We start from the raw sequence: 144,179 nt of genomic DNA on the forward strand, positions 1-144,179 counted from the left end.
TTATATTTGAATTCTTAACAAAATAAATAATAGTTATGAATTTTATTTTATTTTTTGAGAAAAAGGGTATTTTATAATTAGTTAAGAATTAGGTATACTAATGTAGGGTTGGATTAATGATATGAAGTAAAGAAGAGACGGCATGATAAAAGAAGTATAGAACGTAAGAACTTTAGGAGATTTCCTACCAAAGGGTAGGGTTCCTCATAATTTCCTTTCGTTAAACTTCATCTTATGCTGAAAGCTTCATTGGTTAAACTTTAGAAGATCACCTGTCACAATAACAAATTATTGTTAAACATTTTAATGATTTCGTATTTGAGAGTTTTAGTTCAAAAATAATCATCAATGGTTTATATACAGTACATTAATTATAAACCAGTTTTTCTCCTCAGTTTTTACTCATTATGGAAAAAAATAAAATTATATTTACTTTACATTTATTGACTGGCAAAAAAGTTATAAATTTAATTTGTATCTGGTAGTGTTTTTTTTCTATAAATTTAATTGAAAGGAATTCACAGTGTCAACTTTTTTTTTTCCGACTGTCCTTGGTTGGTCATCTACATTAAATTTTGATCGTTTTCGTGATAATTAATCTAAAAATTACGTGTGGAATGATTTTTAATTTATGAACATGATGTAAAATTCCTTAAAAGCAATTCAATTGTAAAACTATACTTAGCAATTATGAAATAAATTTATATTTTATATTTAATTTTCATGTGCTAACTTTATTGACTTTTATGATAATTATTTTAAACTTTATTTATAACTATATCTAATTGATGATTTAATGAATTGCCGAATTTTTTGTATACGGCTAAGGTACTAAAATCAGACTCTTAACTTAATTATTCATTTAATTTTTATTGTTGTACAAAATTGTCTTTTACTTTTTATGCTTAAATATTCATTTTGGTTTTACAAATGCTAATTAAATTTAATTTTATTTCTTTATATATATTTTAGCAATATGTACAGGTTTTAGTAGAAAAAAATGCTCTCATATATTATGAATTTTAAGTTTTAAGGTTAAGGGTATTTGAATAATTTTCATTCTCAAAAGTAAAAAAAAAAAACAAGAAACCCTCAAACCCTTACTCACCTCTCTCGTTCCTCTCAACCATTTCTCTTTCATCTTTCTCACTCCAACCTTTTCTTTGTAATCCATACGGTACCCCAACGAAGAAAATCAGAAACACTTTGTCTAATCCTAATCCACCTTTCTCACTTATCCTATTTGTTTCTCTCTCATCTCCAGACTCTATTTTACTCACACACAGCAACCCGTGACACCACAATTTGTTGTTCTTGTTATATTCCTTCATTTGTTTTCCACTTTAATAACAAAATAAGTGATGATGTTGATGTTGATTTTTGATTGAAGGGTTGTGTTATATCTTTTCCCTTCCGATTGTTATTAAATTTCGTTTTTAAATTTTAGAATTAGTAGTTTATCTCTAGGGAGATTTGATATTTTGACTATTAAGTTGTCTGAAAATATTTTCCAAAAAAGAAAAATTGTTATATGAAAAGGGATTTTGGAAGGGGTAGGTCATTATCCAGAAAATGGAATATACTTTTCACCTTCCTACATATAACCAACGTCCAAACATAGCAAAAAAATGAAGCTCCTTCACATCGTATTAAATTATTTAACCAGAACAAATTATTGAAGAGAATTATGAACAGAGAAAATTGTTGTTGTTGACTATGTCCCCTTATTCAGAAAAGAGATCATTGCTCGTTCCCTCCCGAATGTTTCATATTGATAAGTATATTTTCATTTCATTTTTGTAAAAAGAATAAAAATATTCTAACAAATTACACATCTTCTAGATTTGAGTAGATTGTAGAATATTGAGTAGTTTTCAAGAGGAACTGCATTGATATAACAACTAATTAAAAATCAACCAGAAATTGGTAAACTAGTCATAATGAACTTGTTAGGTCTTAGTTGGACCAAAAAATTACATTTCAAAGTAAATCACATCATTTAAGTTTATTTTAAACAATTCACATCTCCAACTTGTTTGGTCATTATAAACATGATGTTGTCATTTTGATTTATCATTTGCTGCAGAAGTGAAATTAAGAAAAACAAAACGCACTGAATTTCAAATTAGAATTTAAACTTAATAATTTTGTTACCATCACGCTCATAGTTTAACTTCTACTCTTTCATTTCTATGATTTTATCAAAATTATAAACATGATGTTGTCATTCTGATTTATCATTTGTCGCAGAAGTAAAATTAAGAAAAACAAAATCATATATATTTCAAATTGGAATTTGATCATAATAAATTTGTTACCAATCACGCTCATAGTCTAACTTCTACTCCTTTCATTTCTATGATTTTATCAAAATTGGTATTAAGAAACTAAATGCTTTGCAAATATTATGGGTTTATGCTAACGTCTTTTCGTAAGGTTTCTTGCTTTTTTTTTAGTTATGAAAATTTTGAAATTATTGTAGATTTTAGTTTTTTACAAATTTAATTATAGGGAAAAGATATAACACAACCCTTCAATAAAAAATCAACATCAACATCATCAATAATTTTGTTATTAAATTGAAAAACAAATGAACCAATAAAGTAAAAGCAACAAATTGCGGTGTCGTGGGTTACTGTGTTTGGATGTGAGAGAGGATGAAGATGAGAGAGAAACATACATACATATATATACATATATATACATATATATATATATATATATATATATATATATATGTATATATATATATGTATACATATATATATATATACATATATATATATATATATGTATATACATATATATATATATATATATATATATGAACGTTGAAAGGAATATATTTTAATGATTTTGAATATTATAGTTTTTTTTCTACAGCATATTCTATTATTAAAAAAATATAGGGTTAAATATGTTTTTAGTCTCTAAACTAACCGTTTCTGGTTTTCGTCCATCTTTCAAAATAAGGTACAATTTGGTCCTCATTCTTTTCGAAACTCTAGTTTTAGTCCTCGAAACTTTGGTTTTAGTCCTCGAAACTTTGGTTTTAGTCCTCGAAAACTACCACATTTTTAACGGTGTTAGTTTTCGAGGACTAAAACCAAAATTTTCAAAAGAATGAGGACTACATTGTACCTTATTTTGAAAGATGGACGAAAACCAGAAACAGCCAATAGTTTAGGGACTAAAAACATATTTAACCCAAATATATATATATATATATATATATATATATATATATATATATATATATATATATATATATATATATATATATATATATATATATATATATATTAATTGATTATGAGATAATTAATTAAATTGTATAACTAATGCATTAACACACAATCAATTCTATTAAATAACTCAATTAATTATAATAAATAATAATTATTTATATAAAGTTTTTTCTCAATATAAATATAAACACGCGCAGACACCTATTCATCTATGCACGCGCTCACACGTTCGTTAGTCTATACATGCATGAACACACTCATCCACGCACAAACATGTTTGTCCTTCTACGCACACATGTTTGTCCGCCAACACATACATTGTTTTTCATTTGTTCTTTTTTTTAATATTTTTTTAAAATTATTATCTACATGTTAGGTCTCTTATTGTGACATGTGATACTTTCAATATCACATGGCAAGGTAGAACCATATGTCATTGTTAGAACAAGTGTTATTGTCTTGTATTCAATTATATCTATTTGAATTAATTCAATCTCAATTGTTTTAAAAATGAAATAGTATTGTCCCTCTCCAGATTAAAACCAAATTTATTATTTGTATAAATATTATATTGATATTTATATTAAAATTAATTTTTTTATGAAATATTTTTGAATTTTTGTTAAACCAACTCTAAAGATATTATTGGATTCCATTTAAATTAATTACTTTTAATCTTATAAAAATTATGGATTAATAATATAATAGTTTTGAATACTTACTCTTTTTTAAATAAAAATTAAATTTATTTAATAAATATAATAATGCTTGTATGATAAATAATAAAATATTGTCTGACTTAAAATAAATAAAATTAAAAAAATTATTGTTAGTGTTATAATAATAAAGTAATTTAATATAAATCACTTTAATAATCTTAATTTAATATGTTAAAAAGTTAATTCTAATAAAATATCAACATAACATTTATAACAATAATAAATTTGGTCTTAATTTTTAGAGATACAACGTTGTTTTATTTAAAATACAGTTAGAACCAAATTGAATCCAAATATATATAGAAACAAATTAAATATATCACTGTGATACTTAGTAATAACATTTAGTGATGTGACACTAACACTAATAAACATTTATACATGTTAATAAACATGTGTCACGTGACAATAATAAATAAATAAATAAAAATTAAAAGAAAAAAAATTATAAATTAACATATGATATTTTTTAACATTATATGTAATATTATAATAAAAATGACCTAATTGAGTCATTTTAAAAAAAATAAAACTTGATTGAAACAAAAATAAAAATGAAATTCTACTTAAAATTTTTCATCTAAAATGACTAAATTTTAAATAAAAGAATGAATTTTATAATCCCACCTTATTGCCGACATTTTAAGCACCCAAATTTACCTAACTTTCTTAGGGAGTAAAATGCACAAAAACACCTTAAGTTTATAATAGAAAACTAACACTAGTTTTAGGTACATAATTGGATACTATTAATTAAAAAGAATTGATTAAATATGTGAAATACTTAGAATATTTTAACCTTTTTATAATTATACAAAGCGCGTTTGATCGAACTTTACTTCCACTTTTCCTTCTTGCTATGCCTAATAATCTCACCTCTAATCTGCACCTATATTATATGAAAGACGAACTCTAAAGAAAATGAAGGGAAGGAAAATCAAAATGTAGTTATGGAAAGCAATTGTGATTAATAAAGAAAATAATTATTATTAGTATAGGTTAGAGAGAGATTTGAAGAATTCCATTTTCCTAAATATTTTATAATAAAATGTTAATTACTGATTACTTTAATCAGATCATTGACTGAATTGTCCATAAGTAGGTACTGAGGCATAATGACATTATTACCCATCAATCTGAGTACAAATAGGAAGAGCAGTTGAAAAGTAATCCACACCACTACTATTTATAACAGGACATTTTATATATATCCATCACTTTAGTTTTTAGTTTTTTAATTAGTCATTAATTATAATGTACTCGTGTAATTAATAAAAATTAATTTTTATCAGCTAGACTTAATATACAATGTAAAAGGCCTATTATGTTATAATGTAAAAGAAACTGAAAAAAAAAAATATATGTTGCGTGTTTTATTTTGAAAAATAGATTTGCAAGAAAGTGAAAGTAAATGTTATGTTGTTTGAGTTAAGAAAAAGGTGATAAAAAAATTGAAATGAAAATTAGTGAATAATCTAATAATTTAATAAATTAAAAATTATTTATAATTTTTTATATATAAAAATATATTTTTTAAAGAAAATTTATAACCAAATTTTGTCTGTGAAAACTTTAATTAATTTCACTATTACAAAAAATTATAGATAATGCTATTTTTTTATCATAAATAATGTTTTTTAAATGCTATCTACCCTATCTATTAATAAATAATATCTCTAAAAAAAGACGGATACGTTTTTTTTATACTTTTGATTATGTACATGATGGCATTTGTACATCATTTTTACCTTTGCAGTGAAACAAAATTTTAAGTTTTATTTAATCTCATAAAATTAGCTTGTAAAATAAGATTTATATTCATTTATATATTATAAATTGGTTTTCTTTATTATAAATTGATTTTATCTTTAATTGATGTGAGATTTTTTTATTTATTTAATTATTAATTAATATAATATTGTTTCTGTATATTTATTTTAAATATTTTCATTTAATTTGACTTCAATCGAAAATATATATGATTGCATAATTATGTTTGAATACTACATTGGATTTTATAAAGAAATAATTCAAATGATTTTACTGTATGGTATGAATTATCTAAGACACTGGTAAAACAATGTTGGGTACTTACGTATTATAGATAAGCAATGGTGAAAAATTACTGACGGTTGAATTGTTAGAATTATCTACAAATAAGTAATCATGAGAAATTTATCTATGGATGTTTGTATGTTTTACTATGAAAACATATTTTTTATAGACCAAAAATTTATAGATAAACCAGGAACAAATGTTAGTACCGGATACAGGAACAAAGGTACAATAAAATTTCTAAACCAGGAAGAATACAAATGATTTCTTACCTGTTCAAGACATTATAGGAAAGGTAGGTTCGCTGTTGCGCGAAAGGGAAAGGGAGGTTGAAGGGCTTTATTGCGAGTTTACGGTTGTGTGAACGGGAAATGTCTCTCTATCGTGTTTTTTGTGTATGCATTTTTTAGTCTGGTTGCAATGTTTTATTTTGTTTCATTTTATTAAAAATCATGTGGATTAGTGAATCAATTTAGCTTATCACATATTGAATCCGGTTGAGTTGAATTCTCAGAGATTTGGGTTTAAAATTAGTCTGTATTAAAATTTTAATTTTTTTTCAACCCAACTCGGTTCGAATCTATGGTGGATCAGGTTGGCTCATAGATTTTAATCCCGTTTTAACAACATTAATCAGCATAATTAACAAAGGCAAAAGCTATTAGAATTGTTTGTTGATAAATTATAATTCTTATTATTGATGAACATTTCTATCAGTACCTTATCATTATAATTAATAACGGCCTTGTTCCATTGGTAAATTTGTCACCATTTTAAGGGGCAAATTTCCTATCTAATCTAATGAAGTCTGTCTTTTTTACATTTAGGGGAGCTGAGTAAAAAGAGTAAGAAGAAGAAAAGAAGAAGAAAAAGAAGAGGTGATGGTGACTCAATGGTAATGTGAAGGCTTGTCGGTGACGTCGATGATGTGTAAGTAGAGGACGCCAGTTATAGTAACAGTAGTTATGGAGATAAAGAATACGGTGAAAAAGGAAGATGTGTAGCAAGAACAGGAAAAAAGAGAAAGATAAATAGAGAGGGATGAAACCTCTCAAGTGATAAAATTGACTTGGAGGTGGTGGTGGTGGCCTAACGACCCACCACACCTGATGATGAAAAAGATTAACAAATAATTGAAAAAAAAGATAAACAAATGATTTTAGTAACAAATGTTTATTAACAAATATTTACAAATAGATTTATAATCGTTACTATCCATTGACATATCTAGAAATTTGCTGATAAAATTTACCAACAGATTTTTATTCGACAATAATCCGTTGGTAAATATGAGTTATTGACAAATTTTTTTTATTATTAAAATTTGTCAATATTATATTATCTTCTTGTAATGATATAAATATAAAGACTATTAAATCTATTTTCTTATGATTTTAGGTTAAAAGTAATGTTCATATTTAAAAAATAAATTTGTATGTAATTAGTGTTGTATATCTCGTTATTTCCTTTAAAAAATTTATAATAAAACATATTTTATAATAAATATTATCTTATGTTATGAAGAAAAGAAAGAAAATTGTGTTATGAATGTAAAATTAATGGTTGGCAAAGGTTTTTCTTGTCACAAGAATGCTATCCAACTTAGTTCATGACAATTTGTTAATAGTTCATAAAAAATTTAATAATGGAAGCAACATTTTTGGCGCAATTAAAATATAACGAAGAAAAACCATATTCAATATGATATTTGAAGAATTAGAATAAATAAATAATTGGCACGCTAAACTTTGCATGGTTAGAGACTGTTATGATTTTTAATTATAGGACTTGGAACTTGACAAGTATAATTATTGTAACCTTCTTTTTAGGTCTAATTAGGTTTATTTAAATGTTTGGCCTAACTTTGTGTAAAAATCTTTCTAATATGCCCATCAACTACAAAATGTATCAATGTATTACAAAACAAACTAATCCGCTATTGGTCAGTAAGGTTAATAACATCGATATTATTCTTTTGAAAATAATAATAATAATCATAATAATAATAATGAATTATTATTAGAATTAATAGTGCTTTTAGTCTGAAAAGTTTTCAAATATAACTATAAAATAGATCAAGTTGTCAAGTTTTTTCTTTAAAAAAAAAAGTTTTTAGGTAACTAAAGTTCTAACTTTTTTGTTTAAAAAAGTACTTGGCATGACATTTTTCTAAATAAATAGATCATTAGGAAGCAGATAAAACCGATGATTCTATTTTCATCTTATAGATACATATATTTTTATCATACTCTTATTTAATTATCAAATATGCAAATTTTTTAGCCTAAATAATCAGCAATTGACGTATTTTGCTCATTATAGTTGCTATATTAAATTCAGCTACATGTGCCAATAAAGATTCATTAAAATATAAATAAGTAAAATGCATTTCAGCAGCCAGCTTAAGGTTCAATGTACAATGCTAATAAAAAGAGCAAAATAAAAGGGCTACCTATTCCTAACATATCAAAATTGAACAATAACTCTTTAACAAAATTTTAATCCCCTTTTTTGTTAATTAGTTTATGAAATAGAAGTGATTAAATATGTCATATTTTATTATTTTCAATATACTTCCACCAATAGGGAAAAAAATTATTAGATATTTTAGTTGAGTAGAAGTAGTGGGAAACATGAAGTAATAGTAAGTATGAAGAGATTTGGAAAATAAATTAAAGAAATGTTAAGTCAAACATAGCTTTGAGTGTTAAATAAGAATGTTGGCATCTTATAATTACAATACATGAAGAAACAGTATGGGATTAAGACATATTCCTCGTTAAATTTTAGGAATCAATACAAGCTATTGAAAAAAAAGGGTAAAAAGTCCTTCTTACTACGAAGCTAGTTTACCTAATTAGATTATAGGAACTATTATCATCAAAATATGGTTCGCATTTTATTAAAATATTTACCTTCATTTTAAATAAAATCAAATTATAATATATAATCAAAAGTAAATCTAATTTTATAAGTTAATTTTGTAAAATTAACTTAAACTTAAACTCCTTATATAATTAAATATCAAATTCTGTTTTTGACACGAAAACGTTATATTCTTGATAAAGGAAATATGGTAAAAAAAATTATATTAACTAATTATAAGAGAAAATTACAATATATAAATAAATATGAATTTCATCGTCTTACTAAATCCATTATTTTAATCCATAATTTTGGACTTTTATTTACTTTAGTTTTTTTCTGTAAACATTTATGTCATATTCATCTATATGCAGATGAATTAGGATTGAAGGATGCGACAATATAACAAAAAATAGAGTTTTGTTTTGTCTTATCATATGTTTTTTCTAAATTTGAATGGTGTATTTCAAGACTAAAATCGCATGGAATATTACCAAAAACTAACAAGATAAAAACGAATGTAAAACTAATAAAACAATGAGAAAATAGGAAGAATGGTGATAAAAAGATATTGACTAATGTGTCGTAACATTCAAATGTTCTATCTTTTTAGTCTAAGTTTGTCTGGTTGACAAAGATTAATAAATAGTTTTTAATTATTAAATCAACATAAAAAAATTCATGAAATCATTTTATCGTAAACTTTTAGGATTTTAAAATAAAAATAAAATATTCCAGATTAGGTGAAAGATATTAAAGAGAGTGATAGACACTAACCCACACTACACTACCAAAACAATGAGCAAAAAAGAGAGTGAAATTAGTGGAATTAATCCTCCAACTCCACTTTTTAACTCTTAACACAACACTTCACACCTCACTCACTCATTCACTCTCATAACCTTTTCAACCACTCATTTTATCATAACATACAACTTAACCTAATTGGTTCGAGCTAAAACACTACACATATTCATAATATTATCATAAAAATTTTCATATTAATTATTACTTCACCATGCTCACTAAAATATTTTTCACTAGTTTTAACTTCAGATATTGCTTATTGGATCTATAAAAGAAAATGTTTACTAAGTAGATATAACATCAATAAGAGATGAGTTTAACCAGATAATGGATTGACATCACTTTTTATCAAAAATCTTAAAACAATGAGTTAATGGATCTTCAACCTTATACGGTATTTTATTTTTTTAATTCTATTCAACACGGGACTTAAACTTAAAACTTTAACAGCATCAAACTAAACCAAATTCGATTGAGTTGTCTAAATATGTATGACCTAGTTATGTTTCTGAATTAATCATTTCTCATCCATATTTGTGAATATAAAGGAGAAAAAATATATTCATCAACAAAATATTGATCAGATCTAACTATTTTTCATTATGATTATAATAGAGAGGAGACCTCAAATTTATAATAACAAACTAAGAATAGCAGCAGTGAGAAACATGTATTATATTAAACTCCAAATATTTTATTATAGTGATTAGAAAGGAAGTAAATATATATATATATATATATATATATATATATATATATATATATATATATATATATATATATATATATATATATATATATAAATAGGAGATAGGTAGGTAGGTACTAGTTGTGTAGGGGCAAGTACAATGGAAGCAGCTTGGCATTGCTTATATCCAAAGTCAAATATATGAAAGAGCACACAGAAAAGAAAAGAAAAGAAAAGTGGTAAACCTAACACTCACTCCACCTCTTCAACAAAAAGACCATTTTACATAACAACAAACTATCTGTAATAACTCTGCATTTCTTTTCATTTCATAATTCCCACTCACTCATAGTTTATTACACTGCAACTGCTACTTTCAAATGTTTCAGTTCTTAGGTTGTTGTTTGTTTTCAAAAGGTTGTTGTTTTATCTAATCATAGCTGTGAACTCAAAATTACGTGAATAATTAATCACAACACGATAATGTCATATCGCTTGCCAGTGAAGGCTGCGAAGGAACCGGCTTTGACGGCAAAATTCTAATTTACTTCACACACTTATAATATAAAGGAATTATTTCTAAAGAATGTTGCTAACATGCAAACACTGCCAAAGCAATCACGAAATTAAATAATTAAATAATTAAATAATCAAATACATATATAAATTATTATCGATATCGTTTTGAAGGAGTTACTTCTAAGGTATTATTGCCCCCTTTACCAACAATTTTAGAAAAATATATATATAAGAAAATGGATAGATTTTTGAAGTGGTTATTACACGACTTCTGATTATATTTTAAAACACGATTTTTCATTTTGAATTGAAAAAAATAAGATTATTTGTAGTTTAAAATATGATTTCTCTTTTTGAAAAAATAAATCTCACTTCAAAAGTAATTTTAGTTTACTTTTTTAATTGAAATTTTATTTTTTTAATTATGTTTTTAAAACGTAGTGTGTTTATATATACATTAATATCAATTTTTTTATTAGAAATTGTGTTATAAAATATTTTGTAAATGATTGTCGATTTCAAAATTACAAAAATATCTAAGTTATTTGTTCTTCAATATTAATGTGTTGTATATTAATAAATGAAGGTTTAATTAAGTTTCAACTTCATAAGTTTTGAAATCTTCGGGTCTCTAATAAATATTTGTACTTTATTAAATTCTTAATAATTTTAAACTTTTTATGTGACGAAAATTAAGAAATATGATAAAACAAGAATAATCACACTATTCAATTAACAATCACACTATCTAATTAATAGAAAAAATTAATAATATGAACTCAGTTAAAAGAAAATTCAAGATTCAATATATAACAAAAGTTTATTGAAGATCAAATTTAAAATTCTATTTTGAAACTTAATTAAGCCATACATAAATAAATAATCATATATTGCTTGCAATGATAATTACTTGAAATTGTCATAAAGACTTTGCTTCAAACTTGAAATTGTTATGCAATTTTGTTATTCAATATATTTTTTTTTATAGAGTTCAAAGTTTATGCATTACAATTGTTTTTTTTATGACATTCAATGAAGGAAAAAGAGCGAACTCAAAAGAATAACTATTTACCTGTTAGAAAGGTATTAATTTGGAAGAAGAATGATATTTTTGAAACCCAAAAATATTTTACATTTATTTGATATTATTTTCACTACCTTTTACTATTTTTTTTTCTTTAGAAATACCAAAATTCGTTTTTTTTTTACCATTTTACATCTGAAAGTGAGTTGTCAAATGTTGTTTTCTTTTTGGTCAAAACCAACCCTTAACACTCCTTTATATATAAACAAGTAATTATTTCATATCATCTTTATTGAAGTATACTCTGAGACTTTGTTTACTGAGGAATGAATTTAGATGAATGAGATGAGTTATAATTTTGATTATTCGAATCAAAAAAGAAAAGATGAAATGAAAGCAGAAAATGGACATTGAAATGAGACACCAAGAAGTTTGAAAGTTAAAAGCAATGAAATGATTAAGTTGAGCGATGTTACGTTGTATGGTAGTGGGACTTAACTTAATGAAGTGGAAGTGACAAAAGTGGAGAGTGAAGTGAAGTGAAGACAAGGCAAGTAGCCATGGCTTACCAAATCCTTTCTCACAATAACATTGACTCACTGCCAACTCCTTATATAATTCACTTCCTTCTAAGCCTTATACTGTTACTGTTATACTCTTAATTAGGTTTTCCCTTTATGCTAAATTTCTTTTGCTTTCACCCATTAATCACATGCATGCATGCCTGCTTACCTCCTCAGAAACCTTTTTTCCATCACACCATCATCAATATATGACTTTAACATGCAAACTAGTCATAGCCAATGCCCATGACCAAACCAAACCACCCATTAATTAATTTATTACAGACAAAAACAAACTGCTTTTACCAAAGACAAATTGCCAAACCAGTTGCCTCCTTCTCAAGGTGCAAACCCTCGTGTACTTAATTATGGTTAGATGCTTTTGTTTGATTAATTTATTCTACATGTAAGAATAAGATGCGATCACACAAAATGTTATTTAGTGCGGCTGCAAAATGGCCACATGGCATGCTGATCTAGAGTTTAGGCGGAAGATGCATGCAGAATTTAACAAAGTTAAGATTAAGAGAGAAATACATGGTTCAAGAAGTCTCGTATCAACCAGAAATAAGACCAATTTATAGTATACATGTGAGTATAAACCTCATTTCACAAGTTGATTTTGTAGGATTGAATTAGACTTAAAGTTTATCTTATAACGTATTTTATTTTTGTATAAGATTATACTACCTTAATTAGATCTTTTCAGTGTTTAAGTTTTATGTGTATTTAATTATCATATTTTTTTGTGTGGCTGGGCTTGAGTTATTTGAAAAGAGACTTAGGAACAGCAACAGTAGTGTGTAGAGTGAATTGGAATTACTGGTAGAGGGTAGTCTGCCAAATACCTACCTAATATTACAAGTTGCTTTCCATTCTAAACCGCTAACTAGAAAAAGGTAGTCACTACCAAAGTAGTGATGACTCATGATTAATAATGGTGAAAGACTTTGAATTGATTAACTTTTCAAACCCACATGATTTCATTTTCCTAACAGAGACCTTCTTACACCGTAAACTTGGTAGGTCTTAGCAAGGAAATTTATGACATGCGTCGCTGGGCAGAGTTATACATGATCCCTTCTTTCATACTTTTACATCTCTGGCATTATGAAGAATTAGTTGCAGTTTTTGTTCTAGTGAATCACCAAATATGAAACTTAACTAGTAAACTCCACTTGCATTTTTACCTAAACCTTATAAAACTACACGCCACATTAAATCATTTCTCCCTCGTCATGATATATGAGCAGATAAGCAAACCCCATCTACATACATGCTACATATACATACGAGCCCGTTAATACAACTTGTCTGTTCAGTTTTTATTTTTGTTTGGGTACTTTACTTTGAGAAGTAAACAAAGAACATATTCTTGTAATCACACAATGCAACTTTATTTCATGTTCGGGAGTCTTGTTTCATTGGCAAGTAATGGGAAATAGTGTGAAAGACCAACACGATACTGCATCCAATCTTATTTCAGTGGGATGGACATTGCGTCTTGCTCCAACTTGAAGAAAATCATAACTGTTTGTAGCAAGAAAGTATACCATTCCAGGCATATTTGGGCCAAATAAGATGAGAAGTGTAAACCGTGCAGAAAATAATTAGACCAGCACTCTTACTGCTACCATGTGTGATTACAGAGTGCAATGACATTGTCGTTGCTGAACCTTCAGCTTTCTGAAGGGGGAGACCAATTTTACATTTACCTTATGTGAACCACTTTTACAAGGGAAGCAAGTTCGTGTGTCTATTTGTTTACTAGTTATTATGGGCTTGACAATAAGCTTCTTACCATGAACCATCCAGCATTGGAAAACTAGCCTATAAAGCAACAACGCAGGGCAGTTTCTTCCTGCACCTGAAAACTCACATCTTGTACCTTCCAACTTTCAGGGTGATCAATCCCACAAGTAAAATTACAGTCCAAATCAGTGACTTCTGGATTGACGAATCCACCAAAGAAAAAATATATTGGTACGAGGCGAGCGACATATATCAACTAAAACACACTTCACTGATGAATTACTTTATCTAGGTTGGGAAAAAAAAAACAAGAGAAATCTCATCTTCGTAGCCTTGAAAGCACAATACACGTCTCAACTGAATATGATGAACATATAGAATCCCTTGCAGCATAGCTTCACTAAAGAGCTAAAAGGGACATGGGTAAAAGAGCTTCATTTGATCCCGTCCCCAGGACCAAAAGTAAAAGAACATTGCACACAAGTAACCAGTTGCTGCACTACATAAATTATTTGTGAAGCAGGCAACAAGGACTACAGAAATCAATTTCATTAGGGGGAATAAACACCTGACCGCATGATGAATTTTATTCGGGTGTGCACACCGGTGAAGGACTGATATGTTTTCAAGATTCATTTGCGCACTTGTCTTTTGATGGACATAATGCTTTATAGTTTACATGGCGACTGAAGAAAGCAAACAACAGCGAGTCATCGTGCTTCACGGGATGGGGGTAACCCAAAGAAAGAAAAAAAAAACATCATCGGAAAAATAACACGACTAAACATTCGCTCCACTAATTATGCTGGAGTCAAACCAACCACACCTGCAAACAAGCAACCACAAACACATTATCACACAGGATAAACATAAATTCAAAAATTGGAGTATAAACATTATGAAGACAGCCGACATATAAATAAGCTATAACTTTTGAAAATTGAATTGTTGAATAAACTTCTCAAAGTTACCAGTAATGGCAAATATATTAGCTTCACTAATTCAAAAACTATTTATTATATTTTGAGTTTATATGAAAAAATAGATTCATTTCATATTTGAGGTTAATTGTTCTACAAATACATAATTTCAATTTAAAATAATCATCATGAGCGGGGGGCAGGATGACAAAGGTGGGGGGAGGTTTAAATTTAATTTGAGTGAAAAATCTAACTACTAATAGTTCAATGAAATACTCTTAAAAAAAAGTCACATCAATAATAAAATGTCACCGTGATAAGTTTTCTACTTCTCTGTTCAATTTGGTAGTGGATAGCAGTATTAATCTACACTATAGATCAGGAGTCAGCTTATTCAACAGACTCAAGTGCACAACTTTTGAAAATTATATTAGAGATAGTCTGTAAATCATGCATTACTTATCAAAAAACCAGTTTGTAAGCAAATCAGTGTTATAGAAAATAGTTCATCTTAGAGCATTGAAGCAAAGAGTAAACCAAACAACATAAATATAATTATGTTGAATTGGAAGAATAGAAGAACATGAAAAGGATAGATCAGTTCTAGTTTATAATTTTTTTCATACCACATGCTAATCTTCCACCAGCATTTCCAGTTGTCAAACTAAGTTCATGACCCCCTGCAAATGTAAAAGCAAACGCAGATAAGACAAGCAAAAATAATCCAGCTATGATTCATACATATTGCCCATACTACACAAGATTCCAACCGCAATGTGCGATACAAAATGCAAGATGAAAAACCAATGTCATTCCCAGGTCCTTCCTCCCATTATACATACATACTCGCTACTGTTTATTTCGGTAATGCAATTGCTGAAGTCAGTGGAAGTAATTTTTGTCCACAGCACAGGGATCCAAATGCAAATATAAATAAATATTAAAATGAAATAACTAACCCTTTCCAAGATCATCCTCAAGCTCATGAACCACCAAGGCTCTTCCAACTACTGAATTGGGGCCAGAGAGTGGTATCTGCATGTTTGATGCCAAACATACAACACAATTAGCCACTTTCAATTCAATGTGGAATTATATCGTTCAAAATGGTTTAAAATTATGACTGACGAGCATAAAAACCATGATTTCACAGATATGTATCAAAAGAACAAGTATCGTGTTAAAATACAAATTAAAAAGAGAACCTGAATATCCACGATTGAAGCCTCTGCAACCCCTATATTTCAAAACAAAGGACAACAATATACATAACCAGGTCCAGAAAGCAGTTCAATATAGAGGAAGACAAACGAGAAAAGAAAGAAGATATACCATCTGCATTAGCAACTATGTTTCCCAGGTCACCCGCATGACGGATTTCATCCTCAGGAGCACCATGTGTCAATTTTTTAGGATTAAAATGTGCTCCTAAAAGACATTCAAGAAGTTTAATTGAACCGGACCACGGCAAGAAAAGAAAGCAGTGAAGCAAAAAATGGAAACAAAGTTCTAGCTGCCTAACCTGTCGAAATACACCCATTTGTGGTATCACCATACTCATGCTGCAAGAAAAATTGATAAAAGAGTTTACGAAGAAAACAATTTTGAAGGAATGGACATGAAGTAACAAGGTAAGCAAACACTCACAAGGTGAAAACCATGAAGCCCCGGAGTAAGGCCAGTAATGCGAACAGTAACCGTTGTTGGGCCTACTCATTACACAAAGATAGGTAGTTAGAGACACGTGAAAAGTAGCAACTGACATTCACACATGACGAAAGGCTAATTTGAAACATCCACTCACTTCACTTCTGTCTCATTTTCATCCTATTTTTCTTCGTATCTTTCTCTTCCCAACACTATCCGCTGCAAAATGGGGGAGAATGTTTTACTTTCTCACTTCTCATCTTTTCTCTTTATTTTTTGCCTTGTCCGGAAAAGTTATCCCACAATTACTTATTAGAGAAGAAACTAGAAGTGAAAATGAATGCGCTTCTCCACTAGGCTAAAATAAACTTGTGTACTTAACTCTTACGGAAACTCTTCTACTTAACTCTTCAAAAGCTGAGATAAGCTGATTTTAGCTTATTAAAGAAATTCAATTCATTTTATTTCCTTGTTTCTTTCAATTCAGATAAATTTATTCAAACTATAAAGAATTTATAAAACTACAATTCCTCAAGCGAAGAAGAGTCCTTCTCTTGTATAGTTATATTATGCTCTTTTGGTTACACCAGTTTCAGAAAACCAAAATGTATCAATTTCTTTCTTCACACTTCAATGCTTGCTCAGACATAAAACGAGTCAATACTCAATTTGATATCTAAAAAATTGAGGGGTTAGTTGATAGATCCTGAATACTTTTTTCATATAAATGAGTCCGTAAAAAAATTGAACTACTAATAATTCAATGAAATACTCTTAAAAAAAGTCACATCAATAATTAAATGTCACCGTGATAAGCTTTCTACTTCTACCAGACTCAGTGAGACATGATAGAATGAGAATAAAATGCACAATTCCTTGAATAACTCATCGCTTGTCACCATTGTATTCATTTCGACTTCAATCAAACTAATTGTTACAAAGAGGAGAGGACAAACCATCGTCTTCTTGTGTTAGGGTGGCTACGCCTTCGACGGCGGAGGTTCCCTTGAGAACGGCGACGGCCTTCTTGGTGGCGGCGAAGACGGTGAGGGTCCTCGAGCGCGAAAAGGTTAGGGATTGGGGAGTGAGCTTAACGGAGACGCCGGAGAAAGATGACCGGAGAAGCGAGCTGGGTTGGAACGGCGACGGAGCGACGACAGCGTTGGCTGCCATTGCTAGATGCATTGTGACGGAAAGTGAAAAGAGGTTTAGATGTTTGTGATAATGCTACACAGAATGTGAGTGAATCTGTGGTTAAAAGCAAATTATAAAATCCTCTTCATCTTATAGTGCATCGCGCACACTCGCTCTCGAAACTCTAGACCTTTCACTTCTTTTCCTTTTTCATTTCTTTTTTGGCTGCTTCTGAAATTTAGTACTATTTTCTATCAGATAGAAAAAGTAATAACTATGTAGTATGTAATAAATATAATTCATTAATATATTTGATATATTCTTTTACAATAATTATCTTAACCTCTGTTATTTTCTTTAAAAAACCAACTCTAAGAAAAAACTGTTCCTTTCATAAATTTTACGAAAATACCTTTTTTTTTTCTCTTCTCAAACAAACAGAGAAAAGTGTAATATGTTTATGCTGTTTATCTTCATTATTTTCTCTTCCATCTCATTTCGATCAAAACAAAGGGCAGATGAGATAATTGTTGAAGTCAGCCTAAACATTTCCTATTATTTTATATATATATATATATATATATATATATATATATATATATATATATATATATATTATTAAAATAAACTAATAGAAAGTTAGTCAAATATAGTATAACTTTGAAATTTTAGATGAATGTGGCAGTAGTGACAGAGATTGTCACATCAAGTGCGATAGCAATTTTTTTATACATTTGGGATAACAATTTTAATTCAAGTTTGCAACGTGCTGGTGCAGCATTATTAATATTACAGTTTTAAGAACTTATAAACAGAAGCGTACACACAGATACTACTGATATTCGTTCTTAAAAATTGATAGGGCTCTTATCTCAAAATAATTAATTATTAGTTACATATCAATGCTCATAGTTAGCCATCACCCATGTATCAAAAAAAGTTAACCACTAACCAGCACTTAGATATATTATCACATTGACTATAGATTATAGATTTTCATGACTAGTCATAATAGCTCTATGTCTCTGCAACCTTAGTTGATTACAGCTTAAAGTTTATAGATTGAAAGAGTCAAGCATTAAAAATGGTATGAATTCAAAGCCTTGCTTCACAAAAGCTTCACACACCCAAATCCTCATGCTGTGCAGGTTAATTTCTGGCTCAGAGATTTTCACCTGTTTTCAACACATCAATATGATAAAATCAGTAAACAAAAGTTACAACTATATCCTAAATTTGGAAGTAAAATTGAAATTCTTTTCTCTTCCAACTTACATTCAATGAAAATGTAAGTTGAAAACTGTTACCAACTGTGGATAAGTTTGAATTCTGAACATGAAAGCCTGTCAGAGACTCTAGAGCTTTGTACAATGAGGCAGCCACCCCTTCTCCTTTGTTGCAAACTATTTTCACATAAAACCCTTTTGCATCCACTTGAAACATGTCCATCTACACAGAGAAACATTGAAGATATTACAATAAAGTGCAGGGATCAAGTAAAAACTATCTACGGAGTTAGAAAGACTTTTTCCAGAAACCTGGATTATCTTCTTGCGTATTGAAAGGATGTTATTGGTAAATTCATCCTTCATGGGATTTTCAACTGATCCTTGATAGTTTTTAGACAGCAGTAAGGAAGTTTCAAGTGCTTCAACCTCAGCCTTAAGCATGTTGGCTTGTGCTTGAAGCTCGTGCATATATGAGACAGCATCTCCAATTATAGAGGCCTTATCCATCTTCCCACACAATCAATCATACATGTTTGTACATCAGTAAACTTGAGTTTCAAAAACGTTGAACATGTCACAATCAGGTTTGTCTTATGTGAAATTTTCTGAAGTGTGAAGTTTTAATGTAGTAGTAGAGACACCTACCTTAGTTATGAAGGGAACCAAAGATCTCAATGCATAAAGCTTTTCCTTCATTCTGTCTCTTCTCCTCCTCTCAGAAATCAGAGTTTTGGATCTGTCAGTTTTTGGTTTTGACTTAGTAGGTGTTGTTGTTGTTGTGCTTGTTGTTGCATATGAGTGCTCCATATCATCTTCCTCTTCTCCTCCTCCTTTGGCTTCCCCATCAAAACAAGAGGAGTTAGGTGCAGAATTTGAATCATAGACATTCATAGCATTACTATTGCACTGATCATATGGGATTGCAGGGTGTGGCAAGAAAGAGTTATCAATGAATGCTTCGTTGATAAGCTCAGAATTGAAGTCACAAGTAGCATCTTTCTTCTCCAAACGAATGAAATTGATCAAATGATCTAAGTTAGGATCTTCATCAAAGTCGTGTAGCTCAAAGTCATCAATGTGCAGTAGAGTCTCTTGATGAAGATAGCTTTTGTCCATGCTTCACACATGGTGAGAGATATAACTGCAATATATAGATATTTCACACCATTAAATTAACGTTGCAACAGCATGCTGTCCATTTCAACATACTGCTTTTAGTTATAAATGGTAGTGATAATTTAATGCAATTATCATTAATATATATAGAGATAATGCTAGTACTGCACAAGTGCTACATAAAACTAAGTTCAGAAAATGTTAAATGCATAGTTAATTACGTAGTCACAGATTGCATTTTCATATCATGCTGGTTAGCATATATAACGATGATGTATTATATTACTCTTAATTTAGTGAGTGATGCTGTCGTGAATGAGAATACATGAGCTGAATGGTGTAATTAATTAAAGTTATGTTATATGGTCACTTTCTGATCATGAGCACTCCTGCTTAATATTATGTGTGTGTGAACAGAATCTGATGGGAACAAGATGACGCTATTCCTCACGTACTTTATTAAATTGTGTAAAATTAAATATAATAAAATTGGTAACATGTGTCTTTAGAAGATTAGTTCAGGAATCAAATATTGAAAAGTTTATTAATTATGAACAATTGTTCATATATACTACTGTTGTGATTTTATCAATAGAAAATTGTTGTGGAGGAAAGGAAGGGATAACAATACAAAAGGATGCTGTCCTACATGCAAGCGTTGGATCCAAATTTATGAAAAAATAATTTTTAATTTTTACACACATACATACATATATATATATATATATATATATATATATATATATATATATATATATATATATATATATATATATATATTAATTGTTTTGATCGATATTTACAAAAATAAAATATAAATGATAATTAAGATGTAACTATTTTTCCTTGTAATATGTATCACGATTTTACTTAACGTCACTATTTTTATGTGTTCTATCAAAATAGTTATGCAATGATATGGATAAAACTAAACATATCTTAAAAATTATTATTAGTCCCTAATCAGGTTTAGTTAACCAATAATGTTATTAACAAATAACTCTCGTGTAATAATCATCATGATTCACACAAGACATTTTTTTCAATCTTTTTGTCTATTTTTCCTGTTATTTATTTTATTAAATTTTAATAAGAGATAATATTTTATTTGTGTTGATTCCTTGAATAAAAAATATAAACGATATTAACTTATGACAATACATAAATAAATAGAAAGAAAAGGAAATAATTGAGGTTTTATAGTTTCGGTAAAAAAAATTGAAAGTTCTTATTTTAACGTGCAAGTTTATTTATCGGATATTTAGGGGATTTAAATTAGTGTGAATTTAGTGTCTCTTAGGAAGATACTCCTCCTACCCCCTTCCCTTATAGTAAAAATGTTTTACTTTTTTGTTTATCTCTTTCTCTCAATTATCCTTATTTCTTGCTCTATGATAAAATAAAAGTAAAAAACGATTATATAAAGAAATGAAAAAAATAATGATAAATGAATATGAAAAAAGAAATTATAAATAGACTTGGTTATGTAATACTAATTTACAATTTATAAAAAAAAAGTAAAAACAGAATTATAAATAGAAAATATATAATAACAATGTAATTAATAACAACATAATTATACCTCATTATAAATAAAAATTATAATACCTATATGATTATAATATATGAATACTATTCTAATAGGTATAAATTTAAGTTATTCAGAACAGAGAGACTTAATGAATTTGGTTGAATCATAATATTTAATATATCTAATAGATTAAAAATAAAATAAAAAAGAAAATAATCAACATTTACAGTATTCATTAATGATATAAGAATGAGATGCTTAAGCAAAATCATACTATTATTTTTATTTGTTTAAGGATACTTGCAAAAGCCACAATATTTTTTGATTAATATTACGCTCACTTTAGGAGAAGTGTTGTATTTTCAAAGGTTAAGTCAATATTAAGGGAGAATCACAATTAATATAACAATAAAGGGACAAAAACATAAAGAATAATTATTTATATGTACTATTTTTAATGCTTCTTTGTATCTAAGAGCCTTTGAAGAAGAGTCTACTTTATTGTTAATGTTGATTGTTTAATTATTGTTTAGACATAGTAAATAGTTTTATATGCTTATATAATTTAAAAGTATAACCTTGGATAATTTAGAATTGTATAACTTTATTTTGAATTTAAATATTACATTAGATTATCTTTAAATCTCATAGTTTGATATAATTCCAAATTCTATTATAAATTATTTAATCTAAATTATTATTGTTTAGTCATAATGATTAGTTTTGTATACTTATTGTTTGATTGTTTATACAAACATAATACATGATTGGGTCAAGAGATTCTTAACCCTTTTTAATATAATTAAAAGCCATCTAACATTTATTTGAATCACATCATTAAAAAACATATATTAGACTATATAATTTAGAATGACGTCCTAAATTATATAATTCAAAATTACATAACTTTATTTTGAATTTAAATTATCTTTAGAGCTCATGATATTATATAATTCAAAATATTATTGTAAATTATATAATCTAAAACGGTATTTTAAATCATAGGTTGAATATATTATAATAATATTATGTTCTTATTTTTATATAAAAAAAATCAAGGTCCTCTGGCTAACAGCACCCGTTACATTCCCGGTGGCAATGAATGTTTAGGTTAGTTTTGGGCAGAAGAGTTCGGTTGAGTTTAGAAGGAGAATGGTGGTCGTCGTCGGCGGCGGCGGCGGCGGTTTCAAAACCATCCCTGTGCCGCCTAAATCTATTGTATTAATTAAGGCTAATTCCTTTCTCCGTCTTCCTTCTTCCCCCACAATGCTAATGGCAAATCATTGTTCTTTCTGTAGGTCTTCTTGAACCAATGGTGGCTTGTGAAGCAACGCAACGGTTTAGCCGTTGGAGGGGTTGCTTCCGTCGGGTGAGTTTTTTTTTTTTTTTCTTTTTTCTTTTCTAATTCAATTTTTTCATTGCTGGAAATGGAGTAATTGCAATTCGTACGCGCAGGAGAGACAGAGAAAGAGTGTTTACGTCCACCGTCATTGCGGAGAGAGAAGAAGCCAATGTCGTACGTACTCAAGATGACACCACTATTATTTTCCGTGGTTTCGTCGACACCTCTCGTTCATCTCAGAGTGGCGTCCCCTTAGAGGTATTCAACAACCTAACATCAAAATGAATTTAAATTGAATACCCTAATGATCCTATTGATGGGTATAAAATTTAAATTCAATCTCTTTTTTGCCAGGTTTGTCAACACTTCCTGGTTGGATTTCCATACAATTGGAGCGCGTATTCTTCAATTGATAACATAGAATGCGAATGTAACAATAGTGAAAAAGGAATCCCAGTTGAAAGCCTAGCCAATGTTGAAAGCCTAGCCAATATTCAAAGCCAAGCCAATGTTGAAACCCAAGCCGATGGTAAATCTTCGATCGGTATGTATGATTCCACAGGCCCTTCTGGAAAAAACATCGTTAAAACTCAAATTTCGGCCAAGAAAAAGAAAGCTGTTAGAGAAAAGATAGGGTTGGATGCAAGTAGGATGGTAACGAGAAGCATTTCCAGAAATAGTCAATCAATGCCCAAAGAAGACGGGAAAGCTCCAAAAGCCAATGTTTTTTCTCAAGTTAGGAGATCTCCCAGGCTATATAGTTGTAAATAATTATCTCTCATACTGAAGTAGTGTTGGATAGTGAAACTTGTGAACATAGTTTGCTATATTATGCTCTGTTAGTTTATTTGAAGTGTGTATTATTGACGTGAAGGTTTCGATGCATTATATTTCATTCCATTTTCATTCAACGTCCCACTCTTTACTCAACCCATTCTTAACCTTCACATACACATTCTCTACTCTCTAAGCCATGCACTAACTCTACTGAGTAAACCACTTTAATGGTCATTCACTGTTTGTGTTCTAGTTAATTGTCTTCCCTCCGCCAAAAGCTCTCCCCTCTTTTCCATGGACATCACTTATGACCTTATAAGCTCTGTTAGTTTATTTGAATAAGCTTCACCGCAAGTTTATTAAATTAATTTAGCTACACACTTTCGTGTATTGTATTCTTATTAATTAAGTGGTTAACTAAATTATTTACCCGAATGCAACCTTTATATGTTGTCTTGAGTTCTTGTGTAATATATGCTAAATGGGTAAAAAAGAAGATAAAAGAACAAAATTATTTTATGCTCGATTGTGCTTGTATATCCTTAAAAGTAGGTAGTTTCAGTAAACTTAATTTTGTTTTTTTTGTTTTCCTCGGGCTAAACATAATCAAAATAATTATAAAATGGCAATTGTATAATTACAACAACCACAACATAGTTTTATTCCACTGAGTAAGCTCTTCACAACATGAATTACAGGGTTCCATTTTGATAGTTTTACTTATTGACAACGGTTTTTGTGCTGCAATAATGTAAACCAATTGAAAGCACAACTGGTCTCGAAATTTTGACATGTTATATCCGGAGCTTCATGTGGATTCTTCATAAAATGTAAGTGTTGTTCAATGATTGCTAATGTCTTGTTTTTATGAATTTGTGAAAATACTGAGAGCACCGAACCTGTAATCATCTGCCTATTTAAAACTTTGTGACAATTCCAGCTAGGGGCAGCTTCATGAAGCACCCTTGTTTTGAATTTATCATAGTGGATGTATAAATTGTCATGGATTAGCTGGAGTGTATCTAAATTGTAATGAAATGTGTCTAAAATGAAACTCGGCGTGTTTGTTGTGTATTTGGAACTGTATCAGAATGATTATCCAGAACTCTATTTGGACATATGATGTTATCCAGAAATTCTGTCCCAAAACTGATTATTGTTATGCAATTGGTTGGCGATGCTTCCAGGAAGACGAGCTTATGTTGGTTTCAGTGCTTTTTAGAAGAGCAATAATTGTGAGTTTGAGCTTTCTCCCTATTCTTTGTAGTCTTGGTTATTCAATCATCATTGGATTTTTTTTTTGGCTCTTTATTAGCTTAATGTTTGTGTTTTCTCTTAACCTTTTGTGTTTATTTCGTGGGAGTGGTACGAAACGGTGATAAAGAAATGGATGATGTTCTAAGATGCACCGATAGCTTACTCATGTTCTGTTGTTTCTAATCTAATGAAAATATTACTGCAGTTTCTTATTAGCGATTTGATAAAAACTTGCTGCAAAGCCATTTGGGTACCTTTGGCAAAAATCAGAAAACCTGAGAAGGCTAGGGCATTTGGGAGGACGTAAGGGGTATTTTCATTTAATTTGGGATATTTGTGAGTCAATAACATTTCATATGATCAGTATCAATCACATTTCATATGTTGTATTGCATCCATGTTTGGTATCTCTTAGGTAGTGTGTAGTATTAAGAATACGTTAACATTACTTGAAAAGTTAATTTGTGAATTAAGGAGAATAGATTTTCTTTCAGAAATGAAAGTAAAACTTTCCTCAGAGATTGCGGTTCAGCCTGCTTCCGGAAAGTTGTTGATGCACCTTCATGAGTAGATTTTTGCATTGCTGCTCCGCAGACACATGGTTGAAGCTCCACTTTTGTCGTCATTTTCAAACAAAAGGATACATTACATAGTGATGTTAACCCCAGAGGAGGGTTTAGATGAGGGTGGATCTCTCTACTCAAATTCCACAAACTCAAGAAGGTTAAAGAAAAACAGCTCTTAAAGGTTTGGCGTAGCTTAGAAAGGGTTTTTTTATGTGTTTGTTTAGGTTGCAGAAGCTTGGGTTATGAGTAGATACGGAGTTATGGCTGGGTTTAATTAAAAAATGTAAAAAAATTGATTAATCAATAAATAGAAAAAAAAATCTAAAGAAAACTCAATTAAAAATACTCAACTTAATCGACTCTATTGAAACTCATATCTCATTAATTAAATATCAATTATGATAGATGAAATTGAATTAAGGAGAATAAAATAAAATATCTTTGTTAGTGGTAGGATATTTTGTCAATTCGGCATCGTGCTAAATGCTACGTGACAGTAATAATTCACACATGTCAGTTTTTATATTTAATTTAACTTTTATATTCATTATTTTTTTTTAATTTAGTATTATTTTTTAAAAATTAATCCGTCTTTTTCCAAATTTTAAAATTAAAACAAAAGTTTTAGGAGTAGAACTAATATCAGTAATTTAAAATTTTACGAGATTAAAAATCATATAAAATATTAAATAAAAATAAAAATTAAATTAACACATTTTACAATGTTAAGAGATATTATTGTAATTATTAGTATGATAAAAAGACACAGAAAATAAAATCTAAAAATCTAAAAATATAATTTTGTACAAAAATAATATATATATATATATATATATATATATATATATATATATATATATAAATTTGATAATTTTATTTTATATTTGATTAATATAATGTTGTATGAAGTTTTTATTTAATAGTTAATGTGTAAAACTCTGAAAATGACATCTAAAAAGGAGGGACAAATGTCTCAACCAAAAGAGATTTAACATTTTATAGAATTTTCCAAACCACAGCTCATCTCATTTTTTCATAAATCTACATCTCTCCAAAAACTCAAACCTCTACCTTTTCTACTCCTTCTCTCTAGAAATTCTTCATCTCCTTTCATTCTTTTCTTCAACCAGCCATTGTTTAAGCAATCTAGGAGTCAAGATCATTGTCTTTCACTGATTAAAATCAAGCTTCGAGTTGGTAAGTTCATCTTCTTCTTAAAAATTCTATTTTTCGGGCACATGCAAGCCAAGTTTCTGGTTGCATGTGTTCATCAGCTTCTTCTTTTCTTCTTCTTAGTTCTGATCATTTTTCTGGTAATTTAGGTTGGTATTTCCTCACCAATTGGTGAAATATAGGTGTTCTTGGGATTTTCTAGAGAGGAAGCAAAGTCTGGAAAAGAATAATCGTTGTTCGGTACGGTCAAGAGGTAAGGGAAGTTAGCTAATTTAATTACTTAGTTTTGATGTATGAAACTGTTGTTGATGTTGTTGCATGTATGTGAAATTGAATTGTTTGATGTTCGGTGATTTTGGGTGTGGACTGTTATATGCTATGTTCATGAGGTTTGGAGTTTCTGTATGATTATGGTTCAGTGGCCGAGTGAAATTGGTAAGGGTTGGGTGTTGATTATAATTCTGTAGATATTCTACAGAATTAGGTAGTTTGTTGAAGGTCTTTAATTGACCGTTTGGTTTCTCTCCGGTGTTAGGTCTTAACTGAGTTTTGCTATTGTGTATTCTCAGTTATGACCGCTCGGTCTAGTGTTGATTTTTTTTCTTATTTAATATAGCATTTGGTCTTGTACTAGCCGTTATGCTAGTGATAGTGCTCGGTCTTGTACTAGCCGTTATGCTAATGATAGCGCTCGGTCATGTACTGTCTTGGTAGTGCTTGGTCTTGGACCAGCGCTCGTTCGATATAATGCTCGGTTTTGTACTAATATTTATGATAGTGTTAGCGATCGGTATTATTGAGTTGTGTGGTCTCTTATGAGCGCTCGTTCTCATACCAATGCTCAATATCGTACTTGTACTAAGTTAATAGTGTTCGGTCTAACCAAATATTGTTCGTTCTAAATCATAAGTGCATGATATAAGTTCAAGTGTTCGACTCCAGTCTTATTCTCTAAATGACCGCTCGGTCATGTTCTCATATTAGGAGTACTCTCTCGTTCGGTCTTATTCATAAGTTATGTTGATCTTTCACGTTAGGTCTTGTTTAAAGGTGAGATTATTGTTTTACTGTTATGTGTGATATTTATTTAAAGATGTGATGGATGAGGAAATATGTTGTTAATGAGATATGGTATTTAAAATGTGATATGAACGGAATAGTATGAATATGAAGAAGTATGATGTGATGGATGTGAACGAGTGTTCCAAGGAGAAATATCTCATAAATGGTTATGGAATTGTAAAGTATGAATTTGGTCAGACTAAGTTGTCGTTCGTCCTGACATTCTAATGGTCACCGAGTCTCAAGTAGAGAATGGTGGGGCATGTGGTGAGAATAGCAGGAGGCCTGGTTGCGTATAGCTTGGGGTTCCAGCTATCGGACTAAACTCATGTGTAGACTTGGGTTTCCAGCTACAGTGAGGGATGAAGGGCTAACCTCGTGTGGCGGCTTGGGTTTTCAGCTATGGTAATTCTGATGATTTTCCAGATTACCTTTCCACGAGTGCAAGAACGTTGTAGCTACATAATTCATACAGTCCGGACAGTCAGAGTAAAGTGAACAGTCATTGCATGCATTATTGTATGATTATGGTTGGAAATGTATGATTGGAAATGTATGATTGATTGTTGCAAGATGGACTTATTGATTTATATCAGATTTATGTGAGTTATCTGTTTACATAGTTAATTAAATTACACTAGCTTACCCTTATTTTCCTGTCTTGCCATGTTGTCCGTTCGGTCGTCCTTGTCTTTGTGATAATCAGCCTGTGGGTGTGAGCAGAAGGTGCAGAAGCTTCTCTGGAGCAGGCGCTGGCAGAAGAGGATGGTCTCCGCTAAGAGTAAGACCGTTCGGTCTTGACTTTGTTTTGGTATTTAGTATAGGACCGTTCGGTTAATACACTTCTTGTATGACCGATCTGTATGCCCTTTTGAGTTGTATCAGTGTAGGTTTCTGTAAAGTTTTTAATTTATGGTTATTTTAGGATAAGTGTAAGTTAAACTTTATTTCCGGTAATTGTTCTATTTTTTATTGTAAATGTAAGTACTCTTGAATATAGTTTGCAGCTATATTTTTGGGATGTTACATAATATGATTTTTATATTTTATGTAATTTTTTAATCTCTTAAAATTTTAAATTAATGGTTCCACTCTTTTTTTATAATTTTATTTCAATTTTAAATCAACTCAAACCTTAATTTAAAAATATTTGATGAAAATATTAATATAATATTTGTATAAATATTAAATTTGGTTTCAATTTTAAAAACGAAAAAATTGCTCTATTTTTTTTAAAAGACAAAATTAAACAAAATTATTAAATTTAGAATCCAATTAAATATAAGGTGCTGTGAAGCTAAATCTTTTAATTAAGAAAATAAAATAAAAACAAAAAAATTACGTCATTTGATATAAACTATACATCAAATTAGTATTTAAATTTAAAAAATAATCATTTTATTGATGTTGATGATATAAAGATTTCATATCAATGAATTTTCTTTTTCTATTTATTAAATATTATAATCATAATAAATTTATCTGGGTAAAATGTATTTACTTTATTATCAAATTGTACAAATTTCCTAATATAATAAGATATATATTTACCAGGTAAATACAAAAATAAGTATAATGTATTTTTTATTTAATAAACTAAATATAAAATGTCTTGATATTGATAATAAAGTACATTTTGAATTCGTAATTAATTACAGTTTTTCATTATTAAACTAACTTAAATTGTGATTTCATTTAATATAAATTATGATGTAAATATTAACAATTTAAATTGTACTATATTGTAATTTAAATTAGACATGCAATCATTTCATCTGCATAATCATACTTAATTTTTTCTATAATTACTCTATCCAATTTTTGTTTTGCAATATCTCTTACATCAAATAAAGAATATATTAAAACACATTTGAATGAATTTATTTGTTTACAACTTTTTATTTACAATATTTAATGATAAATTAAATATATTTTTAGGTTTTAAAACATAAGAGCACGTGTCACGTGGTGAATATATTGGTGCATAAAATTGTTAAAAAGATCTTTTAAGATGTTATAATTTTTTGATTTGTTTCTATGACATTTCGATTTTATTTATTAACTGTAACACGTCCTTGCGTGTAGCCGAGTCAGCATCTGTAGATAGCGTCATAGAGAGAAAAGGTTTTTATAGACTTCAATATCAATAATCATAAATTAATGATGTTTTAAATGCAACTTAGATGCTTTCTTACAACATCCTATAAGATATTTTTAATGAAATAATACAAAATATAAGACTTAGAGTCTTAAATTAGATTCTAAATTTCTTATTTATATATATATATATATATATAATTGAATAAAATATTTATAAAAATTGAATATTATAAAAAATTTATATTAAAATAAAAATTGTAGAAATATCTTAATAATGATGTGAAATGGTGAAACTTATAAAATTTTAAATTAAGACATGATAAAATAAAGTAAAAGATATTTTGATGAGAGTTGCTTAGGGAAATTGAATAAATAATTATTTTTTAAATTTTAAAAAGTTATAATTACAAAATTCTAAATAAAATATAGTTTTTATTAAAAATATCTTAAATAAATTCTGATCAGAGATGCTACAACATTATAACAAACTAAACAAGTGGATTTTGCCAACACTGGCACACAAAACTATGGAAACCACCGCAGAGGTTGTTTCATCTAATTGTCTTCTTGTATCAGAGTACTCTGAGTCTAACCCCACGCAACTTTCTGTTATGGAACTTGGGATTCGGAATTTTGGGTACTTCTTAATATTTCAAAGATGATAACTTTCTTATCTTCTTCATCTTCTGTATTTGAGAATTTGGTTCGGTTGGGATTTCGTTTCCTTGTTTTGTTTTATGGGAAAAGGTAGAAAAATCTTATCTCGTTTGTGCCATGTTGTTTGAGACAGGTGCACGCATTACAGAAGGAGATGCAAGATCAGAGCGCCGTGCTGTGATGAGGTTTTTGACTGTAGGCATTGTCATAATGAAGCTAAGGTATAGTTTTATGTTCTTCCCAATTTTTCATCGTTCTAGAGTTGTGTTAGTTTAGCAGAAAAGACATACTTATACACATACATGTTTCTTATCCGTTTTTGTTTTTAATTTTATCAGAACTCTGAGGAGGTTGATGTTGTGGATCGTCATGATGTTCCACGCCATGAAATTAAGAAGGTTTGTATGTGTTTACTCACTTCTTGATTTTGAATTGGGTTTGATTCTTTATGGTGATTGTTATCCTGTGACTTAGTAATTCATATGAAATAATATTCTGATTGCCAGAGAATTGTCACTTTCATGTTTAGTAGGATTGCAAGTTCATTAAAGCTCTCTTATATTTTTGGATTATTGAGCAAACTAAAGTTCTAATATTTATCTTGTTCTTATCTTATTTTACTCACAATGTAATCTATATTTGATGCTGTTCACTCCCTTACTCCATTCTATTTTGTTGATTTTTAGGTTATCTGCTCTTTATGTGACACAGAGCAAGATGTGAGTCCTATAAAATCTGAATTATGATAATCGAAAGAAAGATGTGTATACTCATAAACATGCCTGCAGCTACTGATCCGATGGTTGTTTTTCATGCTGTCAGGTTCAACAATACTGCATAAACTGTGGAGTATGCATGGGCAAGTATTTTTGTGATATATGCAAATTCTTTGATGATGATGTGAGTTCTCCACTGTAATACAATCTCAGTTGTGATTGTTTCTTTTAATCAGTACTATTCTTGATTGTGCAAATTGTGTGAAAAGTTTCTTCAATCTTGCAGACTTCAAAGAACCAATACCACTGTGAAGAATGTGGCATTTGCAGGTAAAGTTCTTCACTCTGTTTGCTGATAACTACATTTCATAGTGTACTGCTCAACAGAATTTGAGTTATAATCTGCTCTATGCAATAACTTTTACAGAACTGGAGGCAAGGATAACTTTTTCCACTGCAAGAGATGTGGTGAGTACATTGCTCCAAATGCAATTGTTTAATTTTTCTCATTAGTGATTACTTAAAATCTACCAAATTATGCTTTAGGATGTTGCTACTCCAAGGTAATGGAAAAGGGTCACCGTTGTGTAGAAGGAGCAATGCATCACAATTGCCCTGTCTGCTTTGAGGTAAAACAAATCACTAGTACTATAACTGGCTGAAATATTTAGAAAAAATGTTGGATTCTCATTTAGATTACTTCATTTTCCCCGATGCAGTATCTATTTGATACAGTAAGAGAAATCAGTGTCTTGCCTTGCGCGCACACTATACATTTAGACTGTGTCAAAGAGATGGAAAAACATCATAGGTAACGCATTTACATCTATATCTATATGTCACCAATGCAGGACTTAAAACTTTTTTATCGGAAATGTTAGTTATTAGTACTTGTTAATGGGGAGAGTTGAATTCACGAACTGGGACAATCTCTCTTCCAAACTCATCAAACGAATCTAATAACTCTTTAGTATTAGTGGGAAGAGTTGAATCCACAATCTCTCTAACTCGTCTTTCAACTTTACTTCTAAGTCAACCTTATATCTCCCATTGCAGAACTTAAATAGTGTACACCTTTATGAATTTCACCATGCAAAATTCTGCCATGAGCCCATGTTGATATATACCTTGAGACAATCTTCATCATTTAGTAGTGTTATTAATTCTCATTCTTTGAAAACGGATACAGGTACTCATGTCCTGTGTGCTCAAAATCCATCTGTGACATGTCAAGTCTGTGGAAGAAGCTTGACAAAGTGGTATGCAGAAGCTATTTTCTTTCTCTTAATATACTTTTTAAGCAGCATATGATTGCATCAATATATTCAGTTATGTAACATTCTCGAATTAAAACTTGTGCTCAGGTTGCCTTAACTCCAATGCCTGAAACCTTAAAAAACAAGATGGTAAGTAACAAGTTCCAATTCTAAAGGTTTAGAGCTAGGAATTAAGGGTAAATATATCTAACTGTATTGTTAAGAAGTGAACTTTAAGTTTAACTCAACCTTACAATATAATCAGGTGTGGATTCTTTGCAATGATTGTGGAGTGAAATCTCATGTTCAATTCCATATTGTGGCACATAAGTGTTTAAGTTGCAATTCATACAACACAAGACAGATACAGGGAACACCTGCTACACCAGGCTCGTCTAGAGTGACAGAAATGGTGATATGAACATTAAGGGTCTCTTGGAATGGAAACAGCTCTTGTTCAGCAGAGCTACTCAGTTATTGATGACAGAGATCAAATTGTAGTGGTCAAACATAGACAGTTGAGGATAAACTTGGTTTAGGCTGTGTTGTCTTATGGTATTAGTGTTATTAAAGCCTAAGAAACATTTTGGTCTCCTTATCATTGCCACCATGCCATCATTATATTAAAATGATACAAAGGTTCAAAGCTCCCAGAGTCAAATTGATGAGTGACTATGAGCTTTTACTTTCTGCATCCACATAATTTCTTTGCGCACCCCCTTAAATTTCTAAAATAACCATTTTTCTCTCTATAAAATTTACTTTCAGATTACATTTGAATCTGCACCCTCAGATTACATATTTTCTGAACAAGCTTTCCGAAATGTTGAGTACAAAATTTTCGAAATAAAAATTTTGGAATAAAATTTTCATAACACAATTTCAGAAATAAAATTTTCTGAATGTATGAAATACATTTTCGAATACATATAATAATACCTTCCACATGTGTTTCAGAAAAATACTTTTCAAAACCCATAAAATATATTGCGAAAAGAGTTTTCTTTCGTATTTTCTCTTTTCTTCTTCCTCTCCGGTTCTCCTCTCTTTTTCTTTCTGTACAGCAACAGTGATGATGGAAGTAGTGGTGGCAACGACAATGATAATGTGTTGCAGTAGTGAAGAGTGTTTGAGTCTTTTCCTCTTATTGTGGAGATGCAAATTAGTAATTATGGAAGTGCATGAAGCAATAACCGTGACTGTATGCTTGGTCACCAAATCACCTTTGCTTTCAATTAGATTCCATTTTCCATTCCGAGCTTTTATTCATTTCTGTGACAAACTTTGAGGGTGGACATAGTTAGAAAAACAACAAAGTAGCTTGCTGAGTAGTAAAGGGCATAAATGGAATTGTGCATTTTTTTCAAATTCATTTTCTCTTCCCTCAAAACCCAACAATTTCATCTTTTTTGGACGATAACATGTGTCTTCTTACATAATTGTGGGGGATCTTCATATTAATCAATGGGATTCGGTAAATACATACTTATGAACCAACAAGATTTGTATTATATTGAGTATAAAACATAAAAAAAATTTGAATTATTGATATATGATAACAATTGGGTTATCTTTAGAGAGACTAAAGCTAAAAATGTTGAAAGGTTCACTGATATCATAATTTCCCATATAAATTCATTGCTATGTTATATACTAGAACCACCACAATAAGCAAAAATCCAAAAAACCCAGAGAGTATAACGAGAGAGAAAGAAAAAAGGTAAGATTACAAATCAAAGATTACTAGATAAGCATAGTGGCCTACATGTCTTGTGCCTTGAGTAAAACCAAAGATATGTGAATTGCTTAGGTAATGATTTTATGGGTCAGTCAAGATCTCAATAGCCAGACAAAAGCATGAAAGGACTAAGCCTGATTTTAGCTTTCCAGACAAAAGGCTTTTGGACAACACCTTTATGCTTGTCTTCCTCAAGTTTGAAGCTAAAGACACAAGAGTAAGGACCCATGAAACAGAGCCATGGAAACTCACCTTCTAAATCCTTATAATAAAGTAGTCTTAAAATGTCAATCTATTCATGTAGCCCATACATTTTTGGAACAAATTTGTCTACCGTGAGATTCTTACTGTCGTTTCAATTGATGCTTTCTGCAAGGTCAATGAATCGTGTAGTGTGCCAATATGGAAACAGCAATATATAATCATTAAAATCAACCCAGCTTTTAAAATTCATGACTTGAAGCACCCCTTTTAAAAGGGTTCATAAAATTAGCTTTTCACCAACTTTTTCTAGCTTTGAGAATTAAATCTGGTCATCTAGGATATGTTACATTTTGATGTTAAGTAGAAGGCATCCAATGTCAAAATCAAGTCACATTCTTGACAATTGACATCAGCTCCAATGCCAAGAGAAGGGTTTTGAAAACGACCTGCACTAATTTTTTTTTCTGCACCTGTTGCCCTTGAAGGTGAAAGCTAGGTAGTATGCAGTAATCAATAATTTGAAGCAAGGAAAAGGAAGGGTGCAAAAGGAAGATATTGTATCAGGAGTTACAGCAGAATGTGCAATCACTTCATATCAGAATCGTAGTCCTTCTCTATCCAGCACAAAAGATATTGAAGGTAATGGACCACTGGGACCACACCTGCTCCATTTGCATTGAGTCAATTGTCAAAATAATTTTACTTGTAAGCTTAGGAAAATGTCACGTGGACCCACCAAGATATATATACAAAACCATGTTGAATTCAAACTAAAGCAGTTTTTTCTGTTGTCTAGGTTCTGAAACTTCAATTTTTCAACTGCTGCTAGATGCTGTGTCTGAAAATGGTTTGGATTGGATTATAACCCGAGCTCCTGAAGCAAGCCTGTTGAGGAAACACCAATTGTTTCAGTTAATGTTGCTGAAAGGTGTAAGAACATAATGATAGTTTTATAGGAGCCTTAAGAAATAAATGGAGTCAACACTTAACTTTCTTCAATTTTGATCACTTCCTCCTCTTCCTTAAATGAATCTATCCTCTTTGATTGTTTTTTCCCTGAAAGAGGTTCTGTGATTCTTTTGCTGCTACCATTAGATGTCACTGAGGATATGCCAGAGCCATCAATTCTGTCTGATGAGTGGCGTGGTCCATCAGAAACAGGGGATCTCATGGATTCACTTCGGGGATGCTTGGACAATGAAGCCTTAATTGACCGTGGAATGCATTTTGAATGTCCTGAGGATGATGATTCCTCTTTGTCTTCTTGTGGTTTCTGTTCTTTAAATGTCCTGCACATTTGTGAGTTCATTTTGTAAAACATCATAGGCCACAATGTGACAATTAACACGTCCCTATCAGATTTAGTGGCATGTTCGAAGATAAATATACAAAGGTTCTTATTTCATAACATAGAAAGAGAACAAGTAGTAATGATGTTCCCAATAACATATGATAAATGTGTCTCTCTTTCTTACTCCACAGATTCTCAATCCAGCTTTTTTGTATTCAATTATTCCACTTTTCATATCACATACTAGCATCATAAAGCAGCAATGAAAGACTTTCTGTTTGGACCTTTGAAGCCTTCATTTCCATGAGACATCTCATACAATCAGAAATAGAGATACAAACATGCATGTGAAAGTACTTGTATTGTATGAAATCATTAGCTTCAAACACCGATAAACCAAAACATAAGAAAACAGATTTTGAAACCATTTTATTGAACAATGACATGGCCAAGGGTAATTAAGATGGTAAATTTTTTTTAATAGAAAAATGCCGAGAGATAGACTCATGCATTTAATGCAAGAGAGAGAACTTAAAGCAACAGGAGAAGAAATTCAGATTTGAAAGAAACTCAATTAGCCTTGTATGACCAGATTGAAGCATTATCACCTTTGGACCACAGCATAACTTGTCTGGCTTTTCAGTCTAATCTGACAATAATCTAAAGAATTACAATATCTCAATTATTATTCCTATTACATTACCACATCAAGGATCAGACGAGAAGCGACCCATATACTATTTTCTCAGCTTTGAATAAGTATTAGGAAATGACTAGTCTTTTCTAGCATAATTAAGAAGCAAGTGCAACTCTTCACCATGCTAATTATGATGTTGCTAGTGAAATTTTAAAAGCAAAAGTTACCTCTCATCACTGTAGGAAGAAGAGCGTTTCAGAACATTAAGTCCATTTCCTTCCTTCAGTTTAGTCTCAACTAAGCTTCCACTAAAGTATTCTTTGTCTTCTAATCTGAGACTCATCAACTTTGGATTCTCAGCTAAGCAATCTAACTCCCCCAACACAAAAGAAGTTGAGAACAGTGGGGAAGGAAATTTTGAGCTGGAAAACCTGGGCTTGTATGAAGGAATAAGTCCAAAACTGTGGTTTTTCACTGATATTGAGCCACACGAGATCAGTTGCATTAGCAAATTTGAAGCTTTCAACCTCGTGTTGGTCGGTTCCCGAATGCTCTCCTCCTCCAGAATCCTAAAGCTGTTTACTTTACTAGCATCAGCTCTAATCAGAGATTCCAAAGTTTCAGCCTTCCCCACAAAAGACGAGGAACTTGAAGTTGAGGGAGGAGAAACGGTATCCCTGCAGATTTGTGGAGTATCTTTCACTTGTGGATCTTCTTCAACTTGACATATTTCATGGCATTCAGATTCCAATGATCCATCCTCCGTTGATACACCCCTAGTACAAGTTTTCTGACCCCTGGATCTGCTGAATCTTTCTTCAGTCTGAGTTGAAGCATCAGCAAGTCCTTCAGTTTTATAAATTTTGTATTCTGTCAATGCCAGGCTTAGAGCATCACCCTTTTCAGCTCTAGCCTCTGGAGAAACATCAGAGGAACCAGATTGTTGTTCTTGGGAAAGCTCGTCGTCTTGGGAGATTCTTGTCTCTTTCCCGTTCATGCTCGAAGAGGATGAGGCTTCATCATGGCTCCTAGAAGAAGTTGGCCCCGGCAACAGCTTCACGCTTTGTATTTGAACATTATTGACAGGACTGAAACGATCTGCGAAGTAAAATCCATTGACTAAGGTTGCAGGAACTCTGTATCATTTAGGACCTAACAATTTCTTACCTGTGGAAGATATTTACCTGAATTTGATTCATCAAAGAGCTCAGAACCTTTTAGAACATATTCATTTCCATGAGCTGGAAGAATTATATCATCTTCACATAGATCATGCCACACAAATCCATGCTTGTAGCTTCTGAATTTCAAGAAGAACATATACCAGTGATGAAAAAATAACCCAAAGTTAAATATCTTAAATTGCAAATTTAATGTAGCCTTGACTTCTCTAAAATGTCAGAGGCACAAAACCAGTGATGTTTTCTTTTTCCCTCGACATAAAAATTGAAAACATGAACATAGAAAATGCAAGAACTTGCTCACCTCTTGCAAGACCATGAGTACAAGGAAGCCATACCTCTACCTCTCAACGCATTAAGTCTATCAATCACGTCTGCAGAAGAAACAGCCGTCAAAATCCACAACCAACAAAGTAAAACAACAGAGACAACACCCCACCCCAATGAGGAAAACCAAGATTATGTCCTCCCATTACTCATTCTACCTCTCAGGTATAGCCCGTCCGGTGAAGAAAGAGGGACCTCCATGAAATGAGGGTGCTCGAGCTGCCTGTTTCGACAAAGATAGTAAATCACGGGCACCTTCAAACTCTGGTGGTATTTTGGGGACTTCTCAGTCCACACTTTTGCCCTCTCCGGACTCACTTGTCGGTTGTACTTCTTCATCCTCGTTTCCATTCCCGCATGCAAAAACAGCCCCCACCACCCCTAAAAATTGAATCTTTATCGTGCCCTCACCTCGTAAACTCTCTCAAAGAGAACCCCACTTCTCCATCTGCTTCATGCCGCGCAAAACCGTTACTGGGTGTGGAGATTCACAGACTTTCCACCGCCGTCGCTCATACTGCAATGAATCAGATCTAACAAGCTCGTGACACCAACATGCGTGTGAAAACTGGAATATTTAACAACATCGATGCAAAACTAAATAAGGCAAGAGGACAAAAAAAATACCTTGAAGAAAAAGGGAACTGAATAAGAAGTTGAAGAGAGAAAGAGAAAATAGGAATGAAGGCCCAAAATTGAAAAGTTGGGAAAGAGTGAAAGTGGGAGTGGAAGGGGATGAAACAGAGACAAGAGTGGGTCAAGAAACTCAGTTTGAGTAGCTTGGTCCGTATTTTATGGTGATGTTTTTGGCCGATTTGATGGACTTTGTTGATGTGGTTGAGCACTTCAGATTTTTGTGTTTGTGTTTGTGCTGTGTTGTGTTCGGTTGTCTGACTTTGTTGTTTTTTCCACCCTTTATAATATTAGTTCTCTTCTTCTGTCCCTTTTCAAACTACCACATTTGCCCTTCAAATCATGCGCGGTAAAATTCAAAGAATATATATATATATATATAGACACACATATACATATCAGTGAAACAATATTTCTTATTTATGAAATAATATTTATCAGTGAAAACCTTAACTAGATTGTATCATGGATTTATGTGAAGCAGTTAGAAATTAATTTTGGGAGCTGTAAAAGTGTAAAGTAAGCCAATAATTTACTGTCAGCAATAATGTGTTATAAATATACCCAGTCGTACAAAAACTTTATTTCTTCGTTTCTGGTTAACTGTTTGGAAATCTGTGTTTATGGAAATGTCTGATATTAGATAACTTAGCAAGTTGCATGGAAATAATATTCACTTTGGTCAATGAGAGGTTCATGTTTATAATATACAAGTTGTTTCGAAATATGATTAAAATTGAGTGGTGTGGATCTAGGTAGTATGAATTACAAAGTAGTGTTATCCATTATTAATATGAATGTAATAATTAGTTGAGTGCTATTATGTTAAATTTGAATGAGTTAATTATTGAAACCATACTTAAAGCAATTAGTCTAGAAGAAATGATAAGTAGCTTTACTTTAAAAATTTAATGATCTTGGAAGTGAATGTTTAGAAAGGAGGAAACAACTATGATTGGGAAGTATGGCATAGTTATGTGTGAAAAGATTTATATGTCATTACAGTTTATAAACAATGATCATTTGAATGTCATTCACATGGTTTCTCCTATTGTCTTTTTCCTTTTGAAAAGAGATTGATTTTCTTACGGAATAATAGATTTGCAAATGAATTTAAATAAAATTATGCAAATGCCACCATACTTGAAAAAGTTTGTATAAGTCTAACAATATTCGTGGGACATAGCTTACATATAAAGTTGCAACAATATTTGATTGTGCAACACAAACCAACAAACGAACAAATTGTCAAAATTTATACTTACAACCAACTGTCAACACCAACATATAATACAACACCTACTATTAAATATACTCAAAAAGTTTTAATAGAAAACTAAAATCTACAGGTTTTCCTATTGATGTGTACCTTTCCCAAAACTAAAAAATGTCATTCGACTCACTTGGAAATTGAAAATCATTGCCTTGTAACAATTGAGACTCCACAAGAATTTCTATGGCTTTTCATGAGTCTACTTTTCTTCATTCTAATGTTCATCCTGTGATCATTAAAGATGACAAACAATCTTATTTTTATTGGTATTGTCGGGATTTCTTTTAACATTAACGAGAAATTTTCATGTTGGCCGAGTTTATACATGAATATAGATAATATTTAATTTTTTTAAATGAATATGATAATAAGGATTAAACATGTATATAGTTGTCTTATTTTATCATTATGTCAATTTTTATATTTATTGTTTTCTTTATATTTATTATTATTTTAAATTATTAAAATACTCACACTTTATTACGTTATTACTAATATGAGAAATTAATCTTTAGATTTATGAGTTAGAAAACCTTAATTTTTTATCACCCAAACTTTTCATTATCTCTCTTAATTATTGTTTAATATTTACAAAGTTTACTCATATTTCTAATTTATATTTTCTTATATTACATACACATTTTGTGTTGTTGTATGATTTCATTCAAATGATCCATTGAACTCGATGAAACACAAACTTCGATTTTATTTCATTAAATAGTTTGTGGAGGACATATTTAATTATTTATGCTCCTTTTTATTATATTTTATTTATGAATTTTTTTTACATGAAAATATCACAATTTATAGAATTCAAATAGTTTTGATTAAAGATGACAAAGAGTTGGATTAGACACAGATCATGTTTACATGCTACCTAATCCGTACTAGAAAACTCAACTTATAACCTTGTTGATATTCATTTAAAAGATATCCATATATTTTATTCATAGATACTTGCAGATATTTAAAAAATAATAATTTATAAATTCTTAAAATGAAATTTAAATAAAATTTAAAAAAAAGGAAAGTAAAAAATATAATATAAATTAAATTAAATATAAATTAGATTTTAATTTTAATTAAATTTAACTTAATAAAATATAAAATAAAATTTAATTGTAATTAAATTTAACTTAATATAATGTAAATTAAATTTTATTTTTATTTTTATTTTTTTAGGGACAATGGATACATATGGTACAATACACCTATCCAACTCATTTATAAGTAGTTATTAAATTATTTCTTACTTGTTATATACAAGTTTTCATTTGAAGTATCTATTTATTATTCATAACGGATTTTATTTGCGGTAATACTTATAATGTGATTTTTTTAGGAAGAATTGTATTATGACACACTTTTACATTTTTTGACACAGGATATAAGGGTAAAATGGTCATAAAAGAGTAAAATTTTATATTTTTTCAAGAAAAAAAAGAAGAAAAAGTAAGTAAGGATAGTGTCAAATGAATGTAAAAATTTAGATGTGTCAAAAAATCATTTTTATTTTTTGACAGGTGATATCATACTTTCCTCCTTGTGTTCTTTTATTATTTAATGAATATTTGAGAATAATATCGTATAAGGTGTAAAATATACATGTGAGATGTTGGTAGGAAGAGAAAAATAAAACAAAACTTTTATATTAATTATATATGAGAATATAGATAAAAGTTTACTTAAAAAAATATAGTTAAACTTGTAATCTCTACATTCTACTTTGCATTCTCACTTTAATAGATAATATAAAATGTACATATTATATTTTTTAAGTTTTCTTCAATTATCCAATAAATTATTTTTTTTTTCAAAACATCCTTCCTTTTTTTTAGTCATCTCATTTAATTCCACAAGATACTAAGTGAAAAAAAAAATCATATCATATTATGATATTTAATTAGTGTTTTTAACATATTTTAACACAACCATTAATAAATATTTTTTTAAGAAAAAATCATTAATGATGAAAACGCATTCAAAATCATCTAATAAGCTTGGTGTTAAGAAAAATTAAATCATTTAAAACACAGGGACATTATTAAAATTATTTGCATAATCATAAACTTTGGTTTTAAAAAAACTGAAGTATATTATTATCCTGGCTATGATTAAATTTTTAAAAAAGTTACTTTTATGCAACAATATCTTTAAACTCCCATGATTGCGAAGCTTTCGTTTTTTTATGCCACAATAAAACAAAATCACTTACATTACCTACATAAACTTGGTTGTTAAACAATCTAATTATGAATAGTTGAAGGAATTATGTATATTAATTGTTTCAATCACTTTGAAACATCAACAAAAATTACACTTAATATCTGTTATAAAATTGTTGAGCTTCGTTTTAACTGCATAAATTAGACAACAAATTACCTATTCAAATGAAAATAAATGCGATACCTCCCACTACCGGTTTTGCTACTTCACCTAGCTGTCATCTTCTCAGGGTAGGCTCACTCTAACGTATTGTTCCATCGTTCATAAATAAAATCAAATGGTAACATATAAGTGTTTACCAATTTTATTTTTTAGATATTTAGTCTTATATTTAACATTTGTAAAAGTCAGTTTTCTGAAAATCTAAATATTATTTTAAGTTTTATATTAAATGAAAATGTAAAAATGAGAAAATTAAGTATTACATAGAACGAAAAGTCATAAATTCATTATTTTAAGGTTTTTTTTGGTTGAAATCGGTATCAATCCCTTATAGTAAGTTATGTTTACATTTTATTGATGTTGTATTTCTTCAATGATTTTCTCTTTAAAGACCATCTCTTTCGAAATACCATTAATAGTATTAAAACCAACTGTCAATGCTGGTGATTGGCTTAATCAAGTCTTCCTATTAAAAGTTTTTTTTTCGAAATTAAACTTTAAAATTTTGCATGGAAGTTTGTGTCAATATTTTATTTATAGTTTAGGTTCATATCTCGTTGATAGTGTATATTATTTGTGAACATCTTCTAAAAACATGATAAATGTTGATAATTGACTTAAAGAAATATATATATTGAAAGTGTCTCAAATAAATGAAAGATCATAAAAACATAATTGATTGAGATGATTGACTATAAAATAAGATAAGATGTATTTGTGGTTAGGAGGTCTTAAGATCAATATTTATTCACTAATCCAGATTTTTTGTTTAACAATTTCTTCCATCTCAAATGATCAATCACTCATTCACTTGTCACCTTCGTATTATATAACACGCAATTAATCATGGACCATAATAAGTAACAAAACCTCAGTGGCCAATTAACTAGATAATCAAGTGTTACATATATGAAGATATACATCAATGAGTATCATAACTTTTTTGGGCCATCAAAGATCATGACACAGAGAGTCACATTGAAAGGCACCAAAACTAAACCATTGAGACATATGTTCATGTATACTTAGTGAATGATATTCAACCAGCTGTCAACACATAGTCTCATTATTTCTCATCACCGATCTTAGAAGGATTTCATCATTTATATGCTAATTCATCTTATTGCTAATAATATTGTTCCATTCTCTGATTTAAGGCAAACTAACATCTATGAAAATAACACAATAACCTTCAATATCTAATATAACAATTTACTATTCAGTTTACAGAGTAATCATGTTATCTCAAATCACATACTGATATAAAAAAAACGATCGAAGTGTGTTTTTCTATTAAGATACAAACATAAAATAAAAGATAAAAATAGATTTATATACGCATAAAATATCTTGACTTTGTAAATATTCAGATAAATTAATCTGGTTTCAGACAGACATGTATATGATGGGCCTTTGATCAATATTAATGGCTAACTGCAAAGTTGTCTAGTGTTATGATGAATTGAAATAGGTTATATAATCATCTAAATGGAGACCCACAAATCAATTCAAACAATTATTCCTTCCAGTACCCTACTTTTCTCCCTGGGCATGAAATTGGCCACACACAACTGCATCATTTATAAGGTTCATAAAAAAAATCTTAGAGTTATTATATATATATATATATATATATATATATGTGTGTGTGTATGTGTGTGTGAATGTATGTATGTATAAAATGAAAAAATGGACCATTTTTCTGCTTCCCTGCTGGTCAGGGGACATTGAATAGTGACACAGATTAATGGAAGTGTCAAGTTTATAATTTATCTTCTGAGTGTAATTATGCATCCAATTATTTCTAAATGGAGTTTAGGTGTATTCACTTGGAACAAAGTAGATAAATGTACTAATAAATGAATATTTTCATAACTTTATCTGAGATACTACAAATCTTTATATTCCAAAGTAACATTAATATTTAATATTCAACATACTTCTACTGTCATAAGTTATCATGTTAAATTCAAATTATTTTCTAAACAACACGTAGAAGATGAAAATTCAAGATCTTTAAATAATTTACTATTACGGGTAATATATGATGTAATAATATTTGAAAAGAATTGTGTATTTACAAGAGTTTAAAATATTTTGTACAATTTTAAAAATAAACCATGTCTTTATCATTTTATTCTATAAAATTATGTAAATCAAATTATATTTTAGTGATAATCAGTATCAATATTATGGTAAGTCAATCAGGATAGAAATAACGTTTTATATTCATACCATCATTAAAAATAGTAAGTATTTGATGAGTGCCGAAGAAGAATTCAAAACAGTTGAAAATAAATAAATATGTGTAAAATAATTTACTGTTTTGATTGGTAATTATAGAGAAATTAGAAAATTATTTTAATTTTCTTTTCTAAATTAGGTATGTTAAGTCTAGATAAACCAAGATGCTTTCTTGCCATTTTGTTCTGAAACTGATTATATAATGCTGTAATTATATTTTTTTATATAGAAATATAGAAACATGTATTGTTGTTATGTGTTTTTGTACATGATCACCCAAATTGGAGGATATGTTGACATCAAGTAAAAATAATCTCAACAAAGCAAACTACTAGTATGCTGGGTATGTGGGAAAAAGTATACGTAGGTATATACTAAAGGATTGATAGAAAAAGAAAATCAGGTAAATTTACCTAGAGCGGTCAAAACGGGTTATCTGACCCACTACGGGTTGGTAGGTAAATGGGTTGGCTCACTGACTCACTTAATTACAATCTTTTTAAATAAATATAATTCAAATCTAAACAAATTTCACTCCCAACAACACGAGGGTTTAATTAATTTTGAAAATAAAGAATTTAAATAATTTTTTCAAACAAAAAATAATAATAAATATTTTTTTATAAAATTAAAATTAAATTTTAATAAAATAAAATTAGTTGGTGAGCCAATCCGGCCCACCACGGATTCAACCCGCATGAGCTGGGTTTAAATGAGCCGAATTTAAATGAGTCGGGTTTAAATGAGCCGGGTTGAAATTTGACCCGCATAAAAAAATACAATTTTTTCAAATCCAACCCGGTCCAAACTCGTGGTGGGTTGGGTTAGCTCACGGGTTGTGACCCATTTTGACAGCTCTCAGAAAACCCGAATCAGTATATTTCTTGGATAGAGTAGAGGACAGTATAGTGATATATATTTATCTTTTTCTTCTTTTGGATATGGGTTGGAGTAATTGATTATCTCTATTAACTAAATTTGTTTTTGTCAATAACAAAGAAATCTAGATAAACTAAGGGGTAAAAATAGTGAGAAATAAAATAAGGAGGGAGAAATTAAAAGTCCATTGACATTGTTTGGATAAATAATTTTAGTCATTCTACAAAATTGAAACATATGATATTTTTTAATTATTCACAATTGAATTATTTTCATTGTAATAGTTTATATTTCAATTTTTTTATACAACAATTCAATTTCTCTTTTAAGCCAAAATTCTATTTTTTGAATTTTTGAAAAACTAAATTTTATATTTTAATTCAAATTGATTTAGTCTGATTTTCGACATGGATTAACTCATCTTGATTTTTAACTCAGAATTATTCGTTTTGATATTTGACTTGATCAATTCATTCTAATCTTCAATCCACCTAACTGGTCTCGACTTTTGACCTATATCAACTTGTTTCAACATTTATACAATACTAACTTATTTATAACTTTAGCAAGGATTAACTTGTCTCAATTTGTATCTAAGATTAACTAAACCTTTGATCTAGACTAAATGAGTTTGATCATAGGTTGAGTTAACTAAACACAAACTTTGTCATGGATCAATTAAACGCAGACTTTGTCAAGTCAATTTATCTCACCCTTTAGTCATTGCGAACTCGTCTCAAACTTTGATATATGTGTGCCAACTCGTCTCAAACTTTGATACGTGTGACTTATCTTGAATTTTGGTTTGACTAACTCGATTAGTCATTCATTGTGCGACAAACCAACTTGACCTACAACCCACATCGAATCGGCTAATCGTTGGCCTACGCTAAACAGTTATTTTTTTTTGTTTTTTTCTTTGTTTTTATATTAGACGAGAATGAACAACAAAAGGCTTGAGAAATCGGAGATCGGGGAAAAGCCAGTGTGTCAACGATGGCAGCCGACCGAGGACCAGGTCAAGATCATGACAAACATCTTCAACTATGGAGTCTCTCACCTTAGTCGGACTCAAATTTGTGAGATCACCGCACGACTCAGGGCTTACGGAGAAGCTGGGGAATACAACGTTTACTGTTGGTTCCAGAACCATGGGAACCGAGTGAGGCATCTACACTCAGAGCTGGACCCTACTGGCACAACATCGTCGTTCTCGCCACCCTCGCTGCCGGAAGGTCCACGTTGGCTTCACAACCGCGAACACTGTCATCGGGATAGGAAGGACAACCTTTGGCGCGCTAATGGCAGGGTTGCTTCGGATGAACCTTTCTCTGGGCGTGAATCTTGTTGCTAAAGAGGAGGATCCTTCCCCTGCGCGGCTAGCTAAGAAAAGAAAGGTTGGGGTAGCTTTCTTTTCCCTGTTTTTGCTTGAGAGGAATACCTTGAAATGGCATGGGCTTAGGCTCGTTTTCAAATCCGAAAAAAATTAAAAATAGTGGAGAATTGATTTAGGGTTTCAGCCTATTTTCATTTCTGGAATGAAAGCGTCCTGTTTCCTTTTTAGAAGGAAATTGGGTTCAGCCATTTTCTTTTCTCCTTGTTCTGTTTTACTTCCTTTAGTTTTGTTTTTGGTAGGTTTCTTTGTATATACTAATTCTATACTCTTTTCTACAATAAAAATAAGCATCCTTTGTTGTAAATAAATAAATAAAGTTTTTGATTTGTTGGTTGTGTTGAGCATTGTTTGTGATTTGTTTTATTGAGCATTGTTTTTTAAAATTATAAAAAAAACGGTTTTAAACTGTTATTGTTCTTAAATTTGTTTTCTTCAATAAGAAAAATAATACAAATTATAAAATTATAAAATATAATTCTTGAGATTTATTGTTTTGTTTTTCTTAAACATAAAATGAAGAATAAAAATATAAGATTATAAAATTAGCCAAAAATTGGTTGTAGTGTTTCTTTGATATTTAGTACCTTTTAATGATTACGGCATAGTTTTAATTTATTCTCTATTTTAGATTTTTCTTTAAAAAATAATTATGTAAATGTCACTGTTATTATTTTATAGTTTTTATTTTTTCATGTAGATAATTTTATTTTATTTCATTTTATTTTTTTAATACTTAGGTAAATATATTATGTAAATAATACTTAATTTTACTTTAAAAATACTTTTGTACATATTCTATTTTATATTAAACCTTTATATAAATACTATTATTATGTCATTATTAGGTAAATAATATTAAACTCTTATGTAAATATGTAACATTCCAAAAATACAGTCAAAAACTATATAATAATATAATCACATTAATTAATAATTCAGATCAGTCTTTGTACTAAAAGTCGAACGTACACTTACGGCCGAACGGCCTTACAAAAAGAGTTACCATAAACTATAAAGAATGAGCAAACCTCACCGAATGATTTACAAAATAAAATACTGAACGGTCATATATAACAAAAAGGAAAGGTGATCGAACGACCACCTTACCATAACTAGACTACCGACCGAACGTCCTACGGTTCAGTCTTGACTTCAATCTCAACTAGATTTTCTTCTTCCAACGCCTCTTCCAGCAGCTCGTCTCCTTCTGCTCACATCCACAACGGATGATCATTGCAATGACAAGACGAATGTACAAAACAAGACAAGACAAGAAAACACGGGGTAAGCTTATGTAATTTAATTCACGTATAAACATACATTTCCACACAATCAACACACAAGATATATTTCATCATACGTTTCATATAAATCATAATACTAGACTGACTGTCCGGACTGTATGAAATCTGCATAGCTACAGGCGTTCGTGAACCTGGGTGGTGTAGTAACTGGGATGCCCCCAACAGCTGCCACTCGAGGTTAGTCCTATCTGTCCAGAGTACCCCTAAGGACTAGGACCTCCTGCCGTTCTCACCATGACCTACCCTCCTCTACGTGACGACGAGTACTCACGAAACATCAGGATGAACAGCCAGCTTAGCATGCCCACAGTCATACTTTACAATTTTAATACGTTCCTTCCTGGAACACTCGTTCAAATCCACAACATTTCATTCATCTCATATTTTCTTCATCTTTCATTATCAATCTTCTCAAATTCATCTTTCATTACCAATCAGTTAAATTCCATCTTTGTTCAAGTATTCTCAAGGACACCCGATACCGAACGTTCAATCCTCACTCAGAACGAAGACGAACACTTGGAACAATATAGAGAAGTCTCCCGTTCCAGAATAGAATAAGACCGAGAGGGTTACTTGTCAGGTTGAGAAAGAAACCGAGTACAACTATATGTCACAAGAACGACTAGAACAAACGTTACCTACAAAATGAGTCAGTTAAATGAACTGACTCTCATGAGCTCAAACCAAACACCCCAAAGAACATGTCAAGTACTAAGGCTCTAGGCCGGAACCAATGAATGTAGACACGTCAAGACATTTAAAGAACCATACTTAGAAGAATTCACATAAAGAAACCTAATGCCAGTCAATGACCGAACACGGTAGAGGGAAAATTCTATATAGTCATGAGAGGGGAGGTTATTCTGCACAAAGAGAGGAAGAATCAAGTGAGAAATCTCGAGAAATAGAGAAGAAAGAGTTAGGAAGAAAATTTTAATTGCAAGAAGAGTAGAAGTTCTAGAGGGTTTTCGGGGAAACAAATTCTGAACAAGAGATTAAGTCTGGAATAGAGGTAGGGGAGCTAACCTTTCTAAGCTTTTATATTATGATTTAGTATTGTTTTATTACTATTCATGTCTTGAAATTCTGTGTGAATACTTTTAATGAAAAACATAGGTGCTTGTTATATATCTATCTATATTGAATTTTTGTGTTAATATTATATGTTGTTTTGAATATGTAAATAAGAAATTTGTTAAAACTAGTTGAGGAACACTTTGGCTAAGGAAAGACTTGGTACTTAAGTTGTCCATTGTGACACACCTCTCTTTCCTGGAAGTCTACTCGACAAGTTTTTAACTTAAATCTTGTTGAACAGATTATGTACTGTTAAATTATTGTGCAATATATCTTGTTGGAATGAAAATTTTTGATGAATTCATGTTATTGTGGTAGATATGGAATTATGAATTATAATTGTGATGGTAGGATAGAGGAATCTTAAAAACCGGAGTTGGTACATCCCTGATCATAGAGCAGCCCTGGTCAAATCCAGTAAGTTCTGACTAGTCATATGTACTGACGTTTATGGTGAGTTTGATTCGTCAAACATTTGATTCTTCTCCGGTGACCATTTATGGTGATATTTTAGTATTGTTAATTTATTTTGTGATATATTCATTTTGTATGATTTATGTGATGATTGTATTTTATTATATTGGATTTGAATTTACGCATTTGAACATGATATGAGTATTATGAGGAGATTTTGTAATGGTATAATATGAGTTGAGGAATATGAGCATGGTATGAGTCTCGTGGAGAGATTCTATAATGATATGGTATTTGTGTATATGTTGATGTTGAGGGTCCTGTTGTTGGAGGTTATCCTGATACTCTAATAATCATCCAGTCTCAAGTAGAGAAGGATGAATTATGTGGTGAGAAGGGTAGGAGGTACTGGTTTATGTGTCGGTTTTGGACATAGTGTTGAGGACTAACCTTATGGATGGTATGAAGTATTTTGGAAGTGTATTTGTAAGAAGAAGTAAAAGTCATCACAAGTGCATAACCTCCCGTAACCGCTCATCAACGTATCATCCGAATGAGTGTCTATTGAGTATTGTGGGATGAGTGTCTATTGAGTATTGTGGAATGAGTGTCTATTGAGTATTGTGGGATGAGTGTCTATTGGGTATTGTGGAATGAGTGTCTATTGGGTATTGTGGGATGAGTGTCTATTGGGAATTGTAGTATGATGGGATGAGTATCTATGGTGCGATTGTTGTATGATGGTGTGAGGGTGTCTGACATAATTATTATATGAGGTTTGTTGAGTGTATCAAAGTAATTGTGCATGTTTTATAAATGATTTTTTGCAAATGTGACAACCCAATTATATAACCACAATCATATAATATAGACGTCAACATCCAAATAAAGAGAACAGTTAGAGTATGACTTGCAATTAAGTACGAAATTACAGTCATCCAAATTATGAAGACAGAATTTTAAACTTCAACAGTTTAGAGTATTCAACACTTCAAGCGTTCAAATAGAAAATTCCTAAGTAGACTGCACTGCAACATCAGTATCCTCTAGTTCTTGCTCCAAAAGTATCTCCTCAACAATTTCTGCTCCCATCCAAGTGGATGATCATCGCAAAAGGAAAACATACACAAGCAGCACACAACACAGAAGCAAGGGTGAGCTAGGTAAACAAGCAATAATCATATAGTACAATCAATCGATGTCATCATGCTTAATCACATATAGAAGAACAATTAAAGCATACCCTTTAAACCATGACTTAAACACTCACACGACTCATCCGGATTTGTATAACTGTCGAACTATTGGTCGTCTTTGCACTTGCATAGTTCAGCTGGCACTCCCAACACTATGCAAGGTAAATCTCCCATCTGTCTATGTCTAAACTCTAAGACTACAGACGAGGATCTCCCTCTACTCTCACCACTTACATTGTTCTTCTTTATTTGAGCATGAACAATGTTTTGAGTGTAGGGATAGACATACCAGTTCAAAGCTCCATACAGCTATACAGAACAACAACAACACCACACACATCACTTTCAATCATCTCACCCTGAGATGTCCACTTCATACTCAATTACGTCATTGCAGTCCACATTCATATTCTTTCCAACCACCCAAACCTCATACATAAATGTACATAACAATCTGTTAAGCAAACAACATTAATCATACATTCACATACTTCCCACATAAATCACATCATGTTCAGACGCATAAATTCAAATAAATTTTCTATTTCGAAAAAAAACATTACTCTTCACTCATATCATTAATTAAATATCTGAACCCATCAAACTAATTAACAACATGTTTAGATCATGTGGTAAAATTTTCAGTCCAATCCAACGGTTAATAAGGCAGAACTCATAATTTTTGTATAAATGGTCAAAAACAGAAATTAAGCAATATTGAGATTCCTGAGAAGATACGAAATTAATATCTCTAAATCTGTAACTCCGATTTCAAATCCGAACGGTAAAAGTAATTCACTATGTGTTAGAAACTACATATTAAAATTTCCGGTTGATCCAACGGTTAACTAGATAGATATTGAGGTTTTACTGAGGTAACTCAGGGACAAAATTTTAAGTGGTTTTCGGTTATACTCAAAATGCGGAACAAATTCCTCTAAGCACAGACATCTAATTACAAATCTAAACGGTCAAGATGACTTAATATGTCTTATGAACTACATACTAAAGTTTGAACTCAATCTAACGGTAAATAAAATATATTTGTTTTGTAACGTCCCGGCAACTTACAGAGACCATCGACTGCCCCCACACATCACCACGAGGCTTTCCAGTGTGTTTTGTCCTCACTCGCACACTTTTCGGGAAAAATTCCCAAAAGGTCACCCATGCCCAAATTACTCCACGCTAAGCACGCTTAACCATGGAGTTCTTATGAGTCATATCCTTACCTATTCACTAGTAAGTTTAATTTTCGAGGACGAAAATTTTTGTGTTGGGGAGAATGTAAGGATCTGTAGAAACTAAATTAAGGGGGGGGAAGACTTTTTCCTTTATTAATGCATAAACCATATCAACTTTACCAAAACTCTGATTTTTCTTCAAAGTCACATCCTCTCTCTAGAAAGTTTCTTCTTCTTCCTCTGACTTCTCTGTAGATTCCCAGCACCTTGAACCATAATAATTCAATTCTGGTGCTACCCAGGCGTCCGCGGAGTTGAGATCTTCAACTCTATCGAACGTTTCGCGTTCATAGCGAGGATTACTGTTTTGGGGCTTTTCTAAAGTGTTGTGCGTATAAACCAAGGTAAGGGGAGCTAGATCCTTTTCTATGGGTTGTATGAACAATACATGTGTTGATCTATGTGTGACTATGTTGTTTGGGTTGAAATTGTAGTTCTATTACTGAGTCCTCTCGGTAAAATATAGATCTTGACTTATTTAACCGTTAGATCAACCTGAAAATTTGAAATATGCTCCCTAAGATATATTACTACACTTTGACCGTTCGGGTTTGTAATTGGAAGTTTGTACTTGGAGAAATAAATCCTGCAAGTTTGAGTAAATTAAATACCCCTGCAGTTCTGTTACTGAGTCTTCTCGGTAAAATATAGATCCTGACTAATTTGACCGTTAGATCAACCTGAAAATTTGATATATGATCCCTAAGATATATTAATACACTTTGACCGTTCGGATTTGTAATTAGAAGTCTGTACTTATAGAAATAAATCCTGCAAGTTTGAGTAAATTAAATACCCCTGCAGTTCTGTTACTTAGTCCTCTCGGTAAAATATAGATCCTGACCTATTTGACCGTTGGGTCAACCTGAAAATTGGATATATGATTCTTAGGACATATTACTACACTTTGACCGATCAGATTTGTAATTGGAAGTCTGTGTTTTGAGAAAGTAATGTTGAAGTTTTGAAAAATCTCATGAACACTATTCTTAAGTTATCATGGTAAATATTTCATATATATTTCATTTACCATTAGATTGAGCCCAAACTTTAGTATGTAATTCATAAGACATATTAAGTCATCTTGACCGTTCCGATTTGTAATTAGATATCTGTGCTTAGAGGAATTCGTTCCGCATTTTGAGTATAACCGAAAACCACTTAAAATTCTACACCTGAGTTACCTCGGTAAATCTTCAATATCTATCTATTTAACCGTTGGATCAACTTGAAATTTTAATATGTAGTTTCTAACACATAGGGAATTAGTTTGACCGTTTAGATTTGAAATTATTGGATATTAATTTTGTATCTTCTGAGGGATCTCAATATTGTTTAATTTTTGTTTTTGGACCATTTATACAAAAAATTATGAATTATAATGATTGTATTTTATTATATTGGATTTGAATTTATGCGTCTGAAAATGATGTGATTTATGTGGAAAGTATATGTTTGGAATGCATAGTATGATGTGATTTATGTGTGAAGTATGTGCATGTATGATTAATGTTGTATGTTTAACAGATTGTTATGTACATTATGTATGAGGTATGAGTGGTTGGAAATAACGTGGTTGTGAACTATAATGATGTATGTGAGTATGAATTAGACATCTCAGGGAGAGATGACTGAAAGTGATTGTGTGGGGTGTTGTTGCTCTGTATAACTGTATGGAGCTTTGAATTGGTATGTCTATCCCTACACTCAAAGCATTGTTCATGCTCAAATAGAGAAGAACAATGTAAGTGGTGAGAGTAGAGGGAGGTCCTCGTTTATAGTCTTTGAATTTAGACCTAGACAGGTTGGGGGATTTACCTTGCTAGTGTTTGGGAGGGCCAGCTGAACTATGCAAGTGCAAAGACGACCAATAGTTCGATAGTTATACAAATCCGGATGAGTCGTGTGAGTGTGTGAGTCGTGGTTTAATGGGTAGCATGTGACACCCGGGCACTGACGAGAGCGGGGAGTGATCGCCGGTGCAAGAGGCATGAAGTGCAAGGGGCACAGACAAGGAGCGGCTCCTGGCAGGCTTCGTGTGGAAGGGACACATGGATGAATCGAACATACACCGAAATGATAGGGATCTAGAGACTGTATAGGTATGGAACTATACAGTTGAAGGATAACTTAAAGGGATTGATTTGGCTACTCATATCACCAAATGCATTTGCTTTTCGGTAGCCTAACCCATATGAACTCCATGGTTAAGCGTGCTTAGCCTGGAGTAATTTAAGGATGGGTGACCTTTTGGGAAGTTTTCCCGGAAAGTGTGCGAGTGAGGACAAAGCACATTGGAAAGCCTCGTGGTGATGTGTGGGGGCAGTCAATATTCCCTGTAAGTTGTCGGGACGTTACAAGTGGTATCAGAGCCTAGCCTCTCCTAGTACGGTGTAAGTTGTCGGGACGTTACAAGTGGTATCAGAGCCTAGCCTCTCCTAGTACGGTGTGGACTCATCCAGATTTGTATAACTGTCGAACTATTGGTCGTCTTTGCACTTGCATAGTTCAGCTGGCCTTACCCAACACTAGCAAGGTAAATCCCCCAACCTGTCTATGTCTAAATTCAAAGACTATAGACGAGGACCTCCCTCTACTCTCACCACTTACATTGATCTTCTCTATTTGAGCATGAACAATGCTTTGAGTGTAGGGATAGACATACCAGTTCAAAGCTCCATAATGTACATAACAATCACATCATGTTCAGACGCATAAATTCAAATAAATTTCCTATTTCATAAAAACATTACTCTTCATTCATATCATTAATTAAATATCTGAACCCATCAAACTAATTAACAACATGTTTAGATCATGTGGTAAAATTTTCAGTCCAATCCAACGGTTAGTAAGGTAGAACTCATAATTTTTGTATAAATGGTCCAAAACAGAAATTAAGCAATATTGAGATTCCTGAGAAGATACAAATTAATATCTCTAAATCTCTAACTCTGATTTGAAATCCGAACGGTGAAACTAATTCACTATGTGCTAGACACTACATATTAAAATTTCAGGTTGATCCAACAGTTAACTAGATAGATATTGAGGTTTTACCGAGGTAACTCAGGTGCAGAATTTTAAGTGGTTTTCGGTTATACTCAAAATGCGGAACAAATTCCTCTAAGCATAGACATTTAATTACAAATCTGAACGGTAAAGATGACTTAATATGTCTTATGAACCACATACTAAAGTTTGGGCTCAATCTAACGGTAAATAAAATATATATGGAGTTTTTACCATGATAACTTAAGAACAGAAATATAGTGTTCATCAAATTTCTCAAAACTTAAAAATTAATTTCTCAAAATATAGATTTCCAATTTCAAATCCGAACGGTCAAAGTGTGGTAATATATCATAAGAATCACATATAAAATTTTCAGGTTGATCTAAGGGTCAAATAGGTCAGGATCTATATGTTACCGAGAGGACTCAGTAACAGAACTGCAGGGGTAATTAATTTACTCAAACATGTAAGATTTATTTCTCCAAGTACAGACTTCAAATTTCAAATCCGAACGGTCAAAGTGAAGAAATAGGTCTTAGGATTCATATATTAAATTTTCAGCTAAATCCAATGGTAAAACAGTTAAGTTGAGTTAGCTCCCCTTACCTTGAAACCTTTTTGCTCAGCTCAAAGACCCTCACCCAGCTATAGAACGTGTCGAATGGTTCAAGTCGAAGCTCTCGACTCCGGGAACGCAGAATTACCACTCTTGAAACCTTTCTTCTTTCTCTTGTTCCAGATTCTCCTCTTTTCTACTCATGCTTTCCATTTGCTTCCAAGTTCTTTTTTTTTCTTTTACAGGTTCCGAATCCATTCCCCCAAAATGAATGATTGGAGCTTATATTAGGGTTTCTTCCTAGAAATTACATAGAATTTAAAACTTTAAACGCACAAAAGTTCTTCAAAGCTAGCTAATAAAAGCTAGCGATGATGTTGGAGAAAGCTCTCCAGACTCCACTCTTGGACAATAATAGCAGAGGAAAAAGCACCTGGAGTGGTCCTGTCACTAGTCAACACTTCTATGAGTTGCCTTTGAGTGTTCTCAGATGACACTCTTGCATTCTCAGCAGCTACCCTAGCGGCTTCCAGATTTTGTAAGGCTATGGTGTTTTGCTGAACCAGTGCAGCATTTTGTTGTTGTAACGCCTGAAGCATCGCATTTAACATTTGGTTAGAGTCGGACGGATCGACCTGTGGGGAGGAGGAGGAATCATAGGTGCCATCTTCTGTTCACACAGAAAGGAAAGACCCGTAGTCTAACTCAAACACACAAGAACACCCAGCTTGAACATGATTAAGAGTACACAAGCATAAGCAAGGCACACACATATACCCTACAAGATTTCCTAAGGACAGAAACTGCTCTGATACCATTAATGTGACGTCCCAAAATATATATAGAAAGCATATATAATAAAGACGTCATCATTTATTAATATAGGAAAACAGTCAAGAGTAATTTAAGGATTACAATCATCCTTAGAATAGCATGGAATTGAAAACTAGAGTATTAGGGTTTCCCCCTAGAAATTACATAGAATTTAAAAGTTTAAATGCACAAAAGTTCTTCAAAGTTAGCTAATAAAAGCTAGCGAATCTAAGCTGCAGCGTTGTCGTCCCCATCAAGTACTGTTTCCAAAGTATCCTCCTTGCCATCTGCTCCCACCCAAGTGGGTGATCATCGCACATACCCAAACACAAACACAAACAAGTAGGGGTGAACTAAACATAAAAAGCATGTTATTCAACCTCACACGATATGTCAAAATCACTCAAACATGGTAAAATGACATCACAAGACTGGTTGCTTTATAGACCGACTTGTCCGGACTTAGAATGATAGTCAAGCTATGGCGGGTCTTGCACTCGTGGTGGCTTATGAAACTTGGGCTCCCCCACCCTACCACACTCACGAGGTTAGTCCGTTATCACTCACCTTAGATCATACTAGAAGCACCCAAGACTAGGACCTCCTGCTACTCCTCACCACATGGTTCAATCCTCTCTACATGAGAAGAAAGACCATTGGAGTTTCAGAATGACCCCCAAAACTAAGCTCCTACTTTCATTCTAAACACTACCAGGGCACCACCATGTATCCTCTCCTTGAGGATCATGGAATTACGTCCATGAACCATACTGTCACTTTGAAACTTAACCCAAAACATGAATAACCAGATACCATCATATTATCACAGTGAATCCAACATATCTCATACATCCACATACTTCCCACATAAATCACATCATTATAGTTCACAACCATGTTCAGATGCATAAATTCAAATCCAATAAAATCCAATCATCGCAGAAATCATACAAACTGAATATATTGCATAATAATTTAATAGTACTCAATCTGTACAACAAGATTTAAGTTAAAAACATATCGAGTAGACTTCCAGGAAAGAGAGGTGTGTCACAATGGACAACTTAAGTACCAAGTCTTTCCTTAGCCAAAGTGTTACTCAACTAGTTTTTAACAAATTTCTTATTGACAGATTCAAAACAACAACATATAATATTAACACCAAAACTAATTAACAACATGCTTAGATTATGTGGTAAATTTTTTAGTCCAATCCAACAGTTATTAAGGTAGAACTCATAATTTTTCTATAAATGGTCCAAAAACAGAAATTAAGCAATATTGAGATCCGTGAGAAGATACGAAATTAATATCTCTAAATCTATAACTCTGATTTCAAATCTGAACGGTCAAAGTAATTCACTATGTGTTCGAAACTACATATTAAAATTTCAGGTTGATCCAACGGTTAAATAGATAGATATTGAGGTTTTACCGAGGTAACTCAGGGACAGAATTTTAAGTGGTTTTCAATTATACTCAAAATGCGGAACGAATTCCTCTAGGTATAGGCATCAAATTACAAATCTGAACGGTCAAGATGACTTAATATGTCTTATTAATTACATACTAAAGTTTGGGCTCAATCTAACGGTAAATGAAATATATATGAAATTTTTACCATGATAACTTAAGAAAAGAAATATAGTGTTCATCAGATTTGTCAAAACTTCAAAATTACTTTCTCAAAACATAGACTTCCAATTACAAATCCGGTCGGTCAAAGTGTAGTAATATATCTTAGGAATAATATATCCAATTTTCAGGTTGATCTAACAGTCAAATAGGTCAGAATCTATATTTTACCGTGAGGACTCAGTAACCAAATTATAGGGCTAATTAATTTACTCAAACATGCAGAATTTATTTCTCCAAGTAGAGACTTCTAATTGATGATCCGAACGGTCAAAGTGAAGAAATAGGTCTTAGGATTCATATATTAAATTTTTAGCTAAATCCAATGGTAAAAACAATTAAAAGGAAGGTTTTACCACAGTAATTCGAAAATAAGAAAATTATAATCATGAAAACTAAATTTATACAAATGAATAGATAACTACCATTACCAAAATTTTAACATGTTCATAACTCATATTCATTATCATAACATGTATAAAAATCATATATTAGAAGGATTAGCTTCCCTACCTCTGTTCCAGCCTTAATCTCCTGCTTAGAAATTGTTCCCCGAAAACTTCCAGAATTTCCCTTTTGCAACTAGAATTTCCTCCAACTCTCTTCTCTCAAAATTTTTCTAAATTGTTGGTGCAAGTTTCAGCCTTTCCCATGCTTGCTATTTATAAGCTAAGATTTGACACTATTTAGGTTATATATATATATATATATTATAATATTTTAAATAAAATTAAATCCCATTACCGAAAGTTGTTTCCCCTTAACTCAACTTCTGAAATTAGTTTTGTCTTTTTCTTTTTTTTAAAAAAAAAATACTATTTTATATGAAAAATAATAATATTTTGACTTCACCACCAAAAGTGTCTTGCTCACCATTTCACTTTTGAAAGGTTCTTTGTCATTTTGCAATCATATATATATATATTTGGACTTTACAATTTTCCCCAATAAAAAATTTTCAACCTCGAAAATTCAATACATCAAGGAAGGCTTATTGCAACAGTTGGAGATTCCGGAGTGGAAATGGGATAGCATAGCCATGGACTTCGTTACCCATTTACCATGCACTGTTAAGGGTCATGATGCTATTTGGGTAATTGTAGACAGGTTGACCAAGAGTGCTCATTTCTTGACAATCAAATTAAGGATGTCTATGACGAAGTTGGCACAACTGTATGTCATTGAGATCGCGAGACTACACGGCATTCCTTCTAGCATCATATCGGACAGAGATCCTCGCTTTACTTCTAGATTCTGGCAGATGCTTCAAAGAGAGATGGGCAGCAGATTGCAAATGAGCTCAGCTTACCATCCCCAGACAGATGGTCAGTCAGAAAGGACGATCCAGTCACTAGAAGACTTGCTAAGGACGTGTGTCTTGGATCACTTGGGTGCTTGGGATGAGGTGTTGTCGTTGGTAGAATTCACCTACAACAACAGTTATCAGGCCAGCATCGGTATAGCACCGTTTGAAGCATTATATGGGAGGCGCTGCAGAACACCTCTTTGTTGGTTTCAGGATGGAGAGGCAGTGTTGACGGGACCAGAACTAGTTCAGCAGACCACAGAGAAGGTGAAGCTTATACAGGAGAGGATGCAAGCATCTCAGAATAGGCAGAAGTCCTATGCTGATCGGAGACGAAGGCCGTTGGAGTTTGTCGTTGGGGATCATGTGTTCCTCCGAGTGACTCTTACTACTGGTGTAGGAAGAGCCATTCGTGCTAGGAAACTATCTCTTAGGTATCTTAGTCCTTACCAGATTTTACGGTGCATAGGACCGGTAGCGTATGAGATAGCCATGCCACCCCGACTGGCTAACTTTCATCCAGTCTTTCACGTTTCACAACTTAGGAAATATCTATTGAATCCGTCTCATGTACTAGAAGCTGAAGATGTCAGTGTCAGAGAAGATCTATCCATGGAGGTACAACTAGTAAGAATTGAGGGGAGCCAGAACAAGTGGCTTAGAGGCAAAACCGTCAGTTTGGTCAAAGTCATATGGGATGGTAGAACGGGTGACTCTACATGGGAACCAGAAGAAAGAATGAAACAATTATACCCTCAACTATTTCCTTGATGTATTGAATTTTCGAGGTCGAAAATTTTTGTTGTTGGGAAATTTTGTAAAGTCCAGATATATATATATATGATTGCAAAATGACAAAGAACCTTTCAAAAGTGAAATGGTGAGCAAGACACTTTTGGTGGTAAAGTCAAAATATTATTTTTTTTTTATATAAAATAGTATTTTAAAAAAAAAAGAAAAAGACAAAACTACTTTCAGAAGTGGAGTTAAGGGGGAACAACTTTCATGGGATTTAATTTTATTTAAAATATTATAATATATATATATATATATATATATATATATATATATATATATATATATAAAAACCTAAATAGTGTCAAATCTTAGCCTATAAATAGCATGAGGAAAGCTGAAACTTACACCAAAAATTTAGAAAAATTTTGAGAGAAGCGAGTTAGAGGAAATTCTAGTTGCAAATGAGAAATTCTGGAAGTTTTCGGAAAACAATTTCTAAGTAGGAAATTAAGGCTGGAATAGAGATAGGGGAGCTTATCCTTCTTATATATGATTTTTATACATGTTATGATCATGAATATGAGTTATGAACATGCTAAAATTTTGGTAATGGTAGTTATCTATTCATTTGTATAAATTTAATTTTCATAATTATAATTTTCTTATTTTCGAATTACTGTGGTAAAACCTTCCTTTTACAAGGACCATCGACTGCCCCCACAGATCACCACGAGGCTTTCCAGTGTGCTTTGTCCTCACTCGCACACTTTCCGGGAAAACTTCCCGGAAGGTCACCCATCCCAAATTACTCCAGGCTAAGCACGCTTAACCATGGAGTTCTTATGAGTCAGGCTATCAAAAAGCAAATGCATTTGGTGATATGAGTAGTCAAATCAATTCCTTTAAGCTATCATTCAACTGCATAGTCTCATACCTAGGGATGGCAGAAAAATCCGTACCCGCGGGTATCCGCGGGTAAAATCCGCTACGGGTATTAAGTATCCGCGGGTAAGAGGTATCCGCGGGTAGCGGGTAACGGGTATTTTAATACCCGCTTGTTAACGGGTCGGGTTCGGGTATCACCCTATCCGTACTTGCGGGTACCCGCTACCCGTTTGAGAGATGAAATTACAATTTTATCCTGCTAAGTTTTTTTAGTTTCGTATACTCTCCGCTGTTAGTTGTTCAAACCCTAACTTTCTTTCTTACTGTTGTCGCGTGCGAAGGCTCTGGAACTTCCCCCTTTGTAAGCATATTTGGAGCTATATACTACGCTCTTGTTTATCCACAACCTTCACCAGCGGCTACTGAAGAACAAATTAGGGTATACAAAGAAGTAACGAAACCTTCGGTATTGCGCCAAAGAGCTTCTATCAAAGGCAAAATTGTTCGAGAGGCTTTCTGTATAACTCACGCGGATCAATTTGTTGAGCCTGGAACGTATTTGCGAGTCCATGTGCACCCAAACGCTTTCCTAGGTACACTCAGAGAGTTTGTTGGAATGAATTTACATTTTAGATTATTTTTGGGAATATGTTATTTGACATTTTAGAGCCTTTTTTAGGTGTTATGAGATTGACTGGAGATCAAGGATCATAGCTGTGGCGGAATCCTATGTAGTTTTGGATAAACCTGCTGGTACATCAGTATGTAATCAATTCCACATTACAAACTCAAAGTTTATTAATTCTCGTATATGTGCACAGTACAATGTTTTTGTAATTATTTATGCTTGATGGTGTCGAATCCTGTAGTGAGTCAAAAATTGATATTTAGATCAGGCTAGATGATTACTGACTGGTTTTTTTACTCATTGTTTGTGCCAGTCCTCAGCTTTCAGTGAATAATATGTGGTTTGCTTATTGCCTAGACTATTTTAATTGACTGGTTTCTTTGATACTTTTATGGTTTCTTTGCCTAGATTATGTGGTTTTGGATCTAAAAATATTTCATAAACATTATAACTACTTTTGACAATAACTAATAAGATTGCTGACAATAATGTTGAAACACATTCTAATTCTATTGAACTCCACAGCAATGGTCTAGTTGTTGAAGTTTCGTATTAAAATTTATGGGATACATGTTTGGTACACTCCTCCCTTTTGGTGCATTTTATAAACAAGCTCTGAGCTGGTTCAACTTGTCAGACTGAGGCCAATTCAAATAGTTTGACCAGTTTCTCTGTTTTCTGCTACTAATTCTAGACTTGATCGGACCAATTCATGACTGGAATGTGTAGTCAGTGTGGTCTAGTTCTCAAAACATTGGCGTAGCTTTAAGTGTGTGTGTTCAATATATTTCTGCATGTGTAGTTATGGTTATCTACATAGATAAGTTACAAGCTATTTATGGTCAGTTTTTTCTTTCCTCGTGTAGAATATTTAGTGTTGACAAAATCTTCCAGTAGAGTGCTCAATGTTGACAGACAATGCCAATTATTTAGAATCAAATGTGAAGTTCTTTAGTAATTTTGACTGCCAGTTTACTGCATGTCTATTTGGGGATTAATTCCCTCCTAAAGAAACCGAAAGTTTTCGAAGAGTACCCCAGCCAAATTCAATTTTAAGCCAGCAACAAATCTTAAATAGTTCAATAACAAGATCATCTTTTTTCATTGCATATTTTGATCTCATACTGTTGCTTAGATTCTTTGCATAGGTGTTATTTACTATTGGACTTATTGTTGATATTCTTTGGGGGGATAAGTTCCACTAAAATATTTTGATATGCTTTTATTTATGAATTGCAGCTCTTACTTTTGGGCTACAGGGCTCAATACTTGACTATCTCTTTCTTTTGCAAACTATTCTCCAAACAAACCCTCAGGTACGAGAGTGTCCCTGAATTTGTCATCCTTCAAAAATTTCTAATAATAATATTGTTATTCATCCTCCCCTGAAATGGATTTTTCTCATCAGATTGTGGATAATGTTGTTGCTTTATTATTTTTATTTATAATAATGTTTGTCTAATAATAAATTAAGTTAAGCATTAAAATTTTATGTTATGTTTTTATTTTTACTTTATTAGATTTTGTATCTGAACTCACGACTTTAAATTTTTCTAACGTCAATTAATTATTTTAAAAATATTCTACAAAAGTATTTTAATATGAAAATAGTTTACTATAATTTAAACTTTACTCCCCATATTTTAAATTTGAAGAGTATTTTTATTATCCAAGACTTTGTTTCGCATTTGATATCTGGACCGTCAATATGATTATTTGGATTCTACATTATACCCCCTGAAAACGTAGCAGTAGTACTGAGTAACTTATGTTGATCAACATCGGAGTCTTCTTTTAGTACCGGTGGTCGATTTCTTACTCCACATCGGAGTAGATTACACCCAGACACTTTAGAGGCATTGATGTGTGTTCAAGATTGGCTATGGAGTGACATACAAGGTAATTAAATGAACAATTCAAATTACATATTTATATTCATTCAAATGATTGGCTATGACAAATGAATTTATTTTCCTTTTTCAGGTTCTTCAAAATTGAAAGTGGATAACATGAAGCTTAATACAATACTAGAGGAGATAATTGATGATGATGTTAGTAGTTTTGTTTATAATATTGTAATCTAATTTTATTAATAGTGTCACTTTGTCATTGATTGATGACTTTATTTGTATTTATTTGTTTCAGGAATTAAGTGGCCAAAATGAAGATGTGGGAGAACAAACATAAATCTTGAAGTGTTATTTTTAGAACAATTATTTGAATTTAAGTTTTAATTTGTACTAATTTGAATGAATTTGTATTAATTTGAATTTAAGTTTTAACTTTTATTTACTTATCCATTGACTTTTCTTGGATATATATTTTAAATATTATTTGCATTTTTTTTGCAATTTAATTTGAATTTTTTCATTAAAAAACTTATAAAATATTTTTTTTTTAAATATTTGCGGATTGAAAACGGGTATCCAACGGGTACCCGCGGGTAGAAAAAAATCCGCGGGTTTTTTTAAGGCGGGTATCCAACGGGTAGCGGGGCGGGTAGCGGGTACAATTTTACCCAACGGGTCGGGTTACGGGTAGGCACTATCCGTGCCCGACCCGACCCGTTGCCATCCCTACTCATACCTACACAGTCTCTAGATCCCTCTCATTCCGGTGTATGTTCGATTAATCCATGTGCCCCTTCCACTGGAAGCCTGTCAGGAGCCGCTCCTTGTTAGTGCCCCCTGCACCATGCCTCTTGCACCGACGATCACTCCCCGCCCTCGTCAGTGCCCGGGTGTCACCTGCCCACCAGCTTCCGTCTGGTTCGTCCTCGAACCACACCCTACTAGGAGAGGCTAGGCTCTGATACCACTAAATGTAACACTCCAAAAATTAAACATCTCACACACAAAATTATTTCATTAATAATATAAACATCGTACAGTATTACAATCATCCATTTAGGAGAAACATAGTTCACACTGGAATTACATATTTTTTTTTAAAACATCATTAAAACACTCCTAAATTTTTTTTTTTTTAAACTACTCTTCATTTTTCTGCTGCTTCCTCCTTCACTTGTATTGGTTCGGACGTCGTTCCAACATCTGCTCCCGTATAACATAAACGTTATACGATCATCGCAAAATAAGATTTTTCGGCACAAACAAACAAGTAAGGGTGAGCTACCAGGCAAAATTCAAAGAAAAGCATTACACTATTATTATACGTAATACATTCACCATAGATTCTTGTAAGATGCAATTATCATACTAGACTCTATTATCCGGATATAATGTTGATGGAAGTCTCGGGTGGTCATGCACTAGTGGTGACATCTACAACACAGTTATGGCCAAATATAATATATCACATCACCCACAAGATTAGTCCATTAACGTCTATGAACATAGACTAGGACCTCCTACTACTCTCACCATATAACACATCCTTCTCTAATTGAGACTGGACAATTATTAGACTTTTAGAATAACCACCAACAACAAGACCCTCAACATCAACATATACATTAATACCATACCATTATAGACTCTCTCCCTAAGACTCATACTATATTTCAAATGCATAATTTCATATCAAACATCATAAAATACATTGATAATAGAATTCATACAAGATAATTATAAACAAATTAACAATCCTAAAATATTACTATAATTGGTCAGAGAAAAATAAGGTATTTGACAATCATAAAAAAATAAACTTAATATAAAAATTCTTGGGGAAACAAGAAGTTGAATCTGGCAGAGCCGGTTAGACAACTTCCCATCCTTCCAAAAATACAATATAAATAAATAAGGAAAGCAATAAAAAGTTTGGGAAAACAAGAAGTTGAATCTAGCAAGGCCGGTTAAACAACTTCTCATCCTTCCAAAATACAATATAAATAAATAAGGAAAGCCGTAAAAAGTTTAGGGAAACAAGAAGTTGAATCTGGCAAGGCCGGTTAGACAACTTCTCATCCTTCCAAAAATACAATATAAATAAATAAGGAAAGCCGTAAAAAGTTTGGGGAAACAAGAAGTTGAATCTGGCAAAGCCGGTTAGACAACTTCTCATCCTTCCAAAAATACAATATAAATAAATAAGGAAACCCGTAAAAACTTTGGGGAAACAAGAAGTTGAATCTGGCAAAGCCGGTTAGACAACTTCTCATTCTTCCAAAAATACAATATAAATGAATAAGGAAAGCCGTAAAAAGTTTGGGGAAACAAGAAGTTGAATCTGGCAAAGCCGGTTAGACAACTTCTCATCCTTCCAACAATATAAAAGAAGCAACTAATAACATACAAATAGCATAACATAATCAATATCGCATTTTACAACTATCAAACTTGGATCTCCTCACCGAAGCATGTTCTTATTCAAAATTCATACAGAAACAAAATGCTTCATATTCAAGATTTAAGATCAAACAAAAGCAAAATATTACATATTCAAGACTCAAGATAATACAAAACAAAAACTTAAGAGTAACTCCCCTTACCTCTATTCCAGACTTAATCTTCTCCTTAGAAACCGTTCTCCGAAAACTTCCAGAATTTTTCCCTTGCAACTAGAATTTCCTCCAACTCTCTTCTCACAAAATTTCTCTCAATTTTTGGTGTAAATTTTCAGCTTCCCCCTTGGCTATTTATAGTAAAAAAATTTACTATTCATTTTTACTATTCATTTTAACTATTCATTTTTCTATTCATTTTACTATTACAAAAATAATTTTTTATTCACAATTTGATGAATTCTGATCTCTCATGACTCAAGGCAACGTGGAATACTTATCCCTTCCACAAATTATATTTTTTTTTTACTATTCACAATTTACTATTCACTTTTTACATTTACATTCTTTTTTAATCTAGTATCTGAATTACAAATATTTTCAAGGGTCTTACATTTGTCATTTTGTAAAGTCCAATAAATAATAATAATAATAATAATAATAATGATAATAATAAATATATATATATATATATATATATATATATATATATATATATATATAAATATGATTGCAAAATGACAAATGTAAGACCCTTGAAAATATTTGTAATTCAGATACTAGATTAAAAAAAAAAAGTAAAAAGTGAATAGTAAATTGTGAATAATAAAAAGTGAATAGTAAAAAACATGTAATTTGTGGAAGGGATAAGTATTCCACGTTGCCTTGAGTCATAAGAGATTAGAATTCATCAAATTGTGAATAAAAAATTATTTTTGTAATAGTAAAATGAATAGAAAAATGAATAGTTAAAATGAATAGTAAAAATGAATAGTAAATTTTTTTGCTATAAATAGCCAAGGGGGGAGAGGCTGAAAATTTGCACCAAAAATTGAGAGAAATTTTTAGAGAAGAGAGTTGGAGGAAATTCTAGTTGCAAGGGGAAAATTCTGGAAGTTTTCGGAGAACGGTTTCTAAGGAGAAAATTAAGTCTGGAATAGAGGTAAGGGGAGTTACTCTTAAGTTTTAGTTTTGTATTATCCTGAGTCTTGAATATGTAATATTTTGCTTTTGTTTGATCTTAAATCTTGAATATGAAGCATTTTGTTTCAGTATGCTCTGAATTTTGAATAAGAACATGCTTATGTGAGGAGATCCAAGTTTGATAGTTGTAAAATGCGATATTGATTATGTTATGCTATTTGTATGTTATTAGTTGCTTCTTTTGTATTGTTGGAAGGATGAGAAGTTGTCTAACCGGCTTTGCCAGATTCAACTTCTTGTTTCCCTAAACTTTTTACGGCTTTCCTTATTTATTTATATTGTATTTTTGGAAGGATGAGAAGTTGTCTAACCAGCCTTGCCAGATTCAATTTCTTGTTTTCCCAAACTTTTTACGGCTTTCCTTATTTATTTATATTGTATTTTTGGAAGGATGAGAAGTTGTCTAACCGGCCTTGCCAGATTCAACTTCTTGTTTCCCCAAACTTTTTACGGCTTTCTTTATTTATTTATATTGTATTTTGGAAGGATGAGAAGTTGTCTAACCGGCCTTGCCAGATTCAACTTCTTGTTTCCCCAAACTTTTTACGGCTTTCCTTATTTATTTATATTGTATTTTGGAAGGATGAGAAGTTGTCTAACCGGTCTTGCCAGATTCAACTTCTTGTTTCCCCAAACTTTTTATTGCTTTCCTTATTTATTTATATTGTATTTTTGAAAGGATGAGAAGTTGTCTAACCAGCTCTGCCAGATTCAACTTCTTGTTTCCCCAGATTTTTTTGTTTTCCTTATTTATTTATATTGTATTTTTGGAAGGATGGGAAGTTGTCTAATCGGCTCTGCCAGATTCAACTTCTTGTTTCCCCAAAAAATTTTATATTAAGAGTATTTTTTTATGATTGTCAAATACTTGATTCTTCTCTGACCAATTATAGTAATATTTTATGATTATTAATTTGTTTATAATTATCTTGTATGAATTCTATTATCAATGTATTTTATGATGTTTGATATGAAATTATGCATTTGAAATATAGTATGAGTCTCGGGGAGAGACTCTATAATGGTATGGTATTAGTGTATATGTTGATGTTGAGGGTCCTGTTGTTGGTGGTTATTCTAAAACTCTAATAATTGTCCAGTCTCAATTAGAGAAGGATGTGTTATATGGTGAGAGTAGTAGGATGTCACCACAAGTGCATGACCACCCGAGACTTCCATCAACATTATATCCGGATAATAGAGTCTAGTATGATAATTGCATGTTACAAAAATCTATGGTGAATGTATTACGTATAATAATAGTGTAATGCTTTTCTTTGAATTTTGCCTGGTAGCTCACCCTTACTTGTTTGTTTGTGCCGGAAAATCTTATTTTGCGATGATCGTATAACGTTTATGTTATACGGGAGCAGATGCTGGAACGACGTCCGAACCAATACAAGTGAAGGAGGAAGCAGCAGAAAAATGAAGAGTAGTTTAAAAAAAAAAATTAGGAGTGTTTTAATGATGTTTTAAAAAAATATGTATTTCCAGTGTGAACTATGTTACTCCTAAATGGATGATTGTAATACTGTACGATGTTTATATTATTAATGAAATAATTTTGTGTGTGAGATGTTTAATTTTTAGGGTGTTACATTTAGTGGTATCAGAGCCTAGCCTCTCCCAGTATGGTGTGGTTCGAGGACGAACCTTGCGGAAGCTGGTGGGCATGTGATACCCGAGCACTGACGAGGGCGGGGAGTGATCGCGGGTGCAAGAGGCATGGTGCAGGGGGCACTGACAAGGAGCGGCTCCTGGCAAGCTTCCAGTGGAAGGGGCACATGGATGAATCGAACATACACCGGAATGAGAGGGATCTAGAGACTGTGTAGGTATGGGACTATGCAGTTGAATGATAGCTTAAAGGAATTGATTTGACTACTCATATCACCAAATACATTTGCTTTTTGATAGCCTGACTCATAAGAACTCCGTGGTTAAGCGTGCTTAGCCTGTGGGGGCAGTCGATGGTCCCTGTAAGTTAGTTTGTATGATTTCTGCGATGATTGGATTTTATTGGATTTGAATTTATGCATCTGAACATGGTTGTGAACTATAATGATGTGATTTATGTGGGAAGTATGTGAATGTATGAGATATGTTAGATTCACTATGATAATATGATGGTATCTGGTTATTCATGTCTTGGGTTAAGTTTTAAAGTGACAGTATGGTTCATGGACGTAATTCCATGATCCTCAAGGAGAGGATACATGGTGGTGCCCTGGTAGTGTTTAGAATGAAAGTAGGAGCTCAGTCTTGGGGGTCATCCTGAAACTCCAATGGTCTTTCTTCTCATGTAGAGAGGATTGAACCATGTGGTGAGGAGTAGCAGGAGGTCCTAGTCTTGGGTGCTTCCAGTATGATCTAAGGTGAGTGATAACGAACTAACCTCGTGAGTGTGGTAGGGTGGGGGAGCCCAAGTTTCATAAGCCACCACGAGTGCAAGACCCGCCATAGCTTGACTATCATTCTAAGTCCGGACGAGTCGGTCTATAAAGCAACGAGTCTTGTGATGTCATTTTACCATGTTTGAGTGATTTTTACATATCGTGTGAGGTTGAATAACATGCTTTTTATGTTTAGCTCACCCTTACTTGTTTGTGTTTGTGTTTGGGTATGTGCGATGATCACCCACTTGGGTGGGAGCAGATGGCAAGGAGGATACTTTGGAAACAGTACTTGATGGGGACGACAACGCTGCAGCTTAGATTCGCTAGCTTTTATTAGCTAGCTTTGAAGAACTTTTGTGCATTTAAACTTTTAAATTTTATGTAATTTCTAGGGAGAAACCCTAATACTCTAGTTTTCAATTCCATGCTATTCTAAGGATGATTGTAATCCTTAAATTACTCTTGACTGCTTTCCTATATTAATAAATGATGACGTCTTTATTATATATGCTTTCTATATATATTTTGGGACGTCACATTAATGGTATCAGAGCAGTTTCTGTCCTTAGGAAATCTTGTAGGGTATGTGTGTGCCCTGCTTATGCTTGTGTACTCTTAATCATGTTCAAGCTGGGTGTTCTTGTGTGTTTGAGTTAGACTGAGGGTCTTTCCTTTATGTGTGAACAGAAGATGGCACCTAGGATTCCTCCTCCTCCCCCACAGGTCGATCTGTCTGACTCTAACCAAATGTTAAATGCGGTGCTTCAGGCGTTACAACAACAGAATGCTGCACTGGTTCAACAAAACACCATAGCCTTACAAAATCTGGAAGCCGCTAGGGTAGCTGCTGAGAATGCAAGAGTGTCATCTGAGAACACTCAAAGGCAACTCATAGAAGTGCTGACTAGTGACAGGACCATTCCAGGTGCTTCTTCCTCTACTATTATTGTCCAAGAGTGGAGTCTGGAGAGCTTTCTCCAACATCATCCAGCCCGATTCACTGCAAAATGCAGCCCTGACGAAGCTTATCATTAGTTTAGGGACATGGAAAGAATCTGTGAGGCTAAGGGGTGTTCTGATGAGAGGAAACTGGCCTACACCCAGTATCTATTGACCGGGGAAGCTGGCCACTGGTGGAGCAGCATGAGGATAATATTGGAAAGGAGTGAGACTCCTATTACCTGGGAGATGTTTAGGGTCAAGTTTTACACGGAGTACTTCCCTGACAGTGTCAGATTTGTCAAAGAAGTGGAATTTCTGGAGCTGGTACAGGGCAACAAAACAGCATCAGAATATGCTGATTGTTTCAAACATCTGCTCCGCTTCAACACTATGGCGGTAGATGAAGAGTAGCAATGCAGGAAATTTGAGAACGGCTTGAGAGGTGATATCAAGCTACTTGTGAAGGGGTTACGCATCAGAGAGTTTCCTGCTCTAGTGGAGATGGCTCGTGACATGGAGAAGACTAAGAAGGAATCTGAGGGGCCTTAGAGACAACAGAGCCAACCACTGAGGGTTGGTGGACCTATGATATCCAGGGGAGGCTCCAATTCTAGGAGTACCCCTTTCTCTAGACCTACTTCATCTGGGTCCAGGGGTTTTTCCTCTCAGTCATCGGGGCAATCCAGCTTTGTCAATCCCGTGAGATGCTTCAAGTGTGGTGGACCACACCTCCAGGTTGTGTGCCCTCAACTAGAAGGGTATAGGAAGTGTAACATCTGCAGGCAAGAGGGACATTATGCCAAAGACTGTCCTACTACTAGAAGGGAAGGACCGCAACCACGCCAGGCTGAAAGATCTATCCAGAGAGGTGGTAACCGACCACAGGTAGTAGGGAGAGTCTACGCATTGACTGGAGTTGAGGCAGGTAGTGCAGGTAATTTGATTGTTAGCAGTTGCTTATTATTTGGAGCTTCGTGTGTGACGTTGTTTGACTCGGGGGCGACACATTCCTTTGTGTCGAAGGCTTGTATGGAGAGGCTTAGTTTAGTTATCAGAGAGCTTCCATGCGATCTAGTGGTGTCTACACTAGCAGCTGGGTTAGTTAAGACATCTAATGTGTGTCCTAGATGTCCTATTGAGGTCGAGGGACGCAGGTTCAAAGTGAACCTTATTTGCTTACCTCTACAGGGGCTAGAGGTAGTTTTGGGAATGGATTGGTTAGCCGCTAATCGTATCCTCTTAGATTGCGGTGGGAAAAAGCTAATATTTCCCGATGAAGATGAAGACCTGTAAGTTTTTACCATGATAACTTAAGAACAGAAATATAGTGTTCATCAGATTTTTCAAACCTTCAAAATTACTTTCTTAAAACATAGACTTCCAATTACAAATCCGAACGGTCAAAGTGTAGTAATATATCCTAAGAATCATATATCAAATTTTCAGATTGATCTAACGGTCAAATAGGTCAGGATCTATATTTTACCGAGAGAACTCAGTAACAGAACTACAGGGATAATTAATTTACTCAAACATGCAGGATTTATTTCTCCAAGTACAGACTTCTAATTACAAATCCGAACGGTCAAAGTGTAGTAATATATCCTAAGAATCATATATCAAATTTTCAAGTTGATCTAACGGTCAAATAGGTAAGAATCTAATTTTACCGAGAGGACTCAGTAACCAAATTATAGGGGTAATTAATTTACTCAAACATGTATAAAAATCATATATAAGAAGGATTAGCTCTCCTACATCAAAATCAAGCAATTTGAACCATACTCACAACCACAAAAATTCTAGAAATTAAGTTGAGTTAGCTCCCCTTACCTTGAAACTCCTTTGCTCAGCTCAAAGACCCGCAGCTACATATTAAGCTTTCCAAATTCCTTACATTTTTGTTCATTTTTCTAAGGGCAAAAGTGAAGGAATATTATGTTGGTGTCAAAGAGGGCTTATACAATTAGTCTTCTTTTAACTGATATTGTCCATAAGTCCAGTCTAGATGTAATTGTCCGGTCCTCGCAAAGGATCTTACTAGATCTAAGTCCAAATAATTTATATTCATGATTTATTTAAGTTAAGTTAATTTTTGGGTTAGTAGTATTGTTCTACTCATCATACCTTCAAACGAAGGGAGATTAACAATGATTTTTCAGCTTATATAAACCATTATTAGTTTATCAGTATATATATATAAAAAAAAAAGAGGTGAGAGTAGTGAAATAACAAAGCAGACAAACGAGTAGAACCAGAACAAAGAACGAATATAAAAGAACATGGATTAAAAGAAAGCTTAAGAGAAAGAAGTAATAAAACGAAAGATCGGAGAGGATGAAATACTTACACGGATACGAAAAATGAAAGGCACAGACTCTCCTCACAGAACTAGGACACTCTCGAAGGACACTCTCGAAGAACGCTCAGGCAGAGCAAACTCACGTTGAAACTCGAAGTGTCGCTCAACGCGAAGGAAAGCTTTATTTATAGCCAAACATTTTTACTGTAGCAACAGTTCCGGTTGTTGCTACCGGTTGTGAATAGTATCGGTTAAAAAAAATTAATAATAATATTGGTATACGTGAGGAGTATAGGAAATCATTGGATAAATTTCTTGTGTATGGTATTTTGATTTGTGAAAAGGCTATTTTTGTAATATTTAAAAAAAAATTATATATATATACACACATATGTATATATATTGTACTATCATATATTTTCTTGAAGTATAGAATTTTCGAGGTCGAAAATTTTTGTTGTTGGGGAGAATGTAAGACCCATGAAAAATATTTACCTTAATAATAACAATTTTATTACTAGTAGTAATAAATTTCTTTGTGAATGGAAAATATAATAAGTTTATAAAATGTGAAAAGATTAATAAGAAATTTTGGTAGCTTAATTGGTAGAAAATTTTGGTGTTAGGTTCAAACTCCTTTATACCATTTTTGTAAAAAAAAAATATATAAGTAAAATTAAATTTAAAATATTGATAATGGAGAAAACATTCATATTTGAAGTCATTATGTAAGTGGTAAATCCATTATGTAAGTGGTGAATCCATTATATAAGTGGTGAAAATAAAATAATAAATAATATTTAGAAAAAAATGATGAATAGTAAAATTTTTGGACTATAAATAGTCATGAGGGGGAGGCTATTTTGCACAAAGAGAGTAAGAATCAAGTGAGAAACCTTGAGAAATAGAGAAGAAAGAGTTAGGAAGAAATTTTTTAGTTGCAAGAAGAGTAAAGGCTCTGGAGGATTTTTTGGGAAAATGAATTCGGAGCAAGAGAAGTCTGGAATAGAGGTAAGGGAGCTAATCCTTATTATATATGATTTTTATACATTTTATGATCATGAATATGAGTTATGAACATGTTAAAATTTTGGTAATGGTAGTTATCTATTCAATTGTATAAATTTAGTTTTCATGATTATAATTTTCTTATTTTCAAATTACTATGGTAAAACCTTCCTTTTAATTATTTTTACCATTGGATTTAGCTAAAAGTTTAATATATGAATCCTAAGACCTATTTCTTCACTTTGACCGTTCGGATCATTAATTAGAAGTCTGTATTTGGAGAAATAAATCCTGCATGTTTGAGTAAATTAATTACCCCTATAGTTCTCTTACTGAGTTCTCTCGGTAAAATATAGATTCTGACCTATTTGACCGTTAGATCAACCTGAAAATTGGATATATGATTTTTACGATATATTACTACACTTTGACCGATTGTAATTCGAAGTCTATCTGATGAACAATATATTTCTGTCCTTAAGTTATCATTGTAAAAACTTCATATATATTTCATTTACAGTTAAGATTGAGCTCAAACTTTAGTATGTAATTCATAAGACATATTAAGTCATCTTGACCGTTCAGATTTGTAATTAGATGTCTGTGCTTAGAGGAATTCGTTCCGCATTTTGAGTATAACCGAAAACCACTTAAAATTTTGTCCCTGAGTTACCTCGGTAAAACCTCAATATCTATCTAGTTAACCGTTGGATCAACCGGAAATTTTAATATGTAGTTTCTAACACATAGTTAATTACTTTGACCGTTCAGATTTGAAATCGGAGGTAACAGAACCCGTCAAAATCTATATTTTACCGAGAGAACTCAGTAACAGAACTACAAGGGTAATTAATTTACTCAAACATGCAGGATTTATTTCTCCAAGTACAGGCTTCTAATTACAAATCCGAATGGTCAAAGTGTATTAATATATCTTAGAAATCATATATCAAATTTTCAGGTTGATCTAACGGTCAAATAGGTCAGAATCTATATTTTACCGAGAGAACTCAATAACAAAACTACAAGGGTAATTAATTTACTCAAACATGCAGGATTTATTTCTCCAAGTACAGACTTCTAATTAATGATCCGAACGGTCAAAGTGAAGAAATAGGTCTTAGGATTCATATATTAAACTTTTAGCTAAATCCAATGGTAAAAATAATTAAAAGGTAGGTTTCACTCCAGTAATTCGAAAATAAGAAAATTATAATCATGAAAACTAAATTTATACAATTGAATAGATAACTACCATTACCAAAATTTTAACATGTTCATAACTCATATTCATGATCATAACATGTATCAAAATCATGTATAAGAAGGATTAGCTCTCCTACCTCTATTCCAAACTTCTCTTGCTCCAAATTTGTTTTCCCCGAAAATCCTCCAGAGCCTCTACTCTTTTTGCAACTAAAAATATTTCTTCCTAACTCTTTCTTCTCTATTTCTCAAGGTTTCTCACTTGATTCTTACTCTCTTTTTGTGCAAAATAGCCTCCCTCATGGCTATTTATAGTCCAAAAATCTTACTATTCATCATTTTTTTCTAAATATTATTTATTATTTTAATTTCATCACTTATATAATGGATTCACCACTTACATAATGGATTCATAATGGATTCCTTAATAATGACTTCAAATATGAATGCTTTCTCCATTATCAATATTTTAAATTTAATTTTACTTTTTTTTTACAAAAAGGTATAAAAGAGTTTGAACCTAACACAAAAATTTTCTACCAATTAAGCTACCAAAATTTCTTATTAATCTTTCCACATTTCATAAACTTATTATATTTTCCATTTACAAATAAATTTATTACTACTAGTAATAAAATTATTATTAAGGTAAATAGTTTTCATGGGTCTTACATTCTCCCCAACAACAAAAATTTTCTACCTCGAAAATTCTATACTTCAAGAAAATTTATGACAGTATAATATATATACATATGTGTGTATATATATATAATTTTTTTTAAATATTACAAAAATAGCCCTTTCACAAATCAAAATACCATACACAAGAAATTTATCCAATGATTTCCTATACTCCTCACATATACCAATATTATTATTAAATTTTTTTATTTTTTACTTTTTTTAACCGATACCATTCACTACTGGTAGCAACAACCGGAACTGTTGCTACAGTAAAAAATGTTTGGCTATAAATAGAGCTTTCTTACGCGTTGAGCGACACTTCGAGTTTCAACGTGAGTTTGCTCTGCCTGAGCGTTCTTCGAGAGTGTCCTAGTTCTGTGAGGAGCGTCCGTGCCTTTCGTTTTTCACATCCGTGTAAGTGTTTCATCCTCTCCGATCTTTCGTTTTATTACATGTAACATCCCAATATCTCACATTGGATAATTCATAATTTATATATTGTAACATTACATTTACGGTAACATCCCGTAATCTCACACTTAAATATTCACAGTTGATATATTTTAAACTCAGATTTCAACTATAAACTCCTAAATATAACTTGAATTCTTCTAACTTATTCTTCGATCTCTTTCTTCCTTGGTATTGTTTCAGACGACATTCCTTCATCTGCTCCCGTATAACGAATTATACGATCATCGCACATACCCAAACAAAACAAACACAAACAAGTAGGGTGAGCTAACATGCAACAAATCATTTATAAAACATATATAATTACCTTGATATAAACATCATATAATAATTATGTTCGACACTCTCATACCACAATTCCTATTAGACACTCGTCTCACAATACCCAATAGACACCACAATACCCAATAGACACTCATCCGGATGATACGTTGATGAGCGGTCACGGGAGGTTATGCACTTGTAATGACTTCTACTTCTTTTTTTTTTTTTTTTTTTTTTTTTACAAATACACTTTCAAAATACTTCATACCATTCACAAGGTTAATCCCCTCACTATGTCCAAAACCGGCACATAGACCAGGACCTCCTGCTCCTCTCACCACATAATTCATCCCTCTCTACTTGAGACTAGATGATTATTAGAGTATCAGGATAACCTCCAACTACGGGACCCTCAACATCAACATATACACAAATACCATAACATTTACTTAATCTCTCCACAAGACTCATACCATACTAATATTCCTCAACTCACATTATACCCTTACAAAATCTCCCCATAATACTCATATCATGTTCAGACGCATAAAATGCAATAATCACAATTATAATTCATAATTTCATATCTACCACAATAACATGAATTAATCAAACATTTCCATTCCAACAACATATATTGCATAATAATTTAACAGTACAAAATCTGTTCAATAGGATTTAAGTTAAAAACTTGTCGAGTAGACTTCCAGGAAAGAGAGGTGCGTCACAATGGACAACTTAAGTACCAAGTCTTTCCTTAGCCAAAGTGTTCCTCAACTAGTTTTTAACAAATTTCTTATTTACAGATTCAAAACAACAGCATATAATATTAACACCGAAATTTAATATAGATATAAAAAAAAATATAGAAATTAAGCAATATTGAGATCCCTGAGAAGATATGAAATTAATATCTCTAAATCTGTAACTCCGATTTCAAATCTGAATGGTCACAATAATTCCCTATTTGTTATAAACTACATATTAAAATTTCAGGTTGATCCAACGGTTAACTAGATAGATATTGAGGTTTTACCGAGGTAACTCAGGTGCAGAATTTTAAGTGGTTTTCGGTTATACTCAAAATGCGAAACTAATTTCCCTAATCACAGACATTTAATTACAAATCTGAACGGTCAAAATGACTTAATATGTCTTATGAATTACATACTAAATTTTGGGCTCAATCTAACGGTAGATGAAATATATATGAAATTTGTACCATGATAGCTTAAGAACAACAATACAGTGTTCATCCGATTGTTTCACACTTTCGAAATTTCTTTCTCTAAACATAGACCTTCAATTACAAATCCGATCGGTCAAATTGTATTAATATGTCCTAAGAATCATATATCAAATTTTGAGGTTGATCTAACGGTTAAATAGGTCAAAATCTATATTTTTACCGAGACAACTTAGTAACAGAACTACAGGGTGACTAATTTACTCAAACTTGCAGTATTTATTTCTCCAGGTACAGACTTCTATTTTCAAATCCGAACGGTCAAAGTTTAGTAATAGGTCTTAGGATTCACATACTAAAATTTTAGCTAAATCCAACGGTGAAAACAATTAATAGAAAATTTTCACAACAGTAACTCGAAAATAAGAAATTATAATAATGAAAACTAAATTTATATAAGTGAATAGATAACTACCATTACCAAAATTTTAACATACTCATAACTCATATTCATTATCATAACATGGATAAAAAAAATCATATACAAGAAGGATTAGCTCCCCTACCTCTATTCCAGACTTAATCTCCTGCTCCGAATTTGTTTCCCCGAAACCCTTCAGAACCTCTACTCTTCTTGCAACTAAAAATTTCTCCCTAACTCTTTCTTCTCTATTTCTCAAGCTCTCACTTGATTCCTCTTTTCTTGGTGCAAAATACCCTTCCCTCCCATGGCTATTTATAGTAAAAAAAATTTACTATTCATTAATATTTTAATATTATTTATTATTTTAATATTATTTAAAAATAATATTTCAATCATTTTCTCACCAAATCTGATCCTAATTTCTACCTACTACTTTCTTCCATGCTAAGGAATCTTAATGCTGAAAATTTATTTTTACTATTTACTATTTACTTTTTACTATTCCATAAAAAAAATTTTAAAGTTACCAAAAATTTGAACCTCTCCTTCTAAAATTACTATAATTTTATATCCAAAATTTACAATTTTCTATCCATTAAAATTATTATTACTAATAAAATACTAAAATTTACTACTATATATATAAATATATATATATATATATATATATATATATATATATATATTTTTATGAATCTTACATTCTCCCCAACAACAAAAATTTTCGTCCTCGAAAATTCGAAAATAAAATTTTTTAATTTAATACTCATCTGAACGCATTCAAGTAGAAAAGTCTCACACTCATAACCTGAATCATTTCTCTACTTATTTTGTGCATAAAATTTCTAGCATCTCAAATTGAAATGTACTCACAAAAATTAAAATCATAAACCTTCCAAATACTCTTACTTTAGCCCTATCACAACCATCATTAAACCTACCTAACTAGTCTCAAAATAATCCATTAATGTTTTAAAAGAATGATTCTTAGAGTTTTAGAGCGTCATAGAAGTCTTAAATAAGGATCTCTAAGGAGAATCACTTTCTGATTATAGTAGGAATGAAAAGTTTTCTCTAATCTTGGGATTAATAGTTTATGAGTGATGAGTTCTTTTAAAACATTAATGGATTGTTTTGAGACTAGTGAGGTAGGTTTAATGATGGTTGTGATAGGGCTAAAAGTGAAAAGTAAGAGTGTTTGGAAGATTTATGATTTTAATTTTGTGAGTACATTTCAATTTGAGATGCTAGAAATTTTATGCACAAAATAAGTAGAGAAATGATTCAGGTTATGAGTGTGAGACTTTTCTACTTGAATGCGTTCAGATGAGTATTAAATTAAAAAATTTTATTTTCGAATTTTCGAGGACGAAAATTTTTGTTGTTGGGGAGAATGTAAGATTCATAAAAATATATATATATATATATATAATAGTAAATTTTAGTATTTTATTAGTAATAATAATTTTAATGGATAGAAAATTGTAAATTTTGGATATAAAATTATAGTAATTTTAGAAGGAGAGGTTCAAATTTTTGGTAACTTATTTAGTAAAATTTTTTAAATGGAATAGTAAAAAGTAAATAGTAAATAGTAAAAAGTAAATAGTAAAAATAAATTTTCAGCATTAAGATTCCTTAGCATGGAAGAAAGTAGTAGGTAGAAATTAGGATCAGATTTGGTGAGAAAATGATTGAAATATTATTTTTAAATAATATTAAAATAATAAATAATATTAAAATATTAATGAATAGTAAATTTTTTTTTACTATAAATAGCCATGGGAGGGAAGGGTATTTTGCACCAAGAAAAGAGGAATCAAGTGAGAGCTTGAGAAATAGAGAAGAAAGAGTTAGGGAGAAATTTTTAGTTGCAAGAAGAGTAGAGGTTCTGAAGGGTTTCGGGGAAACAAATTCGGAGCAGGAGATTAAGTCTGGAATAGAGGTAGGGGAGCTAATCCTTCTTGTATATGATTTTTTTTATCCATGTTATGATAATGAATATGAGTTATGAGTATGTTAAAATTTTGGTAATGGTAGTTATCTATTCACTTATATAAATTTAGTTTTCATTATTATAATTTCTTATTTTCGAGTTACTGTTGTGAAAATTTTCTATTAATTGTTTTCACCGTTGGATTTAGCTAAAATTTTAGTATGTGAATCCTAAGACCTATTACTAAACTTTGACCGTTCGGATTTGAAAATAGAAGTCTGTACTTGGAGAAATAAATACTGCAAGTTTGAGTAAATTAGTCACCCTGTAGTTCTGTTACTAAGTTGTCTCGGTAAAAATATAGATTTTGACCTATTTAACCGTTAGATCAACCTCAAAATTTGATATATGATTCTTAGGACATATTAATGCAATTTGACCGATCGGATTTGTAATTGAAGGTCTATGTTTAGAGAAAGAAATTTCGAAAGTGTGAAACAATCGGATGAACACTGTATTGTTGTTCTTAAGCTATCATGGTACAAATTTCATATATATTTCATCTACCGTTAGATTGAGCCCAAAATTTAGTATGTAATTCATAAGAAATATTAAGTCATTTTGACCGTTCAGATTTGTAATTAAATGTCTGTGATTAGGGAAATTAGTTTCGCATTTTGAGTATAACCGAAAACCACTTAAAATTCTGCACCTGAGTTACCTCGGTAAAACCTCAATATCTATCTAGTTAACCGTTGGATCAACCTGAAATTTTAATATGTAGTTTATAACAAATAGTGAATTATTGTGACCATTCAGATTTGAAATCGGAGTTACCGATTTAGAGATATTAATTTCATATCTTCTCAGGGATCTCAATATTGCTTAATTTCTATATTTTTTTTTATATCTATATTAAATTTCGGTGTTAATATTATATGCTGTTGTTTTGAATCTGTAAATAAGAAATTTGTTAAAAACTAGTTGAGGAACACTTTGGCTAAGGAAAGACTTGGTACTTAAGTTGTCCATTGTGACGCACCTCTCTTTCCTGGAAGTCTACTCGACAAGTTTTTAACTTAAATCCTATTGAACAGATTTTGTACTGTTAAATTATTATGCAATATATGTTGTTGGAATGGAAATGTTTGATTAATTCATGTTATTGTGGTAGATATGAAATTATGAATTATAATTGTGATTATTGCATTTTATGCGTCTGAACATGATATGAGTATTATGGGGAGATTTTGTAAGGGTATAATGTGAGTTGAGGAATATTAGTATGGTATGAGTCTTGTGGAGAGATTAAGTAAATGTTATGGTATTTGTGTATATGTTGATGTTGAGGGTCCCGTAGTTGGAGGTTATCCTGATACTCTAATAATCATCTAGTCTCAACTAGAGAGGGATGAATTATGTGGTGAGAGGAGCAGGAGGTCCTGGTCTATGTGCCGGTTTTGGACATAGTGAGGGGATTAACCTTGTGAATGGTATGAAGTATTTTGAAAGTGTATTTGTAAAAAAAAAAAAAAAAAAAAAAAGAAGTAGAAGTCATTACAAGTGCATAACCTCCCGTGACCGCTCATCAACGTATCATCCGGATGAGTGTCTATTGGGTATTGTGGTGTCTATTGGGTATTGTGAGACGAGTGTCTAATAGGAATTGTGGTATGAGAGTGTCGAACATAATTATTATATGATGTTTATATCAAGGTAATTATATATGTTTTATAAATGATTTGTTGCATGTTAGCTCACCCTACTTGTTTGTGTTTGTTTTGTTTGGGTATGTGCGATGATCGTATAATTCGTTATACGGGAGCAGATGAAGGAATGTTGCCTCACTCAGTGCCAAGGAAGGGAGAAGTAGAAGAATTATAATTAGAACATTTTTACATGTATAGACTTATATCAACTAGGAAATTTTAAAGGGTGAGATTACGGGATGTTACCGTAAATGTAATGTTACAATATATAAATTATGAATTATCCAATGTGAGAATTTGGGATGCTTTCTTTTAATCCATGTTTCTTTTTACATTTACGTTTGTTACTTGTTCTTGTTATACTTGTTTGTCTGCTTTGTTATTTCACTACTCTCACCTCTCTTTATATATATACTGATAAACTAATAATGGGTTTTATAAGCTGAAAATCATTGTTAATCTCCCTTCGTTTGAAGGTATGATAGGTAGAACAATACTATTAACCCTAAAAATTAACTTAACTTAAATAAATTATGAATATAAATTTTTCGGACTTAGATCTAGTAAGATCCTTTGTGAAGACCAGAGAATTACATCTAGACTGGACTTATGGACAATATCAGTTAAAAGAAGACTAATTGTATAAGCCCTCTTTGACACCAACATAATATTCCTTCACTTTTGCCCCTTAGAAAAATGAACAAAAATGTAAGGAATTTGGAAGTTTAAGACAAGATCGGATATAAAAGATGGAGTCCTACTAAAGAGCAAATATATACATATATTTATATATATATATATATACATATTTATATATATATATATATATATATATATATATATATATATACATATATATATATATATATATATATACATATATATATATCAACTATGAATTATCAAGTGTGAGATTATGGGATGTTACATTAATGATATCAGATCAATGATTTTGGGGCTTTGGGGAGTGAGCTCATCTAGTTTTTAGTACGTGTATCGAATGAGCAAGTGAAAATTAATTACTTTGGCATTACAATGCGTATATGTTTAATTATTTATTGAAATGAATTATAAATTAATTAGGTAAATGAAGTCAATCTTTTGCTATTGATTTTCACATGATATTATCTTTGGTTATTAGTCTATGTGGAATTTACATACATTATGTCTAGTATAGGGCTGATCATGATTTCATAATTCACATGATGAACAAATACTACTTGTCATTGTTTTATGGTATCAGTGTAAGGATTCATGGTTGTTTTGAGTGAACTTCAATTCTATAAACATGTTTGATACAGTCTCAACTATTACTTGTCATTGATTTGTTGAATTTATAATTTTTATGGTATGGATACATGATAGGATTAGGAGTTATAAACGTAAGGTACTGCTGGATAGTGTACTAAATTACATTAGAATAGGTCTTAATATTATAAGTGTAGATACTAATTAAGTGAATTAATTAATAACTAGCATTGCACGTTAAACCGGCTAACACATATATATAGGTAAGTAGGATATGTTTAAACGCTTTCAAATGAATGAATCAAGGAAAAACATAAGATTTAATTAATTTCATCATCAGAGTAAAAATTTATAATAATAAATTTTCCTTCCTAAGCCTTTGAGAATTTCACTTTTGGCTTGAGTCTTGTAAATACCCAAAATCAATACAACTCTTCAAGTGTCCAATTTTACCTTAGTATAGACCGAGGAAGGAAGATTGAACATCTATAGAATTATTGAGGAAAGAACACCAATATGACTAGAGTTATTGGAAAACCAAATGTCTTCCATTACACCGAAGATGGTCTTACCCTTGTGATAAATAAAATCTATCTTACACTACTTAAACAAAATAAAATGCTCCTAGATAAAAACAAACCGACAAATCTGACAGTAAGAACGCAAAGTTACTTTACCGTGAATCAAGGAATCAACTTTAAACCATGTTTAAAAAGAAAAAATGATGGTTAGCTAGTTTACGTTAGATTTAAGTCTATAAATAAATATATAATAATACTAATAATAATAATAATAATAATAATAATAATAATAAAGATGTTCAAAAGTTGATCCCAAGTGGTCGTTAAAGATTACAGTCCATAGTAATAGAAATAAATAAAGACAATTGTAGTCTCCTCGAGGAGATTATTCTTGGCAGAAGGCAATCGTAAGGAAAGCTCAATGGAAGGAGGTAGTAAGGAGGAGAAATCTCTCTTTTACCAGGAATGGGAGGGATTGGAAAAAGATCCAACGTCACCTTATCTGGAACCGACAACACTATCCATGAAAGATCTCCAAATAAATAAAAATATAAATGTTAAAATAATAATAATAAATAAATAAAAGTAAAAAAAAAATACAACATATTTTACATTCATAAAAGGTGGCAAGGGGGTAGTGGAGAGTAAGATGTGGTGATGGTGCTTTGCTTCAACCATCGTTGCTTTTCACGATACCCATAATTTTGAAACCAACAATAAACGCTATACTCTCCAATTTCCCCATAAATTTTAAGTTTCGTTGCAATCTTGTGCACATGCTCTCTATTTGGATTTCGTATCCCAAATGCAAAAAGGGCATCTAGTAGAGCAACTTGTTCTTTAGTAGGACTCCATCGTTTATATCCCAGCTTGTCTTGAACTTCCAAATATTTTAAATTTTTGTTCATTTTTCTAAGAGACAAAAGTGAAAGAATATTATGTTTGTGTCAAAGAGGGTTGATACAATTAGTTTTCTTTTAACTCAATTTTATCTATAGTCTAGTTTGAAGTCCAGTCTAGATGTATCCTCCGGTCCTTGCAAAGGATCTTACTAGATCTAAGTCCAACAAGTTTATATCCATGATTTGTTTAAGTTAAAATAATTTAACGGGTATGAGGTTGCGACAGATCATCTATCGCAACTTAGATCGCGACGAGGGAGTTGACGAACCGTACAAAAAAATGACAAACGGTTTAAAATCAGAGTTTGGAGTCGCCACAATAGTTTATTCTGGAAAACTACGGAAAAAACCATAAAATTAGGCATTGTCTACAAAAATCAGATTTTCTGAGCTCGGGAGTCGATTATGTGTAGGGAAGGTATTAACACCCTACAACGTCCGTCCGAAGACAATACCTTTAAAGAGTATAGGATTAATATATACAAAAACCAAAAACAAAACTAAAGGAAGTAAAACAGAACAAAACTAAACTAAAGGAAGTAAAACAGAACAAGGAGAAAAAAAAAGGGGCTAACCCAATTTCCTTCTAAAAAGGAAACGCTTTCATTCCAGAAATGAAAATGGGCTGAAACCCTAAAATCAATTCTCCACTATTTTTCATTTTTTTTTCGGATTTGAAAACGAGCCTAAGCCCATGCCATTTCAGGTAGGAAAATGACACTTGAACAACCATTTTTGACAACATTTAGACACGCGCACACGTGTCAAAATCTGAGTGGTCCATTTTCATTTAATTTTTCCAACTGCACCACTCAGATTTTGACACGTGTGCGCGTGTCTAAATGTTGTGAAAAATGGTTGTTCAAGTATCATTTTCCTTTCAGGTATTCCTCTCAGGCAGAAAGAGGGAAAATAAAACTGCCCCAACCTTTCTTTTCTTAGCTAGCCGCGTAGGGGAAGGATCCTCCTCTTTAGCAACAAGATTCACGCCGAGAGAAAAGTTCATCCGAAGCAACCCTGCCATTAGCGCGCCAAAGGTCGTCCTTCCTATGCGATGACAGTGTTCGCGGGAAAGAGTTCGCGGTTGTGAAGCCAACGGGGACCTTCCGGCAGCGAGGGTGGCGAGAACGACGATGACTAAACCTGATTGGACGAGATTCGGAGGGAAGGTCAAGATAATGGAGAGTGGCTCTTGGCGGCGGTAAGGGAAATTTAAGGTGGTGTAGATGGTGGAGTTGAACGGCTGTGATGAAGGAGAAGACGACGACGCAATGGAGGCAGTGAGGCGCGCTACGGCGACTGACGACGGCTTGGAGAAGGGGCGAAGGCGGAGGGGAGGCGCGATGGTTCAGGGTAGATGAACTGTTGAATTATTATTTGTTTTTTAAATAAAGCCCTATTTCTAAGGGTTGAACTAGTCTAAGCCTGTTAGCTATTATTTAGATGTACGTGGCTACTTTTTAGCCATTTACTTAGATTCAGTTTTTATCTGTAAAGACTTATAAAAAGTCGTGCTCTTTCAATTGAAATAAACACAGAGAATTATCCATTCACAAACAGTGTGTGCAGGCTGTGCTCTGTGTGGTTAACAAGTGGTATCAGAGCTCCATACGGGGCCTGATACAGAGTGAACAGCTGTGATAAAGTGTGAACAGCTGTAGTGCAAGTGAGAAGAGTGTAAGTGCACATATAGAAGAAAGAGAACCCGTGAGTGAAAGCAGTGAAAAGAGTGTGGGGAGTGCACATACAGAAAAAGGGAAACGGTGTGAGTGCATGAACAGAAGAAAGAAGGAAGGATGTCCAATATGGAGAAATTTGTTCAACCTGCCATTCCCAAATTTGATGGTCACTATGAGTTTTGGTCTATGACCATGGAAAATTTCTTACGCAGCAAAGAGATGTGGCAGATTATTCAAGATGGGATACCGCTCTTAGGTACCCATCCCACTGAAGCTCAAGAAAAGGTTGTAGCTGACGCTACGTTGAAGGACTTGAAGGTAAAAAATTACCTGTTTCAGGCCATTGACAGGGAGATATTAGACACTATTCTGGACAAAAGTACGTCCAAGAAGATTTGGCAGTCCATGCAACAAAAATTCCAAGGCTCAACCAGGGTCAAACGAGCACAACTCCAAGCCTTGAGACGTGAGTTTGAGTTACTCACTATGAAAGATGCTGAAACCATTGATCAATATCTGGGACGTACTCTTAGTACTGTCAACAAGATGAAGTCGAATGGAGAGGTGATGGACTCAAGTACTGTGGTTAGCAAAATACTCAGATCACTCACGCCAAAATTCAATTATGTTGTGTGCTCAATAGAAGAATCTAATGATTTGAGTAAACTAAGTCTTGATGAACTCCATGGAAGCTTACTGGTTCATGAGCAGAGAATGCAAGACTCGCAACCCGATGAACAAGTGCTGAAAATTTCTCATGATAGTAGATCAGAAACAGGATACAACCGAGGAGGTGGCGGATACAACCGAGGAGGTCGTGGAAGAGGTCGCGGAAGACAATCATTGAATAAAGCACTTGTGGAGTGTTTTCGGTGTCACAAACTAGGACACTTCCAATATGAGTGCCCACGACTCGAAAAACAAGCATATTATGCAATGTGCGAGGAATCATCAGGGGTAGAAGATGAAATATTATTGGTAGCATATGAAGAAACAAATCATGTGCAGCAAGAAGACTGGTTTCTTGATTCTGGTTGCAGTGACTGGAAATAAACAGTGGTTTACCAAGATACACGAACAGGGACTATGCAAGACCGTCAAGCTTGGTAATGACAACACTATGGCTGTAGAAGCAAAAGGAGACATTCGAGTTTGTATTAATGGTTGCTCACATATCATCACAGATGTATATTATGTTCCAGAACATAGAACCAATCTTCTAAGTTTAGGCCAACTCCAAGAGAAAGGTTTGGCTGTATTGATTCAAAATGACTCTTGTAAAATTTTCCATCCAGATCGTGGATTACTTCTTCACTCTAGCATGAAAGGAAATAGGATGTTTTATCTAACATCCTCAATGAATCCTCGTGAATCACAGTGTCTTCATGTAGATGAATCTTCTGAACAAGAAGTACAACTTTGGCATAAAAGGTTTGCTCATCTGAACTTTCAGGGACTTTGCACACTTGCCAACAAGCAATTGGTCACCGGCCTTCCACCTCTAAAGGCGACCAAAGAAACATGCACCTCGTGTCTCATTGGAAAACAACATAGGGACACCATACCAACACAAAGTCTTTGGAGAGCGTTGAAGAAACTCCAACTAATTCATGCTGATGTGTGTGGTCCCATTTCACCCTCGTCTCACAGCAACAAGAAGTACGTTCTAAGTTTCATTGATGATTACTCTCGTAAAACATGGGTTTACTTTCTACATGCAAAATCTGAAACATTTAGTGCATTCAAAAGCTTTAAAGCCCGTGTGGAAAAAGAAGTCAACGCTTCCATTATCTGTCTAAGAACTGACAGAGGTGGTGAATTTACCTCTGAGGAATTTGAAAATTACTGCAATCATCAAGGGATTTCAAGACAAAAGACCACAGCTTACACTCCGCAACAAAACGGAGTTGCAGAAAGAAAGAACCGCACTATCTTGAATGCAGTTCGAGCAGTTTTACATGAGAAATGTGTTCCAAAGTCATATTGGCCTGATGCTGTCCGGTGGTGCGTTCACGTCCAAAATCGAAGTCCATCATCGGCAATAGATCACCAAACACCAGAAGCACTTTGGAGTGGAGTCAAACCACATGTTGGCTACTTTCGAATATTTGGTTGCATTGGCCACGTTCATATTCCAGATCAAAAGCGCAACAAATTAGATGATAAAAGTCAACCGTGTATACTCTTGGGGATAAGTGAAGAATCAAAAGCTTACAAACTATACAATCCTGCTAACAATAAAGTCATCATAAGCAGGGATGTAGTGTTTGAGGAGGACAAAAGCTGGAATTGGCATGGCAATGCAAAGGATGATACTCGTGAAAGTGAAACTCCGGTCCTAGAAGAGACACCAGTAGACTCTTTCCCACACGAACTTCCAGTCAGTCATGACACCAATTCAGATCTACTAATTAATTCTGATTCAGACTCAGAATCTCATCATCCTCCAACTGAAGGGAGGGCAACAAGATAGAGGCGACCACCTGCATGGATGACCGATTATGAAACGAACCTCTCGATAGCAGAAGAAGAGAGTTTACTAGCCATGATGATGTGCGAGCCTGAAGATCCTCTCTCATTTGAAGAAGCCCATACAAATTCAAAATGGAGAGATGCAATGAATGCTGAAATCGAAGCAATAGAAAGAAATAACACTTGGGAACTCGTAGATCTTCCAAAAGAAGCCACACCTATCGGTGTAAAGTGGATATTTAAGACCAAACTCAATGAAAGAGGTCTGATAGAGAAATACAAGGCCAGATTGGTTGCTAAAGGTTATGCTCAAAGATTTGGAATCGACTATACTGAAGTTTTTGCCCCAGTCGCTCGACTTGATACAGTGCGAGTCTTACTAGCCTTGGCAGCCCAAGAAACATGGGAAGTCTTCCAACTTGATGTAAAGAGTGCATTCTTGCATGGTGAACTTCAAGAAGAAGTGTTTGTTCAGCAACCTGAAGGGTTTGTCAAAAGGGGTAGAGAAAATCAAGTGTATCGTCTCAAGAAAGCTCTATATGGGCTTAAACAAGCTCCACGAGCTTGGTATAGCAGGATTGAAGCATATTTTGCAAAAGAACACTTTGATCGGTGCTCCAGTGAACACACCTTGTTCATTAAAAGGTTTGATGGTAATATTCTAATTGTTAGCTTATATGTTGATGACATAATTTTTACTGGCAATAGTCGTCAAATGTGTGAGGATTTCAAGCGTTCAATGCAATCAGAATTTGACATGACGGATTTGGGAAGAATGAGGTACTTCCTAGGAATTGAAGTTATACAAAGTGATATAGGAATTTTTATTTGCCAAAGACGTTATGCCCGTGAGATGTTAGCTCGGTTCAACATGTCCGAATGCAATCCTGTTTGCAATCCAATTGTGCCAGGCACTGTACTATCCAAAGATGATGAAGGAACATTAGTTGATGCCACCAAATTTAAACAAGTTGTTGGCAGTCTCATGTACTTAACTGTCACTCGACCAGATCTAATGTTCGGAGTAAGTCTAATTAGCAAGTACATGGCTACTCCAAAGGCATCACATTTGGCTGCCACAAAGCGTATTCTGAGGTATGTCAAAGGTACCATTGAGTACGGTATTCTATACCAAAAGGGAGGAAAAACTGAAATCACAGCTTATAGTGACAGTAACTATGCTGGGGATTTAGATGATAGACGAAGCACTTCTGGGGCAGTATTCATAATAGGATCAGGGGCTGTATCATGGGCTTCGAAAAAGCAGTCAGTAGTTAGCTTATCAACTACAGAGGCAGAATATATAGCTGCAGCAGCATGTGCTTGTCAATGTATTTGGCTTCACAGAATTCTAGAACATATTGGGATTGAAAGAAAGGAACCAATCACAATTCTATGCGATAACAACTCTACTATTCAGCTGTCCAAAAATCCTGTCTTTCATGGACGTAGTAAGCACATTGCAGTAAAATTTCACTTTCTTAGAGATCTCGTAAATGATCACATTGTTCAATTGAAATATTGCAATACTCAGGAACAAGTGGCAGATATAATGACTAAGGCGGTGAAGCTTGAACAATTTGAAAAACTTCGACAAATGCTTGGAGTAGTTGATATTACTACAGGAAGCTAGAGCTTAAGGGAGGGATTGTTGAATTATTATTTGTTTTTTAAATAAAGCCCTATTTCTAAGGGTTGAACTAGTCTAAGCCTGTTAGCTATTATTTAGATGTACGTGGCTACTTTTTAGCCATTTACTTAGATTCAGTTTTTATCTGTAAAGACTTATAAAAAGTCGTGCTCTTTCAATTGAAATAAACACAGAGAATTATCCATTCACAAACAGTGTGTGCAGGCTGTGCTCTGTGTGGTTAACATGAACATGGTGATGCTGAGGCGCAATTCACGGTAGCTGCTTAAATGTGTTGGAAGTTGCGGTGGAGATGAGTGGAGGTTCACGGCACTGCCGTGATGAAGGAGAAGACGGTGCCACGATGGTGGAGGAATGAACCTAGGTTTGAGAATTTACGGTAATGGTTTCCTCGCAACGCGACCTTCAACTATCTGGTGACGTCCGAATGGTACTCAAATCTGGTTTCTGGGTTTTTTCCGTGTTTCAGGTGTTTGTTCAAACTCCCGGTGACTCATGGTTGCTATGGAGGCAAGGAAATTTGCTATGGTGGCTGATGATGGTTCGAAGAGGAGGATGAGGGTGGTTTGGCCAAATTGGAAAAGGATTGAAGGGTTCACAGTGGCTTAGTCATTTCTGGTTTTGTGACTTTCTTCTTGCAGGTTTGAGTGGATAAACAAGGATGCCGGTGAAGTGATGGCAGGGAGGTATGGTTGATTGGTTACGAGTTGGGTGATGCGGCACGCGTCCACGGTGCACGGTGCGGCGATAACTGAAGGCAAGGTTTGCGAGGAGGAGAAGTTGAAGCTGATGATGACGGGTAAGGACGACAGTGCTGTGAGAGGCACCTTAGATGAGTAGAAGACTCTATCTTATACTTTTCTTTTTTGATTGAATTAAAGAATGGCAATGAAAGAAACTTTGAACCTGATTGAATCCAATTTTGGCCTGTGGTTTGTGATTTGGTCTCTATTGGTTTGTTAGATGCAGGGGAAGGGTGAGCTGGAGATTAAATGAAGATCACGCTTTGCTTGATGAAAGATTGGATTCGGGTTTCCATTGGTGGTGAAGGTGGCTTGGGTTTCGGATTGCACTAATGGAAGATGTTTAGATTTGTGTTTCATGTGATGAATTGGTACCTCTGTGTGAAATGAAAATAACTATTTTATCTTGATTATCTTGTGAATTATGGATGGATTGAATGGAATTGAAGATGAATGAAATGGAACTGGAAAATGAATGATGGAGTAATAGTGTACGAGGACGGGAAAAACTGGGTGACACTAATGGATGGGTGTTGAATGAAATCAATGAAATAAAATCATAACCAGTAATATGAGCAAAACATCACAGAATTATATGCCTACTACTAAAGTGAGTCTGAACATAACTTATACATAATTTCATAGAAGTTCAAGTTCATGACATACCTCTTGAAACCTTTCTTCTTTCTCTTGTTCCAGATTCTCCCATTTTCTATTCATGCTTTCCTTTTGCTTCCAAGTTCTTTTTCTTCTTTGATTTTCTTTCCCCTGACTTCCTCTACTTCTTCTCCTCTCCAGTAGCCTCTTCTTTTTTGTTCCGATCCTGCTTTCCTTCCCCGGGATGATGAATATCTTTTTTTCTTTGAGTATTCAACTTCTTTGATGATGACTGTTTCTTTTTGTTTTTTTCTTTTACAGGTTCCGAATCCATTCCACCAAAATGAATGATTGGAGATTATATTAGAATCAGTTAAAGAAGTCTTGGCCTCCTGTCCTAACCAGAATTGGAGATGATAATGTCTGTCAAAAGGTAGTTGATGAAGAGGCGTCTTGGTGATGGTGCAATGAAATGAAGGAGAGACGTGCTGGAGATCGTGGCTTCTTCCAAAACGAATAAAGAAATCGTAAAATAAAAATAAAAAAGCTATATAAAAACAAAATAACAATCAAATAAAATGAAGAAAAATAAATAAAATAAAATCACATAATATCAAATCACATAAAACAAAATAAAATCAGTTAAAACAAAATAAGAATAAAATCCATAAAATATATTTGAAAAATATCAAAATATGCAAAGTTATGTAGTTTTCAAAATGTTATTTTCTTCGAAAATATCAAAATCTAGAGTACCGTAGTTCTTTTTAAAATATATTTGAAAATGATTTATAAATTGTTTAAAAATGATTATGAAAAATTTTAGATTTTTTTTGGAGTGAACTTAACAAAATCACTTGTTATGTATTTGTATTTCCACTTTTGTAAAGGAAAGGTAAGAAACTATTTTTGTGATTTTTATATCTTATTGATGAAAAACAAAGAGAGACAATAACGAAAATCTAAAAATTATTTTTGTGATTTTACAATTTCTATTTTTTTATTTTGTTAAAACAATGTTTACACAACGTGGGATGAAAAAAAGCTAAGCTAATCCAAGGTCCAAACCCATTTTGGAGTCTCCATAAAACAAACGGACCAAAGTCCAAACTCTTTTTCAGAGTTTCAAAAACGGGCCACAAGGCCCGAGTGTTTTATTTCTTTTCTTCCAAATTTGAGAATTGGACCGAGCCCAAATTTCTTCCTCTTTTTCGCAAGATGGGTTAAAGCCCATGCACTTTCCTCCAAAAACACGGACCGGGCACGAGCCCAAACCTCTTTTTGTAGGGTAAACTTTGTCAAGAGTCAGAAAAAGGGAGATCTCCTCTCCTTCCCTTCTCGGCAGCCAGCAGCCAGCAGCCAGCAACAGGGGCAGTTTCCCCTTTCCTCCCCAAACCGATGCGGTGCAAGCGGCAATGGTAGAGGACTCCGATAGGGGTCGCTGCTGTGGAGTGGCGGAGGGAGACGGCGGCGAACACCATGGCGCCGGCAAGGGCTTTGAGGTTGGAGAACGGCGGCGGCCCCTGAAGGCGGAGTTCCTTGGCAAGACGACGATGGCGAACTCGTCGTCTGGGGAGGATAGTGGAAGGTGACCGAGACTTCGTGGTCGTGGCGGCGATGATTCGGGGTGGCTGATGGTGGAGGGAATGACTCGCGGTGGAGGTTGACGACGGCTTGGAGGTTGGTGAGTTGGGTGGTCGACGCTGGAGTTCGTGGTTGATGCAACTTCACGGCGGCGCGGTGAGGCTGAGGAAGTGGTGGGCGGACGTTGAAGGCGGATAGGGGCGAGGAAGTTGGGTTTTACCACCGGTGATATGGTGGTTGATGAAAGCTGCGGCTGCCTGAGGCGGTTTGACTGGGTTGATCTAGACTTCTGGATTTGCTGTTTGCAGGTTCCGTTTTGACAAAGGCTTTGCGGGATTGGGTCCTGGTGGAGACAGGATGATGATGCTTTCGGTGGTGGGTTTGTCCGCGGGTGCGTGGTGATCCGGTGAGAAAAATGGGGATGAATTTGACGAATTCTAAAATGGAAAAGGTGGAAATCTGAAAGGGGCTGACGAAATTGAAGAGGATGAAATTAGATACCTAATTGAATTACAAGAAACTGAAAATGAAAGAAACCTTGAATCTGATTCTGAAAAGGGTGTTATGTTCATTAGCTTTCATTTTTCTCTATTCTTGTAAATTTCTTATGGAAGAAATATTGGTTTCGAATGGTTGCTTGATGGATGAAACAAAAGGATGTAAAGGTGATGAAGCAACGTAAGGGAGGATACAAAGATAGCGTGAATTGACCAGTAATCGAGGATAAAGAGGTGTAATATTAATTATCAAACATAACAATCACATATTATATAATCCCAACCAGTTAAACACATTTCAAACATTCACAAGAATCCGAACCGCCACCAAATAACATAGTAAACTAGCTGACATACCTGTTTCTATCTTCTCTGTATTGTTTCTTTTTTGTTTTCTTTTTCGGTCCAGATCTCACCCTCTCGTTCTTTTCCTTTTTCTCCCCTGGAAGGAGAATCCCCTTCGATTCCAGACTCTCCTCTCCTTAAATCGGCAGAAGATCAAAACTGTCGGCAAACTTTTACTGAGAAATTGTTAAAGGTGGGAGACCTCAATTGGTACATATAAAAATATAGATAAAAATAGATCTTCTGTAGCTTGTGGGTCATGTTTTTCTATTGTCATGATTGATGCATTGTGCAAATGGTGAAGTAGGAAGACACCAAAGTGTCGGCAGTGAAGAAAAAAATGTTGAACAGCATGTGATTGATAATAAAATATGATGAATAAAGATGAGTGAAGGTGGCGATTAAAAAATCTGAAATGGAATAAATGGAGGAAAAGGTACCGAAAAGTGGGATATAAATTAATGGAAGAAAAATTTCAATTGAGTGGGGAATGGTCGGATATAAATGAAAGCTATAAGTTATTATGAGTTGGTGAAGAGTAGAATAAAAGAAAAAGCTTGCAGAAACAAAATAATAAATAGAAAACAAATCAAATAAAATCAAATATAATCTAATTAAACCCAATGAAATCAAATCAAATCATCTATATCAAAACAAAATAAATAAAAATAAAAAAAACAATAAATAAAATGAAACACAATTAAATCAAGAAAATAAAAATAAAATAAAAATATAATAAAAAAAAATAACACCAAGTAAAATCAACTTAAGACAATAGGAACATTCATTAAATAAAATAAACAAGAAAGAAAAACTGAAGACTTTAACAACAAAACAATAAATAAAAATTCAATCAAATAGAACCAAATATAACCAAATTAAACAAAATGAAATCAAATCACATAAATCACATCAAATCAATTTAAAACAAATAAAAACAACTAACAAAATAATTTCACATCAAATCAAACCAAACCAAATAAAATAAAATCTTATAAAATAAAATTTAATAATAAAATCCATATAAAATCACAACCAAATAAAAAAACATCTGACTAACATCAAATTCAATAAAATGAAATAAAACAATAAAAGAAAGAAATATTTAGATTTATTTTTTAATTTGACATATTTATTTCTTTTACTTTTTTTATTATAAATTATTTGGACAAAATTAGGTGTTGACAAGTACCAAAATGAAATAAAATAAACATGATAAAAAAAATTTATTTTAAACTTTTATGTTTTTTATATTAAAAATACATGGACAAAATTGGAGGTTGACAGCTGTCTCTCTTTATTTAGATTTTATCGTAATTAAAGATAAGTAAGGATAGAAACATTAATTTTGTCCGCATTTCAAAATGAACAATTAAAAATACGAAAAATAAGAAATCACATTCAACACTTAAAAAATAAAGAATCACAATTAAACACTAAAAGATAACAAATCACAATCAAATACTTGAAACACGAGAAAATGGTTACCATTCAACAACACAAAGGGCATGAACAATCCCCACAAAAAAACTTGAAAATTTTGACGATCACATTAACATGTAACGGGACTCCACATAACAAAAGAAAAGGATTTTTACGATTTCTATCATTTTATATATTTTTTAAAAATTTTAATTAATGGTGGGTGGAGGGTATATTAATCATATGAATGACAAAATGAGGTGTGCTAAAAGATTGGGTCCGACCAATGACTTTGCAGAGGACCGAAATACCAATGAAAGAATTGGGCTTGACTAATGACTTTAGAGAGAGCCGACATACCAATGAAAGGATTGGGCTCGACCAATGACTTTGCAGAGGGTCGAGATTCCAATGAAAGAATTGGGGCCGACCAATGACTTTGCAGAGGACCGAGATACCAATGAAAAGATTGGGCCCGACCAATGACTTTGCAGAGGGCCGAGATACCAATGAAAGGATTGGGCCTGACCAATGACTTTGTAGAGGGCCGAGATAATGAAAGGATTGGGTCCGACCAATAACTTTGCAGTGGGTCGAGATACCAATGATAGGATTGAGCTCGACCAATGCTTTGCAGAGGGTCGATATACCAATAAAAGGATTGGACTCGACCAATAACTGTGTACAGGGTCGAGATACCAATGAAAGGATTGGGCCCAACCAATGACTTTGCGGAGGACCGAGATACCAATGAATTTGGATTGGGACCGACCAATGCCCCGCAGAGGGTCGAGATACCAATGATAGGATTGGGCTCGACCAATTACTTTGTAGAGGGTCGAGATACCAATGAAAGGATTGGGCTCGACCAATGACTTTGTAGAGGGCCAAGATACCAATGAAAGGATTGGGGCCGACCAATGACTTTGTAGAGGGTCGAGTACCAATGAAAGGATTGGGCCTGACCAATGACTTTGCAGAGGGCCGAGATGCCAATGAAAAGATTGGGGTCGACCAATTACTTTGCAGAGGGTCGAGATACCAATGAAAGGATTGGGGTCGACCAATGACTTTGTAGAGGGTCGAGTACCAATGAAAGGATTGGGCCTGACCAATGACTTTGTAGAAGGCCGAGATACCAATGAAAGGATTGTACCCGACCAATGACTTTGCAGAAGGTCGAGATACTAATGAATCTAGATTGGGCTCGACCAATGACTTTGTAGAGGGTCGAGATACCAATGAAGGGATTGAGCTTGACCAATGACTTTGCAAAGGGTCGAGATACCAATAAAGGATTGGGCTCGACCAATGACTTTGCAAAGGGTCGAGATACCAATAAAGGATTGGGCTCGACCATTGCCTCGCAGAAGGCCGAGATACCAATAAATCTGGATTGGGCTCAACCATTGCCTAACAGAGGGCTGAGATACCAAAACTTTGTTGAAGTTCTTTAATGTTTACTGGAAAAATGACCATTACACAGCGGAGGGTCAATTTTCAAAGGATCCGGTGACCTTACACAATAGAGGGTCCCGTTCCAAAACTTCCTTGAGGTTCACTTTCCAAAACTTTGTTATGTTTATTTTTTTTCTCAAAAAAACTTTCTTGATATCGATCTCTTTTTCTTTAGCAACTTTTCTGGATGTTCAGTTTCTTTTCAACAAACTTTTATTCTTCTTAACAATTATCTTTCTTTCAAAATCTTTCTTGTTTTATTTTCCTCTCTTTTTGATTTTTTTTTATTTTGAAATATTGAATGCGAAACACACAAAATACATTTTTTCTTTTTTAAAATCTTGATTGACTCGCTCTTATTGAAACGGGTGAAATGAAACTGAGTTTAGCGAGCTTGACAACTATAGACTCATGTTTTAAAACAAAGACTTAATGGACACACAAACTGACCTTAATTGGCTAGACATATTAAGCTTATGAGGCCATACACATCGGGCTTACATGAGCCAAACAGACTGGACTTAAGGGAAACAAACAAATATGGGTTTGATGGGCTAACCAAATTGGGTTTGACGAGTTAACATATTAGACTCAACGGGTTTGACCAAACTAAGCTAAAAGGGTTAAACACATTTGACTTAACGAGTAGACAAATTGATTGAATTGACGAAACACTAGACAGAAAGGTTAGCCAACTGGGCTTATGGGTTGGACAGACTGGGCTTGAAGATTTAAACACATTTGACTTAACAGGTAGACAAATTGATTGAATTGGTACGGAAACACTAGACAGAGAGGTTAACCAACTGGGCTCATGGGTTAGACAGACTGGGCTTGAAGATGTAAACACATTTGACTTAACAAGTAGACAAATTGCTTGAATGGGTAAGGAAACACTAGGCAGAGAGGTCAACCAACTAGGCTTATAGGTTATTCAAATTGGGTTTTAAATTTTTTTTAAAAAAAACCTTCATCTCCTAATGTTAAGCAAAATACTATTATTCTGTACATGATGCAAGACTATGAGAACATGATTTTTTTTAGAGTCAATGTGCTATCTTTGAATTCATCAAATTTATGTATCCTTTAAATCTTCTCTCTCTTCTTTTCCTCACTCATGGTTCTTTTTATCATTCATCATTCACACTTTTTTGAAATTATGGATGTCACACATTTTTGAAGTCAAATGTTTGAACATGGTGTTCTTGTGCTTGACATTTCTCTTGAAACACTAGTGTATGCATGCTTGATATCAAAGATTAGACAAATGTGTGAAAGATGTTTGGAAGGATTTAAAGGGTACCAGGATCACCATGTGGGCCTGTCACTCCTCAAAACAGTTGCAAATGCCAATGTGAGATAGGAGATACTCAAAAAGCTGCCCCTAGATTGGGGTTTGGAAAAATGGGTATGGACAAATGTATCTACGACTCGTGAGGCCGTGAAATCCATATGTGTCTCACAAAATTGCCCCTAGTTTCGGGTATGGATCAATGAATGTCAAGGCAAATTAGCATCATGTGAGGCCCAAAAATGTTGCCCCGTTTTGGGTTTACGAATGATAAGATGAACCAAAATCATGAAAGGCCCAAAGTGGCTGCCCTGTTTTGAGTATGGATTTATGAATTGAAGGACGAACTAGAATCATGCAAAGCTAAAACAACTGCCCCAATTTTGATAGGATGGACAAATCAGGATCATGAAAGGCCCAAAAAGGTTGCCTTAATTTTAAGAATAGATTGATGAACATCAGGATAAATGAGGCCAAATAGGGTTGCCCCCAGTCTGTGAATGGGTTTGGCAAGGATTGAATGAAAAGGATGCTCCCAAATGATCTGACCTTTCTTTTTGACTAGCTAGCAAGAAAATCCCCTCTTCCTAAGACATTTCATTTCTTTATTTTCACTTTCTTTTTTTTATAACTACATTGCAAGTCATTTCAACTTATCACACAATTGAGCTTTATGAAAATTGAAGAAATCATCATTCAATCAATGTGGACTTTTATTGGGCTTGTAACAAGGTTATGGGCTCAAGGGTTTTCAAAGAAAGGATAAGGCCCAAACAAATGTTTCCATGTTATTATTCTTTTTTTGAAACAAGGGTTACCATTCTGGTCTTGAATTCTGCTAGTTGTCAACCACTTCAGTGCTTTACTCTTTTCAAATTCTATTTCTCATTCTTTTCACTTATCATCGCTTAGTGATTTCTCTTTTTATTTACTTTTCTTGATTAACTCTCTTTGATCACTAAGTGTCCTTTGTTCGCATCTTGAGTTGACTTCTATTGTATTGGTAACTTTTGTTGGGTAAATTTTGACAAAGAATTTATTCTTCTTTTTTTTTTGCTCAAATGGGGGTATCAATGGACATATATTTTTTGGAAGAAGAAAAACGGTCACACATCATCTTAAACTCTGATTACTTTATCTTCAAAAGATTAACTCTGTGACAAATCAAATGACTTTAACACGAGTTATTTCTCTTTAGTTTTGTTATTTGAAACTCTTCTTTTTTTTCTTGATGGATTCAGGGATTACCTGCTAGCACAAACAAAAATAATTTTGGCCAAGCCAAACTGCCCTATTTGTATAACTTGTTTATTTTGGGCCATGATTGAGGTAAATCCTTTTGTACAATGAAGGCCGGAGGATTGACATTTTCGAACAATGGCTGAAGGATGGGAGTTTTCAAGCAATGCACACACTGATATTTTATTAGCAAATGTAATCCAATTATTTGACCCAACAAAGAATAACATCCTTTATTTTATGTTTAGAATATCATAAATTTGATGACTTGACTTGAAAACAATTGACTCACCATGTGATATTTTGTGCCCATTTTTTGCTTTTTTTATAAATGCAATATGAAATGAAAAAAATGATACTTGCTCAAAGAAATATTTTTGAATTTTTCAAACTTGTGTTTCTCTTTTTTTTTTATGAATGAAGAAATGTAATATGAAATGGAAATGATGCACTTGGTAAAAGAAGTATATTTGAATTTTTCAAGTTTGTTTTTATGAAGAAATGTACAATGAAGAGAGAATGATGCAAGTTACTAAAAGAAATCTTTTTAAAAATTTTCACGTTTATGCTTTTTTTTTATGAATGAAAAATGTGTTATGAAGGGAAAATTATGCAACTTACTGAAAGAAAAGTTTTGTATTTTTTTTGTTTGTGCTACTTTTTCAGAAATTGAGTTTAATGAAAAAAGCAGATCACAAATGGACTTAATGGACTCAAAAACTACTATTTGACTTATTACACTAAAAAGCAAAAAAATGCATTGAGCTTCTTTTCTTTCCATTTTTCTTTTCTTTTTACTTTCCAACACTACAAAATCCAAATCGAATTGGACTTGGAGGGAATTGGGCTTGAAGGAAGCTGGGCTTATCAAATGAGTTGGATCCAATGAGTAAGATGAATTGAGCTATGCAAGCCTGACACAGGAAAATGATAAAGAAAGCATTTTTTTCATTTTTCATATTTTATGGAACAAGCTAAAAGAAATTCATTTTTTTTATTATCAAAGGATTTCAGAAGATTGGATTAAAGAAAAATTTTACAATACAACTCGACCCAATGGGCCCAAAAACTATTCTTTTTATTGTCATGACAAAAATCTTAAAACATTGGTTAGAATTCCTTCATTTTTCATCTTTTTTTACCACCAACAAATTTCTACACAAACGAAAAGGAAAATTGTGAATTTGCAAACACAAAACAAAAAGAAACATGTATTTTCTTCTATTTTCAGAAATTTAAATGTATTGGGATCAAGAGAAACCACACATGGCAGTTGGGCCTAATGGACTCGAAAAATGTTCATCTTTCCTTCTCAAATTTTTTTTAACAAAGAATTCACAGAAAATCATGCATGACAACTTAGTCAAATGTATTAAAAAGAAAATGTTTAAAATTTGGTATTTTGAAATTGTTTGATTTTTTTCTCAAGATTTTTATTGACTTTTATTTTACAAGACTACAAAGAAACTAGGTCAAACTTGGGCTTGAAGCAAATTGAACTGAATGCGAGGCGATTTGAGCTTAATGGGCCAAATAGATCTAACTGCCAGTGCTACTCAAGGAATTGAAAAAATAAATTTTTACATTTTTTGTTTTAAATTAAAACGTGATGTGAGAATTATGAAATACGATAAAGGAAATATTCTTTTATTTTTTTATTTTTTGGAAAAATGAGACTAACGAAAACCTTACACTGAAAATGGGCCCAATGGACTCAACAACTGTTATTTCTACTCTCATAGTAACAACTCTTGAAAATGAATTTGATTTTTTCTGTTTTTGAAAAATTCTCACAATGAAAACATTATACAAAAGAAAATTATAAAAAACAACATATATTTATCATTTTTCAAAAGAAGTGGACTCCAGGAAAATCATAAAGGTAATTGCGCCTTTGGAGGACTGTTTTTTCTCTTTTCAATTTTTTTTTATATTTATTTGAAATGAAGAAAAAGAAGAAATAAAATCAAACAAAATGATGTCATTTGAAAATTATGAACATGCCACAAGAATTTTTTAAGCATTTTTAACTTTAGAAAAATTGGGTTTAAAGGAGCCCAATATGGAAACGAGGCCTAATAAACCTGAAAGATGTTCTTTGTCATCCAAAAGAAAAATAATCTTGAACAATTCAGATTTTATATCACTTCTCTTATTTTTTATTTTTTTGAAAATTTTCCTTTTATTTATCTATCTGCACAAAGAGGTTTACACTGCTTGATCAGAAAATCTGCAATCATGAAGATTGGTTGGTGTTCCCTATTGTGATTACAGGAAGAAGAACTGTGTTCTTGACTTTGAGGCTGACTCAAAGGGTTTAACAGCAGAAGAGGGTGTTCTTGATGCGTGTTTGTATTGTTTATTGCCTATATTTAGATTAGTGGGTTAGAGAGGTGTTTTACATTTTGACATGAGGTTGCTGTAAAAACCTTGGTGTAAAAACCTATATCTTTATAGTGCATTGGCTTCCAACTCAGGTTGATTGGAAGGACAATGGATGTAGGCTTGGCCGAACCAATGTTTGAATTCTCTCTTCCCTGTCTCTATATATAATCGATTTGTCTGTCATTGCATTTGATTAAGTGAACTGCTGCATTACATACCATTTTACTTGCGGTTCAAGAAAAGCGTAAAGACATCCTATTTTGCGAAAAAGATTTTGAAATCTTATATTTTTACGCAACACCAATTCACCCCCCCCTCTTGGTGTGAGAAACTAAGTCGTTATTTTTTAACAATTGACACCAGAGCTGGTTTTCATAAAATATTTGAAATACAAATCGATTACTATTTTTGTTTAATCGATTTGATCCTGAAAAATGGCTTTTACTTCTCAAACTTTTGGTGAAGGTGCATCAACAAATAGACCACATTTATTTGCTGGTGAGAATTATGCTTTTTTGGAAAATCAAGATGCAAATTTTTCTTGAATTCATGGATAAAGGAGTATGGGATGCTACACTCAACGATCCATATGAACCCACTCAAATTATCAATGGAAAAACTGTTTTGAAAAAATTTTCTGAGTGATGAGAACCAAAGAGCAAAGTACGATGTTAAAGCTAGAAATGTAATTGCTTCTGCACTAACTATGGATGAGTTTTTCAGGATTTCCTAATGCAAGACTGCCAAAGAAATGTGGAAAGTTCTTGAAGTAACATGTGAAGGTACTGACGAGGTAAAACATGCTAGAAAGAACTCTCTTGTGCAGGAATATGAGTTGTTCAGGATGAAGGCTAGTGAGACCATCTATGAGGTACAGAAAAGATTCATTCATATAGTAAATCACTTGATGGCTCTCGGCAAAGTGTTTGACAAGGAAGAGATCAACATCAAAATCCTAAAGAGTCTTAACAGAAGTTGGCAGCCAAAGATAACTACTATATCAGAATCTAGAGATTTAACTAACATGAATATGGCAACCCTTTTTGGCAAGCTTAGGGAGCATGAATTAGAACTCGGAAGGCTGAGAGAGAAGAAGAAATTGAAGAAAAGAAATCAATTGCTATCAAAGCCGCAAACAACAAATCCTCAAAGAAAGCTGAACTTGAAGCTGAATCAGATGCAAAAGTATCAGAAAAGGAAATCATGAATATGATGGTGAGAAAATTTAATTGATTCATGAAGAATAGAAATTTTGCAACTAACAATGCAAGTTTTTCAAGAGGAGGAAAGAAGAGTTCAAGAAGCAACATTATGCAATGCTATGAATGCGGGAAGGATGACCACATAAAGCCTGACTGTCCAGACTTGAAGAATAAGCCTGACTGTTCAGACTTGAAGAATAAACAAAAAGCAACCACCAAGTACTCTCAAGATAAGAAAAGCAAGCAAAGAAAAGCATATATAGCTTGGGAAAATAGTGATGGTGATTCTTCAAGCGATGATGATTGCAGCGTTGAAGAGGAATCAAATTAATGTTTCATGGCAGGCTCTGCACACTCTGATGATGACAGTGATAGTGATTTCGAGAATGAACCAATCGAAGTCAAGTACGACTTGCTACTGGATGCATTTCAAGAGATACATGCAGAGGCCATGCGATTACAATACAAGGTAAATCAATTATCTTCTGAAAGGAAAGATTATGAATATAGAATTGATAACCTTGTAAATGATAATTAAAAGCTAGAAAATGACTTAGAAAATGTTTTACAATCTACAAAGAATGTTAAAACTGAAATAAATATTGTTGAAAGGAATTGTGATAACTATCTTGTGCACATAGAAAAAATTGATTACTTAACCAACACTTTAGCAAAATTCACTCAAGAAAAAGAAAATTTAAATGTTGTGTTAAGATCATTTGGTAGAGCAATTAATAGGCAAGGTATTGGTTATAAAGAAAATAGTAATAGGATTAATTCAAAGAAGTTTATTGATCTCAGTAAACCTATTACAAATGTTTGTTTTTACGGCAGTACTATTGGCCATAATGTTAGAAATTGCTACTACAGAAACGTTGGGTTCCAAAAGGAAAATATAAGTGGATTCCTAAGGAACAATCCCCTGCAACTAACAAAAAAGGACCCAAGTTTGTATGGGTACCTGCCACAAAAGCATTGAATTGTTTTGCAGGTAAATAAGCTACTGCTGAAGCAGAAACAGTGCTTAAGGATGAACTACAAATGAAACAAATCACAAGTTCTTGAGTCTCTAAATGTGGTAATCGGAACAAATTATTTTCACGTACTCATGCATCATAAGTATTTGTATGAATGATTGTTATATGCATGTTTAATGAGTGTGTTAATTGATTGATCTGTTTGTATGAAAATCAGATTGCACGATTTTTAATCGATTGTGTTATGTATAGAGTCGATTATGTTTTATGTATGTGTATCTTTGTTTCTTAGTAATACTGTATCATACACAAAGTTGACTATGGGTTTAATAAAATCAATTACTTCTCTCTAATGGGCTTTCATGTTTTGAAAATTTGAATGGGCTAATGCCAAAATTTCACTTTGCGCCCTTATTAGTGTTTTGTTTGAAGTACTAGCACACATTAAATGTATTTTGTTTGAAAACTGGGTAAACAATAAGTTTGTTAGGTCATTGTAATCTTCGAAACCCTAGCACTGAGAAAGATTGTCCAAAGAGTTCAACATCAAATGGCTTCTTCATCACACCCCTCTGGTAACAGAGGAAAGGCTGTAGTTGTTGCAAGAAGTGTTGATCCCTCTGGATGGATCAGGGATGATGAAACGCGTGAAAAATTTCTGAGAGAGAAAAGGATCAAGATTATTGTTCCTCATAAATTTATGAACCTCGAGTTATTTGAAAAAGAGGGCTTCCATTTCCCAGAATGGTTCGAAACTCAGGGACTCTCCACACTGGTACAGATGAAGGTTGACTGGTATCCTAACTTTGTGAGAGTGTTTTATAATAATTTGAAAAGTGTAAATGGAGATATTCAGTCTAGAGTAAAGGGGGTCAATATCTACATTGACAACAATGTCTGGCTACAAGTAGCCGGATTGAAAGCTGAAGGTTTATTCTCACATTTACCGAATTCTGAAACAAACCGATGGTTGAAAAAGAGAGATGTCTACAGGAATTGGTTAAGGTTCCCGGGTAGATATACAATTGAAAGAATATATGTGCATGAAGAACTAAATAAAGAAGAAAAGATAACAACACACCTTCTTGCATGGGTAATACTGCCAAGAAGGCTATTGCAAGACAGAATGATGACTGAAGATGTCTTTCTGCTATATGCCATTAAAAATGATGTCCCCACCAACTGGGTGGAAGTGTTGAAAGACCACATGACAGAAGCTGGACTTAATCAATCACAATATTTGCCATATGTTGTGTTCATAAGCAAAATCTTAACTCTTCAAGGCGTGGATGTTGATGGGGAAAAGAAATGTTGTTGCAACTGCACAAATATGATTAATAGAAACACTCTGGCATCTATTGAATTGGTGAAGACTGTGAAGGGATGGTGCTTCAAAGGTGAAGAAGATTTAGTTCATAGCTCTGGAAGCACACTTGCACTGAATGAAGAACGCACAAATTTCTTTCCAGAAACAAACTTTGAGTGATTCGTTGTTGAGCAATTCAGACATATAAATGAAAGTGTTACAACGCTTGAGGGGAAGATAGACAATGTTCACCAACAGAGAGTAAATAAGTTTTCTGATGGTTTTGAGGAATGAAGACTCTATGGATATGTCTAACTCAGACTAGGGTGTTGATGTCTTTGTATGAAGTCTATGTTTTATCTTAATAGTTGTCTGTGGTTCTCGTGTTTTGTTTGTAGTGATTGGCATTAAATGCCATAGTTTCTTTTTGGTTTATATCTGATTGTAATCATTGTTTAATCATGAATGAAATCAGAATTTTTGTTTTTCAATTTGTATGTGAATGACTTGTTGCTAATAATAAATTAATCAGATTGGAAATAGATTACATTATGTATGTATGCAACTTGATATATTTCACTATTACATTTACATCATTGCATACTCATACATTATCTCTATCGATTACTGTACTGCATTGTTACTAAATTACTTGATCTAGTTAAGCCTAAAAGGTTATGCAGGAACAATGTTTGTTGGCGGAGCTAGAATGGAAAATCTACAAGACTCTGCAGCAAAGAAATTGATTATGATAGAAATCTAATCGACTGTATTTCGTAATTGGGTTTGAAGATTCCAAACCGTTATTTTCTGATATCTTCTAACCTTGATTTACTATTTGTTGTTTGTTTATGCATCTAATATCTCTGTGTTTATCCGTTGTGAATATGTTTATGAGATATTAAGTGTTTTAAATTGTTTTGGTGATTGAAATTGTATCAATTATGCTATGATATTACTGTTGTATATTTGCTCTGCTACAATGCTTGAATATGCTTTTATATGCTCTAATATATACTCTAATTGTACTTCATTGTTCATCTGTGATTTGAGATTGAAACATGCATAATGACAGGGGGAACATTGCATATTGCTGATAAGTTCACATGTTTCCTTTAAGGGGGAGAAAATATTACTGTCATGTGAATATCATTGATAGGAGGAACATCAAGTTATTTTTTATATCTTAACTTATGCATATCTATATGTTTGGTTATTTGTGTTTCAATTACTCTGTATACCTTTTTTGATAATGCCCAAAGAGGGAGAATTTGATTGGAATATTGTGGATAATCTGTGACTGTGCTTGTACAATATGATTTTATTAATCATGGTTGTGCATGATAAAAAAAGGGGGAGATTGTTGAGATTGTTGATAGGGGGAGCACAGGTTTAGCTGAACTCACAATCTCAGTGATAACTGTGTTTTTGATGATGACAACACATAATTAATAATAACACATGTATGTACTGTGTTATACATGTCCTATGCTTTTGATTACTATGTTATATCTGTTAAAGCATATTATGTGAATATTATTGTGTTGATTACTGCATACCAGTGTGATTAATATGTGTTTTTATTTGTGGATGCATAACATAAGTTTTCGGAAATGAAAATCCACAAGCACTTTGGTTGAATTTTAAAGTGTGGCAAAACAACAGTTTTAAGTCGATTACATTATGGTTCAAATCGATTAAAACTCGTGAGTTTGCACAAATACTTTTCAAGTGTGCTGTGAGATATTTTGAGAAGAAAAATTTTCAAAAATGTGCTAAGTGTTTTCACTTAATCAATTGCTTGCAATGTGTATTCAACTAAGTTTGTTGTTGATTTGAAAATTGGTTAAATGCTTGACATAACTGTAACAACGGTCATATTTTTAAATATGTTGACCAAGCATTTATGACAAATCGATTGTATTAAATGTATATTCAATTAATGCATTTGACTGCTATTATTATGTTATAGCTGTCAAATGTATTCGACTATGTTAAGAGCTAAATCGATTAAAATGTGTCTGATGTGTGTACTATAAATTGACGCTGATTTGAATTCTGTAAGAACTTTTGGAAATTAACACTTTCATATCTTTCAAAAAACGCTGTGTGATCTTACAGAGGAAAGAAAAGCTCCAAGAACCAAAGATTGATCGTAGTGATCAAAGACTTGAAGGTTTCTTGCGAAGCAAGGTTTACTGGATTTGGACGTCTGATCTATATGCACAAAGAGGTGTACAATGCTTGATCAGGAAATCTGCAATCGTGAAGATTGACTGGTGTTCCCTGTTGTGATTACAGGAAGAAGAACTGCATTCTTGACTTTGAGGTTGACTCAAAGGATTTGACAGTAGAAGAGGGTGTTCTTGCTGCGTGTTTGTATTGTTTACTACCTATATTTAGATTAGTGGGTTAGGGAGGTGTTTTACATTTTGATGTGAGGTCGCTGTAAAAACCTTGGTGTAAAAACCTAGATCTTTATAGTACATTAACTTCCAACTCAGGTTGATTGGAAGGACAATGGATGTAGGCTTGGCTAAATCAGTGTTTGAATTCTTTCTTCCCTATCTCTACATATAATCGATTAGTCTGTCATTGCATTCGATTAAGTGAACTACTGCATTACATACCATTTTACTTGCAGTTCAAGAAAAGCGTAAAGACATCCTATTTTGCGAAAAAGATTTTGAAAGCTTATATTTTTACACATCACCAATTCACCCCATCTTGGTGTGAGAAACTAAGCCGTTCTTTTTTTATTTTATTAAAAATACTCAGACAAAATTGAATGTTGACAAAGACTCAAACTTCATAAGTGAAGCGAAAATGAATTAAAAATATTAAAATTTCAAAAATATTATATATTTTTTAAAGTATTTAAAATTTATTTGAATATCTTAAAAAATTTCATAAATTTTAATTTCATTATCATTATTTTACCTAAACAAATAATTTTAAAGTAAAAAAGTTAAAATTTTCAAATAAATAAATTATCCTTTTAAATGACTTCATCCAAACTATAACATAAGCCTTTTTCAAATCCACTGTTGTAAGATAAAAAAATTTGCATGACACATGAAATGGAGAAAACAAAAATCACCAAACATGACAACCATGCTCTCAATTTAGGATTAATGAGATAACTTATTGTTGATTATTTTATTTGAATTTTGAAATTTAAAATTTTTCTCCAAGTCTTCACTCATTTTTTTTTTCACATTTATACTAATAATATTATTCTCTTTTGATGAAGTGATTGACTTCATCTTCTTAATATGCAAGGTTATATTATCATGTTATCAGTATAAATAAAATAGTTTTGACAATTAATAATAAAAACTAGTTAATCTTTGTTGTCTTATAAAGATGAAAATTTTATATATGTAAAAAGAAAAATACAGCAAAAGTGATTTTTTATTTAAAAAAATAATAATTTCTGAAATATTGTAATTCTTCAAAAGTGGACTCCTATACAAGGTTACTTTTTGTACAAAAAAATAGAGCAAAGTGGAAGGTGTAAATAGAAAACAAAATACCAGCAAATAAAAAAAAAGGAAGTTACTGCAAATAGAAACCCTGCTCATTCACACACAGATATACAATAAAGAAAAATAAAATTATTAGAATGCACATAAACCCTGAAATTTCCCTTAAAAAAGCGACAATTTAATTTCACTTAAACTATTATTAATACAAGCTATAAGAACAACCAACAATAAGTTACAAATAAATTTTAAGCCTAATTAAGTTTAGAGTCTCTCATAAAATTTAAAACATTCAGAGTGTTTATTAGTTTCCTTAGTTTCAAATTTTCATGATTTTGTAGTTTTATAGTCTTATAATTTTTTAATTTGGTATTTTGTTTACAATTTGATATTTCATAATTTTATAACTATATATTATTATATTACGTAATTAACGAAAGAACATGGTCATAAAAACTTAATTAGAAAATTTAAAAGCTTAATAGAAAAAAGAATTTAATAAAGAGTGGATGAGAGAAGTTTTTAAATTTATTAAACTAACTCTTAAATCTTAATGTGGTAAATCCCATGACAACTACTGCAAGGGTTACTGGTAATTTGAAGATCTAAGGTGAAAGATAATAAACCAAACCAATCCATTGATTATGCAACAGTGATTGGAAATCGGGAAGGTTTGAACAAAATTGGAGACACCTATTAATAAAAGAAAAAGGATAAGTTATTTTTAATATTTGAATATTTTAATTTAATCTAATATTTTTAATTATAAAATACAACTAAAAATGTTAAATTTGTTCACACCAATAAATCTAAACTAAAAGAGGATGAATTGGATTTAAAAGATTTTAATACATTTGTTTAAAAAATAATATAGAGAATTATTTTAATGGATTTTTTCAATAATTTGTAGATATAAAGAATGACTAATGAAAGGAAACAATAATCACACAAGAATTTATCTCTGATTCGATTTAAAAAATCCTAAGTCTTATTCTAAACAATCTTAATTTAAAAAGATTTTCATTATGATGATTTTGAATTTATACAAATTCACATAAGTACTCTTAAACTCTAACAATTAAAGAGTAAACTTTTGCCAATAATATTACAAGCAATCAGGCTAAAAAAAGGAAGGTACTCTTCCAGAATTAAAACCAAATCCAGATTTATAGAATCCTTATCGATGTTATTAATAATTATATATTAATGTAACATGTTAATGACATACAATTACACTAAATTATATTATTTCAATAATCAATTATGATATTTTAACCTTATCCAAAGTAACTAGTTGGAACATAATCAAAACTTAAATTCACTTAATTGTTTGATCCCTTTCAATAAAAATATAAAATATGTACACAATTTAATCTAGTTGCAGAAATTAATTTTTATTGTGTGTAAGTGCAAGCAAGCGCTGTTGTTCCCGCCACTTCTATAGTCTCTGGCGGACCTCCCGCTTCTCTAACAAACTCAGTCACTCACGCTCTGTTTGCCCTTTCAAATCACTCACTCGGTTCATTCATTCATGCTCGCATTGCATTTTCGATCCTCTTTTGGTTCTTCTTTTCGTCTTTCTTTCTGTTTCTCTCGAACTGTTAGGGTTCCTTCTCTCGTCTCTTTCCCTCTTTCTCTCTTCTCTGTCCCTCTCCGCGTCATGTCTAAGCCACCATCCGCCTTCGACGCTCTCATGGCCGCCGCTAAGAAGAATTCCAAATCCAAAACATCCAAGCTTTCATCACCTCCCAAGAAAAGAAAATCTCCACTCTCCACTTCCTCACAAAACCCTAGCAACCCCAAATCTCCCAAACTGCCTTCTCCGCCCATAACCGTTGAACCGGAGCAAGCAGTTAAACAGGAAGAAGTTGCTAAACCAGAAGCTGTTAAGCCGGAACCGCGGAAGGTACGCCAACTGTCAACGTCTTCTTCGAAGGGGAAGACGGAGGAGCTGAAGAAGCAAGTTGCGCAGCTGAAGCAGAAGCCTTCCAGTTTCGATCCCGCTTCGATGATTGCATGGGAGAAGGGACAGCCCGTGCCGTTTCTCTTTCTCGCCTTGGCATTCGATATGATTTCTCAGGAAAGTGGAAGAATAGTTATCACTGACATTGTTTGCAATGTGCTGCGGACTGTGATGCTGGCCACGCCGGAGGATCTTGTTCCCGTCGTTTACCTCTCCGCAAACCGGATTGCGCCTGCTCATGAAGGGTTGGAATTGGGAATCGGCGAGTCGATCATTTCCAAGGCGCTCGCGGAGGCTTATGGAAGGAACGAGAATTGGATTAAGACTCAGTATCAGGTGACTGAATTTAGATGTGTCCTTTTGTTCTTTCTTTGTTTAGTTGGATTTGACCGTGGAAGATCATTGTTAAGAGGCGGTTTCAGTTCTTTTGGTTTGCTAAGAATTGGTATCGGGTGACTGAGTTTTTCTTCCATTCTTGCTGCTGAGACGATTTTGACCGAAGGGTATTTTATTATTGACAGAAAAAAGGTGATTTGGGCTTGGTCGCCAAAGAGAGCCGTTCATCTCAACCTATGATGTGGAAGCCTGAAGCATTAACCATCAGGAAGGTTTTCAACACTTTTCGCCTTATTGCTAAGGTATGTTAGCATTGATTTTGAATATTGTGCATTTTGTTGTCCGCTTATTCACATTACATCTCAACCTTTTCCTCAAGCCTGTGGTTTATTGTTTTTAAATATAAACAAATTACGTTAAAATTGAGGTTTATTGAAATCGCACATGATCCCCCAGTCAACAAGAATCTCCCTTGCAGGCAATTACACAGTCTAATGTGTTTCTGTTGGGTTTATTTCAAACAAGTAAATGAGTTTATTACAGGGTTTAAAAAAGGAGGGTTATTTACTTTCTAAATAGCAGTGCCTAGTTTTTTGTCGACGAGCTGCATCTATAAGTTCTTCCCATGCATGGATCAATTTGAAATTATTATTACAACGTGGAGTGATTGAGGAAACTAAGCACAACATGGCCATGGCCCTTTGCTTTAGGATAACCTCGTTTTAGTGCATTCTCATGCGGTATAACAGCATGAATGGTAAAAAGAGAGTAGAGAATTTGCAAAAGTAAATTCTGAGTAAACTGGTATTGAAGACTTGGAGAGCGTAATTGGTCTCTCTATCATAAGTTGTGCATAGAGCACATCAGTCATTTTCAGCTCATTTTTTTGATACTCTATTATGGTTAGAAGTTTGTTGGAGTTTAATGTGCCTGGGATGGAGGTTCGTTTGTGTCTTTTGTTGAAGCCATGGCTTATTGAAAGCTATGTTATACGTTTCTTTTCATCTTTAAATTTCTCGAAATCTGTTTGGTGAGCATGTTAGAAGTTACTATGGCTGGGTGTATGTCCTGCAAGGGAAGAAAGGAGGAATTTGTTGTTGGGATTTGAATTGAATACATATTTGTGTATAACTGAATTTTTCTAAATAATGCTGATACTTTTTCTTTATTTCTAAATGTGTACAGGAATCTGGAAAAGACAGTCAAGAGAAAAAAAAGAATCATATCAAGGCACTTCTTGTTGCTGCAACTGACTGTGAACCTCAATATCTAATTCGTTTGCTTCAGGTTGAAATTTTAATTCTTCATTGAAGCTTGCTGGTGTGGGCTTACTTATTCATGTTAATTGCATCTTGTTCTTGTTTTCTAGACGAAGTTGCGAATTGGTTATGCAGAGCAAACTCTATTGGCTGCACTAGGCCAAGCTGCGGCATACACTGAAGAACACTCTAAACCGCCTCCTGAAATTCAGTCTCCTTTTGAAAAGGTAAGCTAATGTTATTGAACTGGGAAATATGGATAAGAGTGAATTGGTTTACATGGCCTAGTCTTGTGAGTTCATGTTGAATAGCAATATTCGCCTTTGGGTTTTAAGCATTTTAAGTGGTTCTGAACTAAATTTTTTGGGGTAGGGTGCTACTGCTGCTGTAGTTGGTATCAGTGATTTCTGATGAAGATACCACCCACCTTTTCCCTATTCTGCATTTTAGGAAACATTGGGCAGAGATTCATTATATTTCATTTCCTATTATATATATATATATATATATATCATATATGTATATATATAATATATAATATATATATATCATATATGTATATATATATATCATATATGTATATATATATATCATATATGTATAAATATATATTTATTTCTGGTTTCATTTTGCATCAGGCTTCGGATATTGTTAAACAAGTCTATTCTGTTCTTCCTGACTATGACAAAATAATATCTGCACTGCTTACGGAGGGTCTATGGAAGCTTCCAAAGACTTGTAAATTTACTCCAGGTGTTCCAATTAGACCTATGCTATCAAAGGCAGCAAAAAGTGTAACTGAAGTTCTGAACAAATTCCAGGATGTGGAATTTACCTGTGAATACAAATACGATGGAGAGCGTGCCCAGGTGATACTTCATGGTCAAGTCTTCCATCCGAAACATAACTCTTGTAATATTAATTATGTGCAATAACATTATCTGCATTGAAACAGATACATTACTTGGAGAATGGTTCAGTTGAGATTTACAGTAGACAAGCAGAACGGAACACCGAGAAGTTTCCTGATGTTGCTGCTGCAGTTTCAAGGTAAAAAAAAAAGCTTTATTGGGAATGATATATTTGAGGTCTGGTTCAGCCTTTTTGGGTAGCACACTTCCTAACAAGATGAAGTTGCATTTAGTAAACAATCACTTGTAATGACCATTTTCTGTCAGTGAACAGGTTGAAGAAAACAAGTGTATCTTCATTTATTCTTGATTGTGAAATTGTTGCATATGACCGTGCAACACAAAAACTTCTTTCTTTCCAGGTAATTGTAATGCTGTTTTTCTTTTTGGACGTTAGTACATTATCAGAAACCTTTTTATACCGGCAGTTAATCAATATTAGGTCCTTTGGTATGTTATGCCTGTGTTGTCTTTCCTATCTTGGTGACACAAGTTTTCGGTTTCTGATATTTTTGTTCTGGGATTTGAATTAGACATGACTTGAAAGAAGAAAATAATGTTTTTTTAACTGATACATAGAAAGTTCTCTAGTATAGAATAGATAGGACATGTATCAGAGTTAGCTATCTGCTCATCTATATCCCTTATAATGGAAAATTGCATTTACATTTATGACCTGCACTTGTATATGACATGTTATCAAGGGCTTCACATTTAAATTCTCTTTCACTCTTTCAAGAACATGTTTGTTTTTGACAGACCCTCAGTACTCGAGCTCGCAAGAAAGTAGAAATTGAAGATATAAAGGTTAATGTTTGTGTATTTGCTTTTGATTTGTTGTATCTAAATGGCCAAGAACTTCTTCAGGAAAACCTTAGAGTCCGCAGAGAGGTACCTACTTTTATCTTTGCTCTGGCAATAGTTTCATGTTTTTTATTTCTTTATTATGTAGCTTAGTCCTTGATAGAGAAGGCTGACAGTTGTAAACCTAAAAGCTGATCCAGCTTTTGAGATACGTTTTTTAGTTTGGTAGTGTTAGGACTCAAGGGCAAGAGGAGAGTCCAACATTAAAAACTAGTCTATTAGGTAGAAGAACCTCAATGGTAAGTATCATATTAAGTAGTTCACCCTACTCATTGTGGGACTCCTAACATTTTCACCCCTTTTAAGGACTGACATCAATCATCAATTAGTATTTTTGTTTACACCAATTGTTACGACTTAGCACAGGAGGAGAGCTCAACCTAAAAAACCAAGTCCATTAGTTGGGAGAACCTCAAGCTTTAAGTGAGTAATGTGAGGATTTTGCATGAATTGTCAAATAACTTTGACAAATATTAGGTCTTGTAATAATGAGATAAATGTAGCTCCATTATCTTTATAGATATGAAAAAGTTTCACCTTAGTCCACAATCAAATTTTGATTTAACAAACCCAATAGGTTGTTCCATGTAAATTTCATCAATAAACAATGAAAGGAAAACATTTTTAATGTCAAGCTAATGAAGTGGCCGATGGCAAATAACAACCATTGCAAAAGAAAGGCCTAGCAAGTATTCCAGTGCATATAAACTTGTGTATATCCTTTGACCACCAATCAAGCTTTGAGGTGCTCAACTTCATCACTAAGTCCAACTTTAACAACATAAACCCAACCACAATCTTCTTTCTAGATGGAATAGGAACAAACTTCCATGTGCCATTGCTTGGGAGAATGTGCACTTCATCAATCATAGATGTGCTTCATCAATCATGGCTTATTGCCATTCAAGATGAGGTGTTTCATTAGTAGTTTTAGGAACCATGGTACAGACAAAGAAGCAACAAAAGAACATGATGGAGACAATGATAAATTGAAAAGTTATAAATAGGATATGGATTAAACTCATAAGTCAACTATTACTTACGAAGGTTAACCCTCCACAGATTGAGAAATACAACCCTTGGCCCCTTAGAAGATTGACCTTGATGGTTCAATTTTTCAAATTTAAGTCTCAAATGCTCTTGGTACTCATTGGAAAACTTGGTAACAAGAAATGTGCACCTAGAAGATGTCGACAAGACGAACGACATGTAATTCCACATCAAGAAGGTGGCACATTAACTCAGATGCCTGATAAAGGACAATTAGAGATTGGAGCAAGGCAGCCTGTCACAAAGCTTTTGTTCATGTCATCACCAAGGTTGCGTTGGGTCATGCTCTTCAAGACACACCTAACCCTAACTTAGCTAGGAAATACGGTTTTGGACTGTGGTAGTAGACAACTGATACTGGTGGTCCGACAACAGGGCACTAATTTTGACGTCAAATTGGTGGTAATAAAAATCAGCCAGTTGCTTATATATATATATATATATATATATTATATATATATATAATATATATTCTATAACAGTAAACCCTTAGGCTAGGACACCCAAATTACAGCTTTATGAAAACTGTACAATACAGTAACAATCATAATTTTAACAATACTTGAGCATTGAGACTCTTCCACCTAAAGGACTAGTCTTTTAGGTTGGGTTCTCTTGCTTAAGTCCTAACAGGTAGGGAAACTAATTGATTTCTTTCACAATGTTAATTTAATGTTATTTACTCATTGAATTTATTCAATAAATCATGGCCTTCTATACAAATAAGAGCTACTTATTGATGGGTATCTGTTTTCTCTCTGCAGCATCTATATGCCTCTTTTGAGGAAGAATCTGGTTTTCTCCAGTTTGCAACAGCATTAACTTCAAATGATGTTGAGGAGATACAGAATTTTCTTGACCAAGCTGTTGGTGCTAGGTGCACGTTTTCTTCTAGATAGTTTTGAATTTAAAATAATGCATTATTTCAGCATAATGTATGATACTCTGCAACTTATGCTAATGAGATTTACTATTAGTATTTGAGAGGAATACGAAGATTGGACTAATTAGTCTGTTTGTTTTTCCATTCAATCAGCTTGAACTTTAATGATACGTTAGACAAGGATTTTTCTGAATGTGCTTTATTTAGTTATCAGGACAAACTGGCAAAACAAACTGACTCTTGATTATTTATTGTTCAGCAATCAGATGTTTAAAATTTGTTTTTCTTACTATAATTTGAATGAGAATTTGTCATTAATATTCGGTGTCTCTTGATTCGTAGTTGTGAGGGATTGATTATTAAGACACTAAATGAGGACGCTACATATGAACCTGCCAAGCGATCACTCAACTGGCTAAAACTGAAGAAAGATTATATGGACAAGTAAGGATGTGTGTTCTGACGTTCATATTTCTTAATTCTTTATTATGAATTTCTGTTTACTCATCAGTTCTAGTTTACAGTTTAGGGGACTCTGTAGACTTGGTACCTATTGCTGCTTTCCATGGGCGTGGAAAACGTACAGGTGATCATGAGTATACTCTATAGTGTGATGTGGCTTATGTTACTCGTCTTTTTTAACAGCGTGTATGAAGAAGGCTATGTCTTTGGGATTTAGATACACTGCTATTGTAAACCCTCAGCTTAGAGAGGTTTGAATGAAATAGTGCCATGTCTTGTAGGAGTCTATGGTGCCTTCCTCCTTGCTTGCTATGACAACAATAATGAAGAATTTCAAACTATTTGCAAGATTGGTTAGTATTATTTTAATTTTGTAGTCACTGCCGAGTTCATTCGTTAAGATTCTTTCTCTTAATCTTCTTGTTATGGTGGGCAGGAACGGGTTTCTCTGAATCTGTACTTGTAGAACGTTCTTCCAGTCTTCGCTCTCAAGTGATTTCCAAGCCGAAGGTCCCAGCCTCTTCTTTCACTCTTACCCTTTTCTAGTCATGCTTGATGTTTTTGAAATTACTTTAAACCGCTCTTTGATTTCAGTCATACTATAGATTTGGGGAAACACTCAATCCTGATGTCTGGTTTGAAGCCAGTGAGGTGAGAGTTATCCTGACTTTTCTTGGCGATTTCACTATTATTGTCTTTTCCAATTGTGCTGTAGCCTACCATCATTATAGAGTCATCTTATCTCTTACTGGTATTACTGTGTCCTTGTTTTAAATTTCCCAGTACTTCAATGGAATACATGGAAGAACATTCATACTGTTGGGAATACTATCATAGTTTGATGCCACTCGAATGTGGCTGAATGATCTCCCAATGTGATCGAGTAGGGATTATATGCAACCTTGTTCTTGACATTACTTTCTAGAATAATGAGCGCAGTTGGCAAAGCATTACTAATAATAGTGGGAAGGATAATGGGCATATGGCAATTCTAGTTTTAAATAAACGGTGAAAGCTCGTATGTTGTATTTGGTAGAGAAGAACGAAACACGTTTGATGAAAATAAAATAGGAAAGTAGAAATATATAAGAAATAAAATAGAAAGTTGAAGATGATTGGTTGAAGAGAAATAGAAAGACGAGTGAAAGTAAGTGAAAAATGTTAGTATGTTCCATTTTTTTCAAACTGGTTTCACTCACCAACAATCTACACTAATTTCATCTTTTTTGGTTCCCTAAAAAAATCATGCCACTGGAGTTGAAACGATTTTTCCAGTGCCTTATTTTTAATTGTATATTTTTATCCAATAAAATCGTATTATGCTCTTTCTAGCAATCTTTTTATGCATTAGTTGTATGTTACCTAATTTCATCCAGGTGTGGGAGGTGAGAGCGGCAGACCTGACCATTAGCCCTGTCCACCGTGCTGCAGCGGGCATAGTAGATCCGAACAGGGTAATAGAATGAATTGATGTGTAACATTGTTTAATTATTGATAATAGCTGTATTTAATTTTTTTGGTTGGCATTTATTTTTTTTGAAGGGCATCTCTCTTCGATTTCCAAGGCTGGTTCGAGTCCGGCATGACAAAGCTCCTGAACAGGCCACATCATCTGAGCAGGTAAAGTGCAATCTATTTTATCTGACCAACAATGATAGAAGATTGAAAAAATAGTAATGGGAACTCAAATTGATTATTTTTGGTCTTGTTTCGATTGCTTTGCAGATTGCTGAGTTGTATAAAGCTCAAAAACACAATCAAGCGAATAAACAAGATGACGAAGATGAAGAAGATTATTGAGCGGAAAATTTTTCCTCTTTTTCCTGCTGAAATATAAAATGTAAGTTGTATATGGCTGATGATCGCATGAGAGAAAGATGTGTATATGCGAAATTTTGCCTAAGCTTAGGTCAGAGAGCATGACTGCACGTTTAACATTATTTGAAAATTCGATGTACAACGTAGAAGAAGCTCATGGAGGGCCCCAAAAGTAGACATTTGCGCTTAAACCATGTTAATTCCTGTCTACAATTCTGTTTTGTTCTTGTAACATGATGCTGTAGTTTAGGCGGTTAGCATTGACGGAAACAGTTCTCAATATTAGTCCATGTGTCATAAGATTTAGCATGGCACGTCTTGTGGAGCTTTATCTTTCCGTTTTCAATTGTAAAACTGTTGTATTGAACTTTCTTTTTAACTGTACATGACTGTTTTGAAAAATCTAATTCTAATTGCATGAACCTGACTCAGAAGATAAGATTAAATATTATTTCCGTCGTGGAGTTTATTAGAGAAAAGGACTGGGTTCAATGATTGCTCGAAGGATGTAAGTGAGATATGCCTAATGTTTAGAACAAGAGTTCATCTTCCAAGTCATCCGTGTTCTGTGGAGTAAGACCCTAAACCCTTTTCACTTCGATCCCAGTTTAAGGTTCTGCCATTGGTCCAAACTCTTTCGTTTCTTACATTTCTTTGTCTTTTTTTTACCCTCCTTTGGATGCAGACTGGAAATGTCTTCAATCTTTGAATTTTCATTTGTTCTTTGAACATAGACGGGGTTGCTTGTCGGCCCGACGTATAACTATGGGCCTGGGCTTTATTTGGTTAAAACCGTCTTTGAGATTGTTCTAATTTGGCTTATTCGGCCTAATGTTGACCGAAGCTTCAACCTCTCTTGTCTTTTAAGGCACGAGTCGCGTCATTTGCGCAGCCTGTGTTCACCGTTCGGAAGAGGCTTAGCGTGTTTTCTAGGACTTCCTTGTTGCCCTCACCGGCAAGGATATATTGATGTAAAGTTTAATTAATTACACAGCTAGCTGGATGAAAACAACGTCGTTTCTATTTTAATTTCTCGATTAAGAAACTAACTTTCTATAGCTGGCGCTAACCGCGCAAAAGAAGAGAGATATACAGTAAATAATCCTGGTTAAAATGCCACAAAACATTAGCTTCTTGAACAGTGACAAGTGCTGGATAAAGTTTACGTTTGAAAAATACGTGAAGTACGCAACACTTTTAGCCAAATTCTTGCAGCCTCTGCATTCTACCTGTCTGCTTTGAAGAAGACTGTCCATGTGATTTCCCTTGACCTGACCTTCACACTGTTGTAGAACATGGCTACACTTAGTATGGAATTTGACGCTGACATCCTTCTATTGGATCATCATATCTTCAAAATTCGTCCCAATTATTCATAGTTTGATAACTAAAAGGATTTCTAAAATAATCCCACTGGAACAGAGATGGCACACCCTGAATTATAAGGTGATATCATAGATCGGAAACAACCTTTTGTTGAAAATTGAGGTACATAATGATTTAACATTTATTTGTAGAGTGGATGATTTTCCCTTTGGTTACCATGCTTTCATGGAGCATCATACATAGAATTGGTCAAAGTGAACTACTATTGTGCCTCTTTGAAAGGAAGAAATATTTGGCGCGCTCTTATGGAATGATATAGAGATTGAGATTGATTGATACTGGTATAGATTTACATATGACAGAAGCAAAGGAGGGTTAGCTTTAGTTAAGGGAATTAGTGTTAGAAAAAGAGAGGAAATAGGATTAGAAGTGAATAATGATAACTTGTCTAAAAAAGCTTAATATAATCATACACCACACCAGTAATAGATCCTGATTCTGATTTGTGGGTCCACCAAACCCTACACGCAGAGCTCATGGCCGTCCCCCTTGGTGGTTGGCCACACTATCTCCCAACCCCAACGACTACACAACCAATCACCCGTCCCTTTAATTGTTGATGTGATCTTACACATCAACCCTTCTCTCTCTCTCCCACACTCACACACTCATCACTTCCTGCACTACATTATCCTAGTTACATTACAATTTCAGACACCCTTTCACCTCACACAAAACAAAAGGAGAATGTGAAAAGGGCAAAAATGCCAGTCAAGGACAAATCATTCATCCAATATCACCAGAAACCCAAAATCAAACCTTTTTTTTTTCCTTCAGCTCTTTTCCTCCCACCGAGTTAAAACAAACCACTGTACATACGCTAGATCAGTCGAATCGAATAAATTAAAACTAAAAAGGATAAATACAACTGACTGGATAACAGTAACAGTTGTAGTACTGGTCAGTGAAGTACAATCCTTTGGAACTTGGTCTGCGTGGGAGAATCAGAGCCCTCACAGAAAACCCTTTTCCTACTCACTCTCCCGCAGTTGGAGGTGAAGGAGTCTTGGTGGAGGAATTGTGCTTGCGCTTGTGTTTGCGCCTGTTGCTGTGCCTGCGGGGAAGGAATGGTGACAGGAGGAATCTCGAAGGACTCAAGAGCGGGTGGAGGGTGTCTCCATTGAGGGAGTGGTCCCGCGAGAAGCAGAGTCTGAAGCAGGGGACCTGCTTTCATCACTGCCTGCAAAAGCTTACCTTTTTCTGGCAACGGTTTATCTGGTGATATAAGCTCAATCATTGACTCTGGCAACTGTGCCTGCCCACCACCCAAATGCTCCATGATCGGAGAGGAAACAATGCTTTCTTCACAATCCGATGACGACAGCCCATTGTTGGAGTCAATCCCTCTCCTGGGCTCATCCTCAATGCTCGAAATCCCAGAAGCAGGGGCCGTTTGCTGATGCTGCTGCTGCTGCTTTTGCTGCTGGAAAACCATTTTCTCCACCACCAGTCTTTGCCATTTCTCTTGTGCCTCGTCTCTCTCTCTCATCACCTTGTTCAGAAGCTCCTTCAGGGTTTGAAGCTGATCGTCCCTCTTCCTCAGCTCCTCTTGCACACTCGCTCTCGTCTGTTCCAGCTCAAGAGTCGTGCACATCAGCGACTGCTTGAGCTCCTCCACTGACTGTCTCATCACAGTTATGCAATAAGGTCACGAATTAGTCTACCCTTTTTTTCCACCCGAAAGAAACAAAAAAATAAATAAATAAAAATCAAGGCTTTACCTTTCCGTGGCAGTAGTAAGCCCAACTGAGAAGAGGACTGCGTTGGTTGTCCATGTGTTGGAATCCCGAAACTAGAATTGGAGTTGTGGGAAGAGAGAAAGTGAAAGGGGAATGAAGAAAAGTGGATTGAGAGTGTTTGGGGGGTTTGGAGATGGTTGAAGGTGTTTTATAAGGAGTCCAAGTTCCTGTGTGGGGTTGAAAAAAACAACACAAAAAGCCAAAACCTTAACTGTTCCAAAATCCTTTCTCTTTCTCCATCTTATGATAATCTCTTTGCTTCCCTTTTGCATTTTCATTTCCTACATTCTTAAAACTTAATTTCATGTCACTACAATATTAACGCAAAATATTGTGTTAGTAAAAATATCAATATGTTTCTGATACAGCATTTATTTTTCACTGTTATTGATTCTAAGTAACCCTTAAATAGAAAAACAGTAAATAAGTAAGGTCTTCTTCAAAGTAACTATAATTGCAATCATTATTATTAGACAAAAAGATATATATTCTATTATCAACTATGAATTCTTCATCCTAATTAATTACGTAGGAACAGTGAAAAATTATTACTTTTATCTTGTAACCATCTTTCGTCCGTTTAACGGAACATATTAATAAAGAGATGTTAGAGGCATGGAGAGTAACACTCTCAATATTTATGATACAAAATTCATTTTGTAAAATATTAAATTCAACTTAACACTACATTATATATGCATAACTTTTTTTCATATATACTTTATTATTTTACCGTACATATTTCACTTTTTTTTCTTTTTTAATAATAACTGTATTGTATGATTGTGTGAATAATTTCAAATAGGACAATTTGTCGATCACACGATAAACATGAACATGTGTGTGGTTTGAATAATAATCTATAAGGACATTACTTTTAATATTAATCAAATTAGAACAAAATGTAATTATTACTAAATTTATCATAATTAGGTCGACACTAATAACAGATTCACTCTAAAATTTATAAATACATATTTAAGATAAATAAATAAATAATCACATTAAATATCTAAATGACTAAATTCGAATTAACTTTGACATCGAAAAATCTTTCGAAGACACTTTTCAAATGATGTTAGACAGATAAAAGATTTTGAATAAGAAGGTGAAGAATGGGTTTGAACATCTTAGATTAAGATATTGTTCGAGAAAGTTGATCTCAATCTTATATTCTGAAATAAAATCGTTTATTCAAATTTGTTATATATATATAAAAAAATCCTCTTCAGTTCTTAGTTCTTCGCGTTTCCAACATTTACATGCTGTTGATGAAGAAAAATTTAAGAAAGTGACCAAGTAAAACACACTGATAACCTTCAACCATAAAGTAAAAAAATAATAAAAAAAATGAAGATGTGGGAGTGACATGTTCCTTAAAAGAGCCAATTATAATAAAACACCTTCCTTTGTTTTCTAAACATAAATTTCTCATATGATTTGAAAATTATAACTAATGGGAGGAGCTATGAATATCTTTATTGATGCTAAAGGCATTGTTCTATACTGTAACTGTAATTTAATATATATATTATTACTATGAAGCCAAAACATAATTTGTTCAACGGTAAAAGTAAAAGATAAAACCTCGTAATCAACACGAGATTAATTAGATTCACGTGGATTATTTAAAACAAAAACATGGTTATTTCCAAAGTTAAGAAAATCTTAATGGTTTCAAACATTGCTGGCTTTTGACTGACACGAAGTTATTTTACGACAGTAATTTGAATGAATGCATGGGGAATGGTACGATCCTTACTATTATTGGTTACCACCATTAGAAGTAACTTAAACTCTCTCTTTCAATGCATGCATCTCCATTTTTGGCTATGGAAACTTAGCCTTTTCATTTTCATTACACGTGGGCTGCTTCATGCAGTAAATCCAAACACGTATTTTGTTTTTTTCACTCAACAATAATTTCAAATAACTCCTTCCATCGACATTAGTGTCTCACTTTGATTTTGCTTCTTTGCTTAACTAAATTACAAGATAATGTTAAGGCATGGAAACTTGTTTTCTTGGCTTCAAACAATACTTATCTTATTTTAATAAGTTCTACATTATTTCAATTGTTGTTTAGATGAATAGTATGACCATTCACCATATATAGGAAAATTAAAGCTAATTTAAATAAAATAATATTCATGAAAATAGATATACCAATTAAAATGATATAATTAAATATAAGTTTTCTCACGGAAAAGTATATGGAAGAAGAACTTTTTAACTTTTACATCTCTTTATCTGTCTTATCTTTTTGATAACTTGTTTTTTTTCATAACAATTAATAGTCATGTTATAAAAGGGATTCAAAAAATTTCAACACATCAATAAGCTAGGAATCCAAATCAAATCAATATCATCTCCAACTTAATTTTTTTTTTAAATTTATAGAATTTATTCCTTACAATTGTTTAATTTTCGTTTTTCTATTTCACATTAGACTTAAAATCACACTTAAATTTTAATATATGAAAAAAAATATTAAATAGAAATAGTCGATTTTAATTTGTGTACAAATATATTTTATATTTGTATAATACATTGACAATATATATATATATACACTATATATTTATGGAATGTACTAAATTTAGTTATCATTTGGCACATTTTATAACTGTCTACTACAAAGAGTTTTAAAATCAATGCAATTGAAAGAAATTCTTACGATATACTGCAAGAGGTGTTGACATTTTTTGGCATATAACATATTCCAATACCATTAGAGTTTGGAGTCCAGTTCACGATCTATTACTTGCAAGCATTTACAAAAGTTTTCTCCTTCTCTATCCATCAATTTAAGCTAAAAATAATCCAACTCAAACAATTTCTATGAAAGAGAATATGAATTTTTTTTTATTTATTTTGTGTTATATATGGTAATGTAGACAGACATCATGTGTCAATAGGATGATAAGACTTTTTCTTTCCTTAATGAAGCAATTGTAATTATTTGTTTTGGTTGACCATTTCAACAGTTGACAGTGTTAAAGATGTCGAATTGATATTATGAAATTAAAGTGGTTCTATGTGAAAGTACAAGCACAAGTGCGTGTAGAAGATGACCAATCTTTACTTTTTTTCGAGAAAAATATTATGATAAAGTTCAATTTGCTAGTCAACTTGAATATATACAGAAATCATTTTCGTTATAAATTTCTTTTTGAATAATTTATGTGCCATATAAAGTTTAGATAAATGATTTAGAGTTAGAAAACCCACTTGCTCGTCGTCTCTTCGTCTTTGATCATTATCTTTGGAATGTGATTTTTCTATACGTTAATGGTGGGTATCAGTAACATTTAGTTAATCAAAATCGATTTTTTATTTAGACAAAGTAAAAAAAACTAATTAATATAAAACATGATTAACTTCTAAGTTCATACATTTCGGTATTTTTAATTGAACTCCCATTTCAATTTTTTTTCCTCTGATATCTTTCTACAATCTTGTTTACTTATTTTTATAAATATAAGATTTTATCATTAATATAAAAATGATGTTGTTGTTATCATTAAATGACTAATAACTTGTATTGCTTTTATAAAAAGGTTTATTGAATAATAAAAACGGTAGGAATCAATAATAATCGTGACAAAAATAATCTTTTAATCATTGTAAGTGATGATATAAAAATCATAGAAAAAGAAATCCAAATCATTAGAAAAAATAACAACCATCAATCAATTAAAAAAATTAAACAAGTAAAAGTTTAATTTAAAAATATTAAAAAAATTAAAATACTCAATAAATTGTTTTTTTAATAAAAATTGAATTAAAAAATATTCAAAACTTAGTATAAAGTATAAAATATTCGATGCTGAATATGATACCTTTTTTATATTAATTTTAGCTGCCTATTTAAAGTATGATGTTTTCTTAAGCAAGTTGAATTTTAGGTGTATTCTTTTGTAAATAGCAAAATTTATAAAAATTCGACAATGATTCTAAATATATATTCGTGTCACCTAAGTCAATTAAAAAATTCCACTACAATAATAAATATTAAAATTTTAACCACACATTAATAAATTATAAATTCAAAATATAGAAACTAATAATTTTTAATATGTAATAAATAGTTTGCCCACTTATAACAATTTTTTTTCAACGGTTAAATAGGTTAATAGTTTCTTATATGAAAAAAAATCAATATATAATAAATATTAATTTTATTATATAGATATTAATATGCATGAGACAAGGTGATTTATAAATTTTAAAATATTTCACTATCTCATTGTAAAAAATTGTAATACTTACATTAAAAACTTCTTTATGCTTACACATTAATGTATATCAATTTTAATAAGTTAAATACTCATTCTTATAAACTACATATCTCAACTCATCGTCATCATTATACTTTGCATGCACTTGCAATTTAGTATAATGGCTTCTTTCATTTTAGATTTTGATATAAAATGAAAATACGAACACTTTATTTTTGGTAAAATAAAAGTCATAAAATGACCCAATACACGTCAAAGAACAAACATTTTTTAAAAAAATTGTTCTTATTCTATTTGGTCAGCTCACATAATAACTTTTTGACAATATTTAATGTTTTCTAGTCCAAGCGCATGCTTTAAATTTGTATGTGGAAAAAATGATTTTGTTCCATCTACATACTATTTTAATTTACTTTAATTTTTATACAAATAATTTTAAATTTTAGTTCATACTGTTTGAACTCAGAGATATTAAAAAAATAGTATATATGAGGATTACTTTTTTTTAAGTATATAAGTTAAAATAGGTGTATTGAACTATAAATTAGACCAATAATAAAATAAATAAATAAATAAATGTAAGCATGTAGCCAATAATGAACTTATATTACATATACACATAGCTCTCACCATTTAATGGAAAGAAGGAATCACTTCCAAAATTTTATATTGCCCTTTAAATTTTAAACTTACAAACATTTATTTTCTTTGATTGAATTCATGATAGATTTACTATATAGATGATATATATATATATATATATATATATATATATATATATATATATATATATATATATATATATATATATATATATATGTATAATATATATGTATGTGTGTGTTGAACAACCCAAATTTAACTCGTTTAATTTATAAGTTAAGTTCATGAACTTGATATAAAAAAATATATTTATAAACCTAGTTAAAAACTAAGTCTCTCTATTATTTTTTTCTTAAAAAAAGAAACACAACATATGTAAGAGCCTGAAAATGTAAGGCTACTAGGTCCTGCAGCCTGGCCCAAGAAGCTAAGGGCACTAGGACCTCAGAAGAGGCCTCATTTTTCCAGCTCTGAGTTTATTTTCCAGTTACCCTTTCTCTCTCTAAACTCATCTCCATTTTCTCCTTCTTGCTCTGCCTTCTCTCTACCCTTACACTCATTTGAACCGTTGAAATTTTAAATAAGTGGTGTTCTTTCGCTCACGGAGTTGAGAGCTTCCCTTCTATCCGATTAGATTTCTATTTGGGCGGGTAAGTTAGTTTCTCCACTTTTTCTTGAACTTAGGGCATGCAACTTTACATAGTTGCATGGTGCTCCTTTTGAACTTAGGACATGCAACTTTCACGGTTAGGACACTCTAGTTGACTATACTGCTCAACTTGAAGGTAAGGGGAGCTAATTATTTTTGTATGAATTTATTTTATAAAAATATATGCATATGAATGTTGAACTGGTGTGCTCTTGTGAAACTGTTTTATGACTTTTATTGTATTGGGTGTTATAACTGAAACTGTGAAATTGTGCATGTTGTGATGTAATGAATTTAATCTGTTTTGAATGAGTTTGTTGGCTGAAATTGATCTTGGAAGGTCTGGAGTAAGGGTTCTATAATAGCATGTATATGAGTATTAAATAGATGTACAGGTACTGTTTAAGGTTGATGTGGAAGGAAGTGAAAATATTAAAATTAGGCATTTCAGATTTAGAGCACAAGAGAACAAGGTAGATACTTTAAATAAATTAATTGTTAATTATTGAGAGCCTTTCTTTGTTGATTTTGGCACATCCCTGATCATATAGCAGCCCTGGCCTGGTCCAGTCAGTTGTGACTAGTCATATGTTCTGGGGTCGAAGGTGAGTTTGATGCGTTCAGACATCTGGGTCCTCTCCGGTGACCAATTGGGGTAAAGAAAGATCTCTAATAGGATGAAAATAAAATAAAACAAGTTGATTGTAGATGCATAAAGTTATCATGTGTTAATTTCTAGTCAATTATAATTTTAGGAAATCAGTCACTGTGTGTTTAGAATTTAAAGTAAAGATCCATATATAAATATATATTAGTTTAATGGTGCGTTGGTATTTCCAAACAATAACTTCAATATCCATTTTGCACTTTATGATTTATAGGGTGGGCAGTTAGTTATGATTAATTTAGAATCCAGAGTAGCCTTGATTGCAGCAAAACAGGTGCCTGAAAAGAGAGTTTGATGTGCTTCTAATATAATATAAATATGTATATTTACAAGATATTATACGTATCATATATATATATATATATATATATATATATATATTATATATATATCTATAAAATAAAGTAGGATAGTTGTTCTTATATTGAAACGTGAGTGTTAATCAATAATTATATTACTTGTTGGTATGTATAAATTGATGCATTTTATGAGTTGATGGGTTAGTTGGAGTTGTTTGGTTCTTGGTATTGATTAACTAGATTCAGTTGTGGAGATGTTATTTTTATAATTTGTGAGTGGTGAGTAATGTATATTGTTGAGATTGTGTATATGTTGATTGTGGCAGAAAGTATATGATTACAAAGTGATGAAAGTATGATCCAAGTTGTAAATCAAGTTCCATCTGTGTAGGATCTCTTGGTGAGATCCTTAGTGTAGAATGATTGCATGGTAGCTCAGTCTTAGGGGTTTTCCTGACGCTCCAATGGTCTTTCATTCTCAAGTAGAGAGGATTAATCCATGTGGTGAGGAGTAGCAGAAGGTCCTAGTCTTGGAGGCTTCCAGTATGCTCTAGGGCGCGGAACGGATTAACCTCGTGAGTGTGGTAGGGTGGAGCCCATTGGCAACGGCTTTGCAAAGCAGTAGAGGCCACCACGAGTGCATAACCCGCCATAGCTCGGTAATCATTCTGGTCCGGACGAGTCGGTCTATAAAACAATGAGTCTTGTGATGTCAATGTATCATGTTTGAGTGACTTTTGCATGTCGTGTGTGATTGAATAACATGGTTTTTATATCTAGCTCACCCTTGCTTGTTTGTGTTGTTTGTGTATGTTTCTTCTTGCGATGATCATCCATTTTGATGGGAGCAGATGGCGAGGAGGTTCCTTTGGAGACAACTTTGGAAGTTGAGGACAATGCTGCTGCCTAGTCTCCTAGGAGGTGATTAGTTGATTCTGTATTCTGAAATATTATTTCCCTTTCAGCTTACATTTTAGATCTCTTTAGAGTTCAAGCTTAGATTCTGAAGTTACTTTGAGGATGACTGTAATCTTATGTACTCTCAACTGCTTTCCTATATTATGCATGATGACGTCTTTATATATGCTTTCTATATAATTGGGATGTCACAACATATTATATATGCTTTCTATATAATTGGAATGTCACAACATAAAATTCGAAATTGTTAAATATTATAATTGTTATAAAAAATAACATATGATTAGATTTTATATTATATATTGTATTTTCTATAAATAATAAATTTAAAATAATTCATTCTTTTACATTTAAATATGTTTTACGAACTATTACTAATTTAACTATTTAATTAAGTTAAAAAGAATGAAATAGTAAATTTCAAAATACAAATAACACTTGATCTTACTGTATAGTTAAAAAAAATTAATACAATTTGACTTATAAATGCTTGATGTCACGCCCCATTAATTATTTGCTTAGTCACCTCCCTGCTTCCATTAATACGTGTGACACGTGTTCTGTGCCATTAAAGAAGCACACGCCCTCACTTGCATGCCACCGCCAGGTGTCAAATTGGAAGGTTCTGAGTTTGATAGTGGAAGCCAAGTGGCAGCGCAGGAGAGAATGTCCGTTTGACTTGGGAAGAGAAACTAATTTTCTGAAACACTCTTCCCTTCTCTGCGTGCTCTTTCATCTTCCTCAGAAAACCAAACCCTCATTTTTCCTCCTTCTCTCTAGAACTCTCCGTCTTCCCTCTTCTGCAACTCACCCTCCTTTTCTCCGTTCACGTTTCAGCACCGTGATAATCAGCACTGCACCGTGAGCTTTCCATCAAACCGATTGGTTTTGGATTCTGAAACGGGTAAGTTTCACGTCCTCAACCACTCTTCATTTTCCACATGCAAGCTCGTTTTAAATCTGCATGCACCTTCTCTGAACCAGTATTGGTTTTCTGAATTTTTAGTTGAAGAGTTTTTGGGTTTTTGAACGAAAAAGGGTAGAAGAGTTGATACTGGGATCTGGTTTTTCTTTTAAGAACGAAAGCACGTTTCCAATCCAGGTAAGGGAAGCTTATTGGTTTAATTCATGAGATGTTATGTACTGCATGTTCTGTGAATATTATTGAGTATGAATTACGGTATCAGATTTTTCTATATGATTATGATGATGAGATTGTGCATGAGAATTATGAACTATACTATGATCTGATTTAGAAAATGTATGAGAATTTGTATTGAAAAATATGGTTACTAGATGTTGAATTTGAATATGAAAATCATATGAAAAATGAACGTTCGGTCAATCTTGTAAACCGTTCGTCCTCCTTGTTTTGAAACGCTCGTTGTTTTAAATGAAAGGCCGTTCGGCCATTTAGTCAATCTGCTTACTGTATTATAAACTGTTTTGCCATATTGATTAATGTGATTATTCTAAGTATATAGTTGATGACTGTATATTTCCGGGATGTTACATTATTGGTATCAGAGCAGTTTTGTTCTTCTAAGGACACTGTAGGTTATGAGTGCATTGCGTTTTTGCTGTGTGCTTATTATGTATTTGATGAGTTATTATTTTTAACTCTTGAACAATTCTAACGCTCGTTTTCTGATGAACCAGAGAACGAATGGCCCCTAGACTTCCTCCTCCACCACAGCCTAACGAGTCTGACGCTCCCAACAACAATAGGATGTTGGAGGCTGTAATCGAACGGTTGCATCAACAAAATACTACCCTTATGGAGCAGAACGCTGCTGCTCTACAGAGTTTGGAGGCCGCTCGCGCCAGCTCTGAGACTACACAGCGACAATTGATGGAAATTCTTGCTGCAACTAGGGGCACGCCGGGGGCGTCCTCTTCTAATGTTGCGCCACATGCTGAGTGGAGTTTGGAAAGCTTTCTCCAACACCGTCCAGCCAAGTTCAGTGGGACGTGCCTTCCTGATGAGGCAGACCAATGGCTGCGTGACATGGAGAGAATTTACAACGCTAAGATGTGCCCAGATGAGAACCGCTTAGCTTTCACAGAATACCTTCTAACGGGAGAAGCGAGCCACTGGTGGGCGAGCGTGAGGGCCATATTAACGGACGCTCACAGTCCTATTACTTGGGAAGTTTTCAGGAGCAAATTCTATGAAGAATATTTTCCAGATAGCGTCCGTTCGCCAAAGAGGTGGAGTTTCTGCAGTTGACACAAGGAGGGATGACTGTTTCTGAGTATACGAACAAGTTTAAGCACTTGGTTCGTTTTAATACCATGGCAACCAGTGCGGAATGGCAGTGTAGGAAATTTGAGAATGGTTTGAGGAGCGATCTAAAGGTGTTAATCTCCAGCCTGTGTATCCGTTCATTTCCTGCAATGGTTGAACGAGCAAAGGTATTGGAGAAGAACATGGCTGAAGCTGAGCAGCGTAAGAAGCAACAGACTTCTAGGGGGCCGATATTGACAAGACCAAATCTGACTCGGAATAGTACTCCATACGCTCGTCCAGGACAGTCAAGTGGATCGCAAGCAGTGGTAGTGGCTAGACAGACCGGACAATCAGGGTCAGTAAGGTGTTTTCAATGTGGAGGACCCCATTTCAAGTCAGCTTGTCCTCAACTGGTAGGAGTAAAATATTGCACTCGTTGTAGAAGACATGGCCACCTGGAGAACGAGTGTAATATGGGGAGACGTGCATTGATGAGGCCGCCGAACGCTGGAAGGAATCAGCAAGGGAGAGGTGGACGAGCCCAAGCTGTTGGGCGTGTATATGCAATCACTGGAACGGAAGCCGCGAGCTCAGGTACGCTCATCACCGGTACCTGCTTAATTCATGGAAAGCAATGTTGTGTGCTGTTTGACTCGGGGGCGACACACTCCTTCATCTCGAAGGCGTGCGTTGATAAGTTGGGGATAGTTGAGAGTGACATGCAGTTTGACTTGGTGGTGTCAACCCCAGCAGCTGGAGAGATTAGGACATCTACCGTGTGCGTTAGATGTCCTATTGAGGTAGAAGGGCGTAGATACAAGGTGAATTTGATATGTTTGCCTCTCAAAGACTTAGAAGTAATTTTGGGAATGGATTGGCTGAATACCAATCGCATTCTCATAGATTGTGGGGCTAAGGAATTGATTTTTCCTGACGAATATGAAGAAGAGTTGGGAGTGACGCTCAGTCAAATTAAGGAAGATATAATGGAAGGCGCCAGTTGCTTCTTGATCATGACGCATGAAGACAGAGAGGTTGCGGATAAGAGTTTTGAACGTTCGTCCAATAAGTACACTGAAGGACGAACGATTGTGGACGAATTCCCGGACGTCTTCCCGGATGAGGTGCCTGGATTGCCTCCCGTTCGTGAAGTTGAGTTTACCATTGATTTGGTAACTACCGCGGCTCCCATATCCGTTCAACCATATAGAATGGCACCCGCTGAATTGGTTGAGCTTAAAAAGCAGATTGAAGAATTGATGAACAAGAGGTTCATCCGTCCAAGCGTGTCACCTTGGGGAGCGCCTGTATATTGGTGAAGAAGAAGGATGGCAGCTCTCGGCTTTGTATTGATTACCGTCAATTGAATAAGCTGACCATCAAGAACAAATACCCACTGCCTCGCATTGACGATCTGCTGGATCAATTGCATGGAGCGAGCGTCTTCTCCAAGATAGATTTGAGATCGGGCTACCACCAAATTCGGGTTAAGGATGGAGATATTCAGAAGACGGCCTTTAGATCTCGGTATGGACATTATGAGTACGTAGTCATGCCGTTCGGTGTGACGAACGCTCCAGCAGTCTTCATGGACTACATGAATAGGATCTTCAGGCCGTACTTGGACAAATTTGTGGTGGTGTTCATTGATGATATTCTCATTTACTCCAAGAGCTGCGAGGAACATGAAGAACACTTGAGATTAGCACTTGGAGTGTTGAGGGAAAGGGAGTTGTACGCTAAGTTAACCAAGTGCGAATTCTGGATGAAGGAAGTGCAATTCTTGGGTCACGTCGTATCTGCTGGGGAATTTCAGTCGACCCAGCCAAAGTACGAGCGGTCTTGGAATGGGAGAGTCCACGCTCGGTCACTGAAGTTAGGAGCTTTTGGGACTCGCGGGCTACTATAGGCGTTTCATAGAAGGGTTCTCTAAGATAGTAGCACCGTTGACACAACTGACCAGGAAGGATCACCCGTTCGCTTGGACCGATCGGTGTGAATCTAGTTTTCAAGAGCTGAAGCAGAAGTTGACGAGCGCTCTAGTTTTGGTAATTCCGGACACTGCCAAACCTTTCGAAGTTTACTGTGACGCATCACACCAAGGTTTGGGGTGCGTTCTTATGCAAGAGAAACGAGCAGTGGCGTACGCCTCTCGGCAATTGAAGATACATGAGAGGAATTATCCAACGCACGACCTAGAGCTGGCAGCGGTCGTCTTTGCTCTGAAGATTTGGAGGCACTACTTGTATGGATCTGTTTTCCAAGTCTTTAGTGATCATAAGAGCCTCAAGTACCTCTTTGATCAAAAGGAGTTGAATATGAGGCAGCGGAGGTGGCTTGAATTCCTAAAGGATTATGATTTTGAGTTGCTTTATCACCCTGGTAAAGCGAACGTTGTGGCGGATGCTCTAAGCAGGAAGGCAGTTCATGTCTCGGTAATGATGGTTAAAGAGCTAAGTTTGGTGGAGAGTTTCCGAGACCTAAGGTTACAGTTCGAATTAGGAGCGAACGTTATTAAATGCTGTAACCTTAGAATTTCTAGCAACGTGTTTGACCGTATCAAGATGAAACAACGAGAGGATGAAGATCTGGTGAAGATTTTAAGCGCGCTCGGTACGGATCAGGCCAAACATTTCAACACTGGAACGGACGGCATGTTACGTTACATGGGTCGGACGTGCGTTCCTAATGATGGCGAGCTGAAGAGATTATCTTAGGAAGGACATCATAGTCGTCTTAGCATACACCCGGTATGACTAAGATGTATCAAGATTCGAAGTCGTTCTGGTGGCCAGGATGAAGAGTGACGCACGTTTTGTGGCATCATGCCTAACTTGCCAACGTGCCAAAGCTGATATCAAAGACCGGGCGGCCTACTGCAACCTTTGGAGATTCCAGAATGGAAGTGGGACAGCATCTCAATGGATTTCGTGACACACTTGCCTCGCACATTCAAGAATCACGATTCCATTTGGGTGATAGTGGATCGCTTAACAAAGAGTGCTCACTTCCTAGCTGTAACCTGAAGATGTCATTGACTAACTTGGCAAAGCTCTACATTAAAGAGATCGTTCTTACATGGAGTGCCATCCAGCATCATCTCTGACCGAGACACAAGTTCACCTCTCGGTTTTGGCAGTCTTTGCAAATGAACTTGGCAGCAAACTCCAAATGAGTTCAGCATACCACCCTCAAACGGACGGTCAATCCGAGAGAACGATCAGACGTTAGAGGACTTTTGAGGACATGCGTACTTGATCACATGGGCGTTTGGGATGAAGTCTTGCCTTTAGTTGAGTTCACCTACAACAACAGTTTCCAGTCAAGCATTGGAATGGCTCCCTTTGAAGCACTTTACGGACGCAAATGCCGCACACCTCTTTGCTGGTTTCAAGAAGGAGAAACATATTAACAGGACCGGAGCTTGTTCAACAAACAACTGAGAAGGTGAAATTAATTCAAGACAGATTGAGGACGTCCAGAAGCAGGCAGAAATCATACGCAGATAAGAGGAGACGACCTTTGGAGTTCAAAGCTGGTGATCACGTTTTCTTGAGGCTGCATCCAACTACTGGAGTAGGAAGAGCATTGAGATCAAAGAAATTATCTCCCAAGTTCGTAGGGCCGTACCAGATCACAAGGAAGATTGGACCAGTTGCATACGAGATGGCTTTACCTCCACAGTTGTCCAACCTTCATCCAGTGTTTCACGTCTCGCAACTTCGGAAGTACGTAGCTGATCCCTCGCACATATTGGAGCTGGAAAACATTCAACTTCGCCAAGATCGAACGTTTGAAATGAAGCCAATTCGCATTGAAGACGAACGCACCAGGCTATACAAAGGGAAGGATGTTCGTTTGGTGAAAGTGTTGTGGGACGACAAAACTGGTGATTCTACTTGGGAAGTTGAGGATGCCATGAAGGACCTATACCCTCATCTATTCCCTGGTAAGTCTTCCATTTTCGAGGACGAAAATTTTTTTAGTTAGGGGGATTGTCACGCCCCATTAATTATTCTGCTTAGTCACCTCCCTGCTTCCATTAATACGTGTGACACGTGTTCTGTGCCATTAAAGAAGCACACGCCCTCACTCTGCATGCCACCGCCAGGTGTCAAATTGGAAGGTTCTGAGTTTGATAGTGGAAGCCAAGTGGCAGCGCAGGAGAGAATGTCCGTTTGACTTGGGAAGAGAAACTAATTTTCTGAAACACTCTTCCCTTCTCTGCGTGCTCTTTCATCTTCCTCAGAAAACCAAACCCTCATTTTTCTCCTCCTTCTCTCTAGAACTCCGTCTTCCCTCTTCTGCAACTCACCCTCCTTTTCTCCGTTCACGTTTCAGCACCGTGAGAATCAGCACTGCACCGTGAGCTTTCCATCAAACCGATTGGTTTTGGATTCTGAAACGGGTAAGTTTCACGTCCTCAACCACTCTTCATTTTCCACATGCAAGCTCGTTTTAAATCTGCATGCACCTTCTCTGAACCAGTATTGGTTTTCTGAATTTTTAGTTGAAGAGTTTTTGGGTTTTTGAACGAAAAAGGGTAGAAGAGTTGATACTGGGATCTGGTTTTCTTTTAAAGAACGAAAGCACGTTTCCAATCCAGGTAAGGGAAGCTTATTGGTTTAATTCATGTGATGCCTGTACTGCATGCGCGTTATGTGATGTTTGAAAGTATGATTTCTGATATTTGACTTTTGAGTATATGAATATGATGCTGAAATGATATGTGAAAGTGTTGCATGTATGTACTGGGAACTATACGTTTGTGTGTATGAATGTTCTGTAAATTGTATGTAATGTGACCCTGAAAATTGATGCTGGTATATGATGTTGATTCAAAGATTGAGAAGTTTAGAGTATACTGTGATATGATTAATTGAATGAATGTAAGTTATAACTGGAAAATGAGTTACTGTAAAAGAGGATTTTTATATGAAAAGTGCATGAAATTGAACGTTCGTTATCGATACGGTCATTGACCGTTCGGTATTAGCAGTAAATTCTTGACGTAGTCGGACCCTTTCATTTGGAAAGGACTCCCTTTGAGGACGAACGCCCTCTTAAATAGCTTTACGTTTGAGCACTTGGCCAAATGTACTCTTTATGAGTGTTGCGTGAGATTTGAGAAGCTTGATAACCTCCTTTTGAACACTTAGTCAAATTGCAAGACATGAATTTTAAACATCTTAACTTATAGAAATCCCAAACTTCTGAAATTTTGAATCAATGGAAATTCCCTATCTAAAAGCGTATGTCCTGAAGTGGAGTTCGGCCTTAGACCGAACGTTCGTCCTAAACAGTGTAAATGATAAGTAGCGCTCGGTCTGATACCGAACGCTCGTCCCAATACGGATGTGATAAAGAACGCTCGGTCATATACCGAACGTTCGTTCATTCTCTCAATTATTAGCAAACGGTAATAGCGTTCGTCCTGAATTGAAATAGCGTTCGTCCATAAATTTAATTAGCGTTCGTCCAAAAGTTCTATTGACGTTCGTATTTCGTGACGTTCGTCCAAAGGTTTCATTTTAGCGCTCGTCATTGACTGGCGTTTTGTCTCTTGAATTAAATCTTGTAAAGTGAATTATTCTAAGTTAATTTTTCTAAGGATCAGTTCATCTAACTGATTGAAATTATAACGTTCGTCTTGACAGATGAGTCAGCTTGATTCCTTTGTAAATGAACTTCTCTTGGTTTTAATCTGAACGTTCGTCCTAGTTGTGAAAGGAGTGAACGTACGTCTTTTTAAGAGAGTGGAACACAGAATGAAAATGTATTTAAGAGGATGAATTAAGATGTGTGAACACCATGATGAATGAAATTGTGATTGTGGAATTTGAACGAGCGTTCCAGGGAGGAACGACTCTTGGTTGGAAATTGAGATTTGTAAAGTATGAATGTGGCAAGCTTAGCTGGCGGTTCATCCTGATATTCCGTGAGTGCTCGTTCTCAAGTAGAGATGAGCATGTCATGCGTGGGAATGGCAGGAGGTCCTAGTTCATAACTGTAACTTGAACGGAACGGACTAACCTCAGGTGGCAGCTGACGAGTATTCCAGCTTTTCCACCTGGGTGCACGGACGTCGTAGCTACACAATTCATACATGTCCGGACGGTCTGTCTAGTATCAGGAAGTTTGATTTGAGTTAATGTATGTATTGGATGCATGTGTTGTGATGTATTTGATATGATTGATAAGTATAAATTGTATGTTTGACTTGAATTAAATTCAATAAGCTTACCCTTGCATTTCCTTCGTGTTGTCTTGTCTATGTATATCCGTCTTGTCAAATGCAATGATCATCCGTGTGGATGTGAGCAGAGGGAGATGCGTCTCTGGAGCAAACTCTTGAAGAGGAACTCGTTACTGAAGAAAATTTAGTAGAAGTTGAGGTGAAGGCCGAACAGTGAGGCGTTCGGTTATTTAGTTAGTTTGATTAGAGTAGCGAGCGTCTGTGAGCGAGCGCTCTTTTGTTGCTGTATATATATATTGGAACGTTCGGTCAATTCTTGTAAACCGTTCGTCCTCCTTGTTTTGTAAACGCTCGTTGTTTTAAATGAAAGGCCGTTCGGCCATTTATTCAATCTGCTTACTGTATTATTAAACTGTTTTGCCATATTGATTAATGTGATTATTCTAAGTATATAGTTGATGACTGTATATTTCCGGGATGTTACACTTGATGAGGTTAACAAATACAAGTTAATAATTTTATCACAATATTATTTTGGTAAATAACATTTAATATAATTAGTCATAACTTATTTAACACTGCATCGGTGATATATTATATATATATATATATAAAGAAGCTTCCACTCTTGTACTTTTTTCTCTATCAGATGCTAAGTACCATTTCCTGAAAGACCGTAATCACTGATAAACGAATCCAAAATCTCATAACTGTATGAAAATTACATATATATTAATATTACAATCTAGAAAGCGTGTTCATGAGAACACATTTTCTGGGTACTTTTAATTACTGTAATTGATTCATCATGTCATTTTCCTATTATTTTTAAATAGAAGAAAGGTTGTTTTTTTTCCTCAGCATGTCATTTTTGACAAACTAAAAGAAAGAAAAATGTAATTAAAAAACATCCCACGGCACTCGATTTGACTTTAGAACTACGTGTGCTTAGCATACAACCTAAGAATAGATCCCTATGGAATACCTATTTTCCATTTAAACAAATCTTAGACACAGTTTTATGTTTTTTAATAAACGATCAACACATTTAGTTTTATATTTATATAATATTTATCCTTTGATCAATTTCTTCAAGTTTTTTTTATATGTGATTCAGCTATAAGAACTGCCAGAATACATGAACTACCTTTTAACTCGCCAAACAAGTTAATATCACATGCTAAAATAGTGTTTTCATTCAGCTGTCAAAATGGTAATCCGGCTCGATCCGACCCCGTCTACCACGGATTGATCACTTAGTGAATCAATTCAACCCGGTTCACTTATTAGTAAGCTAAAAAAATTCAAACTCAGCTCAACCCACCACGGGTTAGTGAGTTAAATGGGTTAGCTCACTGCTCATTTCATTATAAGTTTTTTTTTTAAATAAAAAAATTTAATACAAATATAAATAAATGTCATTCTAAAATGATGTTAAACTCTAAAGACAATTAAAAAAATATCATACAATCCCAGCATAATCCAAAAACATGTACAAAAGGCAAACAGATAAGTTTTTAATATTGTTAATTTTTGTCTCTCTTGTCCATTTATAATATTAGAGTCTTAAATAATATTTTTCTCTCTTGAAACATCTTCTTCTTTATATCTACAATATAATAAAAAAATGTTAACTAATAATATTGAAATACAATATAATAAATAATTAAATTAAATTAGGTGGGTTGGTGAGCCAACCCGGCTCACCACTGGTTCAACTCGGTGAGCCGAGTTCTAAGTGAGTCGGGTTGAAAACTAGCCCGCATTAAAAAATTACATTTTTTTCAAACCCAATCCGGCTCAAACCCGTGGTAAGCTGGGTTGGCTCGCGAATTACAACCCATTTTGACGGCACTATTAAAAGTACGTATATAATTATCATATTGGTTTCTAAAATGAAAATAAAGGCAAAAATCTTCAAAAAAAAAATCAAAACATTTATACGAATTAATTATTATTAAAACAATTACTAATAGCAAGCAAAGTAATTCTTTTACAATAATATAGTTTATTTCACATTAAAAATAATATTACAAGATTATAATATTTTGAATCACTTAGTCATTCATACTCATATAAATAAAAATAATGTTGATAAAGTTAACGAGTATAATTGAAGTGTAACTTAAATTTAAAATGAAGCTTACCCCATTTATATATAATAAATTGGAGTTATTACTAGTCAATATAAAGCTTTTAACGCACTCCTTGTACATAGATGTATACATGTCAAATATCAAACTAAATATTAATGAATGATTCGATAAAAATTGATAAGGGATGAAAAAAAATCCAACAAACAACAAATTTTGTTAAAATAGACTCTAAACCATGATTATAATATTATGTTAAGAAGTATATTTTAAATCTAACACAATCTTATAAAACTAACTTGTAAGATGAAATTTATATTGAATGTAAATTGGTTTTATTATTACTCAATACGAAGTTTTCAATAAATAATTTAATGGGAAAACATTTTCCACTTTTATTAGACACTTTACCTGTAATTATGATATGTAGGGTGTTGAGACATAAGTTGTAGTGGTCACAAAAAGGAGCTGGTAACCAAACTTTGCCACCAACATTTGGCCTAAGAAAGGTGAGGGCCCTATTTGAAATAATAAAAGTCCTATGAAAAAGGAGGCTTCTATTTGACGAAATGAAGACCCAAATGATAAATGATATTTAGATGAAGTGAGCTAGGGTACTACCCTACAACTATATAAACATATCCCCTATAGGGTATAGGACACATGTTTTGTTTAACCTTCAAGACAAGTCCTTTTTCTAGCCACTTATATAATATATAAGATCTTGACTACTTCTAATGGCCGTTAAACTTATAATAGGGTTAGTAGGTTAATTAACTCCACTATTATGTGCTATCATATGGGATACCTAGTGATTATTATTTAATTAATTAAAGACAAAATGGGTGATTGTTTTATACTTTCAAGACAGAGTGTGGTAAATCCAAATTGATAATACAAAACTCAAACTCAAAAGTTGTTGATTGATTAGGGTGTCATGACCTTTGTGTCTTATAATGTTTGCAATTTGGATTCACCTTTGCTGAAGTGGGTTTAAGCATAGGATTATAATAAGTTTTTAAAGTAATTAGTAGATTATTATATTCTTTGAATGTGTTATATATCAAGGTTTATTTTTACCATATAAACAAAAACTAATTTACTATAATAGACAAATTCATTTTTATAATTTGTTTATTTACTAAGATATCAATTTATAAGTTAAGAGATGAATTGTTACTATAAGTGTTTTCAGGCTTAATCTTCTTAAGTTTAAGATTTTGTAAATAAAAATGTGATTAGAAAAAAAAAAGATCCCATTAAAAATTCTCGACTGAATTTCTTAGCAAAAATTAGTAAATTCTTAAAGGTAAAACGGACAATATTTTATATTAATAGTATAGTTTAAAAAAATATTGTGGGAGTTGGATAAGATGATAGTGGGAAAAAATATAATCAATCTAATCATTGACACACTTGAGATACTGATTTTTTGGTCGAACTATATATTTTACCAAAAAAACTAAATTTAAAATTTTTATATCACAAAATACTAGTATATAAAATAATAATAAATATTTTAAATGATAAATGTGTTTTGAATATCAGTTTAATTAAGTGTCAAGATACATAGTAATAATTATAATATACATTTATTCTGAAAACAATAAATAAATGTTTGAACAACATGATTTCATATATAACTTCAACATTAAAATATTATTAAATTAAAAAAAAATATTCAAATTTCCTTTTTATAATAAAAATAATAAACAATGACTGAACAATCCAACTCTAACAAATATATATATATTAAAAATTTCAATCAAATTGATTGACCCTTTTTTAGTGTGGGGAGTGTTCCTAGTTTGAGAAGAATGATTAAAAGCATAGATATATTTTGAAAGGTATGATTTTGATATTTATTAGTGAAGAGTGAGGGTAGAAGGATTTTCTAGGGTATGGCCACATATTAAAAGCATCCAATTAATATAATATTCCTCTTTAAATGGCATTAATGTGTTGTCCACTTGTGGGGTTCAAGAATTTGAGGAACTTTTGGCCTTTGTGTTGTCCCCTACTCCTCATATAATTTCTACCCATTGCTTTCGATTAACGAGAAAATATGGAATTAAGTGAGATAGAATCACACCAAATTTTATTATAATGGTTTTATTTTAATAACATTGAGTTTAAACTATATTAATCACACAATGTTTTCTTTTTAACTTAAGTGGCTTCACTTTATTTATCTCAATTAAGATTCAATGTAAACTTACAAAGTGTGATGTGATTTGATCATTTTTTCCATTTTATTATAAAAATATTTTGTTCCATCTCATCATTTATTTCATTTCATTTTTTATTAATAATAAAAATAAATAAAATATAGAAAGCATATGTTTTAACTTTAAAGAAAGATACCATTTAATAAATATATTTGATCTTATTGAGATTTTAGTGCAAAAACTCTCCTAGCATAAGTAAAAAAGTTTAAATATTTTATGAATATGGTAGCAGAGTGACTATTAAATAAGAATTTATTAAATAATGTTATATGTTATCTTAAAAATAATATTTATCTCAAGTATATATAATATGATAGTAATTAATAATAATATAATGATATTCCATCATAAATAATAATTAAAATAATAATTAACTGTTGAGATTATTTACCATATATAGGTATTGTTTCAATGAACATAAACTTAGATGGTTTTAGAATAAAAAAAAAAGTTTAAACATTGTCGAAGGATGCTCTAGAGTCAATGTATAAACAATATTAAATTAGAGCACATCTATATTATATGTTTATTTAATTAAAATACAATACATTGCATAAAATCGTACATTTAGTTTTATTACCAAAGATAGAATAGATGAAATAAAATAGAATGTTTCAGTTTTGTTTGTTGACGCATCTTAATGTCGGGATATTTGTTATGAAAAGCATATAAAATAATATTAATAAAGGGAGAGGGATAGTATAGTTTTCTATAAATAAAATGGAACAACTTGAGATTGTTGCAAACTTTATAAGTATTTGGGATTAAAAAACAAACTAAAAGTACAAGAAGAATTACTTTTTGATGATTTAGCTAAATAGCGCATTGACAGTATTAAATCAATTAATATTTTTTTTTGTTATTTGTGTTACTGTAAATAGTCAAAAATTTTAAGAGTTAAATATGTTTTTAGTTCCTAAATTATTGACCGTTTCTGGTTTTTGTCCTGTTTCAAAGTAAGGTACAATTTGATCCTATTTTTTTCGAAACGTTTGTTTTAGTCTTGGAAAACTAAACACTCTTTAAAAATTTGGTTCTCATTTAGCAACAAATGAGAACCACCAAAACCGACCAAGTTTAGACATATTTAACCCAAATTTTAAAGACCACTGATGTACTATTAATGCAGTTTTATAACTTAACAATATGAATTATAATAATGTCAAATAATTTGTGCGTTTAGCGATACTCCAAACATTTATTTTATGGAGTAACAATGTTAATAATTATTTTATAAAAGAATATATGAAATACTTCAATTGTTATACATTTTTTTTCGCACTACCTTATAATTGCCTTGTTGGTATATATATATTTTTTAATCTACGTAGTTCCTCATATTTATATTCTTTTATGTGTAAATGACGTGTAGAAAAGACTATGGAGACTGAAATTTTTCTTTTTATAAATGGTATTAAGTGTACTTATATTTCTTTTATTTATATCTACTATAAGAAGATAATAACTTTATTATCGGATAAAATTTGTTGATAAAAATATAAATTAATAATAGTTAAAATTTTATTGATAAAGTATTTTCGGGTAAATTTCATTAACAAAATAAGAAAATATTGATAACTATTAATAGTTGCTAAATATCTATTAATAATTATTAATAAATTTTGATGGATGATTATTCATTCATAATTATTTTTTGTTATTTTTTTATTTCATATTTTTCTTTTTCTTTTTTATTATTCCTCTTTTCCTTTTCTTATTGTATCTGACTTCTTTTTTCTTTAACTCTGGTTATTGTCTTCGAATCTTCATCTTCTTTTTTTTTATTTTATTTTTCTTTTCATTTATGTCTATTTATTTTGTAATAAATATTTTATCAAATTTAACGCATATTTTATTGATGATTTTAAAAAAATAATTACCAATTATTTAAATAAAATAAATTATAGATAGGTTTACTAACTAATTTAAATAAATTAATTATCAACGGACATTTTAAAAATTCAATTATTGACAAAATTTGTTAACAAATTTTTATTATAAAATGATCAAAGTCCAAAGTAAAAGTTTGATACCCATTATCAATAGATAGATATTATTTCTAATTTGTTGACAAATTTTATTAATGCATTATTAATAAATATTTTTATTGATAATTCAAATTTTAGAATTTGTTGATAAATTTTTTTTTATTGAAAATTTTATTTTTGTCAATAAAATTTCATTAGTAATTTAACAATTTTTTGTATTAATGTATACATTGTTAATAAAAAGTTGACCAATTCTATTTCTTCTAAACTAATCATTGTATCATCTAAACTTTACTTTCTACTTTTAACCTCTTGGTGATGAAGAAAATATTATTACTCTTCATTTGTTAGAAATAAAGAAAATTTTCTCTAAATTTTCAAAATTCATTATATAACACATGCATCACTTGTCATACTAAAAAAGACTCAACTTATCACTTTTGAGCCTTTTTTTTCATGCAAAGGAAGAAACATTAGTCTCGTTTTTTAGACTTGAGTTTCACTAAATAGTTTGTTAGTTTTAGTCTTCTGATGTATATGATGTTTAGACGCTCTATAATATTGTATAACATTAGGTTATTTTTGAATTAGTGGTAGAAAATAGATGGAATAGATTAAAACATATTAGAGAATTGGATGGGTTGAAACAGAATGAAATGGTTGATATATATATTTTTAAAA

The 144,179-nt window shown here is 32.9% G+C and overlaps 9 protein-coding genes and 2 long non-coding RNA genes across 21 annotated transcripts; 6 read left to right on the top strand and 5 right to left on the bottom strand.

The window, feature by feature from the left end:
• Positions 1-14,774: 14,774 nt before the first annotated feature.
• Positions 14,775-18,071, bottom strand: LOC124833789 (superoxide dismutase [Cu-Zn], chloroplastic). The gene is made up of 8 exons (XM_047308332.2): positions 17,764-18,071; positions 16,808-16,869; positions 16,683-16,722; positions 16,493-16,588; positions 16,366-16,397; positions 16,120-16,195; positions 15,787-15,840; positions 14,775-15,066 (listed from the first exon to the last, which is right to left on the bottom strand). Exons 1-8 carry the CDS (start codon positions 17,990-17,992, stop codon positions 15,041-15,043), a joined length of 615 nt encoding a protein of 204 aa, XP_047164288.1. The 5' UTR covers positions 17,993-18,071; the 3' UTR covers positions 14,775-15,040.
• Positions 18,072-18,936: 865 nt separating this feature from the next.
• Positions 18,937-20,327, bottom strand: LOC124833783 (transcription factor FER-LIKE IRON DEFICIENCY-INDUCED TRANSCRIPTION FACTOR-like). Its single transcript, XM_047308328.2, has 4 exons — positions 19,816-20,327; positions 19,480-19,677; positions 19,217-19,390; positions 18,937-19,116 (listed from the first exon to the last, which is right to left on the bottom strand). The coding sequence occupies exons 1-4, from the start codon at positions 20,284-20,286 to the stop codon at positions 18,997-18,999; spliced, it is 963 nt and encodes a 320-aa protein (XP_047164284.1). The 5' UTR covers positions 20,287-20,327; the 3' UTR covers positions 18,937-18,996.
• Positions 20,328-22,879: 2,552 nt separating this feature from the next.
• On the top strand, positions 22,880-24,070 carry LOC124833781 (uncharacterized). Of its 2 annotated transcripts, none has more exons than XM_047308325.2 (4): positions 22,880-23,035; positions 23,116-23,186; positions 23,273-23,417; positions 23,514-24,070. In XM_047308325.2, exons 1-4 carry the CDS (start codon positions 22,970-22,972, stop codon positions 23,928-23,930), a joined length of 699 nt encoding a protein of 232 aa, XP_047164281.1. In that variant the 5' UTR covers positions 22,880-22,969; the 3' UTR covers positions 23,931-24,070. The 2 variants fall into 2 exon arrangements, with proteins under 2 accessions (XP_047164281.1, XP_087964576.1); XM_088108450.1 differs by having other exon boundaries at positions 22,898-23,017.
• Positions 24,071-30,577: 6,507 nt separating this feature from the next.
• Positions 30,578-33,417, top strand: LOC124833792 (CHY-type/CTCHY-type/RING-type Zinc finger protein). Its single transcript, XM_047308337.2, has 12 exons — positions 30,578-30,731; positions 30,885-30,972; positions 31,090-31,149; positions 31,438-31,470; positions 31,574-31,651; positions 31,754-31,797; positions 31,895-31,935; positions 32,014-32,096; positions 32,187-32,278; positions 32,657-32,726; positions 32,832-32,873; positions 32,989-33,417. The coding sequence occupies exons 1-12, from the start codon at positions 30,622-30,624 to the stop codon at positions 33,142-33,144; spliced, it is 897 nt and encodes a 298-aa protein (XP_047164293.1). The 5' UTR covers positions 30,578-30,621; the 3' UTR covers positions 33,145-33,417.
• Positions 33,418-34,864: 1,447 nt separating this feature from the next.
• Positions 34,865-38,996, bottom strand: LOC124833788 (protein SOSEKI 3-like). The gene is made up of 7 exons (XM_088108453.1): positions 38,729-38,996; positions 38,260-38,634; positions 38,079-38,148; positions 37,778-37,893; positions 36,821-37,691; positions 35,655-35,954; positions 34,865-35,550 (listed from the first exon to the last, which is right to left on the bottom strand). The coding sequence occupies exons 2-7, from the start codon at positions 38,450-38,452 to the stop codon at positions 35,481-35,483; spliced, it is 1,620 nt and encodes a 539-aa protein (XP_087964579.1). The 5' UTR covers positions 38,453-38,634; positions 38,729-38,996; the 3' UTR covers positions 34,865-35,480.
• An 8,821-nt stretch (positions 38,997-47,817) lies between these two features.
• Positions 47,818-94,385, bottom strand: LOC148201712 (uncharacterized). 9 transcript variants are annotated; one of them, XR_015784706.1, is made up of 3 exons: positions 93,960-94,384; positions 91,591-92,025; positions 47,818-48,121 (listed from the first exon to the last, which is right to left on the bottom strand). It is a non-coding gene; the product is annotated as an uncharacterized LOC148201712 (long non-coding RNA). The 9 variants fall into 9 exon arrangements; XR_015784702.1 differs by lacking the exon at positions 47,818-48,121 and adding an exon at positions 50,599-50,794 and having other exon boundaries at positions 93,960-94,383; XR_015784708.1 differs by lacking the exon at positions 47,818-48,121 and adding an exon at positions 56,533-56,823.
• On the top strand, positions 61,104-64,043 carry LOC148201713 (uncharacterized). 2 transcript variants are annotated; one of them, XR_015784712.1, is made up of 6 exons: positions 61,104-61,693; positions 61,780-61,861; positions 62,968-63,044; positions 63,481-63,627; positions 63,712-63,779; positions 63,874-64,043. It is a non-coding gene; the product is annotated as an uncharacterized LOC148201713 (long non-coding RNA). The 2 variants fall into 2 exon arrangements; XR_015784711.1 differs by having other exon boundaries at positions 61,144-61,693; positions 63,527-63,627.
• On the top strand, positions 84,016-91,869 carry LOC148201714 (uncharacterized). The gene has a single exon (XM_088108457.1). It carries the CDS (start codon positions 86,176-86,178, stop codon positions 87,109-87,111), a length of 936 nt encoding a protein of 311 aa, XP_087964583.1. The 5' UTR covers positions 84,016-86,175; the 3' UTR covers positions 87,112-91,869.
• A 15,736-nt stretch (positions 94,386-110,121) lies between the features above and the next one.
• LOC124847206 (DNA ligase 1) lies at positions 110,122-118,630 on the top strand. Its single transcript, XM_047324644.2, has 17 exons — positions 110,122-111,011; positions 111,197-111,313; positions 112,197-112,298; positions 112,381-112,497; positions 112,909-113,139; positions 113,226-113,320; positions 113,456-113,543; positions 113,941-114,072; positions 115,860-115,972; positions 116,321-116,422; positions 116,503-116,564; positions 116,722-116,793; positions 116,877-116,950; positions 117,035-117,091; positions 117,817-117,894; positions 117,983-118,060; positions 118,166-118,630. The coding sequence occupies exons 1-17, from the start codon at positions 110,244-110,246 to the stop codon at positions 118,238-118,240; spliced, it is 2,361 nt and encodes a 786-aa protein (XP_047180600.1). The 5' UTR covers positions 110,122-110,243; the 3' UTR covers positions 118,241-118,630.
• Positions 118,631-120,007: 1,377 nt separating this feature from the next.
• Positions 120,008-121,525, bottom strand: LOC124847207 (uncharacterized). The gene is made up of 2 exons (XM_047324645.2): positions 121,366-121,525; positions 120,008-121,265 (listed from the first exon to the last, which is right to left on the bottom strand). The coding sequence occupies exons 1-2, from the start codon at positions 121,417-121,419 to the stop codon at positions 120,546-120,548; spliced, it is 774 nt and encodes a 257-aa protein (XP_047180601.1). The 5' UTR covers positions 121,420-121,525; the 3' UTR covers positions 120,008-120,545.
• A 12,834-nt stretch (positions 121,526-134,359) lies between these two features.
• On the top strand, positions 134,360-135,126 carry LOC148201715 (uncharacterized). Its single transcript, XM_088109470.1, has 2 exons — positions 134,360-134,942; positions 135,071-135,126. The coding sequence occupies exons 1-2, from the start codon at positions 134,360-134,362 to the stop codon at positions 135,124-135,126; spliced, it is 639 nt and encodes a 212-aa protein (XP_087965596.1).
• Positions 135,127-144,179: the final 9,053 nt, after the last annotated feature.

The sequence above is a fragment of the Vigna umbellata genome, chromosome 3 (genome assembly GCF_029865625.1).
Source record: "Vigna umbellata cultivar VRB3 chromosome 3, Vumbellata_1.0, whole genome shotgun sequence".
In the NCBI taxonomy this organism is placed as follows: Eukaryota; Viridiplantae; Streptophyta; class Magnoliopsida; order Fabales; family Fabaceae; genus Vigna; species Vigna umbellata.

Bases quoted from the DNA above. Each gene is read 5' to 3' on its own strand.
- LOC124833789 (XM_047308332.2), bottom strand. From the start codon at position 17,992: ATGCATCTAGCAATGGCAGCCAACGCTGTCGTCGCTCCGTCGCCGTTC. The intron at 16,398-16,492 runs GTATATCTTCTT...TTTGAAATATAG, and splicing joins CATAGTTGCTAATGCAGATG to GGGTTGCAGAGGCTTCAATC. The intron at 15,841-16,119 runs GTTAGTTATTTC...TTACATTTGCAG, and splicing joins TGAGGATGATCTTGGAAAGG to GGGGTCATGAACTTAGTTTG.
- LOC124833783 (XM_047308328.2), bottom strand. From the start codon at position 20,286: ATGGACAAAAGCTATCTTCATCAAGAGACTCTACTGCACATTGATGAC. The intron at 19,391-19,479 runs GTTTCTGGAAAA...TTCTCTGTGTAG, and splicing joins TACGCAAGAAGATAATCCAG to ATGGACATGTTTCAAGTGGA. The intron at 19,117-19,216 runs GTAAGTTGGAAG...TGTTGAAAACAG, and splicing joins AACTTACATTTTCATTGAAT to GTGAAAATCTCTGAGCCAGA.
- LOC124833781 (XM_047308325.2), top strand. From the start codon at position 22,970: ATGGTGGTCGTCGTCGGCGGCGGCGGCGGCGGTTTCAAAACCATCCCT. The intron at 23,036-23,115 runs GTATTAATTAAG...TTCTTTCTGTAG, and splicing joins CTGTGCCGCCTAAATCTATT to GTCTTCTTGAACCAATGGTG. The intron at 23,187-23,272 runs GTGAGTTTTTTT...TCGTACGCGCAG, and splicing joins GGAGGGGTTGCTTCCGTCGG to GAGAGACAGAGAAAGAGTGT.
- LOC124833792 (XM_047308337.2), top strand. From the start codon at position 30,622: ATGGAAACCACCGCAGAGGTTGTTTCATCTAATTGTCTTCTTGTATCA. The intron at 30,973-31,089 runs GTATAGTTTTAT...TAATTTTATCAG, and splicing joins ATTGTCATAATGAAGCTAAG to AACTCTGAGGAGGTTGATGT. The intron at 32,874-32,988 runs GTAAGTAACAAG...CAATATAATCAG, and splicing joins AAACCTTAAAAAACAAGATG to GTGTGGATTCTTTGCAATGA.
- LOC124833788 (XM_088108453.1), bottom strand. From the start codon at position 38,452: ATGGAAACGAGGATGAAGAAGTACAACCGACAAGTGAGTCCGGAGAGG. The intron at 38,149-38,259 runs GTAGAATGAGTA...TTTCTTCTGCAG, and splicing joins GGACGGGCTATACCTGAGAG to ACGTGATTGATAGACTTAAT. The intron at 35,955-36,820 runs GTAACTTTTGCT...ACAAATGTGCAG, and splicing joins TCTTCCTACAGTGATGAGAG to GACATTTAAAGAACAGAAAC.
- LOC148201714 (XM_088108457.1), top strand. From the start codon at position 86,176: ATGTCCAATATGGAGAAATTTGTTCAACCTGCCATTCCCAAATTTGAT.
- LOC124847206 (XM_047324644.2), top strand. From the start codon at position 110,244: ATGCTCGCATTGCATTTTCGATCCTCTTTTGGTTCTTCTTTTCGTCTT. The intron at 116,951-117,034 runs GTCCCAGCCTCT...CTTTGATTTCAG, and splicing joins AAGTGATTTCCAAGCCGAAG to TCATACTATAGATTTGGGGA. The intron at 117,895-117,982 runs GTAATAGAATGA...TTTTTTTTGAAG, and splicing joins GCATAGTAGATCCGAACAGG to GGCATCTCTCTTCGATTTCC.
- LOC124847207 (XM_047324645.2), bottom strand. From the start codon at position 121,419: ATGGACAACCAACGCAGTCCTCTTCTCAGTTGGGCTTACTACTGCCAC. The intron at 121,266-121,365 runs GTAAAGCCTTGA...GTGATGAGACAG, and splicing joins CTTACTACTGCCACGGAAAG to TCAGTGGAGGAGCTCAAGCA.
- LOC148201715 (XM_088109470.1), top strand. From the start codon at position 134,360: ATGCCGCACACCTCTTTGCTGGTTTCAAGAAGGAGAAACATATTAACA. The intron at 134,943-135,070 runs GTAAGTCTTCCA...GTGCCATTAAAG, and splicing joins ATACCCTCATCTATTCCCTG to AAGCACACGCCCTCACTCTG.